Source organism: Chenopodium album, chromosome 21, assembly GCF_948465745.1.
Source record: "Chenopodium album chromosome 21, dcCheAlbu1.1, whole genome shotgun sequence".
Lineage (NCBI taxonomy): Eukaryota > Viridiplantae > Streptophyta > Magnoliopsida > Caryophyllales > Amaranthaceae > Chenopodium > Chenopodium album.
The window spans coordinates 28229285-28373463 of record NC_137854.1 but is presented as its reverse complement, the minus strand read 5'-3'; the positions used below and the strand labels follow the sequence as shown (position 1 = coordinate 28373463).

Below are 144179 nucleotides of genomic sequence, written 5' to 3'. Positions count from 1 at the left end.
AGTCGACGAGAAATAAACCACGTGATCAAGGTGGCTCGAAAAAAAAGAATCAGGGGTCAACCGCAGCTCCACGGTAACCGGTTTTGACCTCTGGTTATTGTGGACGGTAACCGGTTTTGACCTCCGGTTACCGTGGACGGTAACCGGTTTCGGGCTCCGGTTATGACGGTCAATCGGAGGTCAAAACCGGTTACCGTCCACGGTATCTAGAGGCCAAAACCAGTTATCGGAGCCCAATTCAAAAATTGGTTAGTTTTCATTAAAAAAAATAAATAAATATGGTGGCCAGTAACCGGAGGTGAAAACCGGTTACTGGCTGCAGTCGACCGGATTTGGTCGCCGGTTATCGGTGTTGGAAACCGGTTATCACCCTCGATTACAAGCCACCTATTACATAAAAAAAAATCTGGAAACTACTTGCCTCCTTTCCACCCATTCCGTCGTCGTAGTTGCCACCACTGCCTGAGCTCGCCGCCAATTGCTTCCCGATAATTCTCAAATATGTGGTGGTCGTGTGATAAGAAAGGTGAGTGGTTGGTGTTTGAGGAGAGAGAAAAAAAATTAAGGCTGAAAAATGGATTTGGGTTTAATAAGGGCAAAGTTGTCAATTTGCTCGAAATGATGGCGGTGGCGATAAATTTGGACGACGGTATTTAGCATTTCACAAATTGAAAATGAATAGAAGCAAGTGGTGGTGGGACCCACTTGCTACTTATTTAATTTTCTTTGCTTGATTGCATTTCTTTTATTATATAATAAATGTGAATTATCGTGATATGTAGGAGAGAGAAAATATTTGTGGGGTACTGAAAAAAAAAGAATGAGTGGTAAGGACTTTTTTTAAAACATTGATGGGATAAAATTTCGTCACCAAATTACCTCATGAGAAAAATGAGGATTTTAGAGAGATCAAGTGGGTAGAGAGATTAAGTGGGTGGAGAGAGAGTGAGGAAATCATTTTTTTCCTCATTTTTGAGTAGGGGTGAGCAATACCGGGTACCCAGTACAAAATTGAGGAACTGGTCCCGGAACTGGTTATAACCGGGTCCACAATTTTGGAACTGGTCCCGGAACTGATTATAACCGGGTCCATGATTTTGAAAACTGGTCTCGGAATTGGTAGGAACCAGTTCCGAGACCAAGTACCCGGTTCCTTGTAATTATCCAGATTTTTCAAACAAAAAAAAAATAATTTCTTGCAAAATTATTATATTCAATACACTTAGATCTACGATGATACAAAGGATTACAAATTTACAATAACAAATATATTAACAAAAATGAATTAAAAAAAAAAGTATTTCATCTCTTTAAATAACACACTTTCTTTGTATCTCCTAATTCAAGATCTGAAAAAAATGTTAAAAAAAATGGAAAAAAAACCAATCAATTGAAGTAAACATTGCATCAATAACCCAAAAATAAATAAGAAAGTATTTGTAAGAAGAAGGCGCAACAAATCTCTTGTATGACGTGGTTTAGGTTGCGATTTCATGAATCATAGAGTATGGAATTATCAATTTTCATGTGATAGATTTTTTTGGTGAAATGAATTAGTGTAGTGAAGGAGTTAAAGTGTGTAGTATAAATGGTGTGTTTGGAGGCTGTGAGAGAATAAGAGATTTTAGGGTTTTGTAAGATTAGACTATTTATATTAGGTGCATGATGTATGTTAGGCTTTGTCTTTTGGGCTTTTAGCACACAGCTATTTCTCATCCTTTTGTAAGTAGTAACCGGGTACCCACCAGGTACCGAGTCCAAAATTTTTGGATCTGAAATTGGAACTGGTTCTAACTGGGTCAAAAATTTTGGAACCGGACTCAGACCCAGTTGGGCCAGTTTTGAGTCTGGACCCGCCGGGTCCAAACCGGTTCCAGTTCCAAAACCGGGGATCCTATATTTTTTGCTCACCCCTATTGTTGAGTGCGCTATGAGGATAAGGGAGGAAAATGTGGCGTACCTTTCTTAAAGAAGGAAAACATTTTCTACTCTTAGGAGATCTATTTTCCTTGTTTGGAAAAATTGTTTTCCATCACTTTACAAACCAAACAATGGAAAATAAAAAAATTAAAAAAAAATTATTTTCTAGGAAACATTTTTCGCAAAACAAACGAAGCCTTAATGTTCCTTGGAAATCACTCATTTAATCATTTATCCTACATTTTTTTTTTCATATTAGGTGAAGTGTCAAAAGTACCCTCTAATTTTTCTTATTCTTTGTGCATCATTACTTTACTTGTTTACTTTAATATTTTTTTTTCCTCACAGAAAAAAGTTAAACAAATAAAAACATTTTTTTTGTCTTCTTTTTTGTTAATGATTATTAATTTGGTTTTCTCATGTATTTTAGTATTTCTTTTAGATGTTTCTACTATAGTCTTTTTTATTATGACCATGAGTATACATTTTTTTTTAGTGTTTAGAGAGCCACAAGGGCGGGTGATGAGAATCGATCCCAAGATCTCTTGGAACCGGAAGGGGAACTCTAACCACTTGAGCTATCCCTCACTCTCTGAGTATACTTAATTATGATTGGCTGAGTTTTGATTTATTTTTAAACCTTGGTCAAACCTTATTTTTAGAATTTTCCATTTTTAATTCATTTTCTTATTTCCAAAAATTAATTATTGGTTTTTTGAAATTGTTTTTTTTCGAAATTATTTCATTAAAATCTATTTTTAATAAAACCCAAAATTAAGATTAAAAATATGTTCTTCATAGCTCATCGATGTTCATCAATGTTCTTCACCGTTCTTCAAAGTTCTTCAAATTTGTTCATCAAATAATGAAATTAACCACAAATTTATGTTTCACGTCCCTTAAATTCAATCGCGAATCAATGGAGAAAAAAATTAGGCTTCGAAAAACACGTTCTTCATTATTCTTCATCCTTGGATCTTAATAATCACCAATTATCAAAATTTTCTCTAATTTGTTCATGGAATTGCTCAACAATTTGTCCATAACATCTATTATAAATTGGGTTAATCAAATTTCTTCTCAGATTCGAACTTGGGGTTCGGAAAATTATGATTGCTGAGAAAATTTAACGTTTTTTTATTTGTAGTCAATAGTACGATCGAAAATATATAGCCTTGATTTCTTTTATTACGCTGATCAAAAATCTACCTCGATTGATCAATGAACAAGGTGTAATGAACAAGGAGAAGAGAAAGATGTCGCAATTCTTTTCTCTTAGAGAAGTTCATTCGATCCTTTAAACAACATTTTGATTTTTATAATCTGTCTATGTTTTAGGCATTCACCTATATATATTTTGGTCATTACCTTAACTTGGAGTTTATTGTTTTTTGCGAACATCTATATATAATTATGGACATTGCCAAAATTTCAACTTTTAGATGATGTTGCATTTCTTTTTCTTCATTTTCTTAAAAGAACATAAAGTCAAAGGATTAAACAGAAAAACCCAGGCCATTACTTATTTGTTGTATATATGTGCTAGAATTTTCATATTAATCTAGTTTGAAATTAAATCAAAATCTCTATTAAACTTTATTAGATTTGTATATTATTTGCAAGATTAGATGTATATGATACATAACATTTATAGCTTAGTATATTTGTATCTACTATGCACCCCACTAGTTGTTTGTTATTAATATCAACCTTAATTACTTAGCTTAAAGTTAAAATATTTGTAATAAATTTAATATCTAATTAAGTAATATCCTGTTATATTATTGGTAATATCCAAATTTAGTTACCAGATACAAAATTATGAGTAATTTCGCTACTTATATTAGTATATGTTTGAAAAAGTACATAATGGAAGCTCATTGCCAAACCATAATACATAAATGTTTGGAAAAATTTGTCAGAACAATCATTTTAAGAAGGGTTTTTTTTGTGTTTTTTTTTTTTTTTGTTTTTGTTTTTTTGTAAATGTCATTTTATATATAAAAAAAGGTGGCACAAAAGGTCTTTTATCACACTTAGGTTGTGAAGAGGATCCTTTGAACGGATTCCGAGCATTGACTTTTCTTTTCCCGGCCAAAACAAGTCATGGCCAAAACAAAATGCAGATATAGTAGTATATACTTTTGTGATTTAATTTTTCATATTGATCTACTTTGAATTGAACTCAATCTCTATTATAATTACTTAGATCAATTTTTTGTTACTTTAAATTCAGATGAATGTAATCAATAAAATTTGTAGGTTATAATCTCTTATATTATTGGTTATATCCAAATTTAGTATATACTTAATTTTGTTATTTGATTTTTCGTATTGATTTTGTCGACATATCCTATGATTTTGTAAAATTATTGAATTTTATCACGCCTATAATTATGATAATATATAATTTTGATAATGCAATAAACATGAAATGTATGATAAATAATCGTGTAAAATAAACTTAAACAGAGCGTAAAATTTGGTAAATAAAATATTAATAAAATCTTAGGATAATAACTAATTTACTTTCCCTCAAATTTTAGCTTTTCTTGAGATTTTGTTATTTCTTCACGCAATTTCGTAAATAGAATATTAACAAAATCTTAAGATAACAACTATTGTACTTTTCCTCAAAAAATGATAAAATTAGGAAAATACCAAAATAAATTAAGGTTTATGATTTTAAATCTATCTTAAATTTGTTGGGGAATACTGTAAGTCTTTCTTTTCTAAAATAAGATCAGATTTGTTCAAATTTTTTTAACATGCTTATCGTAAACTAAAATCAAAATGTTGGTTTCCCTCCACGTCGAAAAATCAAAAAGTTGAAATTTTACCATATCCAACGTACTTATGGTCATTCGTCAAACACAATAAACTTTATTTTTTAGGTAATGAATAAAGTACACATTAGCTAATTCCTAAGCTGTAAACGGATCACAAAATTCACACATATGTTCTACGGATCAAACAAGGTCTATGAGAAGAAATTTTTTTTTAAAAAAAAAATTGCGTCTTTTTCCTTTGATCGATTTGCTCATTATAAATCTTTGTATCTTAAAATTGCGTCTTCTTCCTCTAATCGATTTCCTCTGATAAGTTTGGACAACAATTTTTGTTTTTTTGGTTTGTGTAATTTGAAATTCAAACCAGCTTTCTATAAAGTAAAGAAATTATGAAATTAAAGCAACCAATCAAAATTGAAATTTAGATTTGGAATGGAAGGTGTTAGATTTAATATCTATTTGAAGAATGTTGCTTATATGATGGTTGTTGATTGCTTTTTTTGGGAAATATTGTTACTAAATGATCCATAAGTTATCTCATATAAATTGTCGTCCAAATTTTTTTAAAATATTCTATTATATTATCTAACGTACTGTTTAAGAAATAAATCAATGATATACAATAGTGTTGTTGTCAGTTATTTTTTTATGACACATAAAATATAGACTATACATAAAAAAAATAAAACTAAACTAATCAATAAAAGATACTCGTAGAGTCATAGTACCTAACCATTGGGTAAAAAACTAGATACAAAAAAATCACATTTAACATGTATCGTTAGTTTGACGAATAGGAAAAATAATACTACCTCTGGTTCAATTTAGTTGCAACAATTTCCATTTTGGGGTGGTTCAAATTACTTGCAACAAACTCATTTCTTTCCTATTTTAGTATGTTTTTGGGTGATAATTGACCAATATACCCTTACTTTTTTCTTAAAACAACCTAAATTTACAAATTTGATTTTATCATATTAAACCCCAACCTTAATTAATTAAACCCTCATCCCCTTTAATTTTCTCTCTCCTTCTCCAACCCCATTTTCATGGTGGCTTTGTGGTGTTAAGAGCGGCGAGGGGTTGCAGAACGGCGGCGTCGTGGATTTGGTTTCACGGGTTGCAGATTGGCAGCAGCGTGGGTATAGTTTCATGGGTTTGATTCATGGGTCGGGTTCCGTGGTTTCAGATTGCCGGATTTGGTTTCTTGTTTCAGATCGGCGGGTTGGTTCGTGGTTTAAAACGAAGAAGATAAGTTTCAAATCGGAAGTCGAGGGTTTATGCGCAAGTTGGAGTGTGAATTTGTGAAGAAGTAAGGAGAGAGAGAGTACAGATTCCCCCTTATATTTCCAAAAATGGGAATTTTGGGAGTTCGCGCCTTTAATTTCTCTTTAAACACTCACTAAGTAACCGTTAAACACACTCCCTCCAAATTAACTACCCATTATCCGTCCAACTTCCTCAATTATTATCCAAACAGCGGCCGTTATTTCCTTATTGCGGTTTAAACTCAAATTTTTGGATTAATTAAATTATTTACTTCCCTCCATTTTGCCAATCAAAACCCGACATGTCATGCTTCCAAATCGGGTCTTGGGGGCAAGTTATTTTAGTCCAATTTAGCCTAATTGGGCCTTGTCCATAAATGATTTATTGTTTCAATGAATACTACAAGAAGGGGGGGGGGTTGAATTGTAGTATGAGAGTTTAGCCAAACTTTTTGCGGAATTAAAACTAAGTAAGCTAAAGGAACAGAAAGTTAAACTGAAGGAACAAAAGTGCACGAGAGATTTTTACGTGGAAGACTCCTTGGCCCTAATCAAGGAGAAAAACCACGACCACTTGGGATTTTAGGAAAAGAATCTTCACTAGAATAGAGCAACAAATCCTATTACAAACTAAAGACTCTTACTTCAAGTTCCTCAACAAACTTGAAGCCCCGAGGAACAAGTCACCCAACTTGTTACTCCTTCTCTTCTCTTTCTCTCTTCTCACTTCTCTCTGCTCTTTCTCTTCTCTTTCTCTTCTCTCTCTCACTTCTCTTTCTCACAATACAGAAGTTCACTCAAACTTCCCCATTCCCCAAATTACAACTCAAAAGAAAGAAATTAAACTCTAGTATAAGAACATTAAGAACACTCAAATAGACTTGTATGGAATTAGACTCTTAACTCGATTAAAAGATGAAAACTTTTGTGAGCAAGGGTGAGTTTTTCCAACAGAAATTATGAGTTATTTATAGAGCATAAGACGCCTTGGAATAACTTCATTGTGCAGCAAATCCACTACGCCACTACTCATACCCACTAAGAAGATCATGTCCCTAAAATTAAGGTACCATGAACTCCTCAATGTGCAAGACCATGTCTAGAAGAAGAACATGGGAGAGTAGGCCACAAGTTTAGAGAAAACGTGAAAGATTTTATTTTGTTAAAAAATCATTTTCCGAAAATCAGAAAAAGAAAAGAAAATAAAATCTTTTTAATTAAAGAAAAGATAAACATTTAAATATCAACAGTTTTCCTAAAAACTAGCATGCACAATTTTTTATCCTAAGACCAATTCCAAACAGATTTTTCGAGTGTAACTAACTTACTTATACTTACATAAATCCTAAAATATATAAAATATTTAGTCTTCATGTTTCTCTGATGAAGCTTCTACTCCGAGGCTTCTGTTCCTTGTAAGGAACTTCTCTTCTCTGGTGATGCTTCTTCTCTGAAGCTTCTGTTCCCTGAGGGAACCTTCTCTTCTCAAGTCTTCATTTCTGAAGCGACAGTTCCTGTGAGGGAACTCTTCTTTTTGGATAACTTTGTTTCTGGCCTTCCTGTTCCTCATGGTATCTTTGCTCGTCACTTAATTCTCCTAGTCTTTGCACTGATTACACACTTAAACAATCAAGCCTTTATTAGTATGTAAGTAAGTAAGGTTGTGTCATCATCAAAATCATTAAGTCCAACATGATTCAATTTCAAGCCCAAGGTCAAAGGTTCAACTCTCGAATCCATGCCAAGTCAAAGTCAAGTCAAGGTCTAATCAACATGGTAATGATGGGACGGAGAACGGTAGGTCGTTGGGCTACCACCCCACCCTATCAAACAAAATTTGTAGCTTAACTAACCCCTATTTAGCGTAGTGGCAAGTCAAGGTCGAACCCAAGGGAATGGATATCAAGTGCACGATGTCTAAATCAAGCTATTTCGGAATCAAGAAGGGGTTTGAGGTAGAACTAAGGCTAAACTAGGTAATGCAAACTTGTATTAAATCAATCTAAGACACTAGGGCAATGGATCCACATGCAATCATAATGGAAACGGTAATTTGGGAGGTCAAACCGACTAAGTCAAGCGATATGAAGGAAAATCATCATGTATCCAAAAGAGCATACTAAGGTGGTTCACCTAGAGGTCTAACTAGCGTCAACTACGCTAAACACTACCTAGGGAACGTCACAAAGCACCTCAATCGTGAAATTGCAAGTCTACTAATCAATGGTCCGTATCATAGCAAGCTTACAATGCAATCTAGTGTATTAATCAAAGATGGCCAAACCTCAATTAATCACACACATGCACATGAAATATCAACCAAATTTAATCATATCATCAACTCCATCAATTATCCCCAAATTACACTATTCCATCATTCATACATGCTTCACCATCTCCCTAGCTAGGAAACTACTCACTAGCCATAGGAATTAAGATCAAAACTACAACATTCATCAAATTCATCATCAACATACTTGAAATCAAAGATTAAACCAACAATCAATCAAAATCAATCAAAATTCAATCAATAACCAAATCAATCATAAACAATATGAAAAACTAATGAAATCAACTAAAATCAAACTTGTATTGAAATCAAGAAGAAAATCCTTACAAAACTTTGATCCAAAGATCAAATACAATGAGAAATCCTTGAGCAATCACCAAAAATCATGAGTTTCTCTCTCTAGTTCTTGAGTTTCTCTCTCTAAAATTCTCCCAAAAACTACTATCAAATTCTATCTAAAAACTAAAAAAACTTCCTCTTCTAAAAGAACTCTGTCCAAAAATAGGTAGAAATAACTATATATACAAAGGAGAGGTCGGTAATGCAGCTATGTGCGGGCGCTCGAAGGAGTGTACCCAGGAATGTGCGCCCGCACACACCTGATGTGCGGCCGCACACGACAGATGTGCGGCCGCACACTCCTTAAGTGCGCCCGCACATAGCTGCAGCTTCCTCCTTTCTTCTTTGCCCTTGCTCACGAGGTGCATGCATCCTAGATGATGCTGATGGAGGACAAGGTAGGCAGCAACTTCCTTGAATTTCTTGAAGAAAATGAGCCATGAGGAAGGCATAAACAAGACTTTGAAGCATGCTCCTTGAACCTCTCATTGACTTGAAACTTCTTGCACAAGCTTTAGGCATGAAAATCAATGGAAAACTATAGAAAGGAAGCCCGGGAATTCTTGGACAATCAATTACCACCTACAATCAAAGGATAAAAAGCAAGTAAAAGAGAAAAATAACAAGTAAACTAGAAAAAGACATGAAAAAGAGAAACTAACTACAAAAAGCATAAAATGAAGAAAACAAGAATAAAACTAAGGAAAACTAAAGAAAAGAGATATAAAATGAAATAAAAATCATCCAAAAAGGAACCAAATGAGTGCCAAAAATGTCACTCATCAAATTCCCCCAAGCTAAACTTTTGCTCGTCCTCGAGCAAAACAAAGCAAGAAAAAGAGAGGATGAAAATTTTATTAAAAACGAAAAAGAAAGACTCAAGATAAGAATATACACTAAAACTCATTGTCGTAGGAATCACGGTTGTTTTTAGCTACAACAAGCCCTTTAAACCCCAAAGTCGCCTATGAGGACGAGTGAGGTCTCGTAAGGGTATCCTAAGAGTTTGACCCATAACTCTCCACCAAACATCAATGAGGCAAACCATAGAATTAAAAGAAAGAAAATGAAATAGAAACAAATCTTTACGAAATGAATCAACATAAAGACTATAAAGCATGTGAATGACAATCTTTCTCAAGTAGTTAAGGTATGCACGTTTCAAGATATCCAAGGTTGATTGAAACATGGGGTATGCTAGGCATAGGAACTAGTTATCACAATTCACTTTCATCCCAAACAATCTTACCGCGTTCTTCCCACTAGTCTCAAATCTCCCCTTAGTGAGTGTCCCAATGATTCCTCGAAGGAACCGGAAAAGAAATATTTTAAGGCTACTCGACAATCTTGACTATGCATCCCCTTTCCTTAGGCAATGACCCATGATGCCCTCCCCCGAATAGTGACTCAACTATCTAGGTCGAAAGGTCTTTCCCCAAGGTTGTAACGTAAGGCATAAAGGGTGAAGGTAGGCTAAAATTTTAAAAATTTGGTGATTTTCCTAAAAAGTGAAGCAAAAGGGTGATCAATCCTTAACACCACAATCAAGAAATTACCAAACAAAAACAACACCCCCAAGCTTACTTGAAGCTATACTCACAAAAATATATACAAAAAGCGTACACGCTTCTCCCCCAAGCTAAAATGGAGCATTGTCCTCAATGCTTAGAAGGAGAAAAGAATACATCAAAATATTTTTGAATTTTTCACTTTTCATTGTTTTTGTGTTTTTATATTGTAATTGCAAAGTCCTTGCCTTTTGCTAAATTCGGACGGCTTTTACAACTTTTGCACTTATTTGTCCATGCCTTTTATTATAAAGGACGGCTTTTACTCATACTCATTTGCCATTATTCACAAAGAAATCATAACACAATCTTGCTTTCATAAAAACCAAAATTCCAACGTAACCACCGCAAACTTCATCTCAAATGATCATATTGCTTCACAAAAATCAAGAAAGGTAGAAAATGAAACAAAAGGTCAAATAACTAAAGATGTGGCTTGAAAAGAAGGGATAAGGCTCAAATGGTTGCAAGAAGGCAAATGTAAACCAAAAACAAAAGAAAGTAACAAAATATAGTAAAAATGAAAAATACCACCCCGAAAAATGTGCCTTTGTCCTTCCTAGATAGTTCGGTCTCGTGTTTGAGAATCATACATCAAGCTTTATTAGATTAAGTTTGCATAGTCAAGGATCCACGCCGCTCAAACAAGGAATGTTGAAGGCTTGAAAAACAAGTAACCTCACAAGGTTGTGGCAAAAACTCACCAATGGTGTCAAATCAACTATAGGAAGCAACTACCAACATACCACAAACAAGTAGAATCCGGCTTCATGATCCTCCTAGTTCAAACCAACTACCCTAGCATACACTATCCTAGAGTCAACCGAACATAATCTCAAACCGTGCATACCTTTACAACCTAGGAAGAAAATCATGCAAAAGACAAGTCCAATGTACAATGTTCATTTCAAAAGAAAAGAAATGAAAAACAATGCCTCAAAATCACATCAAAAATAAAAAGAAAAATAAAAGAAAGTAAGAGAAAAAGGTAAAATAAAACAGAGTAAAAGAAAAGAAATGGAGACATAGGAAAGGAAAACATAGGAGAAAAGCATGCAAAGGACTAGAAAGCATGTTAAACACATAAAAATCCCAATCGACAAACAAGTGATCGATAGACAACAAAGTCACCGATCCCAAACACATTACGTGTTAACAAGCATCCATCCTCGAACCATTCAACTTCTCCTAAACTAATCCTATTCTATGCAACCAAGGAAAATAAAGAGAAAAATAAGAAAGGTCTCACCGGGATTCCAAGCATAGCAAAAACAAACGAAGCAATAAGAAACCACCTCGTAGCATTCCATATCCATAAGCTCTTCAAGGAACCAAGTGAGAAAAAAAAAAGAAATAAAAGAAACTATGAACAAAGAAAAAGGTTAGTAACTTCAAAACAAATAAAAGAAAACAACAAATAAAAGAAAATAAACAAAGCAAGAAGTATATACAACTAAAGGAAAGAGAAGCTAAACTACCAAAGAAAATAAAGAATAAAAGAAATAAAATCTAGACTAACTAAAGAACTACTCTAAACTACAAGATTTGGATTTAAGGGATTTGGATTGAGGGATTTGGATATAAGGGATCATCAACAACAACATGGCAAGCAAAACAACTCCACAAACAACAAACATCCAAGAAAATAGGGCAAACAAGCTAGCTACAAGAAAAGTAGCCTAGAGATCAAGAAAATGAGGAAACCAAAAAGAGGAATGAAAATAAACATGCAAGCAACTAAGATATGTACACAACAACAACAAGGTCACCGAGCAAGTTACTAGTTCCCCCAAGCTAGATAGAAAATACATCTCAACATCCCGATCAAAACAAAGCAAGTATCAAAAATATGAGGGATGGAGGTAAAAAGCATGAGAAGCTAAAAGGGAACTAATAACTACTACCATCACCACCACCACTCCCACTTGGCCCGGCCCCATCGGGGTCTCTGTTGCGCTCGGGGTCATCGAAGGGATGAGGGTAAGGCTCCCATCCTCCGGTGTACCCCTCGGGCCACCCATAATGCCCCTTGAAAAGATCGTGTTGCCAAGGAGCAAGAGGGGTGTAGGTATCGGGCAAAGTGAGCTCAAAAGGGTGGTTGGGATGGACATGGGGGTAGTTAGGATCCCCCCTATAGTCACTACCACCCGGAGCCTTGTAATCATAGTTACCATGCTCGTCCGGGTAATAGTGACGCTCGGTGTCGGGGTTAGAAGGCCCCGACCAATAAGGATGCCCAAACGAAGGTAGAGGACCTTGTTGGGGCGGGAAATACGGATAGTTAACCGGGGGAGTAATGTTCCCACGGTTAACTTCCGCATCATAAAGTTGTTGTTGTTGTATAAACATACCTTGTTGCATCTCTTGAATACCTCTTATTTGGTCATAGAGGGCCCCAAAGTCTTGATCGTACATGCCGTCTACGTGGACTTTCAATCCACTCATTTGCTCACTAAGAGCCTTCAAATCTTCATTGGCAAAAGCATGTTGCCCTTGCTCTTGTTCTTGCTCATGAGGAGCTTGTTGTTGTGGAGAAAAATGTTGTTGTTGTTGATGTTGTTGTTGTTGATGATTTTGTTGTTCTTCCTCATCTTCTTCTTCTTCATCCTCCTCGGAATCAAAGTTGGGATGCCGGAAGGACCTGGGAACATGCCAAACATTGTCGGCAATCCTAGCCAAAGAAGTCAAGTTAGGGTTAGGCAAGAAGCACCAATGCTCGTGGCCCCTTAGCCACTCATATCTCCCTTCACTAAAACCCTTGGAGATAAATTGGATTTGACCCAATTGTTGCATATCGAGGTAGATGGAATCTGCATCCCCGATCTCCTTACAAAATGGGAGATAATCATCGAGGCGAAGGTGAGTCAGAAGCCTAGTTACCATACCCCCATAAGGGATCTCTCCCGTCCTCCTTTTGCGAAGGTCCAAGCAATATTGGGCAAAGATGTAGCCCAAGTTCAACCGGCCCACAAACTCCGGGCGAGTAGATAGCCAAAGGACTTTGAGCTCCAATTTACTCAATTTCCCCATCTCTTGCTTGGGGAATAAGACATAGCCCAATAGACGATGTACAACCCTAAGACAAGGTTGGTACACGTCCGAGATCTTGGCCTTGTTGGCGATGAACTCACTACCACCGGAGATGTCTTCCCACCAAGAATCTTGATCATAATCCGGGAAGATGAAGTGTTCAACGTTAATAATATCCCCATGGGGATCAAAATCCAAAGCGGCGTTGAACTCTTCTAAAGATTGGTCAAATATGTTGTTGAACAATTGGAACCGCACCCTATATACCCCTCCAATGGGTACAAGCTCCAAGGTAGCCAAGAACTCCAAGGTAGGCTCCTTGTAGGTGCGGTAGGCGTCGGCGATGAAAGTCTCCAATCTCAAATTCAAAAGCAATGACCGCACATCATTATCAATCCCCAACTTCAGCATATCGGATTGAAAGTAATGGCGGGTTTGTTTGAGGGTTCTTTCATCTTTCAGATTTTGATAAAAGGCTTTTTGTTTATCGGTGAAATTTTTCTTCTTTGGAAGAGAGGTAGGAGGTCGTGTTTGAGTGGAAGATGGGTTGGAAGTACTAGGCCTAGAAGATGTACTAGGCCTAGTGGAGGTACTTAGGCGGGGAGGTTCCTCGATGCTAACATCGGTTTTTCGCTTTTTGGTGAGTTTCTTGAGGTATTTAGACATTGTGAGAGGTATAGAAGATCACCAACAACCAATCAAGTAGCAAACCAAAGAACCAAGAGCACCACACCCAAATTCACCACTTACTACCAATATCACCAAACTCCAATTTCACAATTCCCTTCAATCAAACCAATTCCAAACCAATCAACAATATCAATGAACCAAGAAAAATTCCTTTTCAATCAATCCAAGAGCAAACACAAAGCCAATACCGAAATCACCACTTACTACCAACTTTCCAAAAGTTCAACTCACAAGAATTCAACCAAAATTGATGAAAATTGCTACAAAATCAACAAACAACACAATGTCATGCAAAATCAATCAACAAATATCACCAAATCACAACCAAAATCAAGAACAAGCATCAAAATTCACAAAATCAATACTACACTATTCATGCTCATACAAATTTGTAATTCATGCAAATTTATGATATAATTGGCAAAATTAAAGCAAGGATTAGTGATTATACCATAAAAGAAGCAAGATAAACCAATTTTGAGCAAGCAATTCCAACTCCACACAAAACCCCCAATTTTCGGCCACCAAGAGTAGGAGAGAGAGTGAGTGAAATTTGGGTCAAATTGTGAGGAATTTGTAGTGTAGAAAGATTTGTGAGTGATTTTGAGTAAGAATGTAGTGATTTTGGTGAGGATTTGAGTGTTTTTGGATGATGAATGAGGGTGGAGGAGTGCACACAAAGGAGGGTTTGAATGAGGGTATGAGTGAGGAAGATGAGGTAAGTGAGAAAATGAGGGGAAAAAGGAGGAAGAAGAAGATAAATGCACGTCCATCATCTGTGCGGCCGCACAGCACTGATGTGCGCCCGCACACGCAGGCTGTGCGCCCGCACATGCCTCGTGTGCGGCCGCACATCCCTGTGCGTGCTCCTTCCTTCTTTTTTTCTCAAAGATTTGATACTTACTGCCTATTTGGGTGCGCACATGAATCATGATTGTGATGAGGAACAACATAGGCAGTAGCTAAAATCATTTTCAAAGTCCTCAAAGTTGAAAATTCATGTGCACACCACAAAAATTCACTAAGTATCAATTTCCTCCAACTTTCAAAATATGAAATTCCTATCTTACCTCTCTAAAATTCTTACCCTTTTACCTCAAATTTCGACTAGAATCGAACAAAATATGATTTGTGCCATGAACACCTTCCATCCATCATGCATATTTGTTGAATTCCAATCCCACAAACGGACATCCTAAAAATCCAAATAAGGAGAAAAGTAAAAGAAAAGACAAAGTAATAAAAGAAACAAAAATGAGAAAATTCAAAAATCAAAGAGAAAGGTTAGAAACTCCGGGTTGCCTCCCGGGAAGCGCTTGCTTAAGGTCCTAAGCTCGACCCTTCCTCCTAATCATGGAGGATCAAAGAACACCACCTTCTTCAAGGTGGTTGATAGAGCAAATTCTTCTTCAACCTTGGGCAACTTTTCATTAATGCTTGATGAAACTCTCACAAAATTCTTTTCAAATTCTTCTTTTTCACTTCTCAACTTCTTCCTTTTCCTTGTTTTCTTCGAGTCACGGGCCTTTTTCTTCGGCTTGACTTCAACATCCTTAATCATGGAAGCTTTCTCTTCCTCATGAGAATTAAGCTTGAACCAATTTGGAAAACCAATATCTTTCTCATCCTTTGGCCTTTGAATCACAAATTCTTCTTCACTAACGTCATTAATACTTGCACAAACATCATCAACAATCTCAAAAACATTGTTAGTAGAAGAATCAATCATGCACATACCATCAATGGAACGAGAAAGACTAGCACATGCGATATCTTGGACACAAGATAAAGACTCATGCATTGGTTTTAACTTAAAACTCTCTTCTAATTTCCCACACCTCAAAGTAATTTGACCTCCTTTGACATCTATTAAAGCTCCCGAGGTAGCTAAGAAAGGTCTCCCTAAGATGATTGGAATATGTTCATCCTCCTCAATCTCTAGAACAACGAAATCCACCGGAAAAACAAACTCTCCAATCCTTAAGGGGACATCATCAATTCTTCCCTTAGGAAGCTTAATAGAACGGTCGGCCAATTGAAGTGTTATCTTGGACGGTTGAAGCTCACCTAGATCAAGCCTTTCGAAGACCGAGAAAGGCATAATGCTAACACTAGCACCAAGGTCACACAAAGCATTTTCAAAAACCATTTCCTTAATTCGACAAGGGATTGAAAAATTCCCCGGATCCTCCATCTTCCTTGGAAGTTCACCATGGATAAGAGCACTAAAGCACTTCCCTCCTTCCACCGAACTACCCTCATCAAAATCCTCTCTCTCTTTTAAGATCTCCTTAACAAACTTGGAGTATTTAGGCATGTCGGGAATTGGTTCGGTAGAGGATGTAGAATCATGAACATCCTTAAAAGCTTCAAGGAACTTCCCAAATTGCTCATCCATTTTGAATCTCAAATATTTTTGGGGATATGGTAGATCGGGAAATCTCTCTATCTCACTCATCTTTTCACCAACACACTCTTCTCTTTTGTTGACCTCACAATATATTTCCTTAGACTCAACCCTTTCCACTTCATTCTCCTTAGCACCACTCTCATCTCTTCCCTCTTTTGAACAAGAAACTCCCTCATCAAAATCATTTCCACCACTTGTGGCAATAGAGTACACGGGTTTCTTTGGTTCAACACCTTGGGAAGGCAAAGATGAAGGACTAGCAAAATCCTTAATAGTGCTTGCTAATTGAGTAATTTGAGTCTCAAGCATCTTATTGTGGGTCATCATCTCATTGAATTTCTTTTCACTAACCGCCATATAGGTGTTAATGATTTTGGTTTGATTATCAATCAACTCTTCCAATGTTGTCTTAGGAGAAGAAGGTTGTGAATAGGAATTTTCATTTTGAGTCTTTGGAACAAAACCGGGTGGGGGACCTCTTTGAGCATTGTTTTGAAAATTTCCCCTTCCTTGGTTGTTCCAATTACTCCTATTTTGATTTGAACCATAACCTTGATTATGGTTACCACCACCATGATTATGGTTTCCATTACCTTGGTTATGATTTACATAACCTTGGTTTTGATTACCATAATTATGATTTTGATTACCATAGTTTTGGCTTTGATTTTGGCTACTATAACCTTGGTTATGGTTACCACGAGAACCTTGATTCCCTTGGTTCCTATAACCACCATTATGATTATAGTTGTCAAAATTGCCTTGGTTTTGGTAATTCCTATTCCATTGGCCTTTTTGATTATCAAACCTTTGAACATTGTTGTTTGACACAAAATTAACATGTTCACACTCATTGTTGTCAAATTCATCAACACATTCATTAGGACAAACACTAGAGTCATGATCATACGATCCACATGCATCACAAAACAAGCAACCTAAAGGCATATTATGTGAAGAGGGAGGGGGTTGAGAGTTAGAAGGAGTACCTCTCCCCTTAAATTGGGAGGGAAGATTAGAAGCTTGAGAAGAGGTAGAAGTGCTCTCCAACTTAGCTTTGATTGCGGTGACCTCCTTTCCTAAGTTTGTCATTTGGGAGGAAAGGTTGTTGATTGCATTGAGATGGTCCAGCGAATACAATGAAGATTTCTTGCTTGAAGAGTCTCTCTCCCCATCTTGCCAATCCCTATAATATGTCACCACGTCCTCAATGATGTCCTCAACTTCTTCTTCGGTTTTGTTCATGATAGGGCCCCCGGCCCCTCCATCAAGGCATGACTTGCCTTGGGGACTTAAACCTCCATAGAAGATTTGGATCACTTGGTATGTGGGGATTCCGTGGTGAGGGCACTCCCTTTGATACTCTTTGAATCTCTCCCATGCTTCATAAAGGCTTTCACTCGGCCTTTGCTTGAACCCTTGAATCAAGGCTCTTGCCTCCGCCGTCTTCTTTTGGGGATAGAAACGGGACAAGAAAGCCTTTGTAACATCATCCCAAGTTCTCAAGGAGTTGGGCTTCACCTCCTTGTCTAGCCACTCCAAAGATCTTCCTAATAGAGAGAAAGGGAACAACTTGAGGCGGATGAATTCTTGAGAGACCCCATTGACTTTGATAGTGTTGCAATATTTTTCAAATTCTTTCAAATGGTTCAATGGGCTCTCATTCTTAGCCCCACTATATTGCCTTCTCTCAATCAAGGTGATCATTGCCGGCCGGATTTCGAAGTCATTTGCCGGAGTAGTAGGTGGAGCTATTCCACTCTCAAACCTATATGCCCCGGGCACTCCAAGCTCCTTCAAGGCTATTCTAGGATTTTCACCCATTCCTTGTTCTTCTTGAATTTCTTCTTCACTTGAAGAGCTATAAGCCAAGGATCTATTATTCACTCTTCTTCTTGAAAGAGTCCTCTCAATTTCCGGATCAAGGGGAACAAGGGGACGATCGCGGGTTCTATGCATGCAAAACTCACACAAAAATGTTAGTAGCACGGCTACAAGTGTAGCCTAGAGAAACAAAATCTTTTTGTATTTTATCAAAATGAAATAGACTCAAAAACAACATACACTCAAGCACCATTCCCCGGAAACGGCGCCATTTTGATGGGACGGAGAACGGTAGGTCGTTGGGCTACCACCCCACCCTATCAAACAAAATTTGTAGCTTAACTAACCCCTATTTAGCGTAGTGGCAAGTCAAGGTCGAACCCAAGGGAATGGATATCAAGTGCACGATGTCTAAATCAAGCTATTTCGGAATCAAGAAGGGGTTTGAGGTAGAACTAAGGCTAAACTAGGTAATGCAAACTTGTATTAAATCAATCTAAGACACTAGGGCAATGGATCCACATGCAATCATAATGGAAACGGTAATTTGGGAGGTCAAACCGACTAAGTCAAGCGATATGAAGGAAAATCATCATGTATCCAAAAGAGCATACTAAGGTGGTTCACCTAGAGGTCTAACTAGCGTCAACTACGCTAAACACTACCTAGGGAACGTCACAAAGCACCTCAATCGTGAAATTGCAAGTCTACTAATCAATGGTCCGTATCATAGCAAGCTTACAATGCAATCTAGTGTATTAATCAAAGATGGCCAAACCTCAATTAATCACACACATGCACATGAAATATCAACCAAATTTAATCATATCATCAACTCCATCAATTATCCCCAAATTACACTATTCCATCATTCATACATGCTTCACCATCTCCCTAGCTAGGAAACTACTCACTAGCCATAGGAATTAAGATCAAAACTACAACATTCATCAAATTCATCATCAACATACTTGAAATCAAAGATTAAACCAACAATCAATCAAAATCAATCAAAATTCAATCAATAACCAAATCAATCATAAACAATATGAAAAACTAATGAAATCAACTAAAATCAAACTTGTATTGAAATCAAGAAGAAAATCCTTACAAAACTTTGATCCAAAGATCAAATACAATGAGAAATCCTTGAGCAATCACCAAAAATCATGAGTTTCTCTCTCTAGTTCTTGAGTTTCTCTCTCTAAAATTCTCCCAAAAACTACTATCAAATTCTATCTAAAAACTAAAAAAACTTCCTCTTCTAAAAGAACTCTGTCCAAAAATAGGTAGAAATAACTATATATACAAAGGAGAGGTCGGTAATGCAGCTATGTGCGGGCGCTCGAAGGAGTGTACCCAGGAATGTGCGCCCGCACACACCTGATGTGCGGCCGCACACGACAGATGTGCGGCCGCACACTCCTTAAGTGCGCCCGCACATAGCTGCAGCTTCCTCCTTTCTTCTTTGCCCTTGCTCACGAGGTGCATGCATCCTAGATGATGCTGATGGAGGACAAGGTAGGCAGCAACTTCCTTGAATTTCTTGAAGAAAATGAGCCATGAGGAAGGCATAAACAAGACTTTGAAGCATGCTCCTTGAACCTCTCATTGACTTGAAACTTCTTGCACAAGCTTTAGGCATGAAAATCAATGGAAAACTATAGAAAGGAAGCCCGGGAATTCTTGGACAATCAATTACCACCTACAATCAAAGGATAAAAAGCAAGTAAAAGAGAAAAATAACAAGTAAACTAGAAAAAGACATGAAAAAGAGAAACTAACTACAAAAAGCATAAAATGAAGAAAACAAGAATAAAACTAAGGAAAACTAAAGAAAAGAGATATAAAATGAAATAAAAATCATCCAAAAAGGAACCAAATGAGTGCCAAAAATGTCACTTCGGCATCGGAGGGGCCTTCCTCGGCACAACCCCCGATGCCAGTTTACGTGTGTTTGTTGTGCAAGAAATCCTCGGCCCAGCGTTTCTTGGACCGAGCTCAGTCTTCATCCACCTCATCAGGTACTTCGGCAAGGTTCCATTGTTTTACCCGAAAGAAGTATAATTCAAAACACTGTTTAGTTTCAAATTAATCTTTTTGTGTCGGATAGGTTTTTGACATCCATAATAATAACATTGGTTATTTATCAAGTGACAAACTTTTTTTTTTTATTTTTTTATTTTTATTTTACAGTGAGAACAAAGAAAGGAAAACAAAAGCAACAAACTAAAAAGACCAAAAAAGACGCTCCCGAGCACGAGCCTTTCCAGCCAACCAGTGTGCAGGGGACACCCAGTCCCAAGGAACCTTAAGAATTTTACAAGCCGCACAGGTAGACAAAAGAACCCAAGTATCTTGAAGTAACCAGTATAAAGAAACCTCATCTTTCTGTTGTTGGGCTAACATCCGACACAGAGGCTCATAGTCCGAGTAAATAAGAATCCTACGAAAACCACGAGAAAATGCATTGCGTAACCCCCAAAAACAAGCCTGTAACTCAGACTGTAAGGCTGAAAAAGAGAGAGAAGCACGGTCCCCTCCCCCTCGAACTGACGAAGAATCACAATCACGAAGAACCCAACCAGCACCTGCCGAATTATCCGAGGACGACCAAGACCCATCGCAAATCAAACAAATATCAAACCCCAATGTAGGGTCCCCAGCAAGAGTGGCAGCAAATCCCGAACCATTCGGCCTAGGGCTAGGACCCAAACCAGAGAAGGGAAGGTGAGAATCCTGAGCCTGCCTCCTCCGCACATTCCACTGAGAAGCAAGAAGCAAAACATCTTCGGGAGAGACAACTTGTTGCCGAAAACGTACATTATTACGGGATAACCAAATAGCCCAAAGAAGGGAGAAAAATTGCACCAAGTTCTCCCAATCCTTAGTAGCCGCTAACAACGAGACCATAACAGAAAACCATTGGAGAAAGGGAAGATGAAGAAGACCCTGACTATTGAAATGAAACGAGCTGCGAAACCATAAAGGAGTAACGAAATCACAGTCTCGAAACAAATGGTTGACCGTCTCCTGCTCCCTTCGACAAAAGCAGCAAGTCGAATCCACGGAAACGCCTCGAACAGCTAGAACTGAGGCAACCGGAATACCAGCCTGAATTATTTTCCAGCCAAAGATCTTCCATTTAGGAAGAAGGGGGAGCGCCCAAAATTTCTTCCACCAGGGAGTAGGTAAGGACCCCAAAGGAGGACACCTGATAGTCTGCTGAAGTAAGAGAGCATAGGCAGACTTCGTAGAAAAGGAGCCATCCTTAGTGAATTTCCAATATATAAAATCATCCATAAGCTCCTGCGGACGATCCAAACTAAGGATCATAACGGCAATTGGACCATCAAAACACCGATGGACTCTCGAGGAGTCCCACGCGTTAGAACGCGGATCAATTATACTAGACACATGAGTCGGCAGATCTGACTAAGATAAACCATCCTTGAATAACACTGGACCCCCAGGAGCCTAGTTGTCGGCTGTGATGTGTACCTTGTGACCTCTACCCACTTTCCAACGTACACCAGAAGAAACAGCCGAAAGAGCCATCTGCAACCCACGACAGCCCCAAGAGGGGCGAGCTTCCGGATTGACTGGCAGAGAGGGGTACTTCGAAAACATGAGCTTAGAAACCAAAAGTTGAGGATTTCGAATCATCCTCCACCCTGTACCAGCAAGGATAGCTGAATTAAAGCAGGCAATGTTGCGCACACCCAAACCCCCCAAACCTTTTGGTAAATGAAGAAGAGACGCTGAGCGCAACGCCAAACCCTTTCGAGAACCAGACGATCTCCGCCAGAAGTTGGCAAGCATGCTATCAAGTTGAGAAGCTACAGAAGACGGAATCTTGAAAACCGACAAGATATGATTAAACGATGCTATCAATACCGAATTTATGATAACCAGTTTCGCTGCTGCTGACAAGCGAAGAGAAACAAAAGCAGACAACCGGCTAGCAACCTTGTCAATTAGAAACCTGAATTCCGCGACTTTACTCCTTCCAAGGTCAACAGGAAGACCTAGATGAGTACCAAAGAAGCCTTCGATTGTAGTCAAAGACTGCGAGCTAAAAAATCACGGTAGTCTTGAGGCGTATTCGGGCTGAACTTGACAAAGGACTTCTGAAGATTAATCATCTGACCCGAAGCAGAGCAAAAGTCCGAAAGAATGGCCATGACATTCTCACACGCTTGAGGCGAAACCTGGAAAAATAACAGCGAATCATCTGCAAAGAACAGATGAGAAATCAACGGTCCGCCCCTAGACACACGAATACCAGAAAACAAAGCATGTTCTTCCGCCCGCCTAAGAGAGGCTGACAACACCTCCATACACAAAACAAATAGATACGGTGACAGAGGATCACCTTGTCTAAGACCACATTGTGGTCGAAAGGAGGGTGTAAGACTCCCATTCACAAGAACCTGGTACGAGACAGTTGTAACACACTGCTCAATAATATGAACCCAATAAGGCGGAAAACCAAAAGCCCGTAAAACCTGACTTAAAAAATCCCAGCGCACTCTATCATAAGCTTTATTCATATCCAACTTTAGAGCCGCATAAAAACGTTTTCGAGCTTTAGAAGCATTCATAAAGGATAGAAGCTCGTGAGCTACCAAAGCATTATCAGAAATTAGGCGACCCGGCACAAAGGCATTCTGGCACCCTGAAATAAGAGAGGGAAGAACCCCTCACAGACGGCCAGTAATGCATTTCGCTATACATTTGTACAGGACATTACATAACCCAATTGGCCGAAACTAAGACACTAACTCCGACTGAGAAACCTTCGGCAGAAGGACTAAGAAGGTTCTATTCCAGTCCTTCAGCATATAACCATGAGCAAAAAAGTACTGAACTGCCGAGATAACAAAATGCCAAGTATGCTCCCAATGAGTCTTGAAAAAAGCCGAAGTAAATCCATCAGGCCCAGGAGATTTGTCGTTAGCAATATGAATCATTGTAGCTTTGATCTCAGAGGCTGAGAACGGGGCCATTAACATGTCCCTTTGAGACGGGGACAGCGTTGGGAGGCCAAGGTGATCCCAAGAAAAAGGAGGGTCACTCCCATATGGAGATACAGGAGAATAAAGATCAGAGTAAAAAGCCTGAATAAGAGAGAGAAGCCCAAGAGAATCCGAAACCCAAATACCAGCATCGTTCTTCAGACTAACAATCAGATTACGGCGACGACGAGCTTGGACAACCGAAAACAGTAATTTGGAGTGTGACTCCCCTCCAGCATCCCATTTAGTTTTAGCACGTTGTTTCCAATAGAGAAAAGCAGCAGTTGCTTCGGCAATCTTCTCTTCCCTAGAATTTAGAAAAAGAACTCCCGCCATCGGGGATTGTAATTGAGTAGAAGAAGACAAATCAGAACATAAAGCCTTCCAATTTATACCCCAAGATTTCCTGTGGCTAAGGCACCAGTCTTTAAGTCGCCCGCGAATAACAGCAAGCTTGCGAGATAAGGTAAAACATGGAGAGCCTGTAAAATCTAAACGATAGCCGTCTTTAATAATCCTAGAAATATCCTGAGCAGATAAGCACCAGTTTTCGATTCTATAAGGTCGCCGAACAGAATTTTGAGGTAACGAGTCTGAAAAGATAATAGCTGCGTGATCCGAAAATAGAATCGGTTGATGATGAACAATGGAGTCCGGATAGTCAATAAACCAATCCTGAGTTGCATATGCCCTATCTAATCTTTCAAAAGTCGGGTCCACCTCTATTCTATTATTTATCCAAGTATAAGAAGGTCCAGAAAAAGGAACATCTACTAACCCCAAATTCAACCGCCATTGAATAAAATCCAAACGTCCTGGAATAAGTGAAGACCCTCCTATTTTATCCGATAGATACTCTACTTGGTTAAAATCACCAATCAACAAAATGTTCGGGTAAATTTGGACAAATCTAGCAATAGACGACCACACATTTGATCTATCCGCTACATGAGGTGCCCCGTACACAAAGATCACAACATATCTGACTCGGAATTTGATATATGTTTTATCTCTTTAACTTTAGGAGTTAGGAGGTTATAGACAATAAGTTGAGCTAAAACAACATATCTTTAGTGAGGAAGATGGTTAATTTTGGCCTAAAACCCGGTTTACAAAGCTAAATCAAAGCCCTTGGTTTTCTTATTTTTTTAATGCTTAAAGGAAAACAACTGGCCTTAGAAATAATATATAATTAAGTGATGCTCATTTATGAGATTTTACCCCTCTAACATTTGTGATGACTAATGATGAGAAACGCCATGACATGAGTAAATACTTGTCAAAACTCAACGTGGAGGGTTGGTACAAGACGTAGCAACAAGTAAAGTAAAAAACAAAACAAAAATATTGTCAAATTGTCAACTTAACAAAACACACACGGCCTATGACACCAACGCAATCGGTTGGAGCAAAGCACACCTTTGTTGAAGCATTCAAACCATTTTCCTTCAACTTCTCAAGTAGTTGAGATACCTACCTCCATGACAACTTTGTATTATTGGTTTATCTTGTAATTAAATATTTATTTTATACTTTATTATCTTTAATTTGCGTACCTACATATTATTACTCTGTCAAACAGCAAAGCTTTTCTATGTATTTTTTATTACGTTTAATTATTTCTAATATAAATGCTACTTCAACTAGATTGGATGTTTTTCTCCCATGTGGGAATAAGAGATAACTAGCATTAGTCAAATTCTTAATAATATAATCAAAATGTATTTGTCAAATTAATTTTCCACGTTAGGAGTTGCTTTCTTGTCATGTATTGTTTTTTTTTTTTGTTTTTTTTTTTTTTTTGAGGGACATGTATTGGTTATTTATAATTCTTATAATAAATAGGATTTATTGACATTTTTTTATGGTACGTAAAATAAAACATAACCTTTGGGGATATATGTAAGCATTTCTACCGGATTAGTTGCACCATTTTCTACATTTCAAAATAGTTGGGATCCTTCTATAGAAAGAAGTGATCTACTAGTATTATTTTTTTCTCAATTACAAGTGGAACACATTCCTTCGTACTTTTTGTAAAATACAGTCAAATTAAGCACATGAATAAAGTCAAAAGTCAAAATGTGTAAGGTAATATAGGATCGTAAAGAGCACTCGTAAAAACTTTATAAAAAAAATAAATTTAAAAAATTAATAAGTTTTCATGTGGCTTTTTTTTTTTTTTTTTTTTTTTTTTTTTTCGTTTAAGTTACAAATGAATTAATAAATGATAATCACTCTATCTCACTTTGTTACGAGATGGGACTCCAAAGGATATGATGAACTTGTTTGTCATAGGCCATTTCCACAAAGTTTATTGACTTTTAGGGAATTAATCTTTAGTAACATAATCCTTACCCCGGCCTTTTCCTAAATAAAAATGATGACTAAAATAATACCAACATTTTTGGTTCTGGTGATATCTATTTTAATAGAAGTGGGAATTTAAAATTCGGGAGTATCTAAGAGTCTGTTCCCTTCAGCTTATTTTCAATTCACTTCAGTTCAGTTTAGCTTCAATAAGTTCAGTTAAGTTTAGTTTAGTTCAGTTCTTATCTTAATTTCCTTCTCTTATAAAATATTCAGTCCAGTTTAACTCAGTTTATTCAATCAGAACAGACCCTAAATTCATGTAGGCATGTAGCTGTATTTCCCGTCAGGAAAAAAAAAAAAAAAAAGAAAAAAGGGGGATCATGTAATCGATTCATTATTCAGCTCGTCTTGTGTGTAAATGACCACACCGTCTGGCAGCTTATAAAACAAAATAAACCCTATAATACCGACCAAATTCCCTTAACACTAACCGAGTAATATCTATAATACTGACGAAGTAACTCTAAATCACTGACCAAGTAACCCTTATTACACGAAAGAAGTAACTCCGACTGACCCACAATGTGACAAAACAAATATAAGAATTTGTGTTCTTTTTAAGCAATCAAAATATTCAAAGATTATTTATTTGTTGCAAAAAATATATTCCGTACTTCTAGTATAATAAATTAGAGGATGTATTTATTATTATTTTTAATAATTTGTACAAATAATTGAAATCTTTAGAGATACGTAGTAAAATGGAGGTGTTTGACCTCAGCAACTTGACCAAAATTTCATCTTATTTTTTAATTCCTAGTTGGTCGAAGGAAGGAGTATGTAACCTTAGAAGAAGTCATAAACAGCTTTGTTGAATTGCACTGTTTTGAGGGAGAAGAGTTCTTAGATTACTATTGTTCTAGAGTGATGAATGAAATTTCTTAGTTTTTTCTTAAACTCAACATTTTATTTGTTTGTTTCATTCAAAATTCTTTGATTTTTTTCAAGTGTTGAAGTAGTTTATTGCAAGAACTTCTGGTAAATTCATAAAAATGAGAGTTTTGGGTTATGAAATGATGGGTTTAAGAGTTGTATTAATTCTTGCCTTCATTTGCATCAATTTTTTGGATATAGAAGCACAAACAAACACTCAAGATGGTAAGTTTTTATAATTGTGTTTATCTTACAAAATGCTGTAGTTTGTTTGTTACTTATATTATGTTTAATTATTTTCAATCATCTTGTTTTATTTTCTGTGTATGATTATTGCTTTATGATGTGAATTTATGTAGATGGTTCAGAATTTTTTAGTACCTTGTTTTTTCCAGAAGTATTATCATTACCTTGTTGTCTAAGTATCTTGAATATAGGAAAACAATTATGTCTCTTGGCTTATTTCCAGCTTCTAATTATGCTTGTGTTCAATGGGGTTAATTGACCACTTTTTTCGTACACACGAAATGCCAAGATTGGAAGTGTAATTGAAAACTTGTATTCATTTCTTCTAGTGTATTCATCAGTAGTGTAAATAAAAATCTATTACGGATCTTGACTAATGTGATGTTTGGGGAGATTCATATATCCATCATATTATTGTTTTTTTATGTGATTTATGATACATTAATACTTTAGTGTCTATATATACATTCTATTGTAAGACACCATTAAAAAGAAGATTTGATTATATTATTCATAGCATCAAGAATCTTATGTGGCGGGAGGACTTGTGTCAGTTCTTGAGGCTTAGCCTTAGTTTAGCAGGAATGCAGGTTGTGCCAAGTGCAATGATTCCTGTGCACACTGGCTAACCGCTTGTCTGATGCATTTAGTATTCTAATTGTATGTGATTGATCACTGACACAGAAAAAATGGTATACATCCTGCCAATTTCATCGAGTATATACTAGTATGAATCTTTAATTAGAATGTTATTATAATTTTGGAAGATCACGGAGCTAGTGTTCCTTATTTGTAGACTTTTCAATATTCTTATCCAAACATTACTCAGTAAACTGGAATGTGATTTTGGATCATGTGCTAGATGATGAAAATTTTTATTGCTTATCAAGTTTTTTAATTCAGTATATGTGCAAAATAAAATTGTGTGCAGCATTAATAGATAGGTACTTATCTAAACATCTTGTTTTTCAATATCTGAAATCTTTGAATGTTCGTACAGTTGCTGCTCTGCAGGCTCTCACAAAAGAGTGGGAAAATTTACCCCCAAATTGGTCTGGTGGAGATCCTTGTGGCAGTCAATGGGATGGAATTAGCTGTACTAATTCTCGTATTACTGAAATGTAAGTTGCAGTCTTTACTTTCCAAATTGAGTCTGCATAACGCTTTTTTCAACTGTGGATGACCTTGAACATGGTCTTTGTTTGTTTTAGAACATTGGCGAATATGGACTTGAAGGGTCAACTGACTGGAGATATTGCATTTTTATCAGCACTCCGAATTCTGTAGGTTTTCACAATCCACTTACACCATAAACATAGATATTATATGCCTTAGGGGCAGAGATACTTCATTGTAGCCTATATGCATATTAGACGATTGGATTATTATAACTATGGATATAGAGTAAAATATCTGTCTTCCTGATTATGAAAATATGTACATCAGTAAAATTTCATTATTGCTAGATTTTCATTCATCTGTTCAACTTATTCAGGGATCTATCGTATAACAAAAGGCTTACAGGTCCTCTTCCTCCAAGTATTGGGCAACTGAAGGCGCTTACAAACTTGTGAGAAATATTGATAATTCTTGGAGAATCTGAACTTTCACAAATTGTATACTGTACTGCTGTTTCTTAATTACTAACTTGTGAACCTTTCCATTGCAAGAATCCTTCTCGGTTGTGGTTTTAATGGAAGAATTCCCGACTCAGTGGGATCTCTTGAGCAGCTTGTATACCTGTAAGAATCTAACTGTTTTAAGATGTTTAGCCTTTTAGATTAAGCTTGTCTTCTTCATTCTTATTTTTTTGTAAAATTCTGAACAATTGAACATGGAATCTTTGTGCCTTGCAGATCTCTGAACGAAAACAAATTTACTGGTGAAATCCCAGCTTCTATTGGTAATTTGAAACATCTTTATTGGCTGGATCTTGCTGATAACCTGCTCATTGGAGGCATTCCCGTTTCCAACGGGAGCACACCTGGACTCGATCTTTTAGTTAAAACAAAGCATTTGTATGTAATATAGCTCCACTATACCTCTTAGAGTTTCAGTATTCATTTGCTGTTGAACAACTTCTAACTAGCTTCAACCTTTAACCTTTTTCAGTCATTTCGGAATGAATCGACTCTCTGGGACAATCCCGGCTAAACTTTTTAACTCCAGCATGACTCTGATACATGTGTAAGTGTTATTACAAGTACCTATATCACTTCCATTTTTGTAGTGCTTTTATAACTCCAACTTGGGTGAATACTTTGTTAATCTGCTGGTGCTTCACATTTTCTGCTTTGCATTCATACTCAAAGTTTGAGATAATTAGTAATGGATATTACACTGAGTACTTGAAAATTGAACCTGTGATAAAAAATTGAAACCTTTTCGATTTCCACTATATGCTGCAGATATGGTTGACCAGGACCATATACACAGACTAAACGTTTCTGTATGGATGTCGTTACATGATGATATCAGTCGGTCTTAAATTAGGGGATGGTGTCAAGTTATGCATACAGTATTGTCCCAGATTCCCAGTTTTTATTTTAATTGATCCTCCTGAAACAATGAATATTAATGCTGAAGGACTATCAATTTCTTGATTCTTAATCATGCTGGTATTACATGTAATGGTGTTTTACAATTATGCCAGATATAGATATAGTGATGACTTGAGTTCTAGTACACACAACTACATGTTCTAGTAGCTTTTTTAGACAAATACATCAATTTAACACTTCCATGACATGAAGACCAGTTTATATTCTGACCAAAAAACAAAGGTCTGTTTATATGCAATTTGTATATAATGATGCTGCTGAAAAGTTACTTAAATGTTCTAGTCAATTTGACTGCCTCTTTCATTTCTAATGTTTTGTTTCAAAGCATTGCTTTTCACTAATACTAGACATTTCACATTTTCAGGCTTTTTGACAACAATGAACTCACTGGAAACCTTCCTTCATCTCTAGGTCTTGTGAGCACATTGGAGGCTGTGTAAGTGCCAGACCAATTAGAGTTGTTTTAACTTTCTGATACTTCATTTTGCTAATAGTCTAATACACTTTCTGTACCAGGCGTTTTGATAGAAATTCATTGAGTGGCGATCTTCCAGCCAGTATCGGCAACCTAACTAATGTTAATGAGCTGTAAGCAAATGATGAAAACATGCCTGATCCTTCAGTAACTTCTGTACCCAATCTTCATCCCCTTTTAGCATTTTCCTTTAACAGATATTTGGTTTTGCTATTTCAGGGTCCTGTCCCACAATGCACTGACTGGTTCTATCCCTGATCTGTCTCGCATGCAATCTCTAAGTTTACTGTAAGTGTGAACTGAATAACATATTTGGTCTGTTGTATGGGTTAAGAACAAATAGTGTTAAGTTCTCATTCTTCTAGATCTTTACATTGTCTTTTCACATATCTTGCCTTGTTTTAGGGTTGGTTTGGCATTAGCTTAGCTCTTAAAATTGTTGCTACGAGCAATATACAGAGCCTTCTTTGCATTTGTAGCAGTCATTATCCCATTAATGCTATCGTAGTCTTTTACATCAAGTGTCAAATGTCATAAGGCTTATGTGTATATACTTAGTTCAATTCATTGTAGTAGAGTTGCGATATTTTTAGTCATAAGTGAAGTAGGCTCAGGTGTTGGTCAAAGTATTTGTACCAGTGATCATATGTGATTGCTTGGTATTCCTATGTATGGTGAATCACCGAATTGGCTTCTAGTTATCACATTCTACGTATTTCTTAGTCTCTGTAGTGCAGATTTACCCTTTTTCTTGTAATTCCTCATTTTATCATTCATGATTTTTGTAGCATAGTAGATTTTTATGCTAGCCAACCCCAAGTCATTTTGGGACTAAGGCTTTGTTGTTGTTATTGTTGTTCTTGTAGTAGTAGTAGATGTTTTTTTTTTTTTTTTTTTTTTTTTTTTTTTTTTTTTTTTTTTTTTCTATTTTTTTTTTTAAATGAATTTGCTGCTCTGTTAGCTGGTGATCCCCAAACCTAGTTAAGATTTTTGCAAAGGAAAATGAAAATAGGCAGTTTAAACTACTAGCTTTCATTATGATATGGTACTTTTTTCTGTTTATACCTCCAATATCAACAATATTTTAGCACTAATTTATGATTTTTTGTTGATTTTTTTTTCTGATTTTCAGGGACTTAAGTAATAACTCTTTTGATGCTGCAGAAGTTCCACAATGGATTTCATCCTTACAGTCTCTGACAACAATGTATGTTCTTTGCCTTCCTATCTGCTTCTCAACTTGATGTGTCAGGCTTACTATAGAAAGTTAGGGTTAAAATAGAGACATTAAGGTTTTACTTTGTGAAGAAAGCATTCCTTTTACTTGATTAGGTTCATGCAATTTGATTAGGTTGTCCGTTGTCACAAATAAAATTTTCATATCTTCTAACAGGTATAATGTATAGTATTTAATAATATTATTTGTTTTTAAGGATTTGACTGTCACATATAGCTGACTATCTCAGTCATCATATGTCCTGTGATAGACCCTTCAAAAAAAAAAAAATGTCCTGTGATAGTGTTATTGTTGAGAGTGTAGTTCAAACTTCAAACTTTGATACAACAAAGCATATACTCCCTTTCGTTCAATGACACTCAATTGATAGTGGATTTAAAATTTGAATCGTGACTCTAAGTCAAGACATAAGTAAATGAAGATGACACTACATATATTTTTTTCAGCCAAATTGAAGTATGGCTTGATCGGCCTAGACCTACCCCCATTGGCCATCTCTAATCATAATCTATTCAGAACCTGATATAATATGTATGGTGATCATAAGCTATAAGCATATGTCGACTCTCCTTGTGAAGACGTTTTGCTAACATTTTACTGGCAGAATGATTGATGGAGCAAAACTTGAAGGACCGCTTCCAGAAGAAATATTCAACATCCCTCAGTTACAGACTGTGTGAGTGTTAAGTTAACCTGAATCGTTTAAAGTTATTTGGTGTTATTGAAGGATAATGATGATTTATGCATAGCTGTTTTCTTATTGTTAATGACATATACTTCTATTTTAACATTTTTTTACAGGAGTATGAGGAACAATCAAATTAATGGCACTTTTAAAATAGGTGACAACTACAGCAGAGAGTTGCAGCTCATTGATCTGCAAAACAATTCCATAGAGGCAGCCACAGTGGCCCCTCAACATAATTTCACATTGACGTAAGCTTTCTCAAACTATACAATTCCGAGGAAATCTTTGTATTGTCAAAATTGGGAAATACATCTAGATAACTTATGCTCACCTCTTCAAAAATCAGAGGAAATTGATGAGTATGAAACCAAACTGAACCACAAATCGCAATAAACCATTCTACTATTTTAGTATGGCTAGCCTTGATATTTTTTGTTTAGCATTCTGAATGCTGTATTAAATTTTTGCAGGCTAGTTGATAATCCTTTTTGTAGTGGCGATGGAGGGCAATTCGTTTACTGCAGAAGTGACCAGGATACTGGATCTAGATATACAAGTCCAGCATCTTGTATTGTTCGCAGCTGTCCTTCTGAGAAAACTTTCAGCCCTGCCTGCAAATGTGCATATCCATTCACTGGAACTTTAAGATTCAGGGCTCCATCTTCCTTCGGAAACACAGATTATTTCAATGCCCTTCACAAAAATTTATTGGATACACTTGGTAAATTTAGGTTGCCTGTAGAGTCTGTCGCACTTCAGGATGAAGGTGTGGATGTATTTGGCTACCTAAATGTGAAGATGCAAGTATTTCCACTTGGACAAGATTATTTCAATAGAACAGGGATTATCTCAATTGCATTTGTGTTCAGCAACCAGACTTATAAGCCACTTGACACGTATGGTCCCTATGTCTTTGCAGCTGATATCTACACACATTTTGACGGTGAAGAACCTAACATAAATCTTTGTTTCCATTTTGATTTGTCATCACTATCACCCTTTACACATCAATAGATTTCCTCTGACTTGAGACTTGCTGCATCTGCAGGAAAATCAGGAAACAACAGTCATACAGGGATAATTGTTGGCGCTGCTGTAGGAGCTTCCGTTTTATTGTTGCTATTGATATGCGCAGGAGGCTATGCATTAAATCAAAAGAAAAGAGCAAAGAAGGCAAAGCAGCAATCTGATCCATTTGGTAGTTATCAGCTTTATCTAAATATGTGATTGTAAATTGAAATTTTATGTAGCTTTCTGATAAGATGTTCTTCGTTACAGTATCTTGGGACGCGCATGGAGCTGGTGGTGACGTTCCTCAGCTAAAAGGAGCCAGGTTTTTCACATTTGAAGAACTGCAGAAATGTACTCACAATTTCTCTGAAGCCAACAACATTGGTTCCGGGGGTTATGGAAAGGTTGTCTTTCACGCTATTGTTAAAATGAATCGTAATTTAGTTTTCTCTACCATCATTTCTTATGTCGTTGTCTTGCTGCTAATGTCATGAATTTTTTGTAACCCTTTTTAGTCTTCATTGAGATGTTTCATTTTAAAAATAGTTGAAGGTTGAAATAGAAATTTATGCAAACTGAATCTAATTAGTCTTGAAACAAATGATACCTTGTAATTGACCAATTAGTTTAAAATTTGCAGGTATATAAAGGAATTCTTCCTGATGGTCAAATGATTGCTATCAAAAGATCTCAGCAAGGATCTATGCAAGGTAGTCGAGAGTTCAAAAATGAGGTAGAGCTTTTATCAAGGGTTCATCATAAGAATCTTGTAAAACTTGTTGGATTCTGCTTCGACAAAGGAGAACAGACATTGGTTTATGAATTCATTCCGAATGGTACACTAATGGAAAGTCTTTCAGGTACCTTTCTTAACCTTTAAACTTCATGCAAGGTACTATGATTACTACTCTGATTACACTGTTCGATGTTCATGATTTTAGATGTGTATCGAATTTAGTCAGATAATTGTTTGATGCTTGATTTACTTATGTGGTCATCTCTCATGATACAATGATGGTTTGCGCAGGAAAGTCTGGTATTCAAATGGATTGGATTAGAAGGTTGATGGTAACCCTTGGTTCTGCTCGAGGTTTGCAATATCTGCATGAACTTGCAGATCCACCTATCATACACAGGGATATCAAGTCAAACAACATCCTACTTGATGAACGCCTGACTGCAAAAGTTGCTGACTTTGGTCTCTCCAAGCTGTTTGGTGACACTGATCAGAAGGGTTATGTTACTACCCAAGTCAAAGGAACAATGGTCAGTTTTGAATGCTCTTAGTTTTCATTCTTATGAACCTTCTTATTTCCTATAGAATTTAGCTTTAATTTATTGCCATTTCTAAAAGCACAAATCGGTTTTTGTATCATTATGACATTGGATGGCATTAAAAATTAGGATCCCAGATCATTTGACTTTGGTCTTACTAGGGGTGTCCATAATTCGGATAAAAACCGAAATCCAATCCAATCCAAACCGAATTATCAATTCGGATCGGATTCGAACTTTAAATCGGATTGGATCGGATTGAGATTTTTTGGAAATTCGGATTTACGGATTGGATCGGATTTACCCTAATTGGATCCTATCCAAACCGAAAACCGAATTGTAAAATTAAGCTTGTATAAATATGGATTTCTTTATTTTTTGAAGTTTAGCTCAAAAACTTACTACTACAAAAAATAAATTAGGGAGACTTTGTATTAATTAATTAATGACTCGACGTTGAACTATTTATTTTACTCATTATTTTAAAGACTTTTATTTGTATTAAAGCTTTATTTTTATAATTGTATTAATAGCTAAAAAATAATGCATTATAATTCGGATTTTCGGATCGGATCCAAATAACCGAATTTTAATTCGGATTGGATCGGATTGGATCAAGAGAGAAATTCGTATCGGATCGGATTGAAAAATTGAAATCCGAATTATATTTCGGATTGGATCGGATTTGGACTAAATCCAAACCGAAAATCGAATGGACACCCCTAGGTCTTACCTTACCACCTGGTTTGAACAAGTCCTAATGAACTTTGGCATTTTGGCTACTTTTGTGAAATTGTTTTGCCATGAACCACACTTGTATCAGTTGTATGTCACGCATTCAGCATGCTGGCTGCATTTGAAGAGTTATTATATTTGACTTCAGCTGTATTACATGTCTTGCATAATTGTCTTGAAAACTCAGTAAATCATTGAATGCGCTTCTGCTAGATTAGTTGCCTGTACTGCTGTTCCTGCTTGAACATGCAATTACATTTCGCAAATCAAAATTTAATAGCAATTGACATGGGTCTTTCTTTCCTGATACAGGGATATTTGGATCCTGAATATTTCATGACTAATCAGCTGACTGAGAAAAGCGATATATTTAGCTTTGGGGTGGTTATGTTGGAAATGGTAACAGCAAGACAACCAATACAAGACGGAAAATACATAGTGAGAGAGGTCAAAGAAGCAATGGACAGAAGTAAAGATTTATATAACCTTCATAGAGTAATGGACCCATTGCTTCTTACAAATACAACTACACTAGTTGGTTTAGAGAAATTTGTGGATCTGTCATTGAAGTGTGTACAAGACGAAGGAACTAATAGGCCTACTATGGGTGAGGTTGTGAAAGAAATCGAGAATATTGTGAAACTAGCAGGTATGAACCCGAATGCTGAATCTGCACCATCTTCACAGACTTACGACGGAGTCAGTGGAGGGAACTTTGGTCATCCTTACTCTGATAACTCACTTTTTCACTATAGTGGAAGCATTCCATTGACAAGGGCTGAGTGAGCCTATATGACAAAGAAATGTGGATACTATTTTGATGGGTAGCTCTAAATTCCACGATGGAATGGAGTGTTGTATACAATGTAAATGCCTTAATTTATCAAAACCCAATTTTTGTTACTACCTCCGTTTCATATTGTTTGCAACTTTTGCCAAAAATGGATGCTACACATTATTTGCAACTAATCTTTTCTTTCCTTTTTAGGTTGTCATTTCTCTCTTTTTCTCTCCTCATCACATGCATTCTTAATTTTCTCTCTATCTTACATTCACAAACAAATTTTGCCTAAAAGTCCGTGCACTCTTCAAAGTTGCAAAAAATGTGAAACGGAGGTAGTACTTTTTTTTTTTTTATTATTCATATTGTAAAACTTAGTTGTTGTAGGCTCAATTTGTTGTGTAAGTGATTGGTTTTTTGGTGATGAATATTGAATGAAAATTAGATGAAAATACTGTTTGCCTATTAGATACAACATTGTAACTTGTAAAGAACACTTTGGAGTTTAGAAGGAGACGTGATTGTTCCTTTGGGGAAATTCATTTATGAGAATTTATATATATATATTAATTTAAATTTTAAATTTCATTCGTCAATTTTGCTTACATGACATTTGAATTGTTTAATTATAATTTGAATTTTAAAATCTCATTCGCCAATTTTGCTTACGTGACATTTGAATTATTTAATTATAAAAGATTTTAATAATCTCTTATTTAATTGGCTACTACTAAAATTTAAAATCGTACCTGACACACTAAGAAAATTCGATCTTACGTGGCTCTCCAAAAACCCGGGAAAAAACGCCCCTTATATATATATATATTAAATTAGATTAGATACGAATTGTTTGTTAAAAAAAAAGTACGAGTAAAATCACTAGTATCAATTTCTAAATATATATATGTCGAAAATCACATTGTTAAGTATGTTAACTCCGTTGTATGCAAAATTGCAAACACCTCCACAGCTCCACAGCACTTAGACTTTCGACTTTGGTCAACTTGCTCCAAAGTCTCACCTCCACTTCTCCCCCATGTCATGTCTTTCACCAAAGCCAAAACCTCCAAATCGTTCCCATTTTCCCCAAAATCAGCCCTCAAAACCCCTCAAATCCCACCTTTAACCAATACCCAATTATAAGGTATTGCCCTTGAGAAAATGGCGCCCTTTTAGTTTGGGAAATTTCAAGGGTTTTGTTGGCTGATTCTGCGGTTAATGGATGAATATTTGTTGGTTTATGTGAGTCAATTAATCAGACTTCAATGGTGATTGTCTACTAATTTGTCTCACGCTTTTGCTATGTCTGATTTAGACATTGCTGGTCCATGTAAGTCTTCTCTTTTTTGTTTCTTCATACTTCCTCCGTCCCTAAATTACATTCCTCTTTCTAGCATTAATTCCTCACATAATAGAGAGAAAGAGAAATGCAATTTAGAGACGGAGGGAGTACATTATTACTATGCGCCGGTCAAACTACGTTATTTTATCTAATTTTTGCTAAGGAGTAGTCACTTGCAAGTACGGGATAATGGGGGATCCTACATTCCCACCTAATACGGGTCGAACTCCTCTCACAAGGTGGAAAGAGACCTCTAGCCACTAGGTCTAATTATTTGCCGGTTAAATTGTAACACTAGACCAAACTATGTGCCGATTAAATTGTACTATTAGGCCAAATTATATGCGTGGCAAGGAGATAATACTAATGTTTCTAATATAGGTTGATGCATCCTCACACTTATAATTCACAAAGAAGAATAGTCTAAAGGAGATTTGGTGAGTAGTGTAGCACTAGAAATGAAGCAATTATTTGAAAATGGTGGAAGTGTTATACTCCTTTGGTTTTTCTATTGTTACTGTTTGGATTATTCACCTCATATACTTTCATTAGATTTTCATAGGTTTTAGAGATATTAATGTTCAAAGTCGTGTATACTAAGTCAAATGATAACACAACAAAAAATGAAGTACGTATTTCTATATGGAGTGTGTAATTTATTTTACTACCTCCGTTAATTATTAGGTGCAACATTGGAATTTTTTGTATCTCCAAATTAACGGAGGTAGTATAAACCATTTTTTTCCAGCAAGCTTCTCTGTACATGGAAGACAGTGTAGTACACTCTATGAAGCTGATTTTTCTTCCTTTGAGAAGAGTAGAAGTCAAGTGTGCCCAAACAATTTCTGTCACATACGAGAAACTTAATTGATGGGCAACTTCTGGGACCCAGATTATTGAATATTCAACTGTACTCTGACTCTTCTCTTCTTATATTTCTGTTTATTATTGGATAATCATGATTTTTCAGTCCAACTTTATCTACCAAACTTGTGTCACTTAACTTCAGCTTGGCAAGTTGAGTTGAGTTGCTCTCTTGCTCATTTATGATGAATGAATAATTGGATTTTCATTGCAGAAACCAGTTGTTAAAAATTGATTAGAGCTTTTTTTATTTTTGTGTTAAAGATAGGTTTTCATTGCAATTTGTTGTTCTGATCTTTAAGAAATGAGAATTTTTGGCAGTGGAATGAGAATAGTCCTATTTGTAGCATTCATTTGCACTCATGTTTTTGGTGCATTAGCACAGACCAATTTCCAAGATGGTAAGTGTGCATAATTTATGTTCAATCCTTATTATTTTGTACTTTTATTGTTGTGCAAGTTTTAATTTTTTTTTAAAAATAATCTTTATATTACTTTTAGAGATTCTTGGTTTATGATGTTGAATGATTTTGGTTAGCTCTGATATGCTAAACAAAAACACTTATGACCTGTTTGATTTATCCTACTAAATGACCATATTGGTAAAAAGCTAGTGTTTATCCATTGGAACAATTTTCAATCTCTTGGTATGCATTATTCTTCACAAATTTATGTCTACTTAATAGTACTGTATCTAACAGGGTGATTAGTGCCTTTAGTGGAACAAAAACTGAAAATTATGCAGAGTAACGAAGTAACGAGGAAACGATGCAATACCTAGGGCATTGACACGAAACTTTCTGTATGAGATTACATACAAACCCAATACCATTATTGCTTACTAAATGAGCTATTAATGACTAATGGTTTTCATTACCAAACAAGTAAGATTGGAAGATCTTAAAATTCATTGTGTAACCAGTCATCAGGAACTCCGTAGCAAATTCATAAATCATATGCCATTCCACTTTGGAGTTAAGGCTTCAGTCAGATGTGGTCTGGACTCTGGATTGTTTGCTTTTCTCTAACAATACTCGTATTTATTTACCTTAAGTGGATTGGTGGTTTTGTACCAACCTGGCCGTTGAACACTTAAGCACAAATTATTGGTTCAGCTGCTGTTTTGAAGGCCCTCACAACTGGCTGGGAGAATTTACCGAAGAGCTGGATTGGTGAAGACCCTTGTGGCAGCAGATGGGAAGGAGTTACCTGCAGCAATTCCCGTATAATTTCAATGTAAGTTGTGATCTGTAGTTCTAAGTCACAGTTTGTATATATTTTTTCTAGAGTAATAACCTCACTAATAATTAAATTTTCCATGATGTTTGGTTGTGCTTCAGAACATTAGCAAGTATGGGTTTGACGGGTCAGCTCACCGGAGATTTGGCATCTTTGTCTCAACTGCAGATTCTGTAGGTTTTTTCTTTCTTTTAACTTTATTTTTTTTATCATTTAAACTGAAAATTTTACAGTAGTCGTTTTAAATATGACTACCATAAATATCATTAAAATAATATGGTAGTCATTTTTTAAACAACCACTGTAAAATCATCCCATTTAATCACATATACAAATAATGCTTCAGAAATATGCACCCATCAGATCCTTTTAGGCTATGTTTAGTTCAGCTTATTTAAGCAGATAATTGATTATTTCAGAATGTTCAAATAAGATTAGACTAGATTCAATATTTTCTGTTTGTGATACTTTATTGCTATGTATCTATTAATTTGTAGTACTACCTCCGTTTCATATGTTTTGCAACTTTTGCTAAAAATGGATGCTACACATTATTTGCAACTAATGTTTCATTTCCTTTTTAGTTGTCATTTCTCTCTATCTCTCTCCTCATCACATGCATTCCTATTTGCTCTTTCTATCTTAGACTCACAAACAAATTTTGCCTAGGAGTTCGTGCACCCTTCAAAGTTGCAAAAATGAAACAGAGGTAGTAAAATAAATTGTGAAAATTTCATATTTGGAAAGTATGCATTAATGCGAATCTAGTGACATCTTTTTTGATAACTATTTTAAGTATTAGTGTAAGGTCAAATTTTAGTCAAATATGAAAGTCGGATCAAATCATTAAAAGTCATATCAGATTAGATGAGGTGAACTGAACATAGCCTTTGTTAGAGGTATGAAACATTGTAATTTTTTGTATTTAATCTTAAGTCAATAGATAGGATTTTACTTGTCATGGTGAAATTCTAATTTATTCTATATAACTTTTGCAGCGATCTATCCTACAATGAAGGGCTAACTGGTTCTCTTCCATACAGTATCGGAAAACTGTCAAATCTTAATACCTTGTAAGAAACTTTTAGTAATTCTTTGAGAGACCTTTTAAGTTATTGTGCACAACTAACACTAGTGCTTTATACTAACTAGAACCTGTTTACTTTTTGGATAATTTGTGAGGGCTCTGGTTTGATTTAATTCACAGTGCACCAATTAGTCTCTACTTTATGCACCATGTAACCATGAATCTTACAATGATAGTTAACAACCACATATGCACATGTTGGATAAATCTATAACACAAGGTAAAAATGTTTACATGTTGAATTACTGTAATGTTTTGGGTGTAATGGTGCCAAAAATTGGAACCAAATGATGCATGTGATGATGTGAATTAAGTCAAGTGACATTGGCACCTTATGAATAATCCCTCTTTCTCTTTTCTCATTATGTGCAAGAATCCTTCTTGGTTGTGGCTTTTCCGGAAGAATTCCTGATTCAGTGGGATTGCTCAAGAAACTTGTCTATTTGTAAGAATCTTACACATGTTCTCTAAATTCTGTCTAAACCAATACTTAAATTTTCTCTAATCTCTTCCCTTTACATAAGCTTAGCCTTTGAAGCTTTTTTAAGCCCAATTTCAAATCTTGCAGATCTCTAAATTCTAACCAATTTACTGGAGAATTACCAGCTTCTATTGGTAATTTGAAACACCTGTATTGGTTAGATATGTCTGATAATAAGCTCACTGGAAGCATTCCTGTTTCTGATGGAAGCCAACCGGGGCTCGATATGCTAGTTCATACAAAGCACTTGTATGTACTTATTTTTTTTTGTAACCTTAATGTATTACTTATATTAGTAATTTTTTCTTATGATATCCGCATGTTGATTAATGTGTTACTAGTGTTAAATCTTTTCAGCCACTTTGGAAAGAATCAATTCTCTGGAGAAATCCCGCGTAATCTGTTTAATTCTGACATGAGTCTGATACATGTGTAAGTGCTGTTATAATTTCGTGTTTTATAATGGCCTGTTTGATAGGCAGTGATAAAAAAAAGATAATGGTAATGTTGTGTTTTTATGTAGAACATTATCTAGTAAGTGACAGGATAATGCTTCACCTTCAAGTATTTGCTTCCTTGCATTAGTTGCATATTTCTTCTACCACTAACTGATACTGTTTGGTAGTAATGTGTTAATTAAATATATATGGCAAAACACATACATATGATCGATATGGACTTTAACATTTGAATTTCTTTGAGAAAATATGTACGAGTAAATATAAACCAATCCACGTATCCATCATGCATTGCTAATGGAGCTGTAAGATAGAATGTTAAATAGATCATACACGAAAATGCTACAGCTTACTGCATCTTGCGACCATTCCAATAAGGACAAAGTAGTAAATACTAAATAGAATCACACCCCCAATTTTATCTTTGTCAATATCACACCCAAATACCCAATGATTTCAGAGGCCTAAGGGGGGAATCCACTATAACCTCTATGATTTCAGAGAAATTGTATACAGACCTTCCTAAATGGGAATTGGATCCAAGATATCATTTCAATGCAATTTTCTCCCAGTTATATCAAATACAGGTTCAAGCAATACTTCTGAAAGCTATTTTATTGCCTTAAACGACATCTTAAGACTATAATTACCTTAATTGTGCACTCATTCTAAAATTTTCGTCTTTATTGATTCTTGTTGGTAAATATGAGATAGCATAATATGAGAGCATCTATATTGACATTGTCAATATCTGAATCCTTAAGTGTCCAAATAATCTAAAAGGCAACTGTTCTCTCCAATGAATTACTAAATGAGTAAATTAAGGGTTAATCGTCCTAGATAAAGATTCTACTACAAACATGCTTATATTATTTTATTTATTTAGACTACTGCTACAAATTTGCTCTCTTCTACTCCCCCTTTTTTTGTCAATTGCATAAGTAGGGTATGCACAAAGTTTAAGTAGAATGATCTGTTGGTGACCAAAGTGGAATTTTATATTATGAAGTAGAGTAGGAGTATATTTAAATGTTAGTTGGAGATAAAAAAAGGATATTTTGATTTTTACCACCTTCCAATAACGACTTTGTCGAATTTACCACCTCCATAAAAAAAAAGATTTACTTTACCACCTCATAAAAAAATAAAACATCAGTTTTACCACCAATCACCTCCAACTAACGGATTCTGTCCATAAATCCGTTAGTGGGGCCTACTTTGCACACGTGTCGCTATATTATTGGGTAAGTTTTAAAAAAAATTAAAAAAAAAACAAAAAAAAAAATTAAAAACAAAAAAAAAATTAAATCCGGCAGCCCCACCTCCCCTACCCAATTCCGGCAGCCCCACCTCCCCTACCCAATTCCGGCCACCATCTCCGATTCCGACCACCCCCTCCCTCTCCCTCCCCGTTTCCGACCAGCCCTTCCCTCTCCCCCCCCGATTCCGACCACCCCTTCCCTCTCCCTCCCCGATTCCGACCACCCCTTCCCTCTCCCTCCTCGATTCCGACCAGCCCATCCCTCTCCCTCCCCGATTCCGACTACCCCCTCCCTCTCCCTCCCCGTTTCCGACCAGCCCTTCCCTCTCCCTCCCCGATTCGGACCACCCCCTCCCTCTCCCTCCCCGTTTCCGACCAGCCCTTCCCTCTCCCTCCCCGATTCGGACCACCCCCTCCCTCTCCCTCCCCGTTTTCGACCAGCCCCTCCCTTCCCCTGCCCGTTTACGACCAGCCCCTCCCTTCCCCTAGCCACCACCTAACAGCTACGACCAACCCCACCACCATCCAAACCCAGACGCGAAACCACCGCGACCCGAAACCACCACCACCCAGACGCGAAACCCACACGAAATTCCGACCAACCGAGTTAGTTGATTTCGTTGCTGGTTGGTTGACATGGAAGATCGGGGAAGATTAAGAAGAAACGTTCAAAATGTGGGCCCTACTAACGGATTCATGGATGGAATCCGTTAGTTGGTGGTAAAATCGATTTTTTGGAAATTTTGGTGGTGGTAAAGTAAATCTTTTTTTTATGGAGGTGATAAATTCAACAAAGTCGTTATTGGAAGGTGGTAAAAATCAAAATATCCATAAAAAAAAGCAGTGGTAAAATAGTTGTGCAAGTGGACATAGTCGGATAAAAAATTAATAAATAATACTGGGTCCTTATATGGAATTGTTTCAGTTAATCAGAAAGGGTGGGAGTGTTTATTTATCCTTGCTTGTCTTCTTTTGGTACTGACTTTCTTCACTTATTGTGCATGCATTGTAGCTCTTAATATAAATTGCATGTTATCTTTGCAAAAGTAACAAAAGTGCAACTGAATTCCCATTTATTTTAGTTCATCTCTTTTTGTTTTTATTGATTTTTTTTAATACTTTATTTATCAATAGTCTACTAATTTTTGATGTTTAATAACAGGCTTTTTGACAACAATAACCTCACAGGAAGCATTCCTGAATCATTAGGTCTTGTCCAGTCGTTGGAGGCAATGTGAGTAGAATGGGTTGAGGCTGATAATTATCGAATTCTGATGTATCATTGTTTAATAATATCTTTTCTGTATTAGTCGCTTTGACAGGAATTTATTGAGTGGGGATCTTCCACCCAATCTCAACAACCTTACTCGAGTCACCGAGCTGTAAGTGAATGAAAATTTTAAAATCTTCAGTTTTTAACATTTTCTATACAAAGGAAATTTGTTGTGAGTGATCTTTAAATTGTGTAATTTCAGGGATTTGTCTCAAAATGCGCTAACTGGTCCTGTGCCCAATCTTACCGGCATGGACACCCTTATTTCTGTGTAAGTACTAAGATATGTCTTAGTAGTTTTGCCCCTTTAATGGAGAAAAGAAGAAACAAGTCAACATACTCATACTTGTGGTTTATTAAGTTTCAAAATTACTAGCTGATATTTCACAAGTACTTGTTTTGTTCATATTTTGCCGCATTTGGATGATTAATAAAACAACTTTCCATTTATGCCTGTTTCACAGTACTTTGCCACATGTGGATGACTATTATAGGCATCTAGCTAATGTACTTAAGGACCATAAGGCGCATACTTAAAGTTTGCTCACTCAAAAAACTGCCTACAGACACCTTGGAAGTTTAAGCATTTTGCATAAACTGGCGCAGCTATCTAACATGTACATACTTTGTTTGAGAGGTGCTTCAAATATTTCTTTTACTAAATCATTTGGTTAAGTTTTGGTTCAAATAAAACCTGCTAAACTTTCAATGTGAACGCGTTTTGTATTCAATTTTGATAAGGTTTTACTCATTTCAAATAGTGCACATGATAATCTTGAAAGCCATATAAAAATTACTCACATGTTAAAGCATTTAAGTGATAATAGTCTTTTCTAGTTTCTATTCATTGACAATGAAGTCACCAATTTATCATTTAAATTCTCAGCTAGTGATTTTGAGACTTGGTATATGACGTCACCCCAGAAAAAATATTGGGGTGGCCTATGTCACATGCAACCTTTACCTATTTGGAAATAAAATTTTGCCGTTTTCTCCTTGGTTTACTGTGCAATGTCTTTATATATGCAGGGATCTGAGCAACAATAGTTTTGCAGCTGCAACAATTCCAAAATGGTTTTTATCCCTAAAGTCCCTGAGAACAGTGTATGCCCTTTTCTGAAGGATTTCCTAGTATATTAATCTGCTTCAATGAAATTGTTTCATCTAAATGTGTATAGATGCTAGTCTTTTCTATTAGTTTCGTCAATATTATGCATGTGGTCATGCAGGAATTCACTCAAAGCCTGTGTTTTCCTTGTTCATTTGTATTTCTTCACCTCTTTTGCTTAAAATTATATGTTTTTCAGAGTAAACTATCAGATTTTAACCACAAAACTGTTACTTTCCTGCATGTTTGCAATCCAGTTCAGTTCATCTGCTTCATTTTTTTTTATTTCTTGCTCAACAATTGCATCTTGTACTTGTAGTATGTGAGTGTACGCAGGCTACATTCTATATTCAGCCTTGTAGCATGTTATTAGTTGGTATAAGTCCTGTGACGGATTATGAATATTATTGTTAGGTGTATAATCATTCTTAGACTCCCAGAATAATGTATATAATTATTGTATACTCCCTCTGTTTAATTTACCCCCTTTCCTATTTTGAATGTTTCTTTTAAATTTAATCTCCTACTACCCCCTTTTATTTATTTTATTTTTTTTAATTTTATAAATAACTTCACAAAATCACAAGTAATTTTTTATGTCACCTTCAGTCCTTCACATTTTAATTTTTGCCCTCTTATTTTTAATTGCGATTTTTGTAATCGTGAAAAGATAAGTGTGTAAATTCAAATTAAAAGAAAAACTGGAGGGAGTTAATTTTAGAGATATTTCTCTAGATCCCCTTATAATGGCAAAAGCCATATTGATGGACCTCATCGTGGCTGGTAATACGATACATATTTTACATCTCTTACAAAGAGTTGAACTTTCACTATTTTATCATCACACAAATATTTTAAATACATCAGTGACTCTTAATTGTATTTACCTAATTTCCTTCACTTTCTTATCTTAATAGAGATGATCTTTATTTTGTATAACATTTTACTTTCAGAAAAATGGAACGGACAGGACTTGAAGGGCTGCTTCCACCCGAATTCTTCAGTGACCAACTGTTGCAAACTGTGTGAGTGTTGGTTCAGTTTTCTGTGATAAATAGCTAGGAACATTATACTTAATTTTTCATCCACATATGCGGGATGATGATGACGCCACAATTTTTTTTTCACAGCATCTTGAAGAACAATCGGCTTAATGGGACTATAGATTTTGGTAGTAGCTCTAGCCAGTTTCTGGATTTCATTGATCTACAAAACAATTCCATCAGTAATGTCAAATTGAAGCCTGGATCTAATTATAAAATTATGTAAGTTTTTTTAATGATTTCTTTTCTGCACGGGTACTGTTATAATTCAAGGATTTACTCAAATACACAATGTGCATAGAAATAAAGTATACGTAGAGTCGTAGACTATATATCTTTATTGAAGAGACTGTCCTCATAACAGGGATTAGGTATGTTGAATTTCATAGATAAGATGAGACATTGAGCTTTAAGTTGTTGGCAAATTTGCATTCCTGCAACAACTTTCGTTTCAGGACAAAAAACTTATTTTTTTACTATTTGCTTACATCCACACAATTTTAGGTACTCCCTCTTTTTTTATTTATTTATATTTTATTTTTAATGCAACACTTTTTTTAGTATGGAGTTTCGTATGGTTGAGTTGAATTTGCTAACATATTATGTTTGTAGGGGAATTTAAAACTAAAGTATGAAATATAGTGGGTTATTGAGTTAATGTTTATTCAAAATCAAAGGATGTGAGGAGAAATAATAGAGAGATATAATAAAATATTGCAGTATATTTCCATTTAAGCGTTGCATTCATTAAAAAACGGTCGTTTTAGGGAAGAGTGACATGATTAAAAAAACGGAGTATGTACTTAATACATGCTTCTCCAATTTTCAATGCAGAAATGAGTGTGTGTGTGTGTTTTTTTTTTTTTTTTTTTTTTTTTCAGGCTTTCTGGTAATCCAATTTGTCAGAGAAGTTTGGTAGCATCAACTTACTGCAACAAAAATCTGCAGGAAATTGGTTCTTACAAAACACCAATATTTTGTGTTCCTCCCAAATGTCCATCTGACCAAATGTCTAGCCCCACTTGCAAATGTGCATATCCCTACACTGGACAATTTGTCCTCAGAGCTCCTTCTTTCTCAGCCTTCGGAAGTGATAGTTACTTCACAAGACTCCAGCAATCCCTTTTGACATTTTTTGTTAATAATTCACTTCCCGTGGATTCAGTGTCACTAAGTAATCCAACCATGGATAAATTTGGTTACCTTACCATGCAGCTAGCATTCTTCCCAGCTAAACAAGCTCATTTCAACAGAACAGCAGTGTCTTCACTTGCGTTTGCACTCAGCAATCAGATTTTCACACCACCTAATGATTTTAAACCCTATGTGTTTCGTGCAGACAATTACATCCCATTTGAAGGTGATTATATCATGTATTTTCTTACAAGTAATTGGTTTTTTCAATATTTTTACCTCTTTTATCCTTCAAAAATTTTTCATATTCAAATATTTGCAGCGACAGGAATAAAAAATCCATCTCATATAGCAGCAATTGCTGGTGCTGTTATAGGAGTTTCAATTCTACTGTTGCTACTAATAAGTGCTGCAGGCTATGCATTTTATCAAAAGAAGAAGTTAGAGAAGGCTAAGCAGCAGGCTAATCCATTTGGTAGGTTGCAACTTTTTTTTTTTAATTTATTTTTTATTTATTTTTTTATTGTTTTTTTTGTGACTTTAAGTTCAATCGTACAAAGCTTTATGATTTATGTTACCCATTGCAGTGTCGTGGGTCTCACATGGAACTAGCGGTGATGTTCCCAAGTTAAAAGGAGCCAGGTTTTTCACTTTTGAAGAACTTCAGAAATGTACCAACAATTTTTCTGAAGTCAACAATGTTGGTTCTGGAGGCTATGGGAAGGTTGGTTTTAACATTGGCAATTAATTATAAAATAATGCTCCATATATTTATATAATCTACTCCAATTTCTTATGTGATATTGTAGCTGAAAAATGTTTTTATCTTTGTCATCCTTCTTAATAGACTCAGATTTCCATTTGAAATAGTGTAGATTAAAATAATGCTCCTCCCCTTAAATTGGTTCATTACAGCTAGCTTCTGACAGACTGATTATTTTGATGTTTGTAGGTTTACAGGGGAGTTCTTACTGATGGGCAGATTGTTGCTGTTAAAAGATCTCAGCAAGGATCGATGCAGGGTAGTCGGGAGTTTAAAAATGAGATTGAGCTTTTATCAAGGGTCCATCATAAAAATCTTGTGAAACTTATAGGATTTTGCTTTGATCATGGAGAACAGATGCTGGTCTATGAATTCATTCCTAATGGCACACTATCTGATAGTCTTTCAGGTATATGTCTTAGTCTATTAGCTTCCTGCAGAGTTGCAATTCAGATTTCTACAGTGAACATAATGCTTTATCAGTTGGCATTAATTACATTTCCCAAGCCATTAGTGCAGAAAACATGGTATTAAGGATTTTACTTGTCAAGTTATCATATCTCTTGAAATTAGGCAAGGTTTTCAAACCTTGGGAAATGGTCTATAGTTTCCTATACAGTCTTTTGCTGTTTTGTTTCTTGTTTTGTTAATAGAAGATGCGACTTCATTAAAATTGAACCATAGTCCTAGGGGATTGGGAAAGTTTTCATAACATATAGGAGTGGCTGATATTATACCTCTAGGACCAGAGCTTTATGTTGGCTCTATTGTGTTTGCTCGTGGTAGAAGTATTCTATAAATGCATTGCCACACTATTCAGTATTTTGATTTTTACTAAAGACCAATAAAGTTTATTATTTTTTTAAATGCATTTTAGACAACGGGATCCATTCTTGTATTCACATTTGTTTTGCCATGAACACAAAATTGTTTACATTTCTCCGTGAATTAAGAAGTGTCCTTATTGTTGGGTTAGTTTATAAATGAAAAAATATTAGAATTGGAATGATCTTAATCTCCACATAATATTCCAACTATATTACATATCTGAACTATCCATTCAGGGAAATCTGGGATACAGTTGGAGTGGATAAGGCGACTGAAAATTGCCCTTGGCTCGGCCCGAGGTTTACAGTATCTGCATGAGCTCGCTGATCCACCAATCATACACAGGGATATAAAGTCAACTAACATCTTGCTTGATGAGCGTCTAAATGCCAAAGTTGCTGACTTTGGCCTTTCAAGGCTGTTTGGTGACTCTGAAAAGGGTTATGTTACTACTCAAGTCAAAGGAACAATGGTTAGTATTACAAGTATCTTTGTTACTATTTGATTTTTACTGTGTATACTTAGAAAGTCCCACTTAGGCAATGATATACACTGGCTGTCTACGTCCTCTTGATTGCTAATCGTAATGTCCATTTATGCTAATTTCTTGCCTGCCAAAGTTAAAGCACTTTGACATCCTCAAATTAACATTGATATTCACATTCTAAGCTACTGTTTGAGTATAACCAACATCTATGATTATGATACATATACTTTCTACCATTTTATCTTACTACCATTTTGAATGTTCTGTTGTAATGCACAATTCATGAAACATTACATTCTCTTGTAGGGATACCTCGATCCTGAATATTTTATGACCAATCAGTTAACTGATAAAAGTGATATATTTGGTTTTGGTGTGGTTTTACTGGAAATGCTCACTGCAAGCAAACCAATACAACAAGGCAGATTTATTGTGAAAGTGATAAAAGAAACAGTAGACAAGACAAAAGATTTATATAACCTTGGTGAAGTAATGGACCCTGTGCTTCTTTCATCTTCAACAACGCTAGTTGGATTTGAAAAGTTTGTGGATTTGACATTGAAGTGTGTTGAAGAATTCGGAGTTGATAGGCCTTCGACAGGTGAAGTGGTGAAAGAACTCGAGATCATTATGCAGTTAGCAGGTATGAATCCAGATTCAGAATCTACGACGACTTCACAGAGTTATGACGGATCATCAACCGCAAAGAGTTTCAGCCATCCCTATTCTGATGATTCACTTGTTCGATATAGTTAACGTGTTCTAATTTACCAAGACATTCCTAAAGATCTTAGTCTTGCAAATTTGTATATCATATAAACAACTACGTGTATAACGTATCCTTTGTGTAAAGGTGAAATATGCAACTTTGTTAATGTGAGTTAACTACAAATAATAAATCACGGAATGAGGTTTTTTAATTTCTTTGAATTAATTGTTGTTGAAAGTGTTGCTTCCCTAGCTTTTAAAAAGTATGAGATAACTCGTTAGCCGCCCTAGTTATTATTAACGTTTTGGCAGGATTGTTTAGAGCTTTGTACTTTTTATAATTATTCATTAAATGTTTGAGCAGCTTATTGAGGTATTCTAGTAAGCCAGATTTTCATACTTCGTATTTGTTTTGTTCGTCTATATTATACTAAACAACATTATTTCGATTGGGTCTTCTAAGCTTGACGTTGTTGATGAACCTATTGTTATTTTTTCCTTTAGATATAACAAAGTTGGCGAATAATTGATATTAATATCATCAACTAAGCAATTTACGAACAAAAATTTACCCATTGACAAATTTGATGGGGCATTGACTATGACAATTATAGCTAATTAAACTAATTAATTGCTAACTATTGGTTTATTTTTCTTATAATTGTCATGTTTGATGATGTATGTAGGTTGACTTAGAATCTATGTTCTGAATTAGTAAAACTGTTCTTGTTTTTAATTTAACACTTGCATAAGTTGCATAGTTGCGTATGATGTGTATTAGAATATTTTATGTTCCTAAATACAAATTAAAGTTAGAGTGCTTATATTTATTCTGCAATGTGCAATTTGATGCTGTATAGTTTCATTCTGTCAATTGTATCATCAACTAAACTTGGAGCAATGAATGCAGTTATAGTATTTTGTCTGCTTTTTTTTAGCACTCGAGTTTCGATCACAAAGTCGGACACAAATAGTAATGATGGTTAGTTTTAAGCATGTACTTGTTTCCTTTTTTCTTTGGTTAACAGTCAAACATATTAATAATGATTTACCGAGAAATTCATGTCTGAAACCGTGTTGCATGCAGTTACTGCTATAATGTCGTTGAAGGCACTCTGGCAGAATGTCCCACCGTCTTGGAGTGGTTTTCCTGACCCATGTGGCCGTCGCTGGCAAGGAATTATATGCAATGGTTCCCGAGTTATTGCTATGTGAGAAAATTTACATAAAAAACTCTTCTACAATGTCTTTGTCCCATCTCCTGATCTAATTTTGCAGGGTTTTTTTTTTTTTTGGCTCAGAACATTAGCAAGCATGAAGTTGGAAGGCAGACTTTCAGGTGATATCCAGGAATTAACCGAACTACAAATACTGTATGATTCTTAAATGAACTATGAATGATATTTTGAGCTAAATAGCAACCACTTACAGTTGATGTCTCTTTGTTTGTCTTTGTACAGAGTTTTCAGTCTTATAACTGATGTATTTTCGGTTCTCTGTTGCATACCTTACCTTTTTATTCAGAATATTGTGTACTAGACTACTACAATTGTCAATTGATTCTGAACCTTATTCTTGGCTAACTTGTCTGATTAAATAAACTCATCAAACTGAGGGTTATCTGATTGTTTGTTTCTTTGATGTAGAGACTTGTCTTATAATAAAGGATTGTCAGGACCTCTCCCTTCAGCAATTGGGAAATTAACAAAGCTCACAAACCTGTAAGAATTTTAATTCGGGACAAAATTAGCTCTACGTAACTTAGAAGATATATAATCTGTTGTGAAACATTCACTTTACTCTTGTCATTAGGATCTTGGTTGGCTGCAATTTCAATGGACAACTTCCAGATACTATAGGCTCTCTGTCACAGCTGAGATTCTTGTAAGATTTTTTTATTTCTAAAAGTTTTGTTTAATTACATAGAATATGTTGCTTTTATGCTGTCTTGATATCTTAACATAGTATTTGATGGACTAAGCTTTGATTCCGAGTTTCTATAATGATAATTATGATGATACCCTCTTTTTGTCTATGGCTGTATCCTTCAGAGTTAGTAATTTTCTTCATCTGCATGCTGTTGTTTCGTGCAGATATATGAATTCTAATAGCTTCAGTGGGAGAATACCAAATTCAATCGGCAATCTTTCTAAACTCTATTGGCTGGATTTAGGTGAAAACAAGCTTACTGGAACTTTACCCATTTCCAATGGGACTACACCTGGTTTGGACATGCTGGTCAATACTAAACATTTGTATGTTTGATAGCTTTGAGGTTCCATTGTCGTTTCACCATTGAAATTGTTAGTAAATTTTCTTTTATTGATCTTGTTTGGGGAACTATTTGTTGATCAGCCACTTTGGAAGAAACCAACTCTCAGGTTCTGTTCCCCCTCAATTGCTTCACGAAAATATGACTATCCTTCATTTGTAAGTACTACTCGAGATTCTAAGATATTCGTCTGATGACTTTCTTCATCTACCCTCACTGATCATCCCAAATTAGTTCTTGATAGAATGAATGGTTTATCTGTAAATTTTACTATGAGCCATGTTGAAGCAGGGTATTTTACGATTCGTGTCAAGTGTTTAACAAATATTTTTGGCTGGCAGACTTTTGGATAACAATCAGCTTACTGGCAGCATCCCGTCAACACTAGGTCTAGTTAAAACATTGGAGGTGGTGTAAGCATCCTATCCTCCTCTTTAATTCCAAAGAATTTCATTTAGAAAAACAGGTGATTGGAAAAATAATGGCGTGTCTTTGCTTAGTAACCATCAAGTAATATGTTTATTTATTGACTTCGTTGTTCAACAGACGGCTTGACTGGAATTCTGTCAGTGGGTCTGTCCCTTCAAACATTAGCAATCTTACTAGTGTTACTGATTTGTAAGTAAAATGAAAGCATGGACTCCCTTTCTGTGCAATATTAGTTTTCTCCAAAACGAGTAATATTTTTTGGGGGATTTTAATTACTTTCAGGCTACTTTCTAACAACCAGTTGACAGGCCCTATGCCAAACCTTACCGGCATGAATTCTCTGAATTACTTGTAAGTATGAAATCGTGCATACTTCAATGTTACATTACATTCTCAAAAATAATGTTCTGTGAATATTTTGTGTGCAGGGATATAAGCAACAATAGTTTTGAAGCCTCGGACTTCCCTTCATGGATCAGTGCAGTGTCTTCGTTAACAGATTTGTATTAATTTTATCTCAATTAAAACTGCTTCGCCTTAGCTGTTTGTTTGAATTGGATGATATCTTTTTGTGTTTACTGAAAATCAGGCTTCTAGCTTAGGTTAAATCTACCAATAATTCAGTTCAAAAGGAAACTAAAAACCTTCTGCAACAGAAAATCAGCTGCACTGATGCTCTCCTATGTCGTAGCTCAAAGTTATCACATTTGTTTCTTATTAAGTACTTTATGGTTCCTTTTCTCAGAATAATGGAAGGAACTCAAATTCAAGGCATGGTTCCTGATACTTTATTCAGCCTTCCTCACTTGCAGCAAGTGTAAGTATCATTGTCAGACTTTCAGTCCCTGACTCATGTTTTACGATAGAGCAATATTTGCTACTAGTATTTGATTATTGTTTTCGTCTTGCACTCAATGTGATGTTACAAAAGAGAAGATCTAAATGACATGAAAGAAAATTTAATTACCTGGAACCAGATTTTTTTGGACATCAAGGGACACATTACTTACTATTTTTCCATGTTTATCTAGGTTTTTGAAGAAGAATAGCCTAGATGGCAGGTTGGACATTGGTGCAGCTCATAGCACAGAACTTCGGATCATTGACATGCAAAACAACAATATTTCTGCTTTCACTCATAGACCTGGAGATAACAGTTTCCAACTAATGTAAGCTTTGGAATCCAATGATAGTCTCCAAGTAACTACTATGATTTCCTTGTTGGGGCTTAAATTTTTCCCGTTCCCTAGAAGAAACAGGAGGTTGGGGGGGGGGGGGGGGGGGGGGGGGGGGGGGGGACAAATATATAGATTTTTATGCAAACAAGTAAGGAATTACTTTCAAATTAAGATATTCTTATTGAATAATATACTAGTCCCTTTCAATGCTCATTGGATATCTTTTGTCTCACAGATTTTCTTAACTTTTGCAGTCTTGTTGAAAACCCAGTTTGTGATGAAACAGCTGACCTTCAGAGTTACTGTGGAATCACTCAAGAGTCGAAACCCTCATATACTACACCTCAGAACTGTGCCCCCGTTGCTTGTAATGCAAATGAATTTTCAAGTCCTAATTGCAAGTGTTCTAATCCATACACTGGAAATTTTGTATTCAGAGCCCCGCACTTTTCAAACTTGCAAAACTTCAGTTACTATACAGCTTTGGAGCAAAAACTAATGGATACTTTTCACTCTTTTAAACTTCCCGTTGATTCAGTTTCCCTCAGTAATATAAGTAGAGATACATCTAATTACCTTGGAATCACATTGCAAATATTTCCCCTAGATCAAGGTCGGTTCAATAGGACAGCCATTTCTGTTTTAGGCTTTTTACTTAGCAACCAAACATTCAAGCCACCGCCAATATATGGAACATGCTATTTTACAGCTAATGAATATACAATCTTTGCAGGTAAATACACATTTCTTTTCTGTATTTCGCTATCTATTTCCTTCATAATATTCACCATTTTGTCCAACTCTAGATGAACCTGCATCCGGACAAAAGAAGGCTCTCAGTATGGCTGCTATCATTGGAATTGCTGCCGGAGGTTCCTTAAGCCTGCTAATATTACTGTGTGCAGGAATTACCATTTGTTACTGTCGGAAGAGACCTGCAAAATCTGAAGAGCCAACTTATCCCTTAGGTGATTTCTCATCTCGTCCATTCAACTTAATAAGTTTTCCTTTTTTAGCTAACCTTTGTAATTTGTATCATTCTTTCATTTTGTATTCTAGGGCCTAAGATTAGCAGTTGCTTAGAGTTTAACGTCAAGCTTCTCTTATAGTTTCTATAATAGATAGTAGCATACTTAGCTTGTTTCTGATTATATGAGCTTGTTTCTGATTATACTTACCATACTTAGCTTTTTTAGCTGATTATAACCTTAATCAAAAAATGCTTTGCGATCCGTGATGTTTTCATGCATTGGTTAAGGTATAGAACCTGTAAACATCTTATATATGCTAAGGCAATAGTTACAAAACATATATATAGATATTATATACGTAGTCTAGCACATTTATCCTTTGCAGATTATATCCTCTGGCTCTATGATGCTCTGCCTTGCTGTGTTAATTCTTGAGCTTAATTCTTGCATTAAAGGGTTCCATTATAAACATGAATCAAGTTTATATCGTACATTAGAGTTTTTTTATTTCCTACAAGTATCCGTAAAATTTTTATTGATTCTGCGCCTTTTGGCAGAATCTGATAATTCTCCACTTCTCCTTACACGGATCAAGACACTACTTTAGCTGCCCAAATGGAAGACTAAGACACTTTTTAGGACTGTCTTCTTTGGAAATCAGATACAAGAGAAAAGTGAATATCATTTGTTCAAACTATTAAAATGTTTTGACATTGATTTATAACTTGTAGGTATTACACCAGTCTCACCTTGGACATCACCTGGAATCAACACTAGCCCATTACAACTGTCAGGATCGAGGTTGTTTACACTGGATGAGGTAAAAAAGATCACTGATAATTTTGCAGCAGCAAATGACATTGGGTCAGGAGCCTTCGGGAAGGTAAATTACAACTATGTAATACTAATTAATTTACACCAATTCTGAATGTCACACTCCCTCCGTCCCATTAAGAATTTATGTATCTACACCATGTGTACCTGACAGCGAAACCTTTACAAAGTAATCACAATGCGGTGATGCATCCTTGGTTTAATACCATTTATGAATGACTGATTTCAGGCCATCATATGATCTTATTTTATAGAAAAATATGTACAAATCACAGGATTTCTGTTGGACTTAACACCTTAAAAAAAATAAATAATAAAATTAGATATTAGTATGATATATGTAGGCACAATATTGGAATAGTAATTTTTTTAGTTTTCATTTTGAATTATTTATTTTATGGTATACAATGTTTATATATAGGTATATAGAGGAATGCTTGTAGATGGACAGTTAGTTGCAGTAAAAAGAGCAAATCATGAATCAAGGCATGGTGGTAATCAATTCAGAGCTGAAATAGAGCTTCTAACGCGAGTTCATCATACAAACCTTGTCCGGCTGTTGGGTTTCTGTATAGAAAAAGGAGAGCTAATACTAGTCTATGAGTATGTTCCAAATGGCAACCTGAAAGAGAGTTTATCAGGTACTTAAATCTAGTGCACCATTTTTCTCTATTCTCTACAATTTCTGCAAATCGTTTGCCATTTTTGTTGAATTGTTCTTGCTTACTACAATAACACTTTCGTGTCAGACGGAATTATAAACATGACAGTATGCAAATATTACTTTTTCAGTACATATAGTCTCTATTTGCATCTTCTAAAACACAAATTCATACCCTCAGGGGTTTCAATTTTTAAACATCAAATTTCAATCTCAACTAACACCTTTTAACAAAGGCCTAGCTAAATCATTTCATCAAAAATTTATTTATGTTGAGGGTTGTAATAGAGAAATTGAAGGAAATGCCTGCCTGCCTGCAAACACATCTGAAAATTTTGCTTTCCTTTGGCTCTGATAGTTTTGTGTGTACACTGCATAATGCAGGAAAGTCGGGAGTACGACTAGATTGGAAGAGGAGAATCAATGTAGCTCTTGGGACAGCAAGGGGTTTATCTTACTTGCATCAACTAGCCAACCCGCCAATTGTACACAGAGACATCAAGTCGAACAACATCCTTCTTGATGAAAACTTGAATGCAAAAGTTTCTGATTTTGGTCTGTCCAAGCCTCTGATTGATGTTGGAAAGAGTCATATCACCACTGAAGTGAAAGGGACAATGGTACGTTTACACCTTATGAATTTGTCGTCGCTCTTTGAGTTTATTATAGGGGCTTGTTGACATGATAAGCCAATCTACCTATTAAATAATAACATTAAGCCACTAAGAAATACATTGTCTAGCAAGTTTGAAGGTTTATTTAATGTGCAGGGATACTTGGATCCCGAATATTACTATACTCAAAAGCTGAACGAGAAGAGTGATGTATACAGTTTTGGAGTACTAATGCTCGAGGTGATAACAGGAAAATCACCACTAGTTAGAGGAAAATACGTCGTAAGTGAAGTAAAGAATGTCATTGACAGAAGACAGGATCTATACGGTCTTCATGAAGTTGTCGACTCAGGTATTATATTCAGCACTTCACTGAAAGGCATTGAGAAGTATGTCGATTTGGCATTGAGGTGCGTGGAAGAATCGGGTGCTAATCGGCCTGACATGGGAGAGGTGGTGAAACAGCTTGAGGACATATTAGAGATGGCTGGTTTGAATCCTTACATTGATTCAGGAGGAAGTTCAGGAACATTTGATCAACGGAATATTCGACATTTTTATAGGGATGAATCATTGTACAGTCATAATGGAGCACTCCCACGTTGAGTTCAACTTCTTTGTATTGGCAGCTTTTCATTAGAGTTCATATCGTTGTTTGAGATAATTGATAAACTGTTGGAAATAAGAAAGCAAAATAAAAGAAGAAAAGTTGATAAATGCTACTGCTTTTCTCATTCAAATAAAACAACTAATAGCAACCTATTATATAGGCATACAAAGGAAACATGCACAGCTAATTTACGTGGGATCAACTTCCTATTTACATGGGTAGTTGCTTATAGTGAGTGCCCCATGAGTTTAGCCCACTATGACTCTACTAAACTTCCTAATTTGACTTAGTAAAAATATTAGAAACTGAATAATAATAAAAACTAACTTACTAGTTTGACCAAGTAAAAACAATATTAAAACTAAATATCTAATTAACCAACTTTGAAGCACTAACTTTAACACACCCCTTTACTTCAAAGTTTGATAAAAATAAATTAATGAAGCACTTCTCTTCATCCATGATGCACTTCTCATCACCTACACAAATGTTATTGATGCACATTATCACCAACCATCAATGTTTACTTGTTGATGCACATCTCACCAACATACTCTTCAAATTTTCAAATTTTGGAGTACTTTCCTCCATGGTGCACTTCTCACCCACAACTCTAAAATAGGTTCTCTTCCACAGCCACTTGTGCCATGTTCTCTTGCTCTTCATTTTTGGACTTACAATTTCTTGCCATGTGCCCAAATTTTTGACAATTAAAACACTTAGGTTTCCCCTTATGCCAACAATCTTTTTCCTCGTGACCTATTTTGTGGCAAATGTTGCATTGGAGGGACTTGCCTTTCCCCTTTTGATAAGGAGACCTTGTTAGAAATGCTTTTTCATTCTTGTTTTCACCATCTTCATTTCTCATGGACCTCCTTTGATCCACCGCATGTAGTGAATTTATCAACTCCGAAACTGTCAACTTTGAAAAATCTTTAGTATCTTCAATTGAAGAAAGTTTAGTTTCATACCTTTCCGGAAGACTAACAAGAAGTTTGTCCACTACTCTTTGATTGTCAAATTCTCCACCAAGTAATTTGATTTGATTTGCAATGGACATTAGCCGACTCCCGTATTCCTTGACACCTTCACTACCTTTCATCCCCATCATTTCAAACTCTCTTTTAAGGTTCAAAATTTGCATGAGTTTGGTTTGATGGTTTCCTTCATACTCCTCCTTAATTTTTTCCCATGCTTCTTTAGGAGTATCACAACCCATAATAGTTGTGAAGATTTCATCCGACACCGCCGAATGTAGACACGAAAGTGCCTTTGCAATTTTTGCCATATCCTCATCATATTTTTTTGGTTTGGGCTACGGTTGGATTTTGTGAAAGAGGAATTGGATACACATCACTCTCAATTGCTTCCCATAAACTCATGGCTTTCAAATATGATTTCATTTTAATAGCCCATGTACTATAATTATCCCCTTTGAATGTGGGAATGGAAAGTGAAAAATTGTTTGGGGTAGACATTAGAACTCTCACGATTTTTTAACCTCACAAGCCCTAAGGATCACTTGGCTCTTGATACCAATTTGTTGGAAATAAGAAAGCAAAATAAAAGAAGAAAAGTTGATAAATGCTACTGCTTTTCTCATTCAAATAAAACAACTAATAGCAACCTATTATATAGGCATACAAAGGAAACATGCATAGCTAATTTACGTGGGATCAACTTCCTATTTACATGGGTAGTTGCTTATAGTGAGTGCCCCATGAGTTTAGCCCACTATGACTCTACTAAACTTCCTAATTTGACTTAGTAAAAATATTAGAAACTGAATAATAATAAAAACTAACTTACTAGTTTGACTAAGTAAAAACAATATTAAAACTAAATATCTAATTAACCAACTTTGAAGCACTAACTTTAACATAAACTTGGTGCTTTTATTTTTTTTTATTTTTTGATTAATTTTTTTTTTGATAATTGGTTGAATGTTAATATGTTTAAAACAGTAATATTTATCAATAATAAGTGAACATCATGTTGTTATGAGATAATATTATAACTAGTTTTTGGGCCCGTACAATGCACGGATTTATAAATTATAATTTATTAATAATAATAGTTAATTGTAATAGAGTTAATTAAAATTAAATTACTTTTTTGATTCAAAAAAAAAATTAAATTACTTTTGTAACACTTAATTTTTTTTAAATTTTAATTTAATTTTTTTTTTTGAAATTTGAATTTATTAATCCTTTAAAGAATTTATTAAAGGAATTTTAAAATTTTTTTAATATAATTTTTTTTTACAAAAAAAAAAAAAAAAAAAAAAAAAGTAGAGCGTTTTGGAGGGAAATTTTTTCACAAAATCATGCCAAGTGTCGCTCCGGTGATTACTTTAGTATATTGTACTAGGTTAGTCCCGTGCAATGCACAGCTTTATCAAAATATATAATCTTTAGTTATATTGAGAACAATCAACTTTTTCTGTTTATTTAGGAACCAAAAAAAAAAAAAAAAAAGAGGCTGATTTCCTATGATTAGCAAATTTCAACAATTATACAATAGTATGTAGAATCATCTACTCCGTATTTGATTTTTTTTTTTTAAATAGTTGTAGTCAATATTTATAATCTAATTTTCAAATTTCAAAACAATTTAAGGAAGTAGCTTAGCTTTAAAATAAAAAATATAAAAATAGCGATGATGTCATCAATGCATGTAGGCGGGAAAAAATTTCATAAAAAAGTGACATGTATACAGCTTTGGAGAAGGATGATGTCAGTGGTTTCTATTTTAGTTATAGTTATAGATAGATAGATTGTACACTTTTGTATTAGTAATAAATTAAAACATACTCCGTAATAGACACTACAATACATAGATTTTACTAGAACTAAGAAGTTGATAGCTTGGCATTTTGGAATGACACCATAACAAAATCGGAACGAATACTGAAATCAAAGAATTTTGTGGATTCCCCTAAAAGGCTAGAAATACGATTTATTCTAGTCATCAACGAGTACTTTGTTGGAAAATTTTAGATTATTTGGGCTAATTGTCGCTCGAAATTACTTCCTTGATTCTTTTTTTAATTGCACGTTTTTCATGCTTGGGAATGAAGTTGCCAACGCAAACCTTTAGACATTTACTCCCTCCGTTTTTAAATACTTACTCCACTTTCCTTTTCCGGTCATTTTTAAATACTTGCCCCATTTCCTTATTTGGAAAGTTTTTACAATATTTAATTAATTTCTCTCATCTAGTGGACCCAACATCAATCATATTTTTTTAATTTCATATTCTCTCTCCTCTAATACTCTCCACTACTTTTACTTTATACAATTTTTTATTCTTCCACACACCCCACTACCTCCATATTTTATTACTTTCTCCAATTTCTCCTAAAACTCCGTGCTGGAGAAATGGAGCAAGTATTAAAAATGGAGAGAGTATATCTTTAATTCGGCTTTGTAAATACTCCGTATTATTAATAAAAGAAAGGGACAATTGAAGACAAATCTAATAAGACTCTCATGTAACTATATTTTTTATAGGAAAATTTGTAAAAAATCACCTTTTATAACAACTTTTTATGTAAAAAAAAACACCTTATAAATTATTGTTTTTGTAAAAGCACACCTAGTACCGTTTTTTTTTTTTTGCGATTAAACACCTTACCCTGGTTTCCGTCCTTTGACTTGGTTTTAGGCGTTGACCTACACGTAGCACGTGTTCCGGTCACCCCCCCCCCCCTTTATTTTGCCCACTTTTTCCCTCGAATTTACCCCCTCTACTTTCTCTTTTCTATCTTCCCTCATTACTTCACTCTGTCTTCCTCACATCACCATTACTACTCTGCTGGTCTACGAATTCATTGATTCATTCCTAATTCTCCAATTTGAACAATTACATGCGCTCCCCAAGGCGATGTGACCCTTTTCAATGACTTACAAAGTATCTTCCAACCCCCCTTAAGTAATTCAACATTGATCCTTTCTCCACACACAAAGATGTCAATAAAATACCTCCAACTTCACTTAAACTTTATATCATTTGCTTATATTTTCCTTGCTTACATTTCTCCTCCAATCAATCCATAATATTTCTTCTAGCATTTCGTGGATAAATCTCGTGACCCATAAATAATATCGTATTCAATCACCTCATAAACAATCCTTATTACTCAAATTATTTCAACACATCTCAATCAAATTCATAAATCTTGTCATAAACTCTTCTCTTTTATGACATTTTCATATTCATATTTCAATATCCTCAATACTTTCAAGTATACCGTGTCTTCATAGTTCAAATTTTCTAAATTTTTAAGTGTTACTCAAGCCACCTTCATACTTGTTCTCATTTTCAAAATATTCCTTTAAAGCTTCTTTAGCCATTTTGTTGGCCTTTTGCTTACCTTCTTTCTTGTTTTGATCCTTTATCTTCATCCTTACACAGTTACACTTAACACTTGTACTTCCAAGAGTATATAAATAAGACATTTCTTCATATAAATCTTTCTAGTCTCAAAGACTTACTCTTAACAACTTTATCAATTGAAATTCATATCCAATCATCTTCCAAGTTTGTTCACTTGTTCATCCTAGCCTTAACAGACACCACCTCCTCAAGTGTACCCTATACAACTCAATGAACTCTAACCATTGTTGTTGCCAAAGACAATCCTTTACTTCCAAATCCATTATGACTTGTATACCTTTTCTTATAACAACCATGGACAAGCAACCATTTTCTGAGTTATGCCTTAAAGCTTGCCAATTATAATTGTGCGTGTCCATCACTACATTGTTCTTTCATTCCCTTGCATTAGCTTTGAAGAGGTCTTTATTAATTATGGTTATGGTTAGCACTCAAGTTAGACACCCATCTAACTTTGCTTGTCAGAAAACTTAATCGTTTTATCTTGAAGATGATGGCTCATCTTTAATCTCTTTGTTCTTTTCTTTTTCACTAGTGGTTCTTTTAGGAAGTGATACAGAAAACTTCTTATTTTTATCTAAGTTTTGAAAATGATATTTATATTTATAAGAACTATATTTTCCTTATTAGGTGATACTTCTTTGTTAAATTGATGTCTAACTTCGTTTGTTAAAGCAAGTTGTACTTGTTTAACTTGTTCTATTAACTCACTTAAATTTTTATTAATATTGTTGTTGTTGCTAACAACTTATTCTTAGTAATAATGCAACGACAATGTATATTATCAACTTCTACTTTTAGCTCACTAATTTGATCTACTATATAATTAAGGACTGGATCAAAATTACTAGTATTTTCAGGAATATGATAGTAATGTTTGAACTCTGGTTTTTTACTCTCAATAGAGGGTCTAGAATTCTCCAGTTTTACTTAGTTAATTACTTACCAATAACCGTATGGCTCAGATACCAAATCGACAATCTCAGACAACAATAAACATTACTCCCTCCGTTTTTAAATATTTGCTCCATTTCTCCATGCACGAAGTTTTAGGAGGAATTGGAAAAAGTAATAAAATATGGAGGTAGTGGGGTAGTTGAGAAAATAAAAAATTGTAAAAAGCAAAATTAGTGGAAGAATAGGAGGAGAGAGAGAGTATTATGTTGGGTTTACTAAGTGTGAGATTTGATTTAAATATTGTAAAGCTTTCCAAAAAAAGGAAATAGAGCAAGTATTTAAAAATGGCGGAAAAGGAAAGTGGAGCAAGTATTTAAAAACGGAGTGAGTAATAGACAATATTTAGACTCTTAATAACAATATATATGTAATTCTTACTATATATGAACATCCAACTTTTATTTTTACTGACACTAGCTTGGCGCGGAATGACAATATATTGATACTGCCAAGTGACAATAAAATTATAACCAATGATGGGTATAAAATAGCTGAGCACAAGACACCATATTATAAGTGATGACAATAAAACCTTTGAAATGACGATGTTTTTTGAGTTTTAAACTTATCCTACTAATTAGAGTTTAGAGTTCTGGTACTTTTTTTTTTTTCTAGATAAATACTCCCTCCGTCCCCAAATAATAGTTTGGACAAAAATCACGGGAATTAAGAAAGTTAAATAAAAGTAATAATATTACATTGAAAAGATAAATTTACATTGGGTGTATAAAATAGTATAGAGAGAAAGTAATAAAAAAGTACATTGTGCAATAGGAAATAATTTTGATAAAAAAATTGATATTACTTGAAAAAAGCAAATGAGACTATAAATCTATAAATATTACTAAAATAACAACCGCTGACACCATTACTTTTTTAAAATTATACACGTGTCAGATTCTCATTCATTTTTTTCCCGCCTAAACTTTTTTTTCCTTTCATGTTAATTTTTACAAGTTTAGAGACACACGAAAATTCGTGCGTGTGAATCTATCAAATATAATTTTTTTTTTTGGTTTTTTCAAATGGAAGGTTTTTTTTTTTTTTTTTTTTTTTTTTTTTTTTTCACATGTTAGTTTTTTATATGGTAGTTTTTATAAAATAATGGTATTATGTTAGTTTTTTTTTAGGGAGTAGTTTTTTTAAAGGATGGTATTTTTTTTTTATAAAAAAGACAAAAATGAAAGGGGTATTTTGGAAAAGTAAAATTTATCACCCAAAACCCCTTTCACTTATATATAGGATAAATAAAATCTAAATACTGATGCAAAGTAGTTTAATACAGTACATTAAACTTTTTAGTTTTCAATACATTTTCTTTTGAAAATCTTAAGAAAAACAAATATCAACCTTTTATATATGTGATGACTCCATCTAATTACAAAGTTCGAAAATTTTTATTGTAGACATGAATTTTCTTTTGTTTATATTATTTTAATTTTTATAATTTGGTTTATGTTAAAGATTTTACACATTTTGACTGATATGCCTTTGAAGATTACACAATTATAAATTCTTTTATAATATCCGTGCATTGCACGGGAGTTAATCTAGTTTGGGACTAAAAATAGACCATAAGAGACTATTATTTGGTAACGGAGAGAGTATATACATACTACTTTTGTTACATGTTATTTGCAACGATGAAATATTTTTTCTCTCTATTTTATATCAAATCGTTGCAAATAATATGTAATGGAGGTAGTATAAATTTATTTATTTACTTGTGCACTACAGCACGTTGCCTCGTATAGGATTTGTCAATTGAAGTGTTTTACTCGTGCAAAGTAAAATTTGTCCAAATCTCCACTGAGAGTCCATCAGTTCATGCACAATTCACCACTGAGAGTTTGAGATCTACACCATAAACTAATATCCGGAATTATTTGGCATAAAAAAGATCAATGGAGACCGAAAGCATTAATTTGATGAAGTTTGTGTAAGCAATTTTCATTGACAATTACTTTGCTTTTACTAGTTCTTTTTAGATAAAATATATATTTTATATATCCACTTTCATTATGAAACTATTGATTACCTCCTAGTATTCATAATCCATGCTTAAAAGTCTTTAATTGATTAATTAAACTGTCATGCACGTCTTCAATCTCCTCATTGTTTGATTTGTTCTTGTTAAGTTGTTCATTATCAAATGACAATGTTCCTTGAATTTTTAATTTTTAATTTCATTATTTGTTGTTGTTGTTGTTGTTGTTCTGAGTTCATTTGCCAAGTTGTGGATTTTCCCTTTTTCTTATTTACTAATTTTATAGTTGCAATTTGATTGATTATTGACAATAATAGTAAATTATCATAATTTAATGCTTACTATTAGTGGGTTTTGCTGCTCAATATCTTGTTTAGTGATTGACATCATTTGACTGAGTATATAGTTGAATTTTTGATGTTTCTTAACTAAATGCATTACTATGAATACTGCAATTTAGTCGAATAAACTAACACGGGTTGACCAATTTCATTGGGAGAGCTTGTATAAGTCATTGAGTTTTTGGAAATTCCTTAACTTTTCTGTAAATTTCAGTTTGCTGCCACAGTTATGCTGTGAGGTTTTCGAGTGTTTATGTTAAATAGTTTGGTTTTGTTGCCTGTAATGAGTCTTAAGATAGCAATTTGCCTATTTCTGATATGTGTGCAAACTTCTATAACAACCTCGGAAACAGACCCTGATGATGGTTAGTCTGATCCTTTCTTTGTCTTCTGTGGTTAGTCTGAGATCAAAATCTAATTTTCTTACTTTCATGGGGCACTTGTGCTTACTCATTCAATCATCCTTGTTTTATTTTATTTTTTCTTTTTTGGTTTGTAGAAGGAAGATATGTATCCTAGTAACATGATGATTGAACATTTGAACCATTTTGTAGCACTTCTTAAACCATTTAAAATTACAACATTATGTAAACATTTATAATGTACAATTCTTTCTGCATTTGATATTCGTTATTGATGTGATGTGTGTTATCATGGATTGTTTGGTACAAATAGGTTAAATTTAGACATGTCTCTTTATATCACATTTATGGTCCATCTAAGATGCTACTTGCTCATATGAGGAAACCGGGATGGTCCATTTAGATCATCTTTAGCATGATAGGATTCTAGGAACATAAGTGTGTAACTTTTCTTTTGTGGTCATGTGGGTTGGAAGATGTTCAATATTGATTGAGGGATTTGTCTCTGATCTTAAAAACCTTTGACAAGCAGTCCTCCCTTAGGAAAGTGGAATTTACATCTAGGTGTAAAACTGGTGCTATTCTAATTGCATAAGCTTCAATTTTGTTATTGGTTTGTTATCCATGGGCATTACTTGTATTCAGCAATATCTTTATCTCATTCATTGAGAAATTGGACCGGTAAAAGCAACAATAACAACAAACCCTTGGTCCCAGATTGGATTGGTAAATAACCTAGGAAAACTTATTTTACTTGACTTTCTATGTATCTTATGTGTTTAATTATTCATGTTAGTCTATTTTGTTTTGGATTTTGTGGATCACGAAGGACTGTACACCTAAAGCCTAGTGCTGCAATTCGGCTAAGCAGTCAATTGGTTTCGTGATTTCTTCCATTTACGTCCCTAGGTTTCTTGAACAAAAATGGGTCTTTGTTGAACAATGTTTTCCTGTCAGAGATTATGGAATGGGCAAATAATGTTGGACAAAGGGAGGGTTAGTGTAACACAATCAAGAAAAGTGAATGAAGACTTCTAGATATAGACCGGACCTATTGACAAGCCTTGTAAAAAGCTTGCATTTTTATTGCATGTTTTTTAATCCTTTCCCTCTCTTTTTCTGTTTGTGCATGCCATCTGCTACGTCTTAACATATCAGACCACCTTCTTTCCCTTGAAGTTCAGCAATGATGAAATAAAATCCATCCATTTAAAGATTTGTAGCCCTAAATTGAATTTGGTTGCTCATTATGCACTCATGCAGTTACTGGATTATTATCCCTCAAAGATATTTGGGAAAATGTGCCACCATCTTGGAATGGTTTTCCCGATCCTTGTGGTGATCGCTGGGAAGGAATCGCCTGCAATAATTCCCGAGTGATTTCGATGTAAGTCACGTAGCCATTACATCTAGAGGCAGCCATAGCCATCCATAAAGCATTTTTTGATTTGATTTTACAAGTTGTTTCTCAGAACTTTATCAAGCATTGGGCTCAAGGGCATACTGTCAGGTGATATCCAGCAATTATCTGAGCTACAAACTCTGTATGTTTTCTTATGTGCTCTCTCATTCTCAAACATCTCTGTCTTTTCTGATACGGTAGATATATACCAAAAACTTTCGTCGTCTTTCCTATATATAGTAACTTATACTTCGTATATGGTATTTCTTTATTTTTTTTTTAAATTTTTTGTTGTAACTTAATTTACTTATTATTTATAAAATACTTTATATAGGCAAGAAAAGAGAACATCAGGAAACCTTCTTCACTAGGGTAGCTCACTGTTTAGTATTCTATTAATTCGTGTTCATGGATTTTTCATCATTTTGAAATTTATCAAGTCTTCTCTTTTTCTTTCATACTACCTCCGTCCCCTTTTGATAGTCCCTTATGGGCATTTTTCACGGAAATTAATAAACACAAATAAGAATAATAAAAGTACATTGAAAAGGTAAATTAACATTGGATATGGAAAAAAGTAGAGAGAGAAAGTAATAAAAGTACATGGGAAAACAAAATTTACATGGAAAATTTAAATTTGCACAAGTATTGTTGCAAATTAGAGGGAATTTTGGTAAAAAATTAATATTAATGGTTGTTGAAGAAAGCAAATGTGGCGAACATTTAGGGACTAAAATTTGCCCATAAGGGACTATCAAAAGGGGACGGAGGGAGTATTATTTATGACCTTTTTTTTTTTTTTTTTTTTTATTAATTTGTAAATATTGTACAGGGACCTGTCTTCTAATAAGGGCCTGACTGGTTCACTTCCTGAAGCAATTGGGAATTTAGCTAAGCTTACAAACCTGTAAGAAGTGTGATTTTACAAAATGTACTGTATATGGTTACTTGTAACTTATAATCTCTTGCAAGATTAATTCTTTCCTGCTGCACTGTAGGATCTTGGTTGGCTGCAACTTCATTGGCAAAATTCCAGACAGCATAGGATCTCTCTCAAATTTGATATTCTTGTAAGAATTTTAGTTCTCACTTTTCTTTCTTAAATTTTCTCTTATAACTTATGCTGTATGTTGTGTAGATGCTTGTTAGTTTGTAGACTATTGCACTTTGATTTTTAGTTCTAATGAGTTATATTTTCATGTTAAACTTCCATCCATTCAGTTCATTTGTCCCTGTCCAAAAACAAGAGGGCTATATTGCTCATCCACTTTATATTTTCATACTAAGTCATATCTGAATTCTGCTTTTTGGTATTCTGCAGATCATTGAATTCTAATAGTTTAAGCGGATCAATCCCAAGTTCAATTGGTAATCTTTCTAAGCTCTATTGGCTGGATCTAGCTGAAAACAAGCTTACTGGAACATTACCTGTCTCGAATGGGACTAAACCTGGTCTTGATATGCTGCATAATTGCAAGCACTTGTATGTCTGAGGCATTTAACTTATCTAATTTCACCATTATTGTACTCCCCTCTTTCAATCATTTAATTTTCAATTTCTTGTTGCTTGTCTATTTGATTGCTAGTCACTTTGGAAGAAATCAACTCTCTGGCTCAATTCCGCCTCAGCTGCTCCATGAAAATATGACACTTATTCATTTGTAAGTACCATGCAAGATTTATAATAAGATATAGTCCAGTCATTGACATATATTCACTTGTAGTGGTACAAATATGAATGGATAATTTCTGCTGAGCAAAGCTCACTGGGGTAAATATTTTTGATTTTTTCTTATTCTTTTTCAAAGCTTCTAACAAAGACCTGTTGGTTAGTTCTTTTATTGCATTGCTCTAGCAGTCCAGCATTATTTCACTAGTTATTATGTTCAGCTGTTTCCATGCAGTGAACTAGGCTTTGAGAATGATGTTTTAATTTTTGGGGCCATAGACTAAGTTGAGGTATGTTAACCCATTAATTGACAAAACATATTTTTGACTGCACTAGGCTTCTGGATAACAATAAATTTGAAGGAAGCATCCCGTCAACGATAGGTCTAGTGAATAAAATGGAGGTTCTGTAAGTATTCTATTTCATGTTTCCAGAAGATATCATTAACAAACAAAGACTGTAGAGAAGTAGCTATGTTTACCATTAACTTTTTTTATTTTAAATTCAATGTTTATCAGACGATTGGATTGGAATTCATTCAGTGGGTCTGCCCCTTCAAACATTTCCAATCTTACTGAAATTACCGATATGTAAGTAATAATTATAGTCTTTTTACTTGTGGACTTTGTTCTACCTGAATTATCAGCATAAATCATATATGAATATCTGTTTATTTTCAGGCTATTATCTAACAACCAATTCACCGGCTCTATGCCTGACCTTACTGGCATGAACCAACTCAGTTACTTGTAAGTTAATGATCATGTTGTACCTTACTACCTTGTACTTGAGATCTATAAGTGGATGTATAACCATGACAGTTTTATTTATTTGTGTGCAGGGACATGAGCAACAATAGTTTTGATACCTCAGATGTTCCATCATGGTTCACAGCCTTGCCCTCATTGACTACATTGTATTTTTCTTGACTTTTCTTCTACACAAAAAGGATTCTCTTACTAATTTCGAATTGAATGAAATCAGACAGAATATTCCTTTTTAAATATTTGAAATTTTGTCACATTGATTTTGTGCATGTACCTGATTCATTTCCTTGCCAATTAATGTTTTTAGCTTACTATGCTTACCTACAACTATTAATTTTTTGTAAATCTAAGGACATTTCTCCTTTTTCTGTAGAATGTTGCAAATAAATCAAGACTACACCTTGCATTAATCTCTCCTGTTTTATTGCCCAAGTACCTAATTGATTTCATATTGTTGATATCTGTATATTTCCTTTGTACAGAATAATGGAAAGGACTCAACTACAAGGTGAAGTTCCAGAATCATTATTTAGCCTCCCTCAGTTACAGAAAGTGTGAGTATCAGTTAAGTTCAAAGTCAGTATTTCAAAAGTGGTGCATATTTAAGGGCCAAGAAGTCTAGATAAGCTCAAATAAGGACTACCTAACTCAGATTCTAACACTAATAGTCTAAAGTAGTTTTTGGGTGAAAGAAACAAAGCCAAAATCATTTACTTATGGTGATGCTTCTAAGAACCAAACTATCTGAGCGAGGGAAGTCTTCTTTCATTTTAATACCTTTTTCTTATAATGTTGATCTAGGGTATTGAAGAGGAACAAGCTCAGTGGTACATTGAATATTGGTTCTGCTGTCAGCTCACAACTTCGATTAGTTGACATGCAGAACAACAATATTAGTGCTTACACTAAAAGACCTGAGGATGCTAATATCCAAATAATGTAAGGCTTGAAAATTCTTGATTCAACTTTGCTATTAAATTTCTTCTTTTCTGTTTGCAAATTAAATTCTGTAAAGTGGAAGGCTCCTCTTGAATGCTGAAAATAGTTTTCTTTACTTTAGTTCCTTGTGGTACAAAATAACAAAATTTGAAGAAAACATTTTCCCAATCTTTTCTTCCATTTAAATGAATATTTATCCTGGTTTTACTCCACTGGAGGAGAATGTATTCGATTTCAGGAGAGCAGTTGTTGACTTCTTTTTTCCACCTTTCTGTACTTCAATTTGAATCCAAACCATATATATTTATATTCATAACAGTTACACCAATTACATTTTCTTATATGGAGCAAATTTGTGTTTGGACTGAGTTATGTTGTATATGAAATACATATAATGGCGAAATATATATTTGTTAACCTAATGGAGTTAAAGGTCTTGTTGCGTTCTGCAGGTATGTGTTCTGACTGGATACTAACTCTATTATCATTCACGCCTCTAACACTATTTACAATTGCAGCCTTGTCGGAAATCGTTACTGTTCAGATGCTATCTCTGGAGAAAGATACTGTATTCTTCCTCAACAGTCTAACATCACATATACAACACCAGCACAAAATTGTGCCCCTGGCAATTGCGATTCAGATAAAATTTCCAGCCCTAGCTGTCACTGTGCCTACCCATACACCGGGACGCTTGTATTTAGAGCCCCACAATTTTCAGACTTGGAAAATTTCACTCACTATAAGGATTTAGAGACAAAACTATTTAAAACCTTTAAATCTAAAGAAGTCCCTGTTGATTCGGTATCTCTCAGTAATGTAAGCAGGGGTACATCAAATTATCTTGAAATGACCTTGCAAGTCTTTCCCCTTGATCAAGATCGATTCAATAGGACTGCAATATCTACTTTAGGCTTTATGCTCACCAACCAGACTTTTAAACCGCCACCAGATTATGGACCATTTTATTTCACTGCTAATGGATATACAACCTTTGCAGGTAACTTTGTTTTGAAAAGAAAATTGGTTAACACATTTTTCTGTGCCTTTTGGTTCTGGAGTTTCCTTATTAATACTCATTTCATATACCCATCTTAGAGGAATCTGCACCAAAACCTAAGAAGATATTGAGCATGGCTGCTATTATTGGAATCGCTGCAGGAGGGGCTTCTTTACTCATAGTCATAGCGTTGTGTGTTGTAGCAATCATTTGCTTCCATAAGAAGAGGCCTTCCAAAACTGTGGAGCCAGACAATCGTTTCGGTAATTGTTTTTCTTGTATATGAATATCTTTGAAGTTTGCACGTACCACAACTTTATGATGTTCCTAAAGAGAAAATATTCATTATATTAACCAAATTCCATCACATGGCCTTGTATTCTTCTAGACAATCAATTTAAGATATTGTGCAATCTTGTCGTACATACATCAAGTACAGAGAAATTCCGAGAGAAATTGTAGAGGACTAAAATGTTACTTTGAGCTCAAACCTTTCCCACAGTAACTCTTATTTTAGAAGTGTATTTTGGAACATCATATTATTCTCTCTAACTGAAAAACCTTAAAGTAGACAAACTTTCCGGCCACTGTTGAACTTTTCTCTCCTTTACCCTTCTAAAAATAATGTTATTTTTCATAGAAATCCAACAGCCTCAAAACCCCTCAGTTACTAGCAAATTCGCAATGCAAGGAAACAAAAAAAGATAGATTAAAAGTGGCTCAGTCTCTTTTATAACAACTTGACCACTTCAACACAATAAGAGAAAGCACTTTGTTTAGTTTTGGAGTTTGCAGTCTGGGCATACAGATGTACAGATGTACGACTTTACACTTTTCCAAACTCATGCATTATAAAGCTAAAACTCTTGATCATCACATTTAGACTTATAATACATGACTTGTAGGTCTACCGTCAACCTCATCTTGGATGTCGCCTGGCAGCACCAGTAGCACATTACCGTTGGCAGGATCAAGGGTGTTTCCACTTGAAGAGATAAAAAAGATGACCAATAATTTCTCAGAATCCAATGTGATTGGGTCAGGGACATATGGGAAGGTATTTAGTGCAATGTGAACTGTTTACTACTTTATAGGACAAATAAGATGCGAATCATGAAGAATGTTTTCTCTTAGCATTTTAGCTTGAAAATTAAACTTTCTACGCTCTGATTATCTGATTTCATACTGTTCCATGTTTTCCATTAAAATGGAGATGAAAATTGAGTGAACTTTTCATGAAAAATGCTTTTCTTCTTTGCTGATGGAAGTTAACCTTTTCTGATGAACCTGTGTTAATTTCATTTGTCTCATATTTCTAATGATGTCTCAACAGGTTTACAGGGGAACACTTACAAATGGGCAGCTAGTTGCTGTAAAAAGAGCAGAACAAGGTTCAACGCAGGGTGATCTTGAGTTCAAAACTGAAATAGAGCTTCTATCTAGAGTTCATCATAAGAACCTCGTTAAGCTGTTTGGTTTCTGTTTGGAGAAAGGAGAACTCATACTGGTCTATGAGTATGTACCAAATGGTACCTTGAAAGAGAGTCTCTCAGGTACGTATATCAGCTTAGTTCTGTGTTATGTCTACAAGCTGTATATGGCCTGCATATCTTTTTTCCTGTGCATATGCACTGTCAATGCTAGCTGGGTGGAAGCCCTAACAAGAAAAAACTGAATTATTTAGAACCTTTGACTAGATTATTTTCTTTTAAGTTGGTATAAGTTGCACCCTTAGTACTTCAGACTTAAATGAGTGTTGAACATAAACTACTTGCTTAAAGTAGAAAATGGTCTATATATATTAGAACAACATTGTGATTTGTTATAATCGTTACACTATCCTGTCTTAAAAATTAGAACCACTTTTTTCTAGTACATTTCTTTGAAATATAGACGATTGAGTTAGGCTAATGTACGACTTCAGTTGTATGTTGTAATGAGAATCACTGAGTTTAGAACAGGGAAAATAAAGAGAACCAAAAGTAACTCCCTTTTATATAAAGTGCTGTTCAATAATTCAAGCTCTCTTCCATTTCTCATCATTGCTCCACGCCTCCACCACATTCACCCTCACATTTATGGTGTCACTGCCAAACACCATTGCCATCACCGCTTCCTATATGTAATCACCACTCCCTTGTCCCTTCTTGTCGCCACGTTGCCACTTCTACTCCCTCTTCATTCCCTTATTATTTTACCACCACCATTGGTCATATTTGATGTTTAAAAGGTCAAAGTCAAACTTTGAATGTCTAGATTTGGAGGGTTTTTTTTTCGTCACATTGGATCATCTAAAGACAGAAATGATGATGTAAGAAGGTATTGTTTATTTTATTTTTAAATATTTAATTATGATTATTATTTTTTTTTTTCTTTTTTTTCTTTTTTTTTTGTTATTTTTAGGATTGTAAGATTGTGTGTGGGGGTGGGTTTATTAGAGGGTAGGGGCGGGTTTGCAAGGTGGTAGGTTATTTTGGGTGGGTGGTTTCAAGTTAATGATCAAGGTGGGTGGCAGGGTGGGTAGAAGAGGAAGCGGGTGCTGGTAAGGGTGGCAGTGGGGAGGGGGGTGGATGGTGTTGAGAATCAAAGTAGATGAGTTGATTGAGTTTGGGGGTAAGGAGTGTAAAGGAAATGAGTAAAATCAACTATATTCATGGTAGTTAAGTTTAAATTATTATTATTATTTTTTTTTTAATTTTATAAGGTGGTAGTATTTTTATAGAGAAAAAAAAAAACTCTTTCTGACTACAGATTTATATAGTTTATGTTAACTACTCCCAACGTCTCGTTTTATTTTTCCTATGTGGAATAATTTTAAGAGCCAAATAAATCAATGTAGGAAGAACAGGTAGAGATGGAGGGAATATTGTTTTACAAGAACTAAATGTCCATTATAGTGTTGTCAGTGCTTGTATTTTTCTGGACATACCGTAATGCATGACTTGTAAATTTATATAGCGAATGCTAGTACATTATGCATGATAGTGAAATAATCTTTATGTGCTTCTGGACTAGGATTTTGTGTTAATTGTGTGATTGTAATAGTACCTATCCAGAACAGCTGCCATAGGTGTATTCTAAGGAAGAAAATTTTCCATTAATGTAACTTTAAAAAAAAAAAAAAAAAATGTAGTGAGACAAAGTTAATGATCTAACAGTGATTTTTTTTTTTTTTTCCTCTGGTCTAATGATGACTTTTAAGTTGTGTGATCCAACCTGAAATGATGATTATTGTGTCTTGCAGGAAAATCAGGAATAAGATTAGATTGGAGGAGGAGAATCAAGGTTGGCCTTGGTGCGGCAAGAGGTCTGGCATACTTGCATGAACTTGCCAGCCCACCAATCATACACCGGGATGTCAAGTCAAACAACCTCCTGCTTGATGAACACTTGAATGCAAAAGTTTCAGATTTTGGTCTATCCAAGACTCTTCTTGATGTTGGAAAGGGTCATATCTCCACTGAAGTGAAAGGGACAATGGTGTGTACACATTCATCTAAGTTAATCTAAAGGGTTCTTATGATTGATTATTAAGTCTGAAATTTTGTGATGCAGGGATACTTGGATCCTGAATATTACATGACACAAAAACTAAACGAGAAAAGTGACGTTTACAGCTTTGGGGTGCTAATGCTGGAACTCATTACCGGGAAGTCACCAATTGACAGAGGCAGATACATTGTGAGAGAAGTGAGGAATGCCATTGATAGAGCAGAAGACCTATATGGTCTTCATGAGTTTCTAGACCCTGGTATCGGTCTAGGCACATCATTAAAAGGATTTGAGAAGTACGTCGATTTGGCTCTGTGTTGTGTCGAAGAATCAGGAGTTGATCGACCTATCATGGGAAACGTAGTAAAACAGCTGGAGGACATACTACAGATGGCGGGTTTAAATCCATATACTGATTCAGCCTCCAGTTCTGGGGCATATGGTGATGGAAATTCGCGGCATCTTTATGGGGACGAGTCTCTCTACGGTTATAGTGGACAACTCCCGCGTTGATTTTTCCTTTTTCAAAATGGTTTACTTCATCGATCCTTTTATGAATCTTAGAAATATACTAGTTGGATTGTATTTTTTTTTTTTTTTTTTTTTTTTGGGTTATATTGTCAATATCTACCTTTTTAAGTTTCAACTTTTGTGAATTACCTTACACTTTAAACTTTGTAAACAACATGTCAATACACTAGTTTGACCATATATATATATGACTAAACTATTGTTAGGCCCGGGCGATGTCCCGAGTTACTGTATTATTTCCATGATTTTATTAATATTAATATGGTATCTTTATTATTCTCTCCGTCCCTTATGCCCAATATTTAGTCTCATTTATTTTTTTTCAAATACTATCTATCAATACTAATACTAATATTAATATACTAAAGTAATCACCTTAGTTATCCCCTAATACACGTGTCACGTTCTCATGAAAAATTTTCCCGTCCAAAGTTTGTTAAATTTTTTTTTTTTTATTTTTTTTATTTTTGTTTTCTTTTTGTTTTTTGTTTTTTGTTTTTTTTTGTTTTTGTTTTTTTTTAAGGCTATCTTCAAAAACAATTAGTTATATTTGAATTTTTAAAATGAAAGTTGGATATTTATCTTATGTAAAGTTGAATTTAAATGTGAAAGTTGGATATGAAAGATGATAATCTTATGTAAAATTGAATTTAAATAAAAAAAGTTGGATAATTATCAGATTAAAAAAAAAGTTTGTTACACTTATCACTCAAACATATTTGATAATCTATTAACTAATACTAAAAACAGAGTTGCTGACGTTATCATTGCACACGTGTCGCTCTCTCAATAAAAAAAATTCCGCCTAAATGCAATGATGATGTCATCTTTTTTTTTTTTTTTTGCTATCATATTTTACATTTTTGAAATTTAAATATTAAAAGCTTCTACATTACAACTAAAACCTATCAGTTTATTGTTGGAAATTAAAACAATTTTGAATAGCACACTAATAAGTGACTTCCTACATTGAACTATGAATTAGACAATGTTGATCACTATATCATAATTTTGATGAAAATAAAAATTTTTAAAATTAGAAAACGTACGTAATTCTTATTTATATTCATGTACAATAGTACAAATTAAAAAAACTGTTTTTATATAAACTGTGCATCGCACGGGTTCTAACCTAGTAATTAATACTAAAGTAGCAACCGCTAATGTCATCTTTTTTCAAAGTTGTACACGTGGCGCTATTTCATTAAAAGATTTCCCGCTCAAATGCTATTTTTTTTTTTTTTTGAAAAATAATGCTATTAAATTTTAAACAGATATATAGTAGCTATTATTTAGGTAATTAATTTAAAATAAGTACATATTATTTTGGTAATTTATGTTCATATTAGGTTGTTGGAGTCTTTATAGGAGTTGTTAGCATAATTAAGGAGTAAAATATATTTTAGGGGATTCACCTTCCATACTTTTCATCGTTTGCGGACTCACCTTTCACTTTTCATCGTTTAGGGATTGTCGATAGGTATTAAAAATTTTCCAATGAAGTTTTTTTTTTTTTTTTTTTTTTTTTTTTTTTTTTTTTTTTGTGTACAGCTAAATAAAAATAATGACATATATAAAATAAAACACTGCTTTTTTGTGTACTGCTAATTAAAATAACCTAAATTAGACTAAAGTCGGTTTTAAAAAAAAAAAAAAAAAGTTAGACTAAGTCAAGCAACTTATAACTTGTAGTCCTGTATTTTCTCAATTAATGATATGAGAAGTTACATAATAAATCAAACTTGTGGTAAACTCATCCTCCTTGTACAATATATGCTATGGTTTTTTCTTTTTAAATCAAATTATTATTTGTTTTTAAAAATTCTCATTACTCATATACATTTTTTATTTTTTTTGCAGAAATTTTTAACACTTTAAGGTTATCCAATGACAATTTTAACATTTTGGGCTCTGTAGAATCTTTTAACATTTTAACGTAGTATTTTTTTTAGAGTTTGATTAATTTTATATTAAGAATTTTATCTCTTTGACATTTGTAATCGACAAATTTAGGGAGAATTTACTTATTAAATAACCAGATTTTTGAATTCGATAATCCCCAAACGATGAAAAGTGAAAGGTGAGTCCCTAAACGAAGAAAAGTACGGAAGGTGAATCCCCAAAAATGCATTTTACTCCATAATTAAGGTCAATTAAATTAAACTTGTGAATATTGTAAACTCAAAAAAAATTACAAAAATTCCAAGATATATTACTGGAAAATCCGTGCATTGCACGGGCACTAATCTAGTTAATATTAATTTTTTACCAAACTCCCCTCCAATTTACAACAATATTTGTGTAAATTTAACTTTCCTAAGTAAAATTTGTTTTTCCTTATACTTTTATTACTTTATCTCTCTACTTATTTGCATACTTAATGTAAATTTACCTTTTCAATGTACTTTTATTACTTTTATTTATGTTTATTAATTCCCGTGAATACAACCCATAAGGAGCTATCAATAAGAGATGGAGGGAGTAATATTTAATTTTTATCAAATAACATGTAATATGGTAGCTTAGTGGCAAACATGTTGGAGTTTAAACTTGAGTTCGTGGGTTCAAATTTTGAAAGAATCATATTTTTAGACATGGAGTAAAAATCGGATTAAATGAGAAGAGCGCCGGGTAGAACCTAAACTTCTTTAAAAATGCCTTTTAATATATAGTGTAGATTTAGTAATTTTGCAATTTAGAAAAGCATACAAATAAAAATTCAATTCACTTCAAACTACTTATGTACTATGTCCGTCGAATATTCATACACACATAATTTGCTAATATTGTGATAAATTTATCAAATAGCATAATTAGGGGGCGTTTGGTTCAAACAATGGTATGGGTTTGGAATGAGGAATGAAACCTGGGTGGTATGGGGTAGAAACTTGATACTTGATTTCATGTGTTTGGCTTTTATCTAGGAATGATAGTTTTCCTTTTAATTTTAAACCTAAAGGTATGGGTATGAGTCATACCCACCTCCCCACTTGGGTTTCAAAAACCCATACCTTGGGGGTTTGAGGTATAGGTTTGAAAAATGAAATTTCAAGAAACAAACACAAGGTATGGGTTTTGGTCATTCCAAACCCATACCTTATACCTAATATGCTTGAACCAAACACCCCTTAATAATGGGTTTCGAAACTAATCATTCATAATTATCTTATTAGACATGAGATTCAAATACAAGTCTTATTTAGCATGCAATATGGAGATCATGAATTAAGTAATAAAACATGTATAGCATAAAAATCTTCGAAGCAACAAGCATATATATAAATCGGTATTAGCAATGGAATAAAAGTAGACACATAAAATTTGTAAGCTACAAAAATTCAATTAAATACATCTCTTAAATGCGCATTTTGAATTTTACATCATGAATAAATTATTATTACCCCCGTTGTAAGATGTTTGTATCATTTATGTTTTAAGATGTTTGTGTTTTAATATAAATAAATACTATATTAGGCTCGTGCGATGGACACCCCCAATTCATATATGGAGTAGGAGAAAAAGATACTCCGTAATGTTCATAAGAAAATGAAGTAGCCCGAACTTCCTTTAATTCTCCAATGGAAATTGCATAATTAGTCAATTCAAATATAAAATCTGTTAGAAAAATATACACTTAATTTAGCATTTTCAAATTTTTATTTATGTTGATAAAAAAAATTAATGATGTCATTATTAGTTTTGGAGGGAAAATTTTTTACAAGAAGTTGACATGTGGAAAGTAATGACATCAGCTGTAATTACTTTAGTTATATTTACCAGGTTAGATCCCGTGCCATGCACGGTGATCTATAGTTATAAACTAAATTAGCCCTGTGCGATACACAACATAAAAAATTTCAAACCATTAATTGCAATGGTATTTAGATCTAAATAATTTTGAATATAGTAAAAAATTTAACCAAATTATGCAATACATAGCACTTAAATCGGGAGTAATTATATTTGGAAGTCAGATAATTTTTTTTATAAATCCATAATAATGTATAAAAATATATAGAAAATAACATCCTTCGTAATATAATATTTGTCTTCAAAAAAACTATACTTCGTGTATATTTTAATAATTTGAAGGTAAAAAATAAGAAGGTTTAAAAAAAAGTAAAAATTAAAATTAAAATATGATGTCAGCAATTGATTTAGGCGGGAAATTTTTTTACAACTTGATATCTGTACAATTTAAATAGGGGATGATGTCAGCGGTTGTTAATTTAGTTATATTTATAAATAGATAGTTATAGATTACACGGACAATACACTAGTTCTATTAGGAGTAGCACTGTCAAAACGGTTTGACAGTTCGGTTTCGGTTCGGTTTGAAATCGGTTCGGTAGTTAATCGGGTCGGTTTGGAATCGGTTTAATTGTCTCGCGGGTCGGTTTTGGTTCGGTTTAAATAGTTATCGGTTCGATTCGGTTTCGGTTTATTCTTAAGCGATTTTAATTCGGTTCGGGTTGTAAACAGTCCGGGTAGTAAACGGTTCGGTGCAGGCGGGTTGCGGTTTGTTAACGGTGCGGTGTAAACGGTTTTTATCCCGGTTCAAACAGTTTCGGGTTGGAAACGGTTTCGGGTTAGAAACAGTTCGGTTCTTTTTTGGTTCGGTTTATAACTGGTTCGGATCTTTTTCGGTTCGGTTTTTTACTGGTTCGGTTCTTTTTCGGTTCAATTTATAATTGGTTCGGTTCTTCGATGGTTTAACCACTTTAACGTTATTCATATCGGTTCCATTTCAAGTTTACTAAATTACGGTTCGGGTCGGTTTTCGGTTTCAAAAAATAAATTGTTTATCGAGTTGTTTGGATTCGGGCAGTTAAATGGCTTTGGTTTGAAATTTGATAGTACTTGCTAACCTTTTGCGTTCACAAGTTTTAAATAAAGTCGGCAAGTCGCGAATCATTTCATATTTAGGCAACATATTATAAACAAATTCTCATTTATTTTATAAATACATATTATGTTCTGTTTCAAGTTTAGTCATACTGATCTTACTAGTTTATTACGAAGTAGATTATAAGAATTAGTGTATTAATGTATTATTGTTATACAATTAGGTTATTATATGCTTCTTATTTAATCATTTATATACTACGCATACAATCATAATCATGACTTGATGAGTTCTTGACTTCTTGTGAAATGGAAATTTGCAATTTGGTAATTCGATACTTGATTAGTCAACAAGACTGATAATTATGACTCGTTTATCATTATATATTTTCATGAAATTATGAAGATATTACAAAGTGCTTTGATTTGTATAATGAAAGAAAACACTAATGACTAATTAACAAGGTCATATTGATCAGTTCAATCGATCATATGTACTACACATTATTAACACGTGGTATCTAACCATCTCAATATCTCATAGATAAATATTCGTATCATCGTTATTCGTATGTATTAGTACAAACTACAAAGTTATACGAAGTAGCTCATTAGTGATCTTTTTAAATTAATCTATTTATACATTTTATTAATATAACGTTTTTATAATTTTTACGTGTATGAAAATAAAGATATACTAGTAGATATTTTAATACGTGTCTTGGGCACTGATCCCGATCAAATGGGGCAAAAAAATACTAAAGAATTGAAGGAATAATATTTTTGTAGATGAATGTACAACACACAAACACACACGGATCACCACTCTCAACCATAGATTAAAAAATCAATGGTTAGATTCTTTCTCCCACAACACACATGGATCACCAATCTAAACCATAGATTAAAAAAATCAATGGTTAGATTCTTTCTCCCACAACACACATGGATCACCGATCTGAACCATAGATTAAAAAAATCAATGGTTAGATTTACATGAAACCACTCTCACCCTTTTGAAACCCTTTCACTCTCACTCTCACTTTACCACTCTCACCTTACCACTCATCCTCACGGCGCCTCTTCTTCTCACGGCTAAGCGCCTCTCCGTCTCATCACCTCTCCGTCTCATCCTCACGGCGCCTCTCATTCACGGTGTTTGTTGTCCTTATTCTGAAGTTGTCCTGGCGCCTCTCATTCACGGAGTCATTGGTGTTTGCTGCCCTAATTGCTCCAAATTCAGGTATGATATATACACGGCGTCTCTCTCTCTCTAGATTTTAATTGATATGTGTTGTTGGTATCATGGTATGAATTGGTGTTGTTTTTTTTTAATTTGTTACTGTATATAGTTTAAATTGTTTTTTCTTGTATAATTATAACTCAATTATATATCTGAATACAAAAATTGAATCTTGTTTTGTCTGGATTATTGTTAACAATTTGATATAACTATTAATTATGCAAATTAGTGTTAGTGTGATTTTATTTGCTGCAATTTGTTTAATTGTTGAATTTGTTGTCGTTGGCATAGAATTCTGAAGAATATATTGATATATAATGAGCACTAGGACATTAATTACTTTGTAAAATAAGAAAATAAGGTAGAATACAGTGATTATTTTGTTGTCCTCTATCATGGTATCATGGTATCTTTACTATGCAGAAACTGAGAAACTTGTAGGCTTTACCGCCCACCCCGTGCTTCTCATTGCTCAATATGCAACAATTGTGTGCAGAGATTTGATCATCATTGTCCATGGGTGGGTCAGTGTATTGGACTAGTAAGTTAACACTTTAATATGGTATTGTCTGAAGTCTCTACATCAAAAAAAGGTTTTATCAAGAAATTGTTATTTCATTTTCAGCATATAAATTTCCTATAAATTTTGAGAAATGATACTACTTATTCAAATGAAGCCAGATCTATATCCCATAGTCAAACTTTCTTGTAATTTTGGCTGTATACATTCATCTTGCTTTCTTGTATTCTCTCTGTGTTTTTGGTAATAACTTTACTGCAATCAAAAGGGTAAGTTTGCTCATTCGAATGCTCTATTGCATCTGCAGTTGTCTTTATAAAGTTTTTTACAATTGAGCTTCCTGTAACCATTGGAAACACTGTCATCAAAATCCTTCCCTGAATGATAGGACATCTAACTACTAAGACTTGATAAAGTATCTTTCACGGACTTGAAATGAATTTATTCTTAACTAAGTGTTAAATGTAAATAACTTAGACCATTACTATACAAGACTCCATGAGCTCTTTTGCATTGTCTTATTTTCCAGGACCAAGTATGTAACATACAGACATAGACAAACCACCTTTTTTTTGTCCAGTGGGTTACATAATCTTAATAATGAACTGAATAAAACATCTGTTGCAGTAGCCTCTACCTATAACCAGTGTCAAACTTGTACTATGTCAAAGAATGTTGATGATATGATTTGTTTCTTTCAGTTTCAGATTCAGGTTCGAATGATTAATCACTTGAATATAGAAATCTGAATTTCTTTTTTTCTTTTTTTTAAAATTGATGAATGTGTATATTAATACCAGTATGTAACATACTGACCCACCCATGGTTTTGTTTCTATTTTTTTAGTAATGGAGCAAGAGTTTGGAAATTATGATGAGCACACTATAGATTCTCAAGACACTGTTCAGAATCAAGATTCTTTTCAACAACAAGTCACTAACACTAGTGGTAGTAAGCGTCAACGAACATCAGATGTGTCGAGGCATTACACCTTTTTTGATAAGTTGGTTGGTGTTGCTCTGATAAGATATGCCCGATGCAATGTTTGCGGTAATGAATATAAAGCACCAGGTACGGCTGGTACCTCCACTTGTAAAGCTCATACTACCTCATGCATGAAAAAACATCCACATCATCCTGGACATAAAGAAAGTGGTGTTCAGCCTTTGTTTAATCAAACTCGTCATTTACAATTGCTTGCTAAAGCTATAATTTTGCATTCCTATCCTTTAAGTATTGTGGAGCATCATGGCCTTAGGGAAGTTTTTACGAATTTGAACCCTAATGTGAAGCATGTGTGTAGAAACACTATTTTGAAATATTGTATTGTTGAGCATGATAAATTTAAGTCCTTGTTGTTGCAAAATTTTTCTAGAATTGAAGGTAGAGTTAGCTTCACTTGTGACTTGTGGACAGCATGCACTAATCGAGGTTATCTCACTTTAACTGCACATTATGTTGACAAAAATTGGTGTCTAAGGTCTAAAATTCTGAATTTTAGGTATTGTGGTCCTCCTCATACTGGTGTTGAGATAGAAAAATTTGTGTTTAAACTTATTGGGGAGTGGAAGCTTCAGGGTAAAGCTTTTGCAATTACTGTTGATAATGCTCGATCCATGGATCTTATGGTTGATCTTTTGAAGAAAGATTTAATGTTGACTTCTCCTCTTCCTTGTAATGGTAAATTTTTTCATATTCGATGTTCAGCTCATGTGTTGAACATTATTGTTCAAAGAGGTTTGAAAGAAGTCGATAGTAGTGTTCAAAAATTGCGTGAAGTTTGTAAATATATTGATTCTTCGGACTCTAGGCTTACTCAATTTGAGCATGCTCTTTCTGAGGCTAATTGTGTGTTTAATGGTAAGTTACGTCTTGATGTTGTGACTCGTTGGAATGCCACCTATACGATGCTCCGAAAAGCTTTAGAAGCAAAGGAAGCCTTGAAAGTGGTTATCGATAAGTTTATGGGTTATGAATTCAAACTTTCGGATGATGAATGGGATACAATTGCAAAAATATGTAATTTCCTAAAGCCATTTTATGAAATCACTGTGTTATTTTCTGGTTCAGAATATCCTACTGCAAATTTGTATTTTGCTAGTGTCTTGAAAATTGAGCACACGATAACTAAAGCTCATATAGACCCTAAACTTGCACCCATGGAAAAACTGATGCTTGAAAAGTTTGAGAGCTATTGGGATGATTATTGTTTGATCCTTTCAATTGCTGTCGTTCTTGATCCTCGCTGTAAGCTTATTAGAGTGAGAAAGATGTTGAAAGTGCTTTATGTTGAGGAGGCATGTGATGAAAAGGCAAAGGTGATTAAAGATGCTCTTTTGGAGTTGTATAACTTTTATTCATCTATGTCTTCCGGTTTTAACTCAAGTACATTTGTTCCCCCCTCCATCCCAATTGTGACCGATAAATCAAATGGTGACGATGATGACATATTCAAGGTAATTAATTTCTTTTTTAAAAAAATTACATAATAATAATTGTATGTTTTAATTTTATTATTTAATAAAAGCATTTTGTTTGAACTTTTCTAGAATATTGATGATGATGATGATGATGGCCCATTAAACCGACCATCGATGGAGATTGATAATTATTTGACTACTACTCGTGTCCCATATATTGAAGGGGAGAATTATGATGTTCTCAAGTATTGGGAATCTCAAGTTAGGGTGTACCCTATATTAGCTGCTATGGCTAGGGATGTTTTGGCCATTCCTATAACATCGGTAGCCTCTGAGTCTTCTTTTAGCATGGGTGGTCGTATTTTAAACAAGTATAGGAGTGCGCTTTTGCCTAAGAATGTTGAGGCGTTGGTTACCACACAAAATTGGTTACGTGGTTATGATTGTGATATTGAAGAAGACGTCCTTGAAATTGGTAAAGAAGTGATAGATGAAAGTTTTGCATCTAATTCGGAAGGTATTGACGTTCTTTAATCTTTTTTTTTTTTAAATAGCTTTTTTTCCTCCTGCCTCCCTCCTGAATTCTGCTCACATATAGCTTTTCTTTTTCCTCAAGCCTAGGCGATGCTACATTGGGGTGAATTCTGCCATGTCTGCTGCTATTCTGTTATGCTGCTGCTGTTCTGCTTGTCTGCTGTTCTGCTTGTCTGCTGTTCTGCTGCTGCTGTTCTGCTTGTCTGCTGTTCTGCCATGTCTGTTGCTGGTCTGCTGTGTTCTGCTGTGTCTTTGCTGTTCGGCTGTTCTGCTGGTATGATGTTCTGCTGTGTCTGCTGCTCTTCTGTTCTTCTGCTGCTCTTTTGCTGTGTCTTCTCTACTGTTCTGCTATGTCTTCTCTGCTGTTCTGCTGCTCTTCTCTGCTGTTGCTGCTGTCTCTGCTGTGTCTACTGACTGTTTTAGTTACTTGACATCCGCGGGTTTTAAGCCTTTAAGGGTGTAGGTAAATGTTGTGGCTTTTGTTGAGTAATTTCAAGAAACTTTTTTGCTAAATGCATTTAAAAAAATTATTATGTAAACTGGCAGTTTGGCTGCTTTTGGTTATTTCTGTTGATAGTGATGATGATGATGGTGATGAGTGGCATTCTTGGTCAATGCACTTTGTGATTGTATTATTTGCTTGGGGTAAATTTGAGTACATTGTTACTGTGTTTCATGTAGATGAAAACTTGATGAATTTAGAAGTTAGAAGTATAAAACCTTGGTATTTTGAAGGTAGCTCTCCTCTTACATTTGAAGTTCATTCAAAACAATTGAGAAAAATATAGCAAGCCTTTGAATTGACTCTAAGGGATCCTAACCTTTACGATTTTTCAAACTATTCGGGATATGCAATTAACTATGATATTCAATGGCCTATGGAGTTAGAATCTTCCTATTGATTTAATGAAAAGCTTTTTTTCCATTGAATCCATGTCTAACAGTTTGAGACACTTGAATTTGTCCTGTCCAAGTTCCAAAATTTCCATCTTTGACTGTTCTAGAGAAACCGGTAGTCTGCAGATTTAATGATAAGTTTGGAATATTGTGTGTGGCTCTTTAGAAAAATTGATAAATTTGGAATATATGCTAAATATATTCTAAGATTTCTAATATTCAATCCATTTAATTATATAAAAAAGTTTGTACTATTCAAAATAAAAAATAAATAAATAAGTTTGTAAACGGTTCGATTTATAAGCGGTTTGGTTCATAGACGGTTCGGTTTATAACCAGTTCGGTTTACAATCAGTTCGGTTTTTAAATGGTTCGGTGCAAACGGGTAGCAGTTTGCTAACGGTTCGGTGTAAACGGTTTTTATGCCAGTTTAAACGGTTTCGGGTTGGAACCGGTTTCGGTTTAGATACGGTTCGGTTCTCTTTCGGTTCGGTTTTCATTCAGTTCGGTTTATATTCGGTTCGGTTTGTTAACAGGTTCGGTTCTTAAACAGTTTACCATTACTCGGGTCGATTCGGTTTCGGGTTTACTAAAATACGGTTCGGGTCGGTTTTCGGTTCCAAAAAATTCGGTTTTTAATCGGTTCGGTTCTCATTTGGGTCGGCCGGTTTCGGACAGTTAAACGGTTTCGGTTTGAAATTTGACAGCACTAATTAGGAGGTTTAGGATATCAATTGTGTGCTACTTTCTTATAGTTCCAATTTGAATTTCAAATCCAATGAATTATGAAAAACCATGAAGTAATTATAAATTAAAACATACAATGATCTCAAATTCTCATATTTCAGTGATATAATGATTACATTAGCACTATGAAAATCAACCTTGGTTTAAAAGTGTTAATCAAGTTGAATTAAGCTAAGCATATAAAGAGCTCATAATGAGGCAAAATTTAATATGATTGGTTAGTACAGATAACATACGAGTATTCATAATTACCACTATGATTCAAAATATACCACTAAAATGGTCCCACACTTACTCTTACCCTTAATCCCAAACAAACTTCTTTATACAAGTAATCATATAGCATCATCAAGTGGATTGTTTTGTGCTAATTTTTTTAGATTTTTAATAATCATTACAAGTTTTGTGTTTAGCCGATTCACAAAGAACTTGGGAAGCCATCCTGCTGGATCTAGCTGTATAAAAAACAAAAAGAAAAAAAAAAAGAAAAAAGAATTAAATATAAAGTAAGACATTCTTGAAATTAAAGAAAAATAAAGCAAAAAATAAAAACTCTAAATAACACTTTAATCATAAAGTTTTGAGCTTACCATTCTCATCTTATTTCTAAATTCAACTTATTTTGAAAATATGATGGTGCATAAACATTGTTGACATGGTAGAATAAGTCTTATATAGTGAAGTCTTATGTGTGAGACCGCTTTATAAGACATCTTAACTATTTGTCAATAATTTTTCATAAATTAATTGCATACCATTTTTGTTTTGATTATTGTTACCCTTTATCTAATCAATAATTGTTACGAAGTATATTATAAGAAGAAATTCCAAGTTTCTCAACATGAGAAACAAACTATGTTTCTTAAATGGCAAAATCGTAGATAAAACATTTTTTTTATTGGTCTTTGGAAGTAATGGTTTTGTCATAAACCGCTACTAAAGTAATAATTTTGCCTGTAATTTTACAAATTATCCTATTGAGAAACAAATTTGGTTTCTCATGTTGAGAAACTAGAACGACCTCTACTATAAGACTGTCTCACAAAAGAAGTTGTACATGTTATTACATTCTAGATAACAGCCAATATAAGTGTTTCTACCAATTTTGTATAATTTCTTCTTCTCACAATTCTTGTACGTTTCAAGTTATGTGCAACGATTTGACATAAAGCAGAGAGGGAAAATGTCTAATCGTTGCATATAGCCTGTAACGGAGGTAGTAATTAATTTAAAAATTGCTTGATTTTAAAAGTTGATGAATAATACCTGAACAACATAGGTGACCATGCAAGAATCATCCTCAAGCTTCTCCACAACCCACCCAGATTGCAGTAATAAACCTCTAATAGCTTTGTTTTGTTTAGGGTATAACCCAGCAGCTATCTCTTTGGGTAGTGATGCTACTGCTACGACCAGGGTGCCATCATCCATTGTCTCACGTCGCTCGTATACAATGAACTCTCTGTTCTTAAACAACGGCCTCGAGGCATCCCCGAACCTTAGTCGTATTATGCTTAGATTTTCCTCAAGATCTTTTATGTATCTTGCCTCCACCAAGTCATGATCCCATTGCTGAGTGTTGAAAATTCAAATTTTTATTATAAAGTTATACAGGTTACCGTAACAACATAATTTCACATACAACTTTTAATGTGCATTCAATTATAAACAACAAACTAGTAATTGGAATAAATGATGAAGTGGATGAACCATTACTCCGAATGATACATGGAAAGGTAACAACTTTTTCCGAACATCTTTATACAGTTAATGTAAGGATTCAATTTAGACCGAGGAGTATCAAATTTAATAAATTTTTTTTTTTGTTTCCTAGGAGATTAGTTGAGGGGTTGAGAAGGTCAAAGAGTTAGTTCAACTACTAAATTCGTATGACAAAACAGAAAAACAAACCTTTGCAGCATCAATAGCATTGGCAACAGACATGAACTGCTTAGGAGAGACTGATCTGAGTAACCAACGACTACGAAAGATATGAAATGATCCTGAACGCCGCTTTGATATTTCCATGTCTCCATCTAATGAAAGAATCTTCCACCCATCATTCCCATTTCCATTCCTGCACGAGTCTGAGGCTGAAAGAAGCTCTTGTATACAGTTCTCGCTTGCATAGTGTACGTATCTCCTTAGCGAATCCTCGCTAATTGACCTTGCAACAGGCGGAACATAAGTTATTTTACTGAATGATCAAGGCCGAGACAATGAAGATAGAAACAGAACAAAAGAAAGGAAAAGAAAGTTACCATGAGCTGTTACAAGGTGCTGGGCTACTCATATCATCAGGCATAATGAAAACACTGTTTGAGATATTCTGATCACTTCTTTTGCTATTAGAGATATGGGATATCGGAAAATATATGTCTGATGTATTTTCTGTATCACACAAGCTTTAGGAAAGAAAGAAGGCTATATACCATCAAGAAAAAGAATTGAGATGGAGAAGGTAATGGTGGTGGGGTTGAAGATTAGTTTTTGAGTGGCATAAGGATCATGGAATAATTTTATATTATAAAGTGGGCCAAAATCATTTGATGCACATGCCAATGCCAGGAGCCAAAAAATATTTATTAAATAACAGATGCATGATTAGAAAGCCTTACCTTGATCTATTCACCAATTTAGGAAAAAAAAAATACAGTCTCGTGGAATCTTGTTGGATTCATCCCTGTATGCGTTTTCAATATATCTTTTCAATTTTTTTTTTTTTTACAGATGTGTAATTAATGTAGGAGACCGTTAAAGTCAGAATGTTGCAAGTAATTTAGATCGACGAAGGAAGTACAATAAACAAATGATTCAACTCTCACACAGACTTTCTGTTATCAGAAAAAGAAAAGATTCCATCTTTGTAAAAGAGCAGCATAAAATTTAAGAAGTAGATAGAAAGAGAGCACATGGAATGCTGCTTAATTTCTGAACACAGAAAAAACAGGAAAGAGAAACAAGTATAAATGCTAAAGCCAGAAGTATAATATGCATAAGTTAACTCTAAAACTTGCCTGTTTATGGGTGAACAAAGGCCCTACCAAATAGAATCATCAAAAGGTCCCAAAATCACGTGCTTAAGAAGCAGCCAAAGTTTACAAACAAGAAATGACAGCAAAAACAGGCAATCTATCTCTTTGGGAAAGCTCCTTACTGGAGTAACAACTAACCAGTACCATCATGTACTTTCCATAGTCATTCTTAACCTTAGTTTCTGCCATTGATTTAATATCATGTGTTTTTTACAGAGGTTCATAGAAGTCATTAATAATTGGCTAACTGACCGTAAACCAAGGTTTGGACTATCTGCTTATTATCGCGATGTTCTTACAGGGATATCATGTGGGAAGCCCTAGATTTCAATGAAAATGGACATGAAATTTGCACAATGTATAAAACCAACATCAGTACAGTAATAGGAATCCATAGAACAATTATCGATAGATACAATTTTTATTAGTAATGTCAGTAGCTTGTCATTAATAAATCATTAGTACTGGATGATTATGAATCGAAATGAAACAGATCAAACTAGTGATTAGCACAAAAGAAATTTATTATTCTTAGCATAGTAACAGATAATAGACGGGCAGACTAAGACACTACGAGCTGATTATTTTTAGTTGCCTGTTTCTGAAACTACGGAGACTTTACATCCTTGAATTCTAGGCCATCAAGCCCACTATTATTGTCTTCCGTGTTGCATCTAAATGCATCAAAATACCGGAAGAGTATAATTTTTTAACTGCAACTATGATTCTGGCTTTTGTATGTCCAAGAGACCTATGGCTTTCAAGCTCTCTACTGTTTCCTGTATTGCTTCTTCGAGTGGCGTAAAAACTAGGCCAAGATTGATCAATCTCTTGGCTGCATCTCTGCATGCCACCAGACCTGGTTGGGTTTCTTCAGTAAACCTGACATTTTGAAAGAGTTCAATTAAAAGCAAAGGTTATTAAGCCCCAAACGCTAAAATTGAAAAGATAGATATTGAGGTAAAGCAACAACAGTACATACATGACAAGTGACCAATGCTTTCCATCAACATAATTTTTCTTAGCTCAAAACCTTTTTGCACTTTCCTAGTTTTGATTTTTTCATTCCATTTCCAGGCCATAAGGGTATGTAGACAGAGATAGACATTTATGTAGGATTACACCTTCCCGACTACTTTAATTTGAGTTTACTTCCTGCTAAAAATTCTACGAAAATGATTTTTACACTCTCCCAATACAGAATACCACAGGCAGTCAGGCATTACCAAGAAAATTTTTGTAATATCTTATTTTATCGTCTTTTTATAATTCGTTCAAACAAATCTTCCAAGTAAGATAATATTCATTCATTTTGCAGTTGTTACTTATTAGTCAGAAAAAATTTACCTCTTATCAAGTTGCTGTATGTTTTCACAAGAGTAAGAGAGTGAAGTTCAAATATAGCGGCATTAAATATGATAAATCGTAAAGCAGCTAAAATTTTTAGTATTACTGCTAATCAAGCATTACAACATGGTTATTGTGTTAACATACACATCATAGGACAGTTTGATAAGTGGTGGAACTTTCAAGTTTAGAAGACATGTTATAATGTAGCAAATTAGGGCTGAATTCTATGGATGAAATTGTAATGTTATCCACTAGGTCTAGGAAAATCAGCGTTTTTGGCTCACAACAAAAAAAACAGAGTTAAATCCATGAAATGTGGAAACTGGAAAGTGTTACCCTTCTAAAGTTGTTGGTCTTTTTATTTCCTAATTAAATGATTTAATGAATAGTACTAGATCAAGGAACAAATCAGCAGCAGTAAAATCAGATATAAAAAATACTAAAATTAGCCTTATTAGAAGCATAAATGCAGGGAAGGCAGGTTACAAAAGAACTCAAAGGAACAACGAAAAGTTTTTTTTTTTTTTTTTTTTGTTTTTGTAATGGTAACATCAATCATCACAAGGCCCAAAATTCCTGACGAAGTCAAATGAGTGTTTTTGATGAAAAGCACTATACCACTACAATTTCAAACATCATTTACTCAACTAATATTTTCTATCTTGAAAAAAAGAAAGGGGTTTGCAACATTCCACATGGTCCATAAAGTAATCCAACTATTTTTTTGTGTGCGTTTTCGCTTTCTGGTGATGGCGGTGGTGCTGTGCAGTGACCACATGATATATGGTGTGTAGTGGATGGCTTGCCAAAAGCATAGAAATTAAGCTGCTAAGTAGAATGATCCTAAAATCTCTAGACATCTATACTAACAAACCTAATGAATTAGCTGAAAGGAAAGCCAAGCCCGTATCTTTACATCTTGCCATTTTAAATTAGAAAAAATAAAATAAAAAATACACCATATATCGCTTAGGGAAAAAACAGAAAGAGGCAGGGACGGATGTGTCAGAATCTGTATTAGAGTAAACAACATGGAAGAAAGAAACATGTGGAACGATTGTTCCCCTGAACAAAACAACACAGTATGAATAACATGAATTTCATCTTGTGTCAGTCACGAATAATCATACATTAGGCCTACCGACAGACCAGAGGAACACAAATCAGACCACACAATCACAGGTTAACAATTAGCAACAACTTCTCAATGGATATCTCAGCATTTGATCTCCTATGATCCTATCAAACCATATGCACCAAAACATAAATCAGGCAATACGACATTGCATCGTCTTCTCCTCATCTTGGTCAAAACAGACCTGTAAATCCTAAGGGGATACGGAGTACTAAAATACCTAGAAAACCCAACAGCACAGAATACACCACTAAAAAAACCTTCCCTACAGATGGTGAGTATGAAGTATCAACGAAATGAAGATATGTATGCCCATAATTCGTGATTTTCCATAAGATTGACAAAGAGAAAATTCTTAACGATACTTAAATCTAACGCGTGGCTTATATTTAGAACCTTTCATCTCCAATAAACAAGCACCATTGACTTCTGATAACACTATGAGGAAATGGGGTGGGGGGGGGGGTGAATAATTGTTAAACTACCATTTTACTATACAATTAACATGAAGGACAATCCATACTGCAAAGCCTTCAATCAAAATTAAGAGGACCACCCAATTAGTGCTAGATATTATTTTAAAGTCATGCTGATCATAACTACAAAGAATCAGGATTTTGATTAATAGGGAAATATTTCAAGATATAAAAGCCATGTCTTCAGTCTCCTAATCTCTTCCCATTATTGAAAAAAAAGGTTAACTAAATCAAAACCACATTCACATCAATCACATGACATTGTTTTAGAATACTAGATAAGCTTAAGGGTTAGATTTTCAACTATTTGCCCCTCAGACCACAACACAACTGATTCTTTATCAAGCTCATTGCTTTCATAAACAAAAAGAGGCAATTTAATCACCTCTTTGTAGGTAAAAGTGTCAAAGGAAATCTACGCTGTGGTGAAATCAAGAGTGAGAAACATAATATGAAAGAAAATAGCTGAAGGCTACAGAGATTGGCTTAATACTCTTTAGCTTTCTGCTATTCGGTCTTTTTGTAATAATCCTGTATTCTCTACTATGTCTGCTTTTGTCTTCTGTCTTTCTAGTTGTTTAAGCGTCTTGAGGGGAAGGGGGTCCTTCGTAGAAATTTTGTCATCTTTCTAGATGTCCTTAGGTTGTATTACTGGTTTTAGTTAATGAGAATACTACTTACCAAAAACATAATACAAAATAACAATAACTAAAGAAAGGTGATAAAATAGACCTGTGAATCGGGTACTCAGGGAAGAGTGCAGAGACTTTAGCAGCAAAATCACCAAACTGGTAGATACCATTAGTGCAAAGGTACCTGCCAGAAGCATCAGGGGTCTCAAACAACAGGACTTGAGCTCTTGCCACATCTTTAACGTGCACTGCTCCTAACCAGTGATACTCCTGAGTCTCTTCCGATCCCTGAAGCAGCTGTTGCAGAACAGCACAGCTCGCATTCAAGCCTGGCTGCAGCAGCTTTCCAAGACACGTAGCTGGATTAATAGCCACCACATCTAGACCATGCTTTTCTGAGAATTCCCAGGCAGCCTTTTCTGCTAGTGTCTTAGATACTGGGTACCATTTCTGTGATACACAAACATAACACTACCAAATCAGCAAATTCATACAAAGAACATCAGCTTAATCATGTAAACTTAGGTGGGTGATAGGATCCATTAAACTTGGCATAAGCCCATTCCTTGGTGAATAAAAATTCCAACATCTCTTTAATTATCTATAAGTTGAATTATAAAAAAATCATAATGTTGAAAATGTAATTGAAATAAATCTAAATGCATCATACAAAATATCACTAATCCAATAAGTTTTTAATTACAATTTCACACCAAATAAATATACATCAAAGAGATTAAACAGCGCCTTAATAAGATATCACTAATCCAATGTTTACAATTAGATTTCCCCTTTGGCCCTTTCTCAACAAAACTCAAGACATTCCTCACTTTAATTTTTCTATTGTTTTAAGCTTCAATCATTATAACTCCTTAATTAATAAATCCAATAATTTAAAAATAACCACATACTAATACAACTTTTTCCGACATACATTAGAACCTCTGATGGTGCACGTGCAATCACAGCTAAATGTATTCCCAATTAGCATAAATTATTGCAAATTCCACAAATAAGTTATATCCCACAAATTGAAAGGGAGAATGTTGTCATTTCATCATTTCACAACAAGCTTGGTTGGTTAAAGTCGTGAGAGATAAAGGTCAATAAACTTTTTTACTAATAAGATCATTTAAACTGAGTCCTATGTACGATAGGTCGCATGTTCAAATCCCTCACCTCCATTTGTAATTTGTATTACGTACCCTATTCAAAACTTCAAAAAATAAAAATAAATAAAAATAAATCATAAATTTAAGAAGATGGAGTGAACCTGATTAGAACGGCAATAGTGAAGATCAGTCCAAGAAGACTCATCAAAAGGCAAAGAAGGAGACCAAGCAGGATTAGGAACCATAGCAGAAATAGAAGAAGTGAGCACCACCCTTTTCACCCCATGTTTCTTGGAAGCTTCTAGAACATTCAGAGTACCCTTAACAGCAGGGTCCACAAGCTCAGACTGTGGGTCCTTAGGATCCTCCAAAGTACACGGGGACGCCACGTGGAATACCCCATGACATCCTTCAACAGCCCTCGAAACAGCGTCGTAGTCGACGATATCGGCTTCGAATATTTGTATGGTGGGAGGAGGAATAGAGGAAGGGAGGAGAGATAGAAGGTGAGACGAAGACGAGTTGGGGAAGATACAGCAGTTGATGGTGGTGTAGCCGGATTCAATGAGGGTTTTCACAAGGTATGTGCCAATGAAACCGTTTGCTCCTGTTACGCATACTGCTGGTTTTTTGTTGGAGTTGGGAGAAGAAGATGACATTTTTTTTGGTGGGTAAATTGAATGTTGTTGATTTTCTGTTTGTTTGTTTTTGAGGAGGGATTGAGATGTGGAACTTGGCACGGTTAATACTTTCACGGAAACTCCACGTAATGTATTCAATGTTTATGGGAGGAGGCATTTAATATGAGGGATATGGATAAGAGATATCACGAGAAAAGATAAGTATACTAATAAGGATAAATACACTTTTTTTTTTATTTATCCTTTTACAAATATGTTAAATTTTTAAAAAATATCATAGTTTCAAAATTAGTTAGGAATTGATTTGCTTTAATTATGTAGTAGGCATGTAAATACAAATAATATTAATAAAAATGTTATATTAAAAACTTACATATAAAAAAAAATTATCAAATAAGCTTGAAATATTATAAATTAGATGAAAGCCTGTGCGATGCACGGTTTTTTATATATAAATCTCAAGAAAATATATTTTCGAATATATTCTAATGTTTTTTTTTTAATTATTTGATTTATTTTACTATCTAATAATTTCAGACAAAAAACACATAATATTTTAATTAAATTGTTATTGCCTATTACAAAAGTTTTTTTTTAATGTAATTTATAATTCGACTTTTTTTATTGTTGTTTTGTATTTTATTGTGGTTGTTAATTATATGACTACTGAATTTAAAAATATGAATAATTGCAAATATGATATCTTTCAAATTTTTTTTTGTAAATGTGATATTTTATCTATTACATATTGGGATAAAATCTTTAATATGAAAAGATATTTTTTTTTTAAATAATAAAAATCCTAAATCATTATTCGTTGTTTTTTAAAAGATAAAAATATTTAAAAATAATAAAATCATGTATACTATTTATCTTCTATTTTGATAAAATCACCACCTTCGTTCACACCCATATCTCTTCCACATAATCAAATGGATAAATAAAACATGTTAGCAAAAATAAAATTCATATAAAATTAATCTTTATAGTCTTATAAAATAAATCAATATATATATCTACCGGGAAGTGAAAAATTGTTGTGAAATTGATCTAAAAATTTTAATTGTACAAAATCAAATCTAGATATATACATTGAATTTTATCATCATCCTCAATCGCCCGGACAATAATATTATAAAAAATTAAATCATTACTTTGTTGTCACTAACAATGCGTGCGATACTGCTTCTTATTTGTAACGATTGAAAAATATATAATGGCCTAAACTTTTCTTTCAATTTATTTTGGACAAAATTGTATAAAGTTGGCTTTAATTGAGGCATGAACGCAATGTAATTAAAAATAAAAATTAAGTTAATTTGAAGGCTTGATTATGCTACCAAAATCACAAAAAATTGTTTTAATCATAAAATTAATTAATGAATAAAAACTAAAAAGGTCTATAAAAAATTTAAAAAATGTAAATGATTTATAAAGATATAATACCTCTTCGTACTTTGATTTTCCGATCATTTTTTATTGAATTTAATTCTCTGATTTAATTAGATCTACATGTAAAAACAAAATTCAGTAATAAACAAAACATAAACATATAATCATTAAGTTTTTCAAATAAACACAATGTAAGCAATAATCACAAATATATACATTTAACACATGGAATTTAAAAAATTAAACTAATTAAGAATTATGCAACCATTGATGACCTAAAACGGACACAAAATTCGCTTGATTTGGTTTTGTATTGATATGAGATTTTATGTGTGTCGTAGAATGCGTCAATTTATAGTGGTAGGGATCACAAATTTTAATTTAATTACAATTAAATAATAATTTTTATTTCTTATCATAAACACTATAAAGATTATCTTAAGATGATTTTTTTAAGAGATACATTTTAGTTTTTTAAATAAATTAAATCCTCATAAATCATTATTCGTTGTTTTTACCTAAGTGGCAAATTTCTTAAATCTCATTCGTCGCTTTTATTTAGGTGGCAAGTGAATTTTTTAATTCTAAAATAAAATAGAATTCTAATTTATAATTGGTCAAAAAAATATCTTTGCTTATGTGGCGCGCCGAATGCTCTCCAAAAATGCCTACTTTATTTATATACTAGTTTTTTGCCCGAGCAAACGCTCGGATTTTCAAAAGAATTTTTATTTTTATATAAATTATACATAGTATCTATTTATATTATCAAATTTATATTGATTAAATACATTAATGTAAAGTACTAATCTCTAATTTTAGTTTGCTGACATGTTATGAATTTAAAATTGAGAGAAAATCCTTTTTTTAAGTAAAAAACAAACAATACATAGATTAAAGGGAACATATAATGCAATTTTATAGATTAACGATTAAATTTATTTGTTTATTTATCTAAGTTGTTATTATTGTTCTATTTTTTAGGTTGTTTATTAGGTTGTATATTCTCTTTTTATTTATTTATTAGCTATCTTATTATTTTGAAAACAAAAAAAGGATTTTTGGCGGGAAAATTTTTAATGTGAGTGTGACACGTGTAATTTGGGGATAATGCTGGTGATTACTTTAGTACATAGTATTGATATTAGATTAGATTTTTAAAAATTAGCTAAAATAAATTAAATTAAAAAAATTGTTCTAAATCCGTTGGGTTGATTTGAACCCAAAACTTTGGGTTAGGGTTGAATACTTTTTTACCCGTAACCTAAAGTGACCAACTCAAAATGACATGTTACCCAACCCGATTGACAGGTCTACAATCCATTGAATATGTTGTAAGAGATTTCCGTTTTGAACAAAAATTAAATTAATATGATAATAATTGAACTTACTAATCTAATATTCTTTTTGGAATAAAACTATAATGCAATTTGTATATATGAAATATGGTATTTTATCAAAAATAAAACTCTAAACAAACATTTTTAATCCTAAATTCTATCCAAATTTGATTGAAAAAAAAAATTAAGCTAACTTTTATATCCTACAAAATCTATCTAAATATTTTAGGATAATTATTAAAATCCTACGTGTCAAAAGAATCATTATTTGTCGCCAACGTGGCTCGACGCTTGGCGAAAAGTTGGAACAACAAGTGTCGCTATCTCATGGTCTCGCTAAAAGTTTAGCTTTATATATTAGTGTTATGATAATTTTAATAAGTTTAGATAAAATAATAATTTCAGATGAATTAGGAGAATTGAACACACCCCTAGTATTTTATTTCATTAAAAATAGGATAGTCTTTTAACTTTTTAATCTCGTAAAACTCATTTTTTTTTTATCTCTTACTAGCTTAGAGCCTGTGCAACGTACGGTCTTTGCCAAAATATAATAAGACTATATGTTTCTATATAAAATAATTTGTACGAAGTAATGAAGTATATACAAAAGAATAGTAGTTTCATTTATATAAAAATAAATCAACTTGAATTTTATGATTAAATAAAATATTATAAATACCCTAGTTAATCATTATTTTTTAATATATATTACCATATATAAGTTTTTTTTTTTTTGAAAGATATTACTCCCTCCGTTCCTAAATGTTTTTTACGTTTCCATTTAGGGTGTTCCTTTTTATTCTTTACATTTAGTATCTTTCCTATTTTGGTCATAAATTTTGGACTAAATTACCCTTGTTTTACAATTTTTTTAACTCAAAAGTCCTTACTTTTCCATGTGATATGGTACTTTTTGTACTATTTTAATAGTTTTTCAACACTTATTATTACTTTCTCTCTCCTCTCTCCTCTAATTTCTCCACCCCACATGCTCAACAATGTATTTTTCAATAAATTTGTACTTTCAATCATTGAAATATTCCAATATGCCTCAACTTTACACAATTTCTTAATTACCGCGCATAATTCCAAACGTAAAAAACATTAGGGAACGGAGGGAGTACCTTATATAAGTTTGTCATGATTTATAAATCCCTATCTTAAATGAAAGAAATATTTTACTTACAAATAGGAAAGATGTATTATACATCAATATATCAAAGCTTTAAAGTAGTTTTTTTCTTAAAAAAAAATAAAAAATAAAAGTCATTTTGGAGGGAAAAATTTAACCAGGAGATGACATGTGTCTCTTTCGGTCTCTCTTTTAGTATATAGTATTGATGATTTATAAATCCTTATCATAAAGGTATAGAATTATTTAAATGAAAGAAATATCTTACTTAAAAATAGGAAAGATATTTTATACAGTAATACATTTATATACCAAAGCTTTAAAGTAGGTTTAAAAATACAAAAAAAAAAAAAGAAAAAAAAAAAAAAAATCATTTTTGAGAGAAAAAATTTAACCAGGAGTTGACATGTGTCACTTCCGATCTAGTATATAGTATTGATTGATTATGATAATTCTGGTATATAAATAGAGAGATAATATGCTTTTTTAATTTATTGTATCCTCATCCCCTAAAAATACACTAGATTTCATCTATGCCTAACATTTTATCTTTGTATTTATAATCCTTTCTCTTCTGTAACCCTAAACAAACACTCCCTTATTACAATCCAAATGTACTCCATGTATAATTTCTTTTAATTTAATTGTCCATGTTACTCTAGGAGTTTTTAATGTGTATGGCTAGATTAATTTATTTGTTAATTTTTTTTCAAATAATAAGGTTAATCTTCTTGCCATGTACACATGAAAATTAATTAAATTATTTTAGAGTAATTGACATAGTTTGATTTAAGTATACGATTAATTCAAAAAAAGTTTAATTAATTAATTGACATATATAGGACTTACCATCAACAACAACAAATTCAATCCCTAAAAGCAAACAAATCAGATTAAGTTGCTAGTATCCAATTCAACATATACACATCAAATCATATGATATGTAGACATCTACTTTTGGTAAACTGTCATGAAACGAAAGTGTAAATGTGTAATCAATAACTTATATTAAAACAGACACCGTAAGTGACATGTGTCACATCCTACTGCTATTTTTTCCCTCCAAACCCCCCTTTCCTTTTTAACCTTTTTTTATTATTATTTGATCCTATAATAATATCATTCTATATCTTTTACACATAGTAGTATTTTAATGACAAATATATTCTTTTTTACTTGGTCAACATAATTTTTCTATACACATTATATACCTAAATAATTATTCCAACTCATTTTTAATTATCTTTTAAATGGAGTATTATTAGATATTTCCAAAAAAAAAAAAAAAAAAGAGGTAATAATAAATTAATTTATAAAATAGATGTTAAAGAAATTACTTTAAAACATCACTTAATTTTTTTTTTCAAATACCTCTAGCTAATATTTTATTTCAATTTTAATATAACTATATATTGAAATTAATTACACAATTTTGTTTATGAAATTTTATTACTGCGTATAGGATTTATAGTATAACTATAAAATAAATGTTGTGTTTGACAATTATATCATATGTCGAATTTTAGAGCAAGCAAAAATATTAATTAGATTTTTTTAAAATTAAGTAATTATAAAAATCAATATCTTAGTAAAGGCACAAAAAAAAAATTATCTTTTGCCGAGACACTTGATTGAGATGATAAATTTATTACACCCGACATTTATAAATAATCTGCATACTGAAACACACGTCAAACGTAGTGACAATTGATCATATCTCCTTTTCACCTTTTTTTTTTTTTTTTTTTTTTTGTATTATCTACAATTAAAATTTTAATACAATAACAAACAAGGAATTAAACTACAATTATGAGATAGCTTCAAACACAATTTTTAAAACAACAAAGAATGATGATATTGTATATGTACGTAGAGCATCAATCCGTAAACAAAAAATGTAATAATTTAGATAGTGTTGCCCAATTATTGATTGTTCTTGCCTTTAATCATCAGAGTAGTATTTTTTTTTTCCATTGAAATGATTTTTTACATACAAAAGGTGATATATTATTTGTACTTAATATATATGTGTGTGTATTGTGCTGTTTTGCTAATAGTTTTAGTAAAGATTTTATTTTGTTGTTTGATTAATTTTTTTATGTTTAATAAAAATACATTTTTAAATTGGTATTTACTAATATGGCCACTAGACTTGATCAAACCAAGCCCCACATAATAAAACTCTCGGGTTTGGGCAGTCCAGAAAATCTATTTTTATTTATTTTTTTTGCTTTGCCTATTAATATAGAATATGATAGTATAATTTTTATATATTTGATGTGTACATTTAATCAAATTTTAATTGTTGAATTTTATTAATTATTTTAACAAAATTAAATTTACCGTGCATGACACGGGCCTTAAGCTAGTAACTACATAATAAAAGCAAATGAAAAATGACACGTGGCAATATCTGATTTAATAATTTTCAGCCAATTTTTAATTTACTTTTTTGTCAAATTATCTTAGGAATTTTTTAATTCACTACTTGTATAATATTTTCTCAACTTACCAATATATATTTATATATATAACAAATCTTCCATATATTTTATATAACGTAATCTTTCCCTCCCAAATTCTATAACAACTTATAGAAAATTTAAGCAAAATATTATTATTAAAAAAATATTTGCATAATTTTTAATAAAGTATAAATTTGTATGGAGTATAAATATATCATACGAATGAGTACAACCTAAAGTTTACTATGTAGTACGAAGCATTTTTTTTTTAATAAATATTGACCTTTGTCATACTATTTTGTCTATTTATAAAGAGAAAATAATTTACGAAAAATTGTTGAAATACAAATTTTTATAAAATTGGGTAAATTCGTGCATTGCACGGGACCATAAGCTAGTGATAAGATAAAAATTTACTTTTGAACCTAGATGAAAACTGGAGTGTATGAAGGTCAAATGTAATGTAAGATGATCTAAATCCCCTTTTTGAGCCCAAACCTTTTTTTAAATCTAGATCCTCTTATTATAAAATGCAAACACGTGTTTAAAGCCTAATTAATAATATACCAAAATTATTCAAAAGAGGTGCTTAGGTCAAATAGATATTTCATTTCATGTAAAAAAAAAAAAAAAAAAAAAAAAACTAATACAACCGGATGTCCAAACCTTATAATTTTTGTCTAAGACCTCTATACATGAATAGTTTTTTGAGTAAAATTTCTAATGACATATTATGAATCTCAAATCAGTTTTTTTTTTTTTTTTTTTTTTTGGTTATTAGTATTAAATCGAAAAAAGTTCTAAACCAGGCCCATTTCGGATATATATATCCAAGGGCGGAGCCATGGGGGGGGGGGGGGGGGGGTGGTGGAGGCCAGGCCCCCCGTGGCCCAATTAGTGACCTTTATATTTTGAAGGCTGGCCCCCATAGATATATACAATAAAGGTGGATTTATGTGTAACTTTCTAATGTATAGCTTAGTGGTTAGAGTGGAATATGTAAGCTTTATCACATGTTGGTATGGTGTTCGATCCTTGTGGGTGTCACTTTTATGTTTTTTTTTTAAAAAAAATTATTCTTTTTTTTTTTCTTTTTTACTGCAATCCCTTTTTTCTCACTTTTTCAAGGAAATTTTTTTTCCCCACTTGAAATGACTAGTACTATTATTTTTACTCTATATTTTTTTATCCCTTCAATCTTACGATTTATTTGTTTATCAATTGTTTAGATTTCAAACTTTCTTTTATTATTTTTTCTATATTCTAATTTACTAAATTAGTAAATTGCATAACTTTTTTTTACAAAAATTATTCTTTATTCTCATATATATTTTATTGATTTCTCACCAAAAAAAAAAATTTATTTATTTTATTGATTTTTGTGCAAATAAACCACAAGAGCAATACAAAATATAAACGGGAGGACATAGGAGGAAATCAAGCCTATACTCTTATATCGTACACAAATCCTTCGCTTGAACCAATAAGGCAAGACTTCATAGGTTGTAATGTTGATTATTTTGATGAAATACTTTATGTTGCTTAATAAAATATAGTCAAATCTAATTTATAATATCGCAAATTAAATACCATCGGAAAATAAAATATTTTGTTACTTAATAAATCTCGCCCCCCCCCCCCCCATGTTTCAATTCCTGGCTTCGCCCCTGTATATATCAAAAGTCAAAAAATAATTTTGTAAAGGATAATGATATTAGCAACATCACTATCCCTTGAATTACTATTTGATTTACACAATTAGATTGATAGTCAAAGTTTTCCCTAATGTCTAATGTACCTAGACATATACACTAATGTATCTAGTTATATACTATTGCTTATTTATGTATATCAAATGCTCTTGTATACTCTTCAATATAAACAAGCTTTCCAACATTCTTTTCTCTTAACTCTATCATGATATCATGATCTTTTGATCCATCTTTTCTTGCTTATGCTACTACCATGGATATAGTGTCAAAACCCTTTGCTGATGCCGACAAATGATGGTGACCATACCAAACTTCCTTTTCGGAAAGCTTCAACCAAAATCACACTTTTCGATCAACTTTTTTGGCACCTCATATTTCATATACCAAGATATGTCAATCATCATTTTTTTTCCTCCAAACCCCTTACAAAGAAACAATCCCTTTTCGGCATCCCGTATTTCACTTACCAAGTGTTGTTAAACATGAAATTCTCTCTCCAAAATCATTATCGAGAAACATCGCATTCTTTCTTTTTAAAACCACCATCAACACTATTACATTTTTTTTTTCTGATCTATCTCACCTTCAATAGTTGTGAAGGAATCTCTATATTTTTATTCTGCTCCCATACGTTGCACGCACATGCTAGCAAAAATTCTTCATTTTAATATTGCAGTCAATGGTTCACATGTCACAACAACTGTGAAAAACACCCATTACGCAACTCCTAATTCTCTATACTTTTGAAAAGAAAAAAAACCTAAACTCTCTCCAAACCCTCTCGGAGAACGACAATGCAATACAACCCTTCTCACCAACTACACTCCAATTCGTACAATGACCAAGATCGATTTGCGTAATTATATCCAAGATCGGTCTCTCGTTCCAGACGTTTGTCTTGCGAGTAGGTTGATTGCCAAAGTTCTCCCTAACTGTTGTCTAATATACCTAGACATATACTCTATAAATCTAGTCATAGTTTATTGCTTATTTATGTACGTACAATAAATGCTGTTGTATACTTGTAGGGAATATTTCAAGCATCATAACCCCAAGCTTGAACCCCACTGTGATCATACACTTAAGTATGGTGGCGTCCAAAGGGAATGAAAAGAGAGCAAAAGAGTCGCCAACAAGTTTTAGGAACTTGTAAACTAATCACGAGGTGAAGGTTACACCCATTAACGATCCATGAGATCGTCAAAGTCCATAAGGTCTTGAACCAAATAGGGTTCGGGGATGAGGGCACGAATCCAATCTACAAAAGAAGGGACCCGCCCTATAAAATAGGCCTCTGCTTTATTCTACTTGTATTCATGTGCGCTTTTTAACTAACATGCAAACAATAGGTTAACCCTAAACCTGTTTATCTATGTTGGTTGAATATTAATGCACAAATAAACTATTATTGGCGATCACTTGAATTAAAATCATATTAGCCTAAGCCAAATTATTAATTATCTTATTAAGCGTGATTTCAAGTATGAATTCCCTTTAAACATGCATAAAAGGCGTGATCAAGCAATAACAACAATAAATAATATCAAGCAACATAATAATAACAATATTAACAATAATCATGTTAATAATAAAGCTTAAATATAACAATAATAATATCAATATCATAATCACAATCATAATAAGGCATAATAAAGCTTAATAATGATAGGAAGATCCTAGGCATGATACTAACAAGATTAATAACAAATCCTAGCATGTCACTAAGAAATAAAGATCAAAGCTTTAAACCTAACATGGTACTAACATGATATTATAAAAGAGTAAAGGCACCCTACACATGATTCTAGAAAGCAATAAAAACATCCTAACATGATGCAAGGAATATTAATCAAATCTAAACATGCTTTCTACATTGAAATAAATAAGGAGTAAGCTAATTTACTTACTTTGAAGTCTCGTACCTCTTTCTAATAACAAAATACACGTGTTAGTAAACTTCAATGAAAATAATAAAATTAAAGAATTAAATTAAATAATTAAGTTAAATAAAGTTTAGACTGGATTTGGGACCAAACCCTCAGAAATTATCAACCTTGCATGTCTAGGGCGAAGGCAAATTCGAACTTGGCTAGGTGTGTCTAGATCTTGTGTATGCAGTATTGTGTTTGCAAAAGGGTTGGTTTAGAAAGAGAGAGAGAGAGAATATCAAGTAAGCCTTGATGAGAGTTGATGATTAAAAAACGGAGGTCGAGGACCCTATTTATAAGAAAATTAGTCCAGAAAAGCATAGAATTTAATAAGGAATAAAACTACACGCTGTCGCCGCAAAACCACTATGTCGCGTGGCGACATAGTCTATCGCGAGGCGACAAGGTTTGCCGCGTGGCGACAGCCTGGCTTTTACGCGCTTTCCACGCGAAATCTGATCTTTAACCAAATTTGATCTACGGAATCCGTACAGAAGCTAAAATCGTATAATTAAAATAATAATATTTTATTCCAAATAAAAATTCATCATAATATAATCATTAATCCTAACTCTTTTAGAATTTAAAAGAACCTTCTAGATACTTCTAGAAAATTATAATTAATCCTAATAGTTTTAGGAATAACAATTAACATTGGGCCCTCCTCTAGATCATTGGGCCGCAATTAAAGAATAAACCGGGCCTTGTTTCGTTTTTTGGCCATAACTTCCTCATTATTCATCAGAATTGGGCTTATAATATATCGTTGGAAAGGTCTTTTCAAACCCAATCCAACTACACCATTATTGAACCTTTATCATGAACCAAAATAAACTAGATTGGCTATTTTCATAAAATAGAATTGGTTTTCAAAAACAGAAAGAAAGATTTTAATAAAACTAACCGCAACACTAGTCTTTTCACACTTTCCCTTCATTCGATTATGGTTTGACATGAAAGGTATTCATCACTGGGTTTGGTTTTGGGGAGAAACAATTGGGTGTCTACAATACTCTTCAATACAATAAAACTTTCCAACATTCTCTTTCTCATAATTTAACTCTATCAATTTTGACCTAATTATAATTGCATTGGAAAGTATACTTCAAGAGTTTTTCAACAATGTACTCCCTCCGGCCCCGAATGATAGTCACGTTTGAAGAAAAAACACGGGAATTAAGGAAAATTAAAGCAAGTACATGGGAACTAAAACCAAATCATTTGCAAAACACGAAGAGAGAGAAACTGATTGTCATTAAAAAGGGCGGAAAATCAAGAGGAAACTCTTGAGTTTTTTTGTCTTTATTACACAACCAATGAAATAAAGGATAGCAATACTAATCCATGTGCTACAATTTAAACCAATCAAATTAGGAGAACAAATCCTGCCATCCAATGGAAACATTATACACAGATTCATGACTAAGCAACTCTTATCAGGTCCTTATATAAACTAACCCTTCTCAAATTTTTAAATCATTTGAGAGGGAAATACAAAGTAAAATTAGCAGAAAATTGTTTCAAACCAAAAAAAAAAAAAATTAGGCTAAACACATCATTGCCTCCAACTTAAGAATGGCTTCAGACTTCGATTTGAATGATGATATTGATGAAGATACTGCTGCTGAATATGATGCTGAAACTCAAGAAATGTTTGAGTATGATCTCAACTTTGCCTATGAAGTTGGGTATGAATCAGAAAACAACCATGACAATTAAGGGTGTGCAAATTTAGATCTGGACCGTAAAACCGACTAGGACCGACCGGGACTGGACCCGGCCCAAACCGTAGGCTACCGGGTTGGTCCTCGGTCCTTTAAAATCAGTCATTCCGGGTTTCCGGTCCGGGTAAAACCCGGTAAATTTCGGGCTGGACCGGAATCCTGGGAAAAGTGTATATTTTTAATTTTTTTTTCAATATCCTAAAAACCCTAACTTCTATCAGTCTCATTCACGAATCACGCCTCTTCACTCTCCTCTTTCCGTTCTCACTCTCTGTCCTCCTCTGCTCGACGCCTCCACGGCTCTGCCCCCGTTCTCAACCACGGCACCGTCCTCATCTCCGCAGCGCTGCCCTCATCTCCGCAGCACCGCCCTCCTCTTCGACTTCTAGCCTCCAGGTATGTTCTAGTTCGAAAGTTAGCCTCCTCTTCGTTTTTTTTTTGTTTTTTTGTTTAATTAAATTTAATTTGTTAAAGTCAGCCTCCTCCTCCGATCACTCCAGCCGTCGACGCCTAACAGCCCTCACCGGAAATATGTCCTGTTCTAGTTCAAAAGTCAGGTTTGTGTTTCTTTTTTTTTTTTTTCTGTTTTTGTTACTTAATAAATTGATAGGCAATTTTGGATGTAATTGTGTGTATTAATTTGTTTTCAGAGTATTACCATTCAATTGTTCAACAACGGATTCATATTCATGCAATGTAAGTTGCTTGCATCAGTTGCATGTTCAATTCTTTTAAAAAAATGTTTTTGATTTTAATCTGCTTTTATTCATATGATTCTGCCATATTTTTGGGATATATAATTAAATATAATGTTGTATTCTGCCATATAATGTGATATAAGGTCAGAGTATTAAATATAATGTTGTATTCTACCATATAATGTTGTATTCAGTTGCATGTTCAATATAATGTTATATGATTCTGCCATATAATGCATTCTATTCTTAACATATAATTAAATATAATGTTGTAGATGGCTAGCTCCCAATCCAAAAGGGCACCTATATACTCTTCTGATCAAACGGCACATACACTTTGTGATGCTGCTAAAAACACTGATATTGATTTATTGCGGCAATCCTTGCCTCCGGACAAGACAGTTACGGAGGGACGGAAGTATTTGGTTAGAACAAAAACCAAGAGGAAGGTTGAATATTGGAAGAACTACATTGATTGAGTACTTAGATGATGATGGCAAACTACGTGCTGAATGTAAGTTTTGTACAAAAACTTTTGCTGCTGATGGCAATGTTAATGGTACTAAAAATGTTAAAAACCATTCTGAAAATTGTTTTGGTAATCCTGAAAATAAAGACAAGGGTAAGGGTAAGCAAAGTCAATTGAATTTTCAACCCGGGGATAATGAAAATAAGGCTGGAAAACTGAAGTGTGGGGTTGTTAATTTTAAAGAGGTTAGAGAAGCATTGATTCATATGGTCATTACTGATGAACTGCCATTCAAACATGTTGAAAAACCTGGTTTTAAGTATTTTGTGGAAGTTGCTTGTCCTGGGTTTACCATCCCTAGTCGTACTACTATTGCTCGTGATTGTTTACGCCTTTATTATCGTGAAAAAGAAATACTTAAAAAATCATCTGATAGATGTCAAAAATTTTGTGTCACAACTGATACTTGGACCTCAATTCAAAGAATCAACTATATGTGTCTCACAGCTCATTACATAGATAGTGATTGGAAATTGAATAAAAAAATTATAAATTTTTGTCCTATTTCTAGTTATAAGGGTGAGGCCATTGGTAAAGCAGTTGAGGCATGTTTAGAGTATTGGGGTATTGAGGATAAGTTGTACACTGTTACAGTTGATAATGCTAGCTCTAATGATCTTGCTTGTGCACATTTGAAAAAAATGGTTCAACGAACTGGGTGTGTTAATAATGGAAATTCTCTTCATGTTCGATGCATAGCTCATATTATTAATCTTATTGTTTGGGATGGTATTAGGGAGCATGGTGTGTGCATTGATAGGGTTAGACATGCCGTAAAATATATCAAGAATTCTCCTGCTAGAATTGCTAGGTTCAAAGATCTTGCTCAAAAGGCTAATATACAAAGCAAATCTTCTTTATGCTTTGATGTCCCTACTCGATGGAATTCAACTTACATGATGTTGGAAACAACTTTGAAATTTCAAAAAGTTATTGGTGGGGTGTCACTTCCCGATGGAAAAGGTGTGAAGGATAATGAAAAACCTCCTGACCATGATGATTGGGTCAAGGTGGGAAGGTTAGTTTTGTTTTTGGAGGAGTTTTATCATTTGACTCGTAATATCTCTGGTTCTCTTTATGTGACAAGTAATAAAGGTTTGTTTAACATTGCATATGTTTATGATTTGCTAAATGAATGGGAAAAAAGTGATGATTTGGATTTTCAAGCTATGGCCATTTCAATGAAGAAAAAATTTGATAAGTATTGGGGAAAAGTGGCTAATATGAATATGTTTATATATGTTGCTGCCATTCTTGATCATCAATCCAAATTTCGTATTGTTAAGGAAATACTTAGGGATATGTATGGAGAGGAAGAAAGGACAAGACTTGGTGTTAAAGTAAAGCAATTTACTTACTCTTTATTTGAAGAGTATAAAAATTTGTATTCTTCCTTCATTCCTCAAAGTGGCCACAGTGAATATCATGTGCCTATTGATGTAGATGTTGGTGTGGCGGATAAGAGTAAGAATAAGGCATATTTTGCAAAAGTTAAGGGTAGAGTTAATAAAAAGATGAGAGCGGATAATGCATTTGCAAATAGTGAGTTTGATAGATACATCAATGAACAATTAGGGCCGGAGGAAGAAGAAATGGATGCTTTATCTTGGTGGACACAAAATGGACATCGTTATCCTATTGTTTCACGTATGGCACGTGACGTATTAGCCATTCCATTGTCTACCGTTGCATCGGAATCCGCCTTTAGTACGGGAGGTCGCCATCTCGATCCTTTTCGGAGTTCTTTGACACCTAAGGTAATGTTTTTTGCTTTAAGTTATATTATTTTTACATATTTATATTCTCATATTCTATGTTGGTTTTGTTATTTAATTTTTATTTTTTTTATATGAAAGATGGTTCAAGCTTTGATTTGCTCTCAAGATTGGCTTAAACCAAAGGGAATGATGGAAGTTGATGTTGAAGAAAAAGTAAAAGATTTAGAGGAGATTGAGAAATGTATTTCTTACACTATTACTTGCATTTTTAATTTTTTTGAAATTTTAAATATTTTTTTTTTTCATTTGATTAGAGGTGGAAGTTGATGATGGAGATCATGAGGTCATTTTTGTGGACTATTTTGCATGATTTAAGATTTGGATGTAATGTTTCCAACTTTTATTTTCATTTAAAGTATCTTTAAACTTCTAATCCCTAACGTTGATGATTTTATTTTTTTTTTATTTTTGTTTTTGCTAGAGCGGTGATGGAGAATTGATAGAAAAATGGAGAGGAGAAATTATCAAAGATTGAAAAACTTAGCTCTTTTTCATTAAACTTGTATTACTTTGGTGTTGTACTTAACTTGGGACTTGTTTTGGTTTGTATTCGGATAAATCGGATGTATTGAGTGTGTATGATGTTTGGCTTTTTTTATTTTTTTATTTTGTGATTTATATAATTTTGGGGAAAAAGTACACAGGTTAAAAAAAATGATAGAAAAGTACACAGGTTAAAATGCAGAGAAAAAAAAAGAAGGTACAGTCGGTCCCAACCGGTCCAAAACCGGAATGGACCGTATTGACCGGGACCGGACCGACAGAATACGGTCCGGTTTCTGGTCCTTAAAAATAGCTTATTCCGGTTTCCAGTCCATTCCGGTCCGGTTTAGGACCGGTGCAAAGCCCTAATGACAACACTGTGGTGGACTTAACCAATATCCCTTCTCCTGGTGCAACAGATGCATCTCAACCAATGGAGACAGAAGGTAGCAACAACAATCTACAAGCAAATGGAGATCAACAAGGAACATCAGACAACACCAACAATCAGCAAGCACCAATCAACCAACAAAATACTGAAGTCCATCATCAGCCAACAAGGAGAAGGCTCAGTAGTGAAGCCAAGTTAGACATTTTGATATAGCTGTTGACCATGTCAACAGATGGGAAGCTTAAACATGGATCCATTCAACAAGCTGCCATTCATTTCAATCTACGTATAAGAACTATACTCAGAATCTGGAAAAGGGGAAGCAACAAAGGGAAGCACAACAACAATACAATATGTGAACAGGCTACCACAACATTGGGAGAAAGAGAATATATATTCCAAATGATGCAATCAGAGCAGTGGCGATGGGGAACAAGTCATGCTAAAGAGACCTAGCAGCAATGCTTAATGTGGGTAAAACCACAATCCAAAGAATGATTGAGAGAGGAGAAGTTAGACCTCACACAAATGCATTAAAGCCAAAGCTTACACCAGCAAACAGAATTGAAAGGCTCATATTCATTTTGAATAACATTATAGGGGATTCACCAAGCACAAAAAGAGTCTACCATGCAATGTACAACACAGTGCACATTGATGAAAAGTGGTTTACATTGACCAAAAAAACACATAGTTCATACTTAGCAAAAGGGGAAAGAGGTCCACATAGAGTTATGCAGTTAGCTAAGTTCATACCCAAGTTCATGTTCCAAAGAGCAGTTGCAAAACCTTGGTATAATGCACAAAAGGAAGTCATTTTTTATGGGAAAATAGGCATTTTTCCTTTTGCAACAAAGGAGCCAGGAGCTAGGTCCTCAAAGAACAGGAAGAAAGGGGAGTTGGTAACAAAGGTCATAGACCCAATCAATAGGGATGTGTCAAGATGATGCTGATTGAAAAGGTCATTCCAGCAATTATGGCAAAATGGCCTCAAACAGGTCAACACAACACAATATACATTCAGCAAGATAATGCAAAGGCTCATATAACTCATGATGATGCAATTGGGCAAAAACATTGTGAACAGCTAGGGTTCACTTTTATATTAACTCAACAGCCACCAAACAGTCCAAACATGAATGTACTGGACTCGGGATTTTTCATAAGCATCCAATCACTTCAACACAAAAAAATGGCTAAAACACCAGATGAGTTGATAAAGGCTGTGGAGGATGCATTTGCTGAGCTACCTCCTAACAAGTTGTTTAAGGTGTGGGTTACTTTATGCCACACCATGAACCAAATTATGAAAGCCAAGGATTCTAACAGTTTTGAACCCCCACTTGTGAATAAAGAAAAGTTGGAAAGAGAAGGCAGACTACAAGATGACATATATAGAAGCTCCTATGTGGGTTGTGATTGATGCATGGGAGAGAGTGTACATGGACAAGCCAGATTCAGATGATAAAGAAGACACTATGGAGCACCACAATGGCAACACACAAGCTCATGAAGAATAGAACACACAAGCAACTGCAAATACATAGCCTTATAGGCCTATTATGCCCAATGATCATGAAGCATCTACCTCAAATGTCAATGCAAACTAATGTATGGGGCTCTAAGTGTTTAGAAATATGACATTAGGTCATTTGAAATATGTAATCACACACTTTATTGTTATGAAATGAAACATGCAAGTTTTTTTTTTTTTTTTTTTTTTTTTTTTTTTTTTTTTTTTTTGGCTAAACTTAGTGCTCCAAAAATTTCATTGCACTCTTTTTTAATTAACTCAAATTGTCCCCAAGCATCATTAACAAACCAACCTCAAGTTCCAGAAACATTCAATAGTCATCAAAGGAAATAAATCATGAACATACTGATTTATTCTCTAAGGACAATAGAGTGTAAGGGATTTAAGGGTTGGGTATCTCAACAAAAAAAAGCTCATCATTGTACATAAAACAAGGTCTCAGGCCACTAAATGCATATCATTGAAGGCATATATAGGGGAATGTAAGGTACAACCTTGACACATAAGCAAGCTCGTCTAACCAAACAGGAAAATGAAACACATCATCAAGTTATATGGCAAAAACAAAAGGCCTTTCCACATCATACTCCCATCATTCATCACTGACCTCATCAAGTCACACAATGGGCACTTAATGTACTCCTACCAAATGGGATATTTGTAAACTGTTCAATAATCTGAACAGCTAAACAATTATCCCATTTGCAGGAGTACACTAAGTCAATTAAGGGAAGAGGTCTCAGAATCTAACATTTTTATCATTAAAGGCTAAATGAGCAGCCAAATGTAACTAGATATCATGCACATTTCCCGAAGGAAGATGCTACCTTATGGTCTACAGTAAATGACCAAGATCCCTAATGCCCTCTAAAATGCATAAAACTTTCATCATAGACCAGAACATGCAACTGAAACAACCTAGACAGACTTATTGTAAAGGCAACTCATCATCATATTATTGTGATATCCCAAAGGCAAAAACAACAAGGCAACTCATCATGACCATGAACAATTAGCAACAACTCACCATCATCATGAACAATAGCAACAACTCATCATCATCATGAACAATAGCAACAACTCATCATCATCATGAACAATAACTAACAACTCATCATCATCATGAACAATAATCAACAACTCATCATCATCATGAACATTAATCAACACTTTTTCATTATCATGAACAATAGCAACATAACCAACAATAACAACATAACCAATAGTAGCAAGTAGCAACATTAACAACATGAACAATAGCAACATAACAACAATAACCAACAAAACCAGCATGTTCTAATCTGTCCAAAAAATACAAAGGCATACTGAAACTTAGCTGTGTGATTCATTATCGTAATCCTTTTTAACAGCCAGCTTAGAAGGAGAGCAACCACCATCATCATCATTGGAGTCTGAGAAATCGGAGTCAACATTGTCATAGGATCTAGGCAAACCCTTCTTTCTGGCTTGCAATCTGTACCAATTATGAGGCCGATAGTCAGAGTCTGCAGGGGGCATGCCTCCAGAGACAATTCCAAACCTCAGCCTCAGAGTTTCATTGCTGTAACTGTGCTCCCTATCACACCCACTGCCTAACTCACAATCCCTATCAGTGCATTGGTTGGTCTCAGATGTGTAATGTGATCTAGAAGGACCAAATTGTCTAGCAAAAAGTGAACTAGTTTGTTGTTCTAAAGGAATTATGCCAAGTGTTTTAGGTGGAGATTTGGATGGTGGTTTGGCCGGAGAATTGGAAGTAACTTTAGGTGGAGAAATGACAGGAGTTTTAGCTGGAGAATTGGATGGTTTATCAATCTCATCCCTAGAAGTCCTTTGCTTTCTATACATTTCATAGCTGTAGGTGTGATGAGAGTGTGATTCTTCTGAACCAGGGGAAACACTCATGGTCACAGGATCCTTGAAAAAAATGAAATAAGCATGGGACAGAATATGGAACACTTGTGACCATCAAACAAGCAAGATACAATTACAACCTACCAACCAGGAAGCTACAATAACAAACAACAAACCAGAAAGCTACAATCACAAAGAATGACTTAACACTGTCAAATGCATGTATCCTTTATTTCTGTTTCAAGCATGAAACATTCAAACAAGAGGAGTCATGATTTAACACTGTTAATGCATACATGAACAATAATCAACAATCATATCATGGCTGTGAATTAATCTAATGAATCCCATGAACATCTCATAACTGTAATCCACAATAACGTGAACAATAAACCCTAACTCAAGTTAACATCCTAGCCTTGAAGATATGATAAATTAACAATAAACAAAACATATCATGAACATTGAACCCTCTATATAGTTAACAATTAAACCTTAATCAAATCAACAATTAACAATTGATCGAATGAACAGTGAACCCTAACAATTAATAATAGATCAAATAAGCAGTGAACCCTAACAACATATTCAACAATAATTTACCAAATAAACTTCTAATTTCATAACAATTTTAAACAACCTAACATAATAAACATGATGTAGGTTGAAAAAATAAACATACAGGAAAGGTAACCAGAAGAAACGAAGAACAAATTCGCAACAGGAAATCGAAGAACAAAATCAAAACCCAACGAACTTTAGCAACCATGCAATATTCACCCAATACAAATCAAATTATTTCCAAAAAAAAAAAAGCAAAATTTATAGTGAAGAACAAGAATCGAAACCTATCACCTGCAAAAAGGGACAGATTCGACCAATTACTTGAGGGCTTTGATCTGTTTCACTAAGCAAAGGACCGATCCACACTTTTTCCAGCAAATTGCAACCTCAAAAATGCCAAATTGAAGAGAGAGAAGAAAGAAAATAGGGTTCTTTAATGGAAGAGTGTAGAAAAAGAGTGAGTTGTAGATCCAAAAATGAAGAGAGAGAAAATATAAGTCAGCGTAGCAAAAATCAAGGGAGACCAAGATTTAATTAAGGCACAAGTACATATGCATATGTAAGGGCAATTTGGGAAGCACAGATAATAAAGCCAAAAATAATGAGGGTATATTTGGCATTCTGATATATTGCTTGGCACCTGAAATTGTGAAATGTGACTATCATTTTGGGTCACTAAAATGGGCAAAAGTGATTATCATTCAGGGACAGAGGGAGTATTATTTATTTTCCTTTTTTCTGAGATCGAGATCAAAAATTATGGAAGTTTGAAAAACAACAATTTTAACCCTTAAAAAAGATAGTGCAAGACCCGGTTATTTTTCAAGAACAATAGCTAAACAACATATTGTGCTAACCATGTCAGCGTGACTAAAAGTTCTGCTAACCAAGCTAACGTGACACTAATACTGGATCCCTACATTTATACCTAGTGGTCTTGGTTAGACATTAAATCACAACAAAAGATAAAAACATAAGTCACGAAAGAAATTCTAAGAAAAATACCCTAATCTCTCTCATTTTCTTATATATACTACATTTTCCCTCTTTTCCTAAACAATTTCTAGCCTTGATTAATCATTTGAAATCATTGGAGATTATGAAATAATAAGAGTGATTCATAACACGAGTTGTTATTGTATTAGGGCTTTGTTTTAGAGATTTTTTTGGTTTTTGGAATTCTAAAGTTAGGGTTTTTCACTTTTCAAAAAAAAAAATTGACCAAAATATTCATGTATTTTTGTTTAATATTTGAAAATGCTTGTATACAGATTCTAGAATTTCCCAAATATGATATGTTGGAATTGAATTTCTGGAATTCGAATTCTAGAGTTGCATTCTTTCAATTCAAACTGGTATGGGTTGGAATCAGGAATGAAACCATAGTTATATGGGCTTAGAACTTGATTCTTAATATTATATGTTTGGTATGATTGTGGAATGCAATTTTTTTCTTTTATTTGATATCTAAAGGCTAAAAGTATGGGAATAAGGGTCTGTTCTCTTCATCTTAATTTAGTTCAATTCAGTTGAGCTCCAATCAGTTTAGTTTAGTTAAGTTCCAAATTTCCTTTTTAATAAACAATTCATTTCAGCTCTATTAAGTTCAGTTCACTTCAGTTCAGCTCCAATCAATTCAGTTCAATTCAGCTTAGTACAGTAAATCAGAACAGACCCTAAGTCAAACCCACCTCCCCCTAGGTTTCTAAACCCCATACTTCGGGGGTTTGAGGTATGGGTTTGCAACTCTTAAGATCATAAAACAAACATAAGATTTGGGTTTAAACCATTATAAACACATACCTTATGCCTTAAGTATGCATGTGGACCAAACACCCCCTCAAGGTTTCCAACTACGGTATGGATTTAATTTTTCATAGCTCAGTATAGGTTGGGTATAGCTCATAATAAACATTCAGGTATCAAATTAAAGATTTCTCTTTTTTTTTTTTTTTTTTTTTTTTTTTTTTTTTTTTGACAAAGATTTCATTAAACGAAAAGCACAATTACAGCCTATACTAAATACAAGAAAGTAAAATACAAGACACACTAGATACCCGTTACTATCTTGGACAAAACACATAAAACTTGGTAATGTGCGCTTGATGGAGCCCTTGGGTGTTGAATGGAATCCACGAACGAAACTGTAAAAACATGTCAAAACAAACTATACCTGTGCATTGCATTGTCATCAACCGATAACATCTAAAAGTTGCATTGTTATAGGAGGAAGTGTAGAAGCTAGGGCAGCAAGCTTGAAATAAAACCCTTATACACATATAGAGCTTGACAAAGGAAGGAAGTAGCAAAAGAAACGAAAATCCTTGGCCTGATTGAGAAAACCTTATGAGCAAGACTAAATGCTCACAAATTGAGCAATCCCTATGACCCAAATTTAGAATAGTCAAGAGGGATTCTTGGCTCAATACTACAATTTGAGTCACAATTCCATGTGACACGGTACCCATTCGAAAGGGTACGGTTGGTCTATCCTTCTCAAGTGGGATGAGATCCAACTTCACTAGAGGGCTATGAACCCCCAAACATTGTGTCCGGAGAACCTCATAATTAATAACAAAAAAACATGTTTTCAGATTCATGTTCCAACCTCATACAATCAGGGTGTCAATTTGCATTTCATATCATTTTACTCTACATAAAAATAGAAAACCTCCTAATAAGCATGGTTAGACATAAATATTAATTTATTTTTGTTATGGGCAATAAAATAATAATAACTAGTGCCAGGTGCCACACTAAGTCATTTAAGCAAATCTAGTTATTCAAATACTAATAAACATTATTGCCAAAAAAAATACTTATAAACTTTGAAGTCATAGCCATAAAACCTTCTGTTAATACCAGATTGTGAAAACCAGATCATTGTTGTTGTTAAATAGTATTTTGGTCTAACATTCTCAATTTGGTTGAATTCACCATTCTCTTTCTTATAGTGGACACTCTAATCAAATCTTGGGTATTGGTCCATCAGATACCCTATATTTTCGATAACTTAAAATACCCCTAAAAGGCTAAAACAACTTGCATCAAGCATTTGGTAAATGACCTTACTCATCAATTCATCATAATACACAAACAACTTACCATTAGATCGCTGGATTGCGCCTAGTTATACATGAACTAAAACTATTTTGCAATAAACCTCTCTCTCCCTGGCTCCTCTTATCTCCATGGCTTCTAATATTCAGAAGATAAACACCTGATACTCTACAATTGTGAGAAGAACTCATGAACATTGTAGTAACGGTCAAGGACAACATTATACAAAGGGTGTATTGGTTCCAAGAGATTTGAATATGGACCAAGCACTTCCTGCGCCGTAGGCAAAGAGTCAGCATCCTTCAAACTGATATACTGGCACACTGAGAGACCACTTAAACAATAACATGTGTGGTAGAAGTCTCTGCTCTTTCCAGGCTTGTCTCTAAATCCTCCATCCATAATCTGCACCAATTAATCACATCCACTTATTTGAGGGGAAATTTTTTTTAAAAAATCGCTTCAACAATTAATAATGCCACCTCTGTGAAAAGTTTAAGATAATCAAAGGGGTTAAAGGTAGTTAAAAATATCTAAATAAATAACAAACATGAAAAGCAGGCATATTATCACTTCTTCCTTTCCTCTATTTTCCATCTCCCGGAGGAGTGGGAAAAGAAGGTAGCTTTACCAAATCACTAGATCAATTGATGATTTTCAGATGGATGTGATTTCAACAAAACTATTTCACATTATCAATATATATGTCTTCTATCTACCACCATGACACATTGACACAACCTTGATCAGCATAAAAGCATCAGCTGCAAAATTCTCCACCGATTTAATACACAGATATACGACTTATTATATGCAGCTACCTCAAACAAGTGAGAGGCACCCCAATATTCCAATTGGGTGAGCTCAAGTTAGAACTTTTGTTCATATAGGTGACATGCACTTAACCTTTCCATGTCAATTAGATGCATCTTAAATTCTCATTAGATATGGGGATGTATTGAGGGGTTTGAGGAAAAGATTTCATGTTCCATTCCTAATTCACACAGTGATTTTCTTTTTTAGCTATACTAAATATTTTAAGTTGACACGTTGTGACTTTTAATACCATAAACTTTACATAACTAGATTTTGTGATACATAGATGGACTTGCGTAATAGATGGAGTAATTTATGCAGTGCAAAAATAATAACCCAATAATCCTGCCTTGAGCAATGTCTGCAATCTCACCTCTACAAGCACAAGAGAAAAACTATTTATGGAAGGCCCAAAGTGGTAAAAAAAAGGTTATAATGTTTAAATATATGGAAGTTACTCTACTTCTATGAGTTGTCTATCAAAAACACTATACTCTACTATAAATGCTAAAAATTATATCCCAATACCAGGCAACCATGCTACTAGTAGGCTCTAGTATCGACGGCAACAACTTAAAAATAAAATCATTAATTAAACCATCCCAAGAAATTCCCTAATTTAAAAACTACCTGAGAACAAAGAATTATATATTGCTGCAAAGCGAAGTTGTGAAAGAGGGGTCCAATATTGGCTGAACGTTTGACAAATTCAAAACCGATGTCAGACAAATTAGCAACATCAGGAACATCTTGTAGGCCTGCAGATATAAAACCACCAGTTTAATCTTACATGCTTATAATAAGAATAACGAGCGTCTACAGCAAGTTTAAGGAAAGCCTATCTGACTGAGAAAAAAATTCCTAAACTAATTCTAATTCAAGAATTAGACATATATATGGGCTTTAAACATATGCCTATGTGAGGCATGTATCAAATTTAGGCTTGTGAGCAAAAGTACTGAACCCAAGAACTTCTAAAAAATGAGCAACCAGACTCGCTCATATTACATATAGATTGGAAAGAAAGAGTGATTTAGTGTAAAAAAAAAAAAAAAAAAAAAAAGAAAAGAAACAAGAAGAGGTAAATAATGTGTGTAAAATGGTGTTTGGGGGGGGGGGGGAAGGGAAAAAATGTAGATAAAGAAGAGAGTGAGTAGAAAGGTGATAATATTCAAGTGTAAAGAGGGGTAAGGTAGTAATAGGGGTTTGCCAAAAGTGGATTATAGTGAAAGAGCGGTTTTCAAAAACTTTCAGAAATGATAGTACAAACAGATTAAATATGTGACCGGAAAAAAAAAAAAAAAAAAAAAAAAAAAAAAAACAACAACAACAACAAAACCAGTAATATCCTCACTTTTTTGTCCAATGTGCCTACTATCCATTTGACATATTTCCTCAGGTAAGTTAAGATTTCTTTTGGAAGAACCATTTGACATCATACCCAGCTGCTCCTCAATAATTTGCAGCAACCTTTGAATTAGTGGAAAGATACCTCCCTTGAACCAGATAACATATGTCAGTTCCTTGCATGAATTTTTTCTTTTTTGTTTTGTTTTTTTTTTTTTTTTTTTTTTTTTTGCAAAAAAAAAAAAGTGAAAAAAGCGATTGATCAACATATAAAACATCACCTGCCAAAAGGAATAACAACCATCCACCAATTTGTTTGTCCTCCCCTGAAATCCACCCTCAATTCCTTGACGAAATACAACCCAATTCTGGTTAGAGATTCATTAAATCAGCACTAAATACATGAGTTACATACTAAAGATCACAACACTTGCTGAAAAAAAAAATAGTTCATTTTATTTTCAGCACATGCGTATCGTCTATAAGATTTGATCAATTATCTTGATTTCTCTTATTTTTTCAATTATAAAAAAAAATTAAAAAATAAATAAAATTGCTGCAACATATCCAACTAGTTTCGGGAAAATATAGAGCATAGAATAAAGTAAGGTAGTTCAAAGGAGATAAAAAAAAAATTAAAAAAATAAAAAAAATAATTAAAAAATAAATAAAAAAAAAAAAGAGGCAAACCCAGTTAGTCTTTATGATTGACAAAATTCGTCAATCTAGTGGGAATATTGTAAATAGGTGCACTTTTTACTGTTCATGGGCAAAACCGTGCTATGCCCTAAAACCGCTAATTCAAGTAGCGGTTTGTCCATGAACAAGAAATAAAAGTACACTTATTTACAATTTTGCCACTAGATTGACAAATTTTGTCAATCATAAAGATTTAATTTTATTTTTTCCAAAAAAAAAGGGAATGGGGAATAAATTTAAGAGAGGAAACAAAATTAAAAGACTGTCCAACCAACAAAGATTAACCACTCCTTTCTTTTTATTTTTCTCCCAAAATACACAAACTTTCTATCCAATGACATAGGCCTCAAGTTTGCGTCTTCATCATGATAACTTTCAAATCGTACATATTAAATGGTAAAAAAATACTTTTGTTTTTAAGATATTTAATCAAAACAATATTTCAAAGGGAAAAGGCAGTATCTTCCTCCTTTTGTTCACCAACGAGAGGAAGATCAAAAAATAGATTTTACAGGATATTAATTATTCTTACAATTAGAGCAGGCAAGTCCAATCGATGAACCTCGTTGATAAGAATCATTGTGGCCAATCCACAAAAGGTATACCTATTGCAAGCCAAAATACATTATATCATATCAAGCACAAGGAACAAGGGGAAAAACAGCAGAGTTAAAATCAACCACAACATATAGTCATTAATAGTACTGTACCCTCCATGGGCTTCTGAACCAGGCTCACCAGCAATGCCACCTTCATATGTCTGACAACTGGAGAAACATCCACCCCACATCAAGAAAAGTTAATGTAGTCTGCCACAATTTGTTTATTCATGTATATACCAATCTTTAATCATTTAAAGAGGAAGCAGGAATGAACTCAGAAATAACTGGAAAATAAACAAAACAAAAGCCAGATGCAACAAACCTCAGAATGTAATCCCCAACATTTAGCACCAATTCGTGATCCAAGATGTTCAAAATACTTGCAACCTTGGAAGGAAAAGAATTTATTAGACACAGACGAAATCACGATGGTAATCCAGGCATGGTGAAAAAACTACTTTTTAGCAAGGCAGATAGCATCAATTAAAACAATTACAAAGCCTTGATTCTAATGATGAGGTATACCTCTTAGCTTTCCTTACCTGCATTCATTGGATGATTCAACTAAAACATCAACCATCCATTTACATGCCACTTGAACATTTGTAATTATGGGACTAAAGCTTTGATTGATTGATTAATTAATCATTTGTAATTATGGAGTATTTAGGACTTTTTGCTTCATCACTTTGCAATCAAGATATCTTATAAGACACTCCAGTTGTCCTCTTAAAAGCTAATAATTTACTCCCCCATCCAAAAGTGTTTCAAAATTTTTATAAACGAAAGAATTAAACCTAAATTACAGGAAATTATGATGTATATTCTTAAACTTTGAACAATTGATGAAGGTAACATAGGCTGCAACAAAAAGAAACAATTGAAACTGTTATCTTATAAGATAAAGCTAATATGTTATATGTTACTCCCCAATTCAAAAGTGTTTCCCAACTTCAAAAATGAAAGAATTGAACCTAAATATTGGCAATTATATCTATTCCTAAAGTTTGAACAATTGAGGTAGGTAACATGGGCTGCAACAATAAGAGACAATTGAAGTTGTTATCTCACAAGAAATTCCATAGTTATCTCATAAACTATTCTTAAATAAGATATAAGTTTCACATCTTAAAACAAACTAGCCTTTTGGCCCGTGCAATGCACGGGTTATTCATATAAAATTGTATTAAAAGATAAGTGAGGAAATATCAGTAAGTCATTATAAGGTATAATATGTAATCGGAAACATGATTAAAGAAATTTATATTTTGGAACTTTAATCGAAAAAGAGGCTTAAATAGAAGATAGAAGGGCTAAAATTATAGATAGAATAGGAAAAAGTTGAATTAAAGGGGAGAGATAAAGTGTGTATGAAAGATGAAGTATAAGTTTAATGAAAGAATTAAAAAAAAAAAAGTGTAATATAAAATTAGTAGTGTAAGATGACATGTGGCACTATGGTTAGAGAAGTGTAATAGAATGAATGGGAACATGTGTGTTTCTTAGTTTCTTGGTTATAGTTTTTAAATACTAAGTATAGATAAGTGATCCCATCTTTCCAAAATAGAGTATAACAACCATCTATTAATACCAAATTAGCCACCAAATAGCGAATGTGAGAAGCATAAAGTAACTTTCTAATGCATTTTGAGATAGCCTATGATCACAAATGAAAAATAGAATCCCTAATACCCAAGTAGTGGACAATGTTATTCCCACATTCAACCAACAATCATTATAGTTAACACTTCACTTTAGGTTCTCTATAGTAAGATAAAGATACTTGTATATTAAATCACATAATGAAAAAGCAATGTAGATCAAACTGCAAAATAAGAAAAATCTTACAGAAATTGCAGTGTAGCACGCTCTAACATCAATTTCCCCCTTTTCATGCATTCTGAAAAGGCAAAAGACAACTAAGCATGCTACATAAAATATCGATTACAAGAGAAAAATTTAAACAACAATTCCAACAATCCTACAAGAATGTCACATTGTCACCATCCTTATGCCTCTTTGACTACACATTTTTGGCTTTCTCATGTTATCCTTATTTACAAAGTTGGTAGATATTAAAGGAGATGGTAGATATTAACAATGACCGTAAAGCCCTTGATTCAAGCTAGGTTCACTAACCAATGCAGATGGTAGACATTAATGGAGTCAAGAAAGAACCAGCAAAATAAAGGATGTTCCAAAAATGAAGGATCGTACTTAACAAGGTAATCAAGTGGATAAACTCTTTTTTTATTCCAAATCGGATTTTTACATCGGTAAGCATTCTCCTATAGTTCATAGTCCAATATCTAAAGTGACAACAACATAAAACTTAAAAGCCAAGACCTATGTTACATGGACTTGGATAGGAGGATCTGATAGTGTCCAATAAATCAATCCAATCCCTTTAGAGCATGGGGTCTCTATTTGAGATTTGGACATGGATAAGGGAGCACAACAAAAATCTTTACTTCTCTAAGAATTTTTTTCCAAAGGCAATTTGACAAAAAAGATGCGGACTTAATTCATTTAGTTTTATCTATCAAAAAATTAAAATTCAATAAGTTATAGAGTGTAAAAACTAAAATATCTTCAATTTCGAATAAAAAAAATGAAGAACTAGCGTCGAAATTAGAAGCTAAAAAAATGAATTTCAATTCCTAACAGATACCAAAGTCAACATGTGACTATATAATAGTTATCCCACACCCCACCCAACTTTCATTTTCACCTACCCCTACACCGTGACAACTATAATTATCTTGCAATTTGGTCTTTCCCTTTCTCAATAAGTTTTTCTATTATCTTTCTAGTGTGTCCGACTGGACAATGTCGGGTTTGGACAATGTCAGGTTTTAACCCCAGTTTTCATACCAGAACCAAGTGTCGTGTTCACAAACAGAAACAAAGGAGTCAAGTGTCGAGTCCATGTAAAATAGCCCAAAACAACTTTAGATCTAGGTCCTAGACAACAAAATGAAGCCTTCAATCAAATAATATATCTCATATTAGGTAGGATGGTACTAGAAATAACCTAAAATCACATTAGGTAGGATTTGAAAACAAATAATTTAAATAAGTTTCAAATGCTCCAACAAATTTTAGCTTACCTTTATATTTTACGAAAAATTGATAAAAAAAAATCCTAACTTTTGCTTGTTCACTCAAAATAATCCCAACTTTGGATAATTTTTAAATAATCTGAACTTTAGGGGTTATTCGCTTTAAACGGACCTAAGTAACCTGTTAAAGAGGTAAACTTTTTTTTGTTTACGTGACACGTGTCACCATATGATGCTTGATAAAACAAAAATAAATAAAAAAAACCCACCAGGCCACCACCACCACCAACTTTCCGACAGCCCCCTTCTCCCACTGCCCCACTACTCCTCCACCCTATTCCTCCCCCACACCGCACCGACTCGGATGCTACCCCTCCCCCTAAACCACAAAACCCTCCACCGTGAAACCTCCCAGTCTAAACCAAAACCCTTTAAAAAAGGAAAAAAAAAACAGCCCACCACATCTTCCCACCCCCAATCGGCGCTCCCCCACCCTCGGAACCCTAGCGCTAAGGCTCCAAGGGTGTGGGAGCACCGATTGGGGGGGATTGTGCGATGGGGCTGAGTTGTTTAAATTTTTTTTTTTTTGTTTTTTTTGCGGTGGAGGTTAGGTGATTTAAGGGGGAAGGAGGAGGGAAGCATCGGCATCGCCGTGAGGGAGGGAGGGTCTGGTAGTCGGTGCCAACGTGAGGGAGGGTAGACAGCAGTGGTTGGGGGCTCCGTAAGCAGACGTTGGGTGGTAGTTAGATTTGGCAATTTAGTTCGAATTCGATTCGAATCTGATCCAATCGAAAGAAAAAAGTCCGATCCGAATCTAATATAAAACAATCTAATTCGAATCCACCAAATAAAGTCCAACTCCGAATGGGAGCCGAATCAAACTCGGATCCTATGTAAGGTCCGATCCGAGTGTGACAAAGAGTAAGACATGCACTTACTTTTTATTTGAATATTGTACATATATTAAAACCCTAACAACCCTCCTACCTAACAACCCCTCTTTCATTTATTCATTTTCCTTCAATCTCAACTCTTTCTCTCTCCTCTCTCCTCTCTCCTCTCTCCTCTCTCAAAGTCCAATTTCTTAATTTCTCACTGTAATCCAAGAGAATATCTATCATAATAATTTTGAAGAATCAAAGTCACTACTACTTAGCAATTTAACAAGATTATTGTGTTTGGGTGCCTTCTTATAATCTCCGACTTGGGCTATTTTTTTACTTTTTTTGTTTGAATTTTTTTTTCACAATATGTATGGTTTCATATAAAACACCATATTTTTGCATTTGCAGTAAAATTTTAAGGTTGAATATAAATTTATACATTTTTGTTTGTTGATATTATAACTTATGGTGTAAGTCTGCCGGATTTGGATTCGGAGGTCCGGCAGTTTGGAGGTCCGAAAATCCATCAGATTCGGACTCGGGTGTTATTAACCCGGACTGGGATTCGGTCTCGGACCTGAATTTATAGTCCTTTATTAATCAGGTCGGATATCCGAATTCGACCAGTTGTCTTTCCTAGAGGTGCCATGTGTCCCGTAACCTGAAATAATGGTTGACCGGTTGGGACCTTTTAAAACGAATAACCCCCAAAGTTCGAAATATTTAGAAATAATACAAAGTTGAGATTATTTTGAGCAAACGGGCAAAAGTTGGGATTAGATTACCAATTTTTCCTATATTTTAACTCAATGACCACCTAAAAAATCCAGCCATTAAAACACTGTGACACTAATGGAAGCATGTAATCATTACACTTTGTTTGGAAGAATGTAATTTTGGAGAAGTAAGGGGAGAGAATGGGAGGGAACCATTTCCCCTCCCTCTTTATAACACCATCCCTCCAAAATTGGAAAATAAAATAAAACAAAATAAAATTGGGGGGAAAACATAGCTCCACCTTCCCCCTCTCCTTCCTCCTTTTTCCCCCCTCTTGATAGTTCTATCTCTCCAAAATTAGAAATTTAGAGGTAAAATGGAGCTCCACCTTCCCCCTCCTCTTTCTTCCCTTCCAATTTGCTATCCAAACAAAGTGTAAGTCTTTCTCAAATGCACAAGGAATGAAGCTTCATATGAAAGATGAACCATTACAGGAAGGTGGGACAAAAAATATGAAAAAGAACCACAAAAGGGGGAGGGTGGGGAACAAAATAGCCATCATACCAGATTTGTCATAAAAAAAAAGAGGTGGGACACAATTTATAGCAATGAACAGAGAAGCTTTTGAGAAAGAAGATAATAGTTACTATACCTGAACGACCCACCTGGGTCCTTCATTCGCTGCAAGAACGCATACAATCTATCTCTGCATAATAAAACATATTGTCTTAGTATCCTTGATAAATGATGTTGATACTATGCGCATGAGTGTGTGCACAAGTTAATGCACTTTCCCACAATTGGATATCATGTCTTTAGGTCACAGGTTCCCAAGATACCCTTAATTTATGGAGTATACTTGGGTTTCCAAGATAGAAGTGAAAGAAAAAAGTCTTTCCCCATTGCATATGTACGAAAAAAAAAATTAAGCACTTATGCTAGCAAGCCAATCATTTCACAAGTTAGATGTCTTGGAATGTGTGTGGTGTTCGTTCATGTGTATGCATGAAATGATAACAATGGAAACAAAAGTTCTAATTCAGTAAAATAGCCACCTGTTAATAGATGACAATGCACTGCGCCCTCCCAGTGTGATAAGTGAATTCACAGAAGCATATGTAGTTGCCAGATGAGGCATCTGAAAATTGGAATTGTTAAGACACTCAGTCGTATGTAAATAGACACATAAATAAATAAATAAAAAGATAAAAGAGAAGAGTACTGAGAAATATGTAGCAAGTGACAAGCTGTTTTTCTGAATAAAAAAATAATAAGTGTTTAATATAAAATATTAAACACAATCTCCTCCTAAAAGAAAAAATATCCACATAGGTAGTCCTCCTCTTATGTTAATGATAGAAACCTCACAGTCGTTCGAAAACTCATCCTTAAATATTTTGATTCTCTGTTGGGCAGTTGTAAAAGAGCAGATCTCGACTCAGGATTCTTAAGAAAAATAGTTTTTTACAGCAAGACATTGGAGTTGTGCATTAAGGAGGAAAACTACATTAATCACTTAGTCTCTATTCCATGTTTTATTCTATTTGGTGCTTATAGCGCTATAGCCTTGTTTGGGAAGAGCTTTGATGGGCTTAAGGACGATAAATTACTGGCTTGCTTAAGAGAGGATAAAGATTTTGTTTGCAATGTGGTGGCACACTAGGAATAAAAAATTAAAAAGGATACATGTTCAACTGTTCGAGAGACGAGAATTAGACACATTAGGGTTTATATTTTCTGTAGCAGGCCGTGCTAAGTTTTATGGGTGCAAGGACAAGACATTCATAAAAAATATTCTGGGCCTCATATGATCTCCAAAGCATTTATAAGCATATATTTCACATTAAATTATCATCTGTTCCCACTTTGATTTCACTTAAATACGTATTTCAAGATAGTGTGTCTTAGGTTAATATTCAAAGCATTTCATAAACTTTTCAGAGAGTTTTTGACAAGGCCACTTGGTACTCCGAATAACAAAGTTGGGTGTTACTTGACTTTTCTTGATTGAAGATATATTAGTTCATAATGGCTCACTGGCACAAGAATTTTTTGCATATGGATGATACCTAAGAATTATCTCCTGCACTCACGACCTCAGAACAAACAAGTTGTTTTGAATGAACTGATAGCTCAAAATTGTGATTCTGTGAATTTTATTCATAGATTACAAACATTCAGTTCATATACTACGAGCATATAATTTGTATAGTTCAATATATAAGAACAATTTATAAAAAATAAGCATGTAGTTTAAAATTATGAAAAATTCAAAGAAATTGAACATTTAGCTCAAAATTACGTAAGTAGTATATATGTTCATAAGATTTGAGCTATAGGCTCATTATTTTGTAACTATTAGTTCAGTAATTTAATAATTATTAGTTGGGTTGAAAAAGGATACAAATTAAAATGATCAAGATAGATTGATAAGCTATATGCAAATTGAAAAAGATACTTGCCTGTCCTGGTCCACCACCATATCCACCATGTGGGTCCTGCATCCAAATTCAAAAAAAAAAAGATAAAATTAGTATCAGCCAAACAAAGAAAGACAGCAAAAGACTTGCTATGTTAACTCACTAGCTGGGGTTCACATGAAAACCAAGAGTGGTGACGCAAAATTTCAACTCATGAAAGCGACATTAGAAGTTAAAAAAACACGAAAGGCAAACATTTAGAGGCACTAGGGCGTTATCTAACTTTTAGCCTCAAAAAACCCTCTACTTATGTCAAATTAGAATTATCTATTTGCATTGTCTTCAATGGTTGCCATTTTCCACTTCCCACTTTCCTTTCATAATTTAATCCACCACACTTCTTGCTACTAATACTTCTTTACAATGTCGTCTTCAATAACAAACATGAGAGGGTAAGGAGAAGCAAATATAACAGAAAGCTTCTAACATTAATCGCAACATGTTTCCTAGTATGAGAGTTAAGCAGTGTCAAAATGTTATCTAACCAACTTGTTCCTAGTTTTACGCCTAAAGCAAGAGGAGAACTACCTAAATTTAAAATCAGCATAAATAAAATTGACATTTCCTCACTTTCCTCATTCTAAATTGAACTTAAGGATACTTTCTAATTTTAAAAAAAACACAGTACCATGGTCTCCAGCATCAAACACTTAGTAGAAGGAACTTTCGGATTTGTCTAAGTACTTGTGAATTTTATCATGTAACTGGATTGATTTTAAAAGTCATGGTCAGAGGGTTCATACCAGTTGCAATTGTACATAGATCTATTGTCCTAAACCGAGATGACATAAGCTTATCAAAAACAATTCAAGTCTAACGAACTCCTAGTAAGCCTAGGATTTGTTCCTTATTCCAACACTAAAACTAATCATATCTAATCCAAATTCAACAAGATAAGAACTCACTTCAACAAAATTTTAAACTAACTACAATTCAGTGACACAAGGATATGAAAATCAACTATAAGTCTTCAAAGTCTCATCCAACTTGATATTTACCCATGCTCCCATCTTCACTGCTATGTTTGACCATCTACATCAACTCTAACCATGTTTGAGCTTGTTACACTAGCATACTCAAATGTTGCATATCGAATTTTAAAGCAATGAGTTTGCAAGTCCATAATAACCTAGGAATAATCTTAAAAAAAAAACCAACAACAACAATAGTAATACGAAAAGTCAAAAACTTGTAAAAAGTAAATCTTGCATAAATTGTACACTGTTTTTGAAAAGTTACAATTTGTTAAGTCACGCCACCATCATCAATTAAAAAGTTCCCCCAAACTATGTAACAAATTGAATGAACAAGAATGAAATGAAATGAAACCAAACCTGGCACTGATTGAGAAAATCAACAACATCACGTTCCAAGTTGTCATCAAAAGATTCACCCAAAAGAGCAAGTGAATGAAGGATCCAATAGCAAAGCCATGGTCGACTGCACAACAAAGGTATCATCTTTCAAAACTTTCCATAGGTGGGGCCATTGGATGAGATTGTGGGATGTGGAAGAAGGATGATGAAGGTATGAGTTAGTTTTCATAGATTTTTCACTGTAAGCGATACTCTGTAGTCTACAATACATTGTGGTTTTGCTCATTTTGTCGGTTCGTTCTAATAGCTCCTAAGATCATAGACATTAACCATTTTGGCCTCAGTCTTTAATTAGCAGTTGTGGTATTTTAAGCTACAAGAGTAGGTTATACTAGCTGGTGAGTGGTGACAGTTAGCTATAAAACTAGCAGTTCAAAATATGAGTGTCTGGCAGATTAGAAGTTGAATTTGTATACTTCGTAATATATGTGTGTTACTTTTATTATGGTATAACTTTCATCCTCCATGTACTTTGACATAGAATTTACATTATGATGATTATTTTGTGGCAAAATTTTCCAATGTAAAGTAAAACCAATTATGGAGATTGGCCATTATCTTCTACTTGCCACATGACTCCTATTCAATGGCACCTATACCCAAATCGTACTTCCTTCCATGGGTACCTTGCTTTTCAATCTTTATACCTACTATTTTGCAAAAGGAGGCAACTTAGTTGAAGGACCAAGACTAAGTTTCTAGAGATTTTTGTTTTCAAGTTCAATTTTGATACTACGGACATTATTTTCAAGCAACACTGACAGTTTAACAATAACAAGAAAAGTTTAAACACAACTTGTACGACTAACCACCACCTTAAACACAATGGAGTGCTTAGCCAAACAGCCATATTTCATCAAACCTCAAACCATTATTTAAAAAACAGGACCATATCCTGAATTATTAGCATAACTTAACTCTTACTCCGTAGTCCGTACCTATCTAAACATAAAACTAAAACTTAAAAGGGCATAAGTATCAAGGGGAAAAATAAAACACACTTGGCATCAAGAACACAGAACGAAGCAGGAAGCCACTTAAGTCCATTGGTGAGGTACTCGGCGTGCTTATCACTCGCGATTTCCATCCTGAAAAAAGAGGCAACAATCCATTGAGAATCATAACAAAAAAATATACTTCATACAAACCTAAAGAAAGAAAAAAAAAATAGCAAAGAATACATGACAGTTTGAGCTCTCCTGGGGAGATCATTGAAATGTTGGTAGATGCTAAAGACTTTAGACTCCACCATCCCTTGCTCTCTCATTGTCACCGTGACGTTCGCTTCCGGTGCCGCCTCCATTGCTAAGGAAAACTCACAACCTATTATAAAAATTACAGTTCAATAAATCAAATTTGTAAACATATTGAATTATCTCGAAAAATACATAATTTTAGGGATATTTGATTCAATAATCAAATTACACTCAGAAATTTCTTATCTTTTGGATATGATGTTTCATAATCTAAGAATTTACGAACCCTAAACTTAAAGCACTGATAATTAAATTAGATTAGATGAAATATAAACCCTAGATTGTGAAATTGATACGATGATGACAACTTACCTTAGAAAGTTAGAAGCTGCTTCAATGGGGGATAAAAGAATAAGATTCAACGGAGAACGCTTCAATGGAGAACGTTGAGTGCGCTTCAACGAGTAACTGAGAGTCTGAAAGAGGTAGGAAATACCGAAATAGGAACGGAGGCCTTTAGAGCGTCAACAATGGGGAGGATCCTTTCCCTTTTTCTTACTCCTATTTACATATACCCCATTATATATTCTATCTCTTATATTTATATAATTAAAGAAATATATAAGCCAAATTATGTCTGATATCAACCAAGAAAAGGGGAAAAAAACATATCAGCTAACAAAAAGAATATATTAGAGCCTGATCTCATACGGTGAAATTCAGTTCAGTTCAATTTCCTTCTTTTATAAAATACTAGGGTAGCTAACGCGCGCGATGCGCGCACATAGCTAGTCATATCTAGAGACTCTTTCGACTTGGTCTTAAAATCATAAATTGTTGTTGACAGATTTAATGACAAAAAAATTGTTGTTCAATTAATGAGAACAGGCCCTTAGTCGGCACAAAAACCTCATTAGCCAACAAATGAAACATATTAGTCAATACATATCAGCCAATACATGAAACATATCAGCCGTCGAGTAAAATATGAAACAGCACGCAATACTTTCTCTGAGATGAAAACTATAGAGTAAGTGAGTAACCGGGGCAACGCTGCTACAAGTATCGGCTATTGCATCATCACCCATAATCCCAAACCCAAATTTCGTATATTCATCCCCTCTGCGCTCTTCAACCATCCGTCCCCAACAATGATTGCTAAAACATTACAATGTCGACAACTCTCTACCTTCCAAAATTTAGGCAAACTTTGTACCACTCTCAACAACGGCAGAAATGAAGCTCCTGAAGAATCAACAATGGTGAGAAACCTAACCTCAATTCTTAGAAATAAGCCTCAGAGTTCGTGGAAATACGCCATTTCTAATCTAAATCTCAAGCTTCAACCTCACCATGTTGATAATGTGTTGCTTCAAACCCTAGATAATCCAAGGTTAGCTCTTCGTTTCTTTAATTTCTTAGGTCTCCATTACAATTTCTCTCATTCAATGGCGTCTTTCTCTATCCTTGTTCATGCTCTTGTTCAGTCCAATCTTTTTTGGCCTGCTTCATCTCTTGTGCAAACCCTAATTCATCACCATAATCATCGACCCCCAAATATTTTCCATGTATTTCTTGCGGTTTTTAAGGATTACGGGTTTTCGTCGTTGCTGGGTTTTGACTTGTTGATCCAGAATTATGTGCAATGCAGGCGGCCAATTGATGGAGTTGTTGTTCTTAAGCTGATGCTTGAGAGTGACATTGTACCTGAGGTTAGGACTCTCAGTACTTTATTTCATGCCTTAATTGGAATTCGGAGATTTAGTTTAGTTCTTGAATTGTATGACCAAATTTTCAGTGGCTTTCGTAATATGGCTCCTGATGTCTATGTATGTACGGCGGTGATTCGCTGTTTGTGTGAGTGCAGAGAGGTAGATAGAGCTTTAGAAGCTGTTCATATGATGGAAGAGAGTGGATGTGTGTTGAGTGTTGTAACTTATAATGTGCTGATACGTGGGTTGTGTAAAAATCAGAGGGCTCTGGAAGGTGTTGATATTAAGAGCTCGTTAGGTCGTAAGGGGTTGAGTGCTGATGTTATCACGTATTGCACATTGGTGCTTGGGTTATGCCAAGCTGAAGAGTATTTGAAGGCTTTGGAAATGGTGAAAGAAATGTTGCAACTTGGGTTGGTTCCGAGTGAGGGTGTGGTTTCTACTCTTGTTGAAGGGCTTAGGAAGAAAGGGGAGGTTATGGATGCATTTAGTTTGGTTGATGAATTGGCGAGGCATAAAGTTGTGCCCAATGTGGTTGTTTACACTGCTTTAATTAATTCTCTATGGAAGGATGGAAAATTAAAACAAGCAGAGTCGCTTTTTAAGAGCATGGAGCAGAGGGGATTAACCGCAAATGAAGTTACTTATTTGGCCATGATTGACTCGTTTTGCAAGCAAGGAAGGCTTGATGATGGACTTAGCTTACTTGCAAAAATGTCAGAGATGAAAGTAAAAATCACAAACTATGTGTACAATTCCTTGATTCATGGGCATTGTAAGTTTGGGAAGTTGAACACTGCTGAGGTTCTTTTCAAAGAAATGATCAGTAAAGGATTGACACCAACTGTGGTAACTTATACATCCTTCATTAGTGCGTATTGCAGTGTTGGAAAATTTAATAAAGCATTTAGGCTCTATCATGAGATGACTGGGAAGGGCATTGCACCAAATACTTACACATATACAGCATTAATTCATGGTCTTTGCCGTGCAAGGAGGTTGGATGATGCAAACAATTATTTTAAGGAAATGGTTGAGGGAGGTATTTACTGCAATGAGGTGACCTATAATGTTCTGATTGATGGCTATTGTAAGGAAGGAGATATATCCAAAGCTTTTCACTTGCTGAGAGAAATGTTAGGAAAGGATCTTGTTCCAGACACGTACACCTACAGGTCCTTGATATCCGGGCTTTGCTCTGTTGGAAGGTTGTTTGACGCAAAAAAGCTTATGGATGATCTTCACAAGGAACATTTTGAATTAAATGAAATGTGTTTCAGTGCCCTTTTGCAAGGGTATAACAAGGCAGGGAGAGTACAGGATGTACTGTGTGTTTATGGTGAGATGATAGAGAGACAAATCAAAATGGACCTTGTCTGTTACGCAATACTTATTGATGCTACACTGAAACAGAACAATAGGGAGAGGCTATTGCTGATCTTACAGGAGATGAATTGCAAAGGATTGAAACCCGATAATGTCATTTATACAAGTATGGTTAATGCCTACACCAAGGCAGGGAATCTTAAGAAGGCATTTCAACTTTGGGATATTATGATCAGTGAAGGATGTGAGCCAAATGTTGTTACCTACACTGCCCTTATTAATGGCTTATGTAGTCTGGGAAACGTAAACAAAGCATATCTCATCTACAACAAAATGCTCACCCATGACACATATCCAAATCAGGTTACTTATGGATGCTTTCTTAGCTACTACACCAGCATTGGAAATGTAGACTATGCTGTACAGCTTCATAAGTTGATGATTAAAGGGTTTTTAGCCAACACCGTAACATATAATATTCTAATACATGGTTTTTGCAAACTTGGTAGGATTCAGGAGGCATTTGATCTTATTGGAGAGATGATAGAAAATGGTATCAAACCTGATTGTGTGAGCTATTCTACTATAATGTATGAGTACTGTAGAGGTGGTAATATGCAGGAAGCTTTTAGGATATGGGATTCTATGCTGAGTGAGAGTATATGTCCTGATTCAATAGCTTATAATTTCTTGATCTCTGGCTGCCATTTATCCGGAGATATTGAGAAGGCTGCAATGCTGAGAGATGACATGATAAAAAATGGTGTCACAACTGATACAAAACCTGATCATTCTTGCGTTGGTACTTAAAGGTAGCTACATGGCAGCCAATCTGTTTCAACTAGATGATATCTCTACTGCTACCAGGTGAGTACTTACATCTAATCACAACTTCCATTAAGATTCTTAATATGATTAAGGGCCTGTGCTGAACTTCTCAGATTTAATTTCTTGCTTGCTTAAATCAAATTGGCCTCAATTGTACTTCAGAATTGGTAAACAATTTACCTTTGTTTGCTGTCATAAAAACTAGGAAAGCAGTCAATAGAAGGGTGGAGACAATATTGTTGCTTAAAAGCAAAACTTGTGAAGGAGTTAACAAAAACCTTTCTGCATGGGCTAAAGGTGAAAAGGTCCGGTAAAAGTGAGAACTTGGCAAAGTGGAAATCTCTTAGTAATAGTGTAGTGACTTTTTTACCCCTCAAAATGTGCAAGTACTCTTTTGCCCTTATGTTTCTTAATTTTAGGTATTTGAGACTTAAAATCATTCATGAAATCGAGTTTTAGGTATTTAAATTACAATTGGCATACTCCTTTGATTATGGTTACTACTATTTTTTTTGTGTTATATCTGCTTTATCACCAATTATACAAGAAATTCTGTTCAAAAGGGGGCTCTTTGATGTAATGAAAGGATTCGTCTTTGAATTAAGTGGGTGATATCGAGTTTCTTTAATCTATGTCCTGTGACTATCATATTTTTACTTTGATTTTCAGCATTTTGATTCTTTTTTTATTGATTGGTTTGATTTCTGAATTTTGTCTTTGCTTGTTTTATTTGATTGGATTGGATTGTTGTTTTACTTTAATCTATATCCTGCAAGTCTTTATCATTTTTTAAGTATTCTTAAATGACTATTATAATTTTACTTTTATTTTATGCATTTTGATCCTTTTTTAATGATTGGTTTGATTTCTGAATTTTATCTTTGCTTGTTTATTTGATCGGATTGGATTGCTATTTTACTACAACCTATTGATTTATGCAACTACTATTGTGGTTTTCAATTCGGTATGTTAGAACCTAAATTGATGGGTTTTAAATATATTAGTGGTTATGGTTTTTGCCTATGAATAATTAGGCCCAAACATAAACTAAAGCTAAAAAGAATGGTCTTAAATGATGAGAATTTCTACTGTATCATAGTATCAGATTTATATTGTAAAAGATGATGTAAAAGAATGATTAACTTGTAATTGATTCATTTCAGAGTGATGTTTGTCATTTCCTTTATTGTTTCCATCTACCTTTCTCATAATTATTCAAGTTTGTCCCCTGGTCAAGTTGCGGAGATCCTACATTTTTCTGTTTTTTAAAATCTTTTTGATTTGTAAAATTCCTCCAGCTTACGGGACAGAGCTCAGGTGGAGCAGCTTTTGCGCTATATTGTAGAAGAACCTCCAGAGGATGCTGACCACAAACGCACCTTCAAGTAAAACCCTTTTACATCTTAACTGCATTTTTTATATGCATTGGTTGATAGCTATTTTATGAGGCACTATGTAGTTTAATTCATTGTGTGAATTTGACTACTTAATGTTCCAATTTAGCTGTTTCTCCTGTGATGCTTTGATCCCTTGAATTAATAGGTGAATAAATCATTCTATAGTCACTAACTTTGGAGGAGTAAAGGAAGTTATTGGTTTCCAAACCCATATTTCCTTTTCATATGTTAATCTTGTTTGTTTGAACTAGCTGTTACTGTAGCTAATTTAGTGTTGTTGCATGTAACTTCAATTAAAGCTCCTTTGAGTTTTTCCTTTTCTTGCGTTTTGACTTTTAAAGTTGCCCGATCAACTTTCTTGGGCTTCTGAAATCATATTATTGCCAGAAATGCAGCCCTAAATTGCATGTGAAACTCTGTTCATTTCATGGTAATTTATTTGATGTCTAATTGTCTACCATTGTTGAGAGGAAGTACTTTGAGGGTATGACCAACAGATTTTGGATGAATGTTGTGCAATGCTTGCTTGAAAAGTTTTAAAAGGTTAATTTGGGTAGCTGAGGTATAAGCTGACACTTGATAGTTATTTTAAGGGAAGCTCTTTGGTTATTCTTTGAGCCTCTAACAATAGTTGTTTTTGGATGAATGATGTGCAATGCCAACTCTCATTGCATGGTTTGATCCTTAAAAATTCCATATGATGTGTTATAATGGCCCTTCTGAAAACTCATGAAGTTTGTATTTTGCTGTTGCTTGGTATTGTAGGTACCCATTTGTGGCGTCAGAGGTTATTACATGTGAAATTGATGTCATTTTGAGGACATTAGTGGAAGAGGAGGAGGTATGGCTTCTGTCTGTTCATCATGGTCTTACCTTTCCGGTTTTCCCAAAAAAGAATCATGTTGAAAATTTATGCGGCATCCATACATATTATCGGGTTGTGAGAGAAAGCAAAAGAGAGAGGGGGGATAAAATTTCATTTCCAAATAATTTGTGCCTGGTGTAGAAGGTTTTAAGTTCCTTTCCCTGTTAAAAAATTATGTGGCATTCACACATTATTTGTTAGATTTTGTTAAATATTATGTGATGGGCTATCAACTCTAGAAGTGTATGAATTATTTCAAAGTTTGTGAATTCACACATTATTTCTAGCAATATGGTTGATTTACTTGAAGTTGTCAAGTTTGGTTCTTTATCAATTTTGTAAGTCATGAAGTAGTTTACAACTATTTTCTAAACATGTAGATTACATAATTGATTTGTTTAATTTTGTTTTTTAGTTTCTCAAATTTACTTGGTTTAGGGTTTCTGATGAGTTTTGTTTTTGGTTTGCAGCTTATGAGGATCAGTTCGGCTTTTTGTCTCTATACGAGAGAGAGAGGGTGGGCTGGGGTGAAAAATTGTGTAGTTATAATCAGAATCGAACAAGAACAAGAGGAGGAGAAAGCTTATGATCGATTGTTTTAAGCTATTCAATGGTAAATCCTCAATTTTTTTTTTATTATTTTTTTTCCTTATCCTCTATATTCCATTATCGTTATTGTCTGAATCAAGGCTTTCTCTGCCTTTCAATTCGATCAGCTTTAAGTTTCGTGAACTCAATTTTAGGGTTTCTTGTGTGTCATATCATTAATTGGTACTTGATTTATCTGTTTATTTGTTTGTTTGAAGAATTATTTGGTTAATTATTGATTAAGGAATTATTTGAGGCTGTTCTTCAATACCCTTTTGTTCAAACCCTAACTGAGTTCAGTATCCACTGTAAAATCAAGGAAAATATGTATGGTTTTCGGTGCCGGGTCTGAGATATTTGACCCAATTCGATACCCTTTTGTGGGTGAAGGAGTTGGGTTACCTTGTACCATTATGGAGTGTGGAGACATTATTTAGAAAAGCACTTTACCAAGGTCTAATGGGTTAACACTCACTGTTCCAAGGGTGACTTTGGCTCTTGGAGACAGTTTCTTACCTTTGGGCTACCTCTGGTGTGGCTCCTGGGTTTTGGGATATGTTTGTTCTTGCTTTTCTTGAGAGAACTGAAGAAAAACTCCGTCACAAAGTGTTACGACATTAGGAGTAGTTGCGGAAATAAGTCGAATTCAGTGGATCATTCTACTACAAGTACTTGTGATTCGTTTACTGCTGATAATAGGTGTAAGACGAAAATATCGGCAACAACTCCGCCGTTAAACCAGACCTGAATCCAGGTATATTTTCTTCTTTTTTCGAACTTTTTAAATGTGGGTTTGGAGTTTGATTTGGTGAATTCTTGTTACAATCAGTTCGATCTGAGGCAAGGTAGGGAGAGAGAGAGATGGGGGAGACGGAGAGGGAGGGAGGGAGGAAGGAATGCAGGGAGAAAACGAGAGAGAGAGGGAGGAAGGCAGGGAGAGAACGAGAGAGAGGGAGGGAGGAAGGGATTGAGAGTTCAAACCCTTTTTAATCAGATAAATGTATGTTCAGTTTCAGTAAATCCCACTCCCCATTGTTAATGAGATCAGAAACCATCACACGCATATAATCAGTTTGTTGAATGGATAATATGATGCGATACCCTGGTAGCATTGAAACCCACGGGTCTTTTGCCCACATCAATGTAATGACCCTTACCCACTAAAATAAGGCTTTTTTTAATTGTGTCAGGGCACTAAAATTAATAATTGTGGTTTGCATTATGGATGTCTTATTTTAACTGCCATTTTTTTTAGTGAAGAACTGAAGGTTATCATTTTTTTTTTTCCTTTTTGTTACAATATACAACTAAGATATGTCAAGAAAAATTAGGGAGAAAAGAACGAATCTTTAATCTTTATGATTTGGTGCAAACAATATTTCATTACTTTCACTCCTGTCAATGTTTGGAAATATGCTAATTCTATTTATTCACAACAATTGACCATGCAGCACAGCCAGCTCTAGACCGGAATTTCAGAAAACGAATTGCAGTAGGGGCAGCAGACTACTGTACCTTCATGAGTAATGTGATTCTGAGATGATACACATGGATGTTAAGGCAAGCTAAAATCCTGCTGCACGATTGTTGTGAGGCCATTGTCGGATATTTTGGTTTGGCAAAGCTATTGGATCACCGGGTTTCACACGTCACTACAGCTGTTCAGGGCACCGTGGGTCATATAGCTCCAGAATACCTCTATATTGGAAAATTTTCAGAGGAAAAAAAAAAAAAAAAAAAAAAAAAAAAAAAAAAAAAAAAAAAAAAACAGATATCTTTGGATTCGGAATTCTGGTCCTAGAGTTAATAGCTGGTTAGAGGGCACTATATTTTGTAAAAACAGCAAACCAGAAAAGAGTTATGTTAGATTGGGTAAGCAAATTTAACACAAGAAAAATAGTATCATAAGTTTTTTTTTAAAATTGATTTTCCTCTTAATTTTGGTTGCATTTGCAAGTGAAGAAGATTCACCAAGAAAAGAAGCTAGAGATTACGGCAGACAAGGACTTGATGAATAAGTATGACATGATTGAGCTTGACGAAATAGTCCAAGTAGCTCTTCTATGTACTCAATTCCTCCATAACCAGAGACCAAAGATGTCAAAAGTGGTAAGGATAGTTGTGGGAGACGGTCTTTCAGAGAAATGGGAAGCTTCTTAAAGAGTTGATTCCACTAGGAGCAGAGGCAATGAGTTCTCCTCATCAGAACAGTATTCTGACCTAGATGATAATCCTTTTCCAATCAGAGAACTACTATATACAGAGTATTTTGCGTAAGGTTAGATATCGGGTTAATTTAACATGATCATGGAATCAATCAATCTGGTTTTCTTGAGCATCATTGTACCGCATATTAGAATAAATAAAATAAGAAGAATTTTTATTTATTTATTTATAGTTGTAGGATGTGGATTAGAAACCTTTTTTATGATACTTTTAGTGCGTGTTTGGAGTTAATCTTACGAATTCATAGATCATACCTTTCAATTAACTTGAATTAACAAGTTATGAATAATAAACATGTTAAGCATTTCAAGTTATTTCAATTATGTTTGAGAGCATTTATAAGCATTATTCAACACTCCATAACAAATTCAATTTATTCAATTTTGTTTGCATAGCGTTTTGCGTGAGACTGGACTCACGTGAGTCCTGGCTCCTTAATTAAAAAGGCGCGGGCCTGATCAACCCGACCAAAGCCCGCGCGCCATTTTATAAAGTGTCTTAATATTTCATTTTCATCATTTTCGAGTGCCGTCATTCACTGAAAATTTCGAACGCTTTCATTTCGTCGATTTCAACCATTTCATTTCCTCAAATTTCAGAGAATTCAAATCTTCAAATTTCATAAAAAAAATGGAGAAATCAGATTGAAGGAGATTCTGATTCACCTATAGATTCAATTTCTAGCTCAATTACTGCTGAAAAAGGTACATTTAGTTCATAATTTTGATTGTGTGTAATTTCAAATCATATATAATTAATTTCAAATTAAATATAATTTTGTTCATGATTTCAGATTTTATCATAGTGAATTTGAAATATGAATTTCGACTTATAATTCATATGCAAGCCAAATTGAATTTCAGATCGTATTAAATTTCGATTTACTACCCGATCGTATTTAAATTCGAGTTAATTTCGACTTATTATTTGCAATCAACGCCAATCGAATTTCAGATCGTAGTTAATTTCGGCTTATAATTTGAAATCAAGCTTAATTTATATTCCAATCGCATTTTATTTCGACTAATACTTTTGAAATCAATTCTACTCTAGTTTTCGACCGTATTTAATTTCAACTTATGATTTGCATGCAAAGCTATTTTAATTCGAATTGTATATATTATATGTCGCAGAAAATTAATTTTAATTTGAATCCATTTTTTTGATAATTCAAAATACTAACACTAATGATGAATGCAGTAGATAATGTAATTTTAGAAGACAATATCAATGAAGAAAGAGATGATGAAGAAAGAGATGAAGATGCTGCAAGTATAATAGGTATACTGATAATTAAATGTTCTGTAAAATTATTAAATGCTCTGTAATTTATTGATGTAGTTGCAGACAATGTAATTCCTGACTAATAAAACCTATTTCATAAAAAAAATTATATGGAAATTATTGATAATAATCTAATTTATGACAATCTAATCTAATATATATATATAAAGGGGAGTTTTTTCCCGAGTTTTTAAAGAGCCATGTAGGATTTTGTTATTTTAAAAAAATTATAGAGCGCTGATGTGTTCATTTTATATATATATTTACCCCCGTCCCTTGGTCATAATTAGTAGTGTTTTTGGCTCCTTCGAGCCACTTTTATTACTAATTTGTGTTTTCCAGTGCTTTGGTAGTTTTGCTTGAGTTTTGTAGGAATTTGCGTACTTGGAGCATTTTCCCGGGTTTTAGAGGAGCATCTACAAGTGTTGGAAGACTGCGACCACTTTCGATAGCCCAAGACCGATTGGAGGTAGTAAATCGGTGACTAAGGGCTCAGTTTTGGAGTTACAAGGCACTTGGGCCAAGTTCGGAGGCCCAAAGGAAGAAGCCCGAGGCTAAAAAGCCTCGCCCGGATCCACAATGGGTCGCCAGAAGGCGCGCCCGGCCGGGCGGGGCGAGGCACCATTCCAGCAGTGTACGCGCCCGGTGCACGCGCCCGGCCGGCCGCGAGAAGACTCCACAAGAAGAAAAGCGGGCCCGGTCGGGCGAGCCACTGCCCGACCGGGCGCGAGTAGTTCTTAGGAGTTGATTATTTCCGTTCAGTTTGTTTAACGATTAGTGCTTGCTTAGTATTAATGTAATTTTATTAGGCAAGATTAGGGACCTCTTTTTCACTTCTCTTATTCTAGTTTTTAATTCCCTCTCTCTCGACTTAGACTTTCTCTCTCTAGACTTATTTTCTCTTTTGTTCCTTAAACTTCATTGTAATTCCGCTGTCTTGGTACGATTTCTCTCTGATTAATCTCAGTATTTTTATTCATTCAATTTCTTCATGTCTTGTTTAATTATTATGTTTTGTTTAGTTTTAATTATGTCTGAGTAGTTCTCTTTCTAGGGTTTATGGGGATCTAATAAATAATATGAAGGGGTAATTTTATGATTATTGATTGTTAATGCTTAATTGATTTCCTATTGATTGTTTAAATGCTATGCAATTAGATTTGGTCAGGTTTAGTTGTATGAGTTTAGCAATATTGATTCGAGATTCGAGAGATGAGAATTGATGTTTAGGCTTAGTTTCAATAGGCAGATTAATTTATAAATGGTTAGGTTGAGATTCGAGAGATGAGATTTAATACAGGTAAATTAACTCTGTGATTGTAATACGTAGCGAAAGCCCTTTATGATCTGATTAATTAATGCATTGATGATTGATTATTATGTTTTACCCTGGAATATTGTTTATTAGTGAACCTATGCCTTAGGCTTTATTATTATTGATTTCTTCCCTATTACTTTCCTTACTCATAATCTTCGTAATATAGTTTTTATTCAAAAAAATATTGGTTACCTTAATAATTTAGATTATAATAATTAATTAGGAGTAGAAAGACCAGTTTCCCTGTGGATTCGACCTTACTTCCCTATCTGCATAAGCTAGAGGACTTAGGTAATTATTTTTGATTAGGTGATACGACTTTAGCCTGTCAAGCGCCACATAAATGTGCGATGTAGGCTTGGAATTTAATGTGTGCCATATAGGTTAAAAAAATATTAAAATTGTTTTGGGTGTTTTTAGTCCCTCGGGAGAGTTACAGCTCGAAGATTGGTCCGGCGCGGCCTGTACCTGCAAAACAACGGAAACTCCTGTTGGTTGGAGTTCCGCCTCCGACGGTCAAGTTAGAACGTGTAGGAGAGTAAAAGGTGCGGAAATAAAGGTGAGATCTTTACAGATCCCGAGATCAGGTGCTTTCTCTGATGTGAGAGAAATGCAGGTGATGTAATAAATGATTGAATCAACCTGTCCCAAAAATGGGGAATCTCTCCCTATTTATAGGGTCATGGGAAAATGTGCCCTTATTTCTAGGTCATGTGACCTAGATTTGGTGGGCTATGACAAATCATGGGGAATTGGGCCTGAAGGCCGCCATTCCTTGATGTGACAGTGGTGTCCACGTGTCACTTCTTAATTGGCCTTTGCATAGACCTACATGGCAAGGACAAGTGTCCTAATACTGGGCAGACACGTGTCATGCTCTCAGGCCGCCACGTGGCAGGGTAATTTTACCCAAAACAATTGCCCCTGTCACAGAGGTGACGTGGCACGCCACGGGACGTCTGTGACACATGTCAGCGTCTCATTTGGCGAAGAGAAGTTACTGTTCACCCTCTGGGGTAATATCGAGGCAACCCCTCAAAAATTACCCCTCTATAAAAGGAAAGTCCACCCTCATTTTTCACGCATCTTGCGTTGAAATTTGAGAGGATTTTCTAGATTTTTTCACAAAAAAGTGTGTACTCTGCCGTTTGTTACTGTCCGACTGCACCAACCGGCTCGTTTCCAAGTCAACCGTACCTTTCTAAAGGTAACCGTCTGACTTTCTTTTGTTTGTTCTTTTTAAAATTTTTCCGCCTGTGTTTGTTTTTTCTTTCAATAAAAATGGTTTCTCAAACACATTCGGCACGGCCTAGAGTAGTTATCAGCCGGTCACCAGGGACGGCTGAATCTAGGACTAGAGGTGCCGTTTGCCCCACCCTTCCTTCGTCCCCGAATCCGACCGACTCTGTGTCTGTGCAGGACACTATGGCCAGAACGAAAAGAACTGCAAAGAGGGATGAGGGGGATGGCTCTATCAGGGTACCTCGAAACGAGGTTTATTATGACAGGCCTGGAACCCCGAGTACTCCGGATGATTCTATTTTGGACTTACCGCCTGGTCAGCATGAGGCTGAATCTGACCAGGACTCTTCCCAATCTCTTTCCCTCTCATCCTTAAACTCTTCCTCAGATGACTCTGAATCTGAACAGGGACCGTCTGAAAAGCTTGATGAGGAGGCCGCTTCCCCTGAAAGGGGTCAAGGTGAGGCGTCCTCTTCTCTTCAAGATGATTACACCCCCTACTTCACACACATTTCCCTTTCCACCCAAAAGACCATGCTAAAGGGGTTGGGTGAGTTTAGGGATACATATGTCATGGGGGCCGGCTATGAAGTCAAGGTGCCTGCCTTGACGGATGCTGTATTCTGGCCCCTTAACCAGAGCTATCAGGACACTGCATTCGGCTGTTATGCCGCAGTGATCCAGGCGGGTCTTAGGTTTCCCCTAGATCCGGCCATTGAGGGTATCCTCGATGGATACCGCCTGGGTATCTGGCAGCTCACCCCTAACTCATGGGTGAACATCCTGGGGTATGTAGCCGCCTGCAGGATGCAAAATGTTGAGCCTGGCTTTGAGGCGTTTGCTTCCATGCATTATCTGAGCAAAGCCCCTCAGTCAGCTGGCCCCGGCTGGTACACCTTACAAGTAATAAGGGGTACATGATGACGCTTGGAAAGGAATCCAAGTGGAAGGATTGGAGGAACAAGTTCTACATCATTACCTCCCCTGATACCAGCCGGAACGCCAAGTTCAACTCTTGGAACCAGAACCCTTATCTCCTTGGCCAAAAGGCCTTACTGCCGCCTGTCTCTGAAGAAGGATGGGATCAAATTCTTGATCTAGGCTTGTTTAAGGTAGAAGTACAGGCGGTAGAGGGGGGTTCTGAAAAGG

General features: G+C 34.4%; 10 protein-coding genes and 1 pseudogene across 17 annotated transcripts; 7 read left to right on the top strand and 4 right to left on the bottom strand.

The window, feature by feature from the left end:
• The first annotated feature begins 17637 nt into the window (after nt 1-17637).
• LOC145603229 (small nucleolar RNA R71) lies at nt 17638-17736 on the top strand (annotated as a pseudogene).
• Nucleotides 17737-26330: 8594 nt separating this feature from the next.
• On the top strand, nt 26331-35858 carry LOC145603100 (leucine-rich repeat receptor protein kinase HPCA1-like). The gene is made up of 19 exons (XM_081659220.1): nt 26331-26617; nt 27639-27759; nt 27850-27921; nt 28134-28208; nt 28309-28380; nt 28495-28656; nt 28751-28825; nt 29564-29635; nt 29716-29787; nt 29894-29962; nt 30807-30881; nt 31516-31587; nt 31713-31847; nt 32070-32542; nt 32648-32797; nt 32878-33014; nt 33251-33470; nt 33638-33876; nt 34933-35858. Exons 1-19 carry the CDS (start codon nt 26512-26514, stop codon nt 35404-35406), a joined length of 2871 nt encoding a protein of 956 aa, XP_081515346.1. The 5' UTR covers nt 26331-26511; the 3' UTR covers nt 35407-35858.
• A 1843-nt stretch (nt 35859-37701) lies between these two features.
• On the top strand, nt 37702-49699 carry LOC145600990 (leucine-rich repeat receptor protein kinase HPCA1-like). Of its 2 annotated transcripts, none has more exons than XM_081656887.1 (19): nt 37702-38008; nt 38723-38843; nt 38948-39019; nt 39845-39919; nt 40307-40378; nt 40502-40663; nt 40772-40846; nt 43296-43367; nt 43444-43515; nt 43609-43677; nt 44436-44510; nt 45468-45539; nt 45645-45779; nt 46439-46917; nt 47020-47166; nt 47279-47415; nt 47644-47863; nt 48519-48754; nt 49076-49699. In XM_081656887.1, the coding sequence occupies exons 1-19, from the start codon at nt 37912-37914 to the stop codon at nt 49523-49525; spliced, it is 2838 nt and encodes a 945-aa protein (XP_081513013.1). In that variant the 5' UTR covers nt 37702-37911; the 3' UTR covers nt 49526-49699. The 2 variants fall into 2 exon arrangements, with proteins under 2 accessions (XP_081513013.1, XP_081513012.1); XM_081656886.1 differs by having other exon boundaries at nt 47014-47166.
• A 1092-nt stretch (nt 49700-50791) lies between these two features.
• On the top strand, nt 50792-57163 carry LOC145601012 (leucine-rich repeat receptor protein kinase HPCA1-like). Its single transcript, XM_081656913.1, has 17 exons — nt 50792-50850; nt 51124-51198; nt 51290-51361; nt 51571-51732; nt 51833-51907; nt 52091-52162; nt 52296-52367; nt 52461-52529; nt 52607-52681; nt 52924-52995; nt 53210-53347; nt 53611-54089; nt 54163-54324; nt 55071-55210; nt 55583-55802; nt 56207-56442; nt 56593-57163. Exons 1-17 carry the CDS (start codon nt 50792-50794, stop codon nt 57040-57042), a joined length of 2628 nt encoding a protein of 875 aa, XP_081513039.1. The 3' UTR covers nt 57043-57163.
• A 496-nt stretch (nt 57164-57659) lies between these two features.
• LOC145600601 (uncharacterized) lies at nt 57660-58334 on the bottom strand. Its single transcript, XM_081656489.1, has one exon. The coding sequence runs from the start codon at nt 58332-58334 to the stop codon at nt 57660-57662; it is 675 nt and encodes a 224-aa protein (XP_081512615.1).
• Nucleotides 58335-65012: 6678 nt separating this feature from the next.
• LOC145600600 (leucine-rich repeat receptor protein kinase HPCA1-like) lies at nt 65013-75119 on the top strand. The gene is made up of 19 exons (XM_081656488.1): nt 65013-65094; nt 66355-66478; nt 66564-66635; nt 67326-67400; nt 67492-67563; nt 67815-67976; nt 68080-68154; nt 68499-68570; nt 68681-68752; nt 68843-68911; nt 69004-69078; nt 69412-69483; nt 69731-69868; nt 70387-70868; nt 70967-71131; nt 71774-71925; nt 72202-72421; nt 74113-74348; nt 74424-75119. The coding sequence occupies exons 1-19, from the start codon at nt 65013-65015 to the stop codon at nt 74871-74873; spliced, it is 2865 nt and encodes a 954-aa protein (XP_081512614.1). The 3' UTR covers nt 74874-75119.
• An 11055-nt stretch (nt 75120-86174) lies between these two features.
• LOC145602430 (uncharacterized) lies at nt 86175-88544 on the bottom strand. The gene is made up of 4 exons (XM_081658621.1): nt 88359-88544; nt 88009-88264; nt 87364-87669; nt 86175-86552 (listed from the first exon to the last, which is right to left on the bottom strand). The coding sequence occupies exons 1-4, from the start codon at nt 88400-88402 to the stop codon at nt 86433-86435; spliced, it is 726 nt and encodes a 241-aa protein (XP_081514747.1). The 5' UTR covers nt 88403-88544; the 3' UTR covers nt 86175-86432.
• A 1011-nt stretch (nt 88545-89555) lies between these two features.
• On the bottom strand, nt 89556-94608 carry LOC145602691 (phenylacetaldehyde reductase-like). The gene is made up of 3 exons (XM_081658857.1): nt 93999-94608; nt 92826-93175; nt 89556-90014 (listed from the first exon to the last, which is right to left on the bottom strand). The coding sequence occupies exons 1-3, from the start codon at nt 94494-94496 to the stop codon at nt 89852-89854; spliced, it is 1011 nt and encodes a 336-aa protein (XP_081514983.1). The 5' UTR covers nt 94497-94608; the 3' UTR covers nt 89556-89851.
• Nucleotides 94609-106025: 11417 nt separating this feature from the next.
• LOC145600599 (zinc finger BED domain-containing protein RICESLEEPER 2-like) lies at nt 106026-110266 on the top strand. Its single transcript, XM_081656487.1, has 4 exons — nt 106026-106138; nt 107148-109158; nt 109258-109360; nt 110082-110266. The coding sequence occupies exons 1-4, from the start codon at nt 106026-106028 to the stop codon at nt 110264-110266; spliced, it is 2412 nt and encodes an 803-aa protein (XP_081512613.1).
• A 6786-nt stretch (nt 110267-117052) lies between these two features.
• LOC145600091 (protein farnesyltransferase subunit beta-like) lies at nt 117053-130797 on the bottom strand. The gene is made up of 15 exons (XM_081655946.1): nt 130617-130797; nt 130230-130371; nt 130050-130136; nt 129007-129112; nt 127655-127690; nt 126248-126330; nt 125845-125898; nt 122378-122429; nt 120852-120916; nt 120638-120694; nt 120460-120532; nt 119510-119596; nt 119236-119377; nt 118512-118639; nt 117053-117470 (listed from the first exon to the last, which is right to left on the bottom strand). Exons 2-15 carry the CDS (start codon nt 130349-130351, stop codon nt 117234-117236), a joined length of 1329 nt encoding a protein of 442 aa, XP_081512072.1. The 5' UTR covers nt 130352-130371; nt 130617-130797; the 3' UTR covers nt 117053-117233.
• A 517-nt stretch (nt 130798-131314) lies between these two features.
• LOC145600089 (uncharacterized) lies at nt 131315-139393 on the top strand. Of its 7 annotated transcripts, none has more exons than XM_081655942.1 (6): nt 131315-134149; nt 135409-135495; nt 136273-136348; nt 136843-136985; nt 137280-137714; nt 138412-139393. In XM_081655942.1, the coding sequence occupies exon 1, from the start codon at nt 131396-131398 to the stop codon at nt 134090-134092; it is 2697 nt and encodes an 898-aa protein (XP_081512068.1). In that variant the 5' UTR covers nt 131315-131395; the 3' UTR covers nt 134093-134149; nt 135409-135495; nt 136273-136348; nt 136843-136985; nt 137280-137714; nt 138412-139393. The 7 variants fall into 7 exon arrangements, with proteins under 7 accessions (XP_081512068.1, XP_081512070.1, XP_081512069.1 ...); XM_081655944.1 differs by lacking the exon at nt 137280-137714 and having other exon boundaries at nt 131315-131637; nt 131896-134149; nt 138412-139391; XM_081655943.1 differs by lacking the exon at nt 137280-137714 and having other exon boundaries at nt 138412-138832; nt 138923-139391.
• The last annotated feature ends 4786 nt before the right edge of the window (nt 139394-144179 follow it).

What these genes read in the sequence shown, in the direction of transcription:
- LOC145603100 (XM_081659220.1), top strand. Translation starts at nt 26,512, where the DNA reads ATGAGAGTTTTGGGTTATGAAATGATGGGTTTAAGAGTTGTATTAATT. An exon ending in AATTCTCGTATTACTGAAAT is followed by an intron (nt 27,760 to 27,849) that starts GTAAGTTGCAGT and finishes TGTTTGTTTTAG; the next exon opens with AACATTGGCGAATATGGACT. An exon ending in CAACATAATTTCACATTGAC is followed by an intron (nt 31,848 to 32,069) that starts GTAAGCTTTCTC and finishes AAATTTTTGCAG; the next exon opens with GCTAGTTGATAATCCTTTTT.
- LOC145600990 (XM_081656886.1), top strand. Translation starts at nt 37,912, where the DNA reads ATGAGAATTTTTGGCAGTGGAATGAGAATAGTCCTATTTGTAGCATTC. An exon ending in AATTCCCGTATAATTTCAAT is followed by an intron (nt 38,844 to 38,947) that starts GTAAGTTGTGAT and finishes GTTGTGCTTCAG; the next exon opens with AACATTAGCAAGTATGGGTT. An exon ending in CTAAAGTCCCTGAGAACAGT is followed by an intron (nt 44,511 to 45,467) that starts GTATGCCCTTTT and finishes TTTTACTTTCAG; the next exon opens with AAAAATGGAACGGACAGGAC.
- LOC145601012 (XM_081656913.1), top strand. Translation starts at nt 50,792, where the DNA reads ATGAAGTTGGAAGGCAGACTTTCAGGTGATATCCAGGAATTAACCGAA. An exon ending in AATATGACTATCCTTCATTT is followed by an intron (nt 51,908 to 52,090) that starts GTAAGTACTACT and finishes TTTGGCTGGCAG; the next exon opens with ACTTTTGGATAACAATCAGC. An exon ending in ATGAATTCTCTGAATTACTT is followed by an intron (nt 52,530 to 52,606) that starts GTAAGTATGAAA and finishes TTTTGTGTGCAG; the next exon opens with GGATATAAGCAACAATAGTT.
- LOC145600601 (XM_081656489.1), bottom strand. Translation starts at nt 58,334, where the DNA reads ATGGCAAAAATTGCAAAGGCACTTTCGTGTCTACATTCGGCGGTGTCG.
- LOC145600600 (XM_081656488.1), top strand. Translation starts at nt 65,013, where the DNA reads ATGAGTCTTAAGATAGCAATTTGCCTATTTCTGATATGTGTGCAAACT. An exon ending in CTCCCTCAGTTACAGAAAGT is followed by an intron (nt 69,484 to 69,730) that starts GTGAGTATCAGT and finishes ATGTTGATCTAG; the next exon opens with GGTATTGAAGAGGAACAAGC. An exon ending in TGGATATACAACCTTTGCAG is followed by an intron (nt 70,869 to 70,966) that starts GTAACTTTGTTT and finishes TACCCATCTTAG; the next exon opens with AGGAATCTGCACCAAAACCT.
- LOC145602430 (XM_081658621.1), bottom strand. Translation starts at nt 88,402, where the DNA reads ATGCCTGATGATATGAGTAGCCCAGCACCTTGTAACAGCTCATG. An exon ending in GCACCTTGTAACAGCTCATG is followed by an intron (nt 88,265 to 88,358) that starts GTAACTTTCTTT and finishes GCCTGTTGCAAG; the next exon opens with GTCAATTAGCGAGGATTCGC. An exon ending in ATGCTATTGATGCTGCAAAG is followed by an intron (nt 87,670 to 88,008) that starts GTTTGTTTTTCT and finishes TTCAACACTCAG; the next exon opens with CAATGGGATCATGACTTGGT.
- LOC145602691 (XM_081658857.1), bottom strand. Translation starts at nt 94,496, where the DNA reads ATGTCATCTTCTTCTCCCAACTCCAACAAAAAACCAGCAGTATGCGTA. An exon ending in ACTATTGCCGTTCTAATCAG is followed by an intron (nt 93,176 to 93,998) that starts GTTCACTCCATC and finishes TGTGTATCACAG; the next exon opens with AAATGGTACCCAGTATCTAA. An exon ending in CCTGAGTACCCGATTCACAG is followed by an intron (nt 90,015 to 92,825) that starts GTCTATTTTATC and finishes TCAAAATGTCAG; the next exon opens with GTTTACTGAAGAAACCCAAC.
- LOC145600599 (XM_081656487.1), top strand. Translation starts at nt 106,026, where the DNA reads ATGGCTTCAGACTTCGATTTGAATGATGATATTGATGAAGATACTGCT. An exon ending in GGAGTTCTTTGACACCTAAG is followed by an intron (nt 109,159 to 109,257) that starts GTAATGTTTTTT and finishes TTTATATGAAAG; the next exon opens with ATGGTTCAAGCTTTGATTTG. An exon ending in TTTAGAGGAGATTGAGAAAT is followed by an intron (nt 109,361 to 110,081) that starts GTATTTCTTACA and finishes CTGGTGCAACAG; the next exon opens with ATGCATCTCAACCAATGGAG.
- LOC145600091 (XM_081655946.1), bottom strand. Translation starts at nt 130,351, where the DNA reads ATGGAGGCGGCACCGGAAGCGAACGTCACGGTGACAATGAGAGAGCAA. An exon ending in CGTGCTACACTGCAATTTCT is followed by an intron (nt 120,917 to 122,377) that starts GTAAGATTTTTC and finishes TTTCCTTCCAAG; the next exon opens with GTTGCAAGTATTTTGAACAT. An exon ending in TGGACTTGCCTGCTCTAATT is followed by an intron (nt 119,597 to 120,459) that starts GTAAGAATAATT and finishes ATCTCTAACCAG; the next exon opens with AATTGGGTTGTATTTCGTCA.
- LOC145600089 (XM_081655942.1), top strand. Translation starts at nt 131,396, where the DNA reads ATGATTGCTAAAACATTACAATGTCGACAACTCTCTACCTTCCAAAAT.